General features: G+C 46.4%; 5 protein-coding genes and 2 pseudogenes across 10 annotated transcripts; 1 reads left to right on the forward strand and 6 right to left on the reverse strand.

Moving 5' to 3' along the window:
* Window positions 1-1003: 1003 nt before the first annotated feature.
* Window positions 1004-9408, reverse strand: LOC121435337 (butyrophilin-like protein 1). The gene is made up of 10 exons (XM_041634590.1): window positions 9189-9408; window positions 8605-8716; window positions 6138-6491; window positions 5027-5308; window positions 4713-4913; window positions 4246-4266; window positions 4136-4162; window positions 3928-3954; window positions 2560-2586; window positions 1004-1843 (listed from the first exon to the last, which is right to left on the reverse strand). The coding sequence occupies exons 2-10, from the start codon at window positions 8681-8683 to the stop codon at window positions 1320-1322; spliced, it is 1542 nt and encodes a 513-aa protein (XP_041490524.1). The 5' UTR covers window positions 8684-8716; window positions 9189-9408; the 3' UTR covers window positions 1004-1319.
* Window positions 9409-16427: 7019 nt separating this feature from the next.
* On the reverse strand, window positions 16428-33268 carry Btnl2 (butyrophilin like 2). Of its 5 annotated transcripts, XM_041634455.1 has the most exons (10): window positions 32972-33266; window positions 32403-32560; window positions 31526-31609; window positions 28681-29028; window positions 25765-26046; window positions 23890-23910; window positions 22881-23228; window positions 20383-20661; window positions 19573-19668; window positions 16428-17170 (listed from the first exon to the last, which is right to left on the reverse strand). In XM_041634455.1, exons 3-10 carry the CDS (start codon window positions 31602-31604, stop codon window positions 17103-17105), a joined length of 1521 nt encoding a protein of 506 aa, XP_041490389.1. In that variant the 5' UTR covers window positions 31605-31609; window positions 32403-32560; window positions 32972-33266; the 3' UTR covers window positions 16428-17102. The 5 variants fall into 5 exon arrangements, with proteins under 5 accessions (XP_041490389.1, XP_041490390.1, XP_041490388.1 ...); XM_041634456.1 differs by lacking the exon at window positions 32403-32560 and having other exon boundaries at window positions 22946-23228; window positions 31526-31696; window positions 32972-33268; XM_041634454.1 differs by lacking the exon at window positions 32403-32560.
* A 3766-nt stretch (window positions 33269-37034) lies between these two features.
* LOC121435710 (H-2 class II histocompatibility antigen, E-U alpha chain) lies at window positions 37035-43967 on the forward strand. The gene is made up of 7 exons (XM_041635174.1): window positions 37035-37070; window positions 39151-39272; window positions 39705-39736; window positions 41435-41680; window positions 42101-42382; window positions 42889-43057; window positions 43620-43967. The coding sequence occupies exons 1-6, from the start codon at window positions 37035-37037 to the stop codon at window positions 43044-43046; spliced, it is 876 nt and encodes a 291-aa protein (XP_041491108.1). The 3' UTR covers window positions 43047-43057; window positions 43620-43967.
* A 1727-nt stretch (window positions 43968-45694) lies between these two features.
* LOC121435308 lies at window positions 45695-62123 on the reverse strand (annotated as a pseudogene).
* Window positions 62124-67841: 5718 nt separating this feature from the next.
* On the reverse strand, window positions 67842-79514 carry LOC121435311 (H-2 class II histocompatibility antigen, E-S beta chain-like). Of its 2 annotated transcripts, XM_041634553.1 has the most exons (6): window positions 79419-79514; window positions 79059-79328; window positions 69660-69941; window positions 68875-68985; window positions 68482-68505; window positions 67842-68240 (listed from the first exon to the last, which is right to left on the reverse strand). In XM_041634553.1, the coding sequence occupies exons 2-6, from the start codon at window positions 79318-79320 to the stop codon at window positions 68227-68229; spliced, it is 693 nt and encodes a 230-aa protein (XP_041490487.1). In that variant the 5' UTR covers window positions 79321-79328; window positions 79419-79514; the 3' UTR covers window positions 67842-68226. The 2 variants fall into 2 exon arrangements, with proteins under 2 accessions (XP_041490487.1, XP_041490486.1); XM_041634552.1 differs by lacking the exon at window positions 79419-79514 and having other exon boundaries at window positions 79059-79371.
* A 10980-nt stretch (window positions 79515-90494) lies between these two features.
* On the reverse strand, window positions 90495-101220 carry LOC121435296 (H-2 class II histocompatibility antigen, E-S beta chain-like). Its single transcript, XM_041634531.1, has 5 exons — window positions 101121-101220; window positions 96243-96512; window positions 92026-92307; window positions 91098-91208; window positions 90495-90583 (listed from the first exon to the last, which is right to left on the reverse strand). Exons 1-5 carry the CDS (start codon window positions 101218-101220, stop codon window positions 90495-90497), a joined length of 852 nt encoding a protein of 283 aa, XP_041490465.1.
* A 9195-nt stretch (window positions 101221-110415) lies between these two features.
* Window positions 110416-123261, reverse strand: LOC121435300 (annotated as a pseudogene).
* Between the last annotated feature and the right edge of the window lie 18608 nt (window positions 123262-141869).

Raw genomic sequence — 141869 nt, forward strand, 5'->3', positions numbered from 1 at the left:
GTTATAATTTTACAACAACAAGGTTTACCTTTGTTGGGTTATTTCGTATTAACTCAGTTAAGAAAACTGGTTGTCCTGGTTTAGTTCTCTGTGGCTGTGGTAATTAGAATAAGAACGGCCCTGTAGGCTCACGTGTTTGAATGCTTAGAACCAGGGACTGGCTCTGTTGGAAAGGATTAGAAGGATTAAGAGGTGTGGCCTTGTTGGAGGAACTGTGTCACTGGGGTGGGCTTTAAAGCTTCAAAAGCCTAAGTTCTGCCTCTGGAGGCCTGCAGATCAGGGTGTAGCCCTCAGCTGCTGCCCCAGCACCATGTCTGTTGCCACACTCTTTGCCATGGTATAATGGACTAAGCCTCTGAAACTGTAAGCAAGCCCCCAAATACATGCTTTCTTTCCTAAGAGTCCCTGCCATTGTGTCTCTTCACAGCAGTAGAACATGACTAAGACAATGACCAAGAGCCACTTGGAGAGGAAAGGTTTCCTCTCACGACTCCTGGATCACACTCCACCACTGAGGGAAGTCAGACTGGGACTCAGGACTGAAACCTGGAGGCAGGAGCTGCTACAGAGGCCACAAAGGAACCCTGCTTACCAGCTTCCTCTCCCCAAGGCTTGCTCAGTTTGTTTTCTTATTTACCCCAGGGCCACCTGCCCAGGGGTGGAACCATCTACAGTTGGGTCTTTCCACATCAACCACCAATCAGGAAGATGTCTTACAGACTTTCCTACAGGTCAGTCTGAAGGAGGCCGTTTCTCAACTGAGGCTTCCTCTGCTCAAGTAACTCCAGCTGGAGTCAAATTGACAAAAGCCTGACCAGCACATTGCTGGTGTGCGGTACGTTAGATATGAACAGAGAATAACACTGGGGGAATGTGCCCAGAGGGCATTAGACACTTGCAAGAGAATGACTAATAATAATAATAATGCCACCGGTGTATAAGCAGGGAGCTAATGTGCTATCAGATTCAGGAAGCCATGGATTCAATCATCTTAGGAATGATTAAACAGATTTATATCAAAAAGGAAGCAATCATAACACCATGCAAAGCACAGCTGTCTTTTCTGCTGATAGTCTGAGAATCTTGATGTCCAGAAACTGGCCACAGAGGCTCATGGAGTCTCAGGATGATGTCCAGAAACTGGCCACAGCGGCTCATGGAGTCACAGGATGATGTCCAGAAACTGGCCACAGAGGCTCATGGAGTCTCAGGAAAGGCACCTCCCAGCCAGAGTTCCCTGTGCCTGCCCAGGAGGACCTGAGTCCTGGAGTTTGCAGACCACATGCTGCGGCAGCCGCCCACTGAGTTCTCCGTGTGCCTCACTTGGGACTGTGTGACGGAGAGAGGTCCCTGGCGTGACGTGTGAAGTAAGGATAGAGCGATCCCAAGAAACTGGCCTGGGCAAAGGAGAAGATGTGGGTCTCATCAGTCATGTTGTAGAAAGAAAGGTCATTGTCCTCTTGATCCAAGAAGACTGCGATCTTCAGTGGCCGCGTCTCCAGCAGCAGAGGCTCTTCCAGAGAAACGTTTTGGGAACAGAAGGTAAGAGCCCTGTATTCATCTCCCTTCTTCTCCAAGACTCTGAATTTCTTCAGTGATTCTTTGGATGGCGCATCCTGAGTGTACAGTTCATAAACTCCCAGTGTCCAATCCTCAGTGTCCCCGACATCCACCTCCCAGTAATATCTCCCCAACATGAAGCCTTCCTGGTACAGTGTGATGATGTTGTGGTTTCCTGGTGGGTTGCTGAGGGATGGCTCTGCAGTCTCCTCTCTGCTGCTCTCCTCTGTCTCTGGACCAGATTTGTCCTGGTCAGGCACTTCATGATTTATCTTCACAGGAGCTGGGGAGGAAAGGGAGGAGGTGTGAGGAGGAGACGAAGCCACAACTGCAAAGTATGTATACCAATAACGCTGTGTTCAAAGTTAGCGCTGTGTGTTGGAGGCCGTCGGACCGGCAAAGTCTTAAAGAAACCGGGTCTGGAGGCTGGTGCAGCAATGCTCCTGAGGTGTTGAGCCACGGGCCCTCACAGCGCATTCTGAGCTCTTCATCTCGTTCTGTTCTGTCTATGCTACTGTAGGGTCTTGGGAGAGCATGGAGTGAGGTAGGACTTGGTGAATCAGAGCCTTGTTCATCTATTGTGGAAGGGCTGGTCACAAGCTGACCTCACAAAAGGAAGCTGAGGGTTCTCGCCCCTCGGAGCAGTGTTTCCTTAGTTAGGCGTCTCCTCAGTAAGGGGCCATGGTTCTGTTGTTCAACCCAGTGGATCCCACAGACCAGAACGCTGGGCCAGTGTGTGGAGAAGGGGACAGAACCAGTGAGACCGAGCCTGGCAGTGGCTTGCAGCACAGGGTCACACGGCAGGGTCCCTTCTTCCCCTCCCCACTCTCAACCCGAACAACATGTCTGTCTGTTAGGAAGATCACACGAGACGCCAGAGGGCAAACCGGAGGCCGGAGTGCTCAGCGGTTTGTCTGGCACGTGCACGATTTGACACCCATCTCCAAAACGAGAAATGAAACCACAGAGGTCGAGGCAAGCCAGAGCAAACCGACTCACCCAGCTGGAACAGTTCCTTTCTCCAGTCTGAAAGAGAGCAGAGCAGGCGGGTGGATGGTAGAGCTGCCCTCAAGGAACGGAAAGGAGACCCAGGGCTTTCTCCTCCCACGGCTGCCTCACTAAGTCCCTCTGACTTTCTAGTGTCCAGAAACTCCCGCAGGCAGGTGCTCTCTGTGCTGACTCAGGGACTCAATGCTGGGGGTGAAGTGAGGGTGGGGATTCAGGTAAGGGTGGTGGGATGGGGTGGGGATGGTGTGGGGGGGGAATGAGGATTGTTGTGAGCCGCCATATATAAGCCATGGGAACTGAACTTTGCAAGGGTAACCATTGCTACTGAGGTGTCTCCCCAGCCCCTGAGGCTTTTCCTCAGCCTCTGAAGCATCTCCCTAGTCCCTGAAGCTTCTCCTTAGCCCCCAAGGCATTTCTCCAGCCCCTGAGGCTTCTCCTCGGCCTCTGAAGCATCTCCCCAGCCTCTGAAGCTTCTCCTTAAACCTGAAGCATCTCCCCATCCCCTGAGGCTTCTCCCCAGCCCCTGAGGTGTCTCCGCAGCACTGCTGGAACATCTTAGAACAAATCTTTAAAGTCCGAGCAGAAGCTGCTTATAAACTGTCTGTCACCTCCTCCAAGCACTCAGGCTGCCTGTAACTGCCTGGTTCCTAACTTATGTTTCCTGGGGACTTTCAACTTCCACAGGGTCAGAGATGACAGCTGTGCCCCCTGTGTGTGTCATAATGTCTGATGTATGGAAATTGCACAGATGAGATCAAGGATTAACCTAGTGTGTTTGTGAACCCCACGCTGCGCACACACACACACACACACACACACACACTCACACACTCACACATATTCAGACACATGACACATATACTCACATCATACATACACTCAGTCACACACACATCATACACATTCAGGCACACATCACACACATATATGCACACACACATCACATGCACATACATATGCACACACATGTGTACACACACTTATACACACATCACATAAACATACGTACACAATAAGTAAATTGTTATCTCTTCTTTTTTTCTTAGCTACAGACAATAACATTGTTTGAATCCCCGACATAAATGATCACAACTTGCTGGGCGTGGTGATGCACACCTGCAATCCTAGCATTTGGGAGGTGGAGACAGGAGGCCTAGGTGCTCACACCCAGCCTTAACCACACAGCGTGTGATCCAGGCTTGGTTGTGCGAGGCTTTGTCTCAAAAGGGTTGTTGTTGTTTTTCAGTTTGCAAGTTGGCAGCCATGAAAGTGTGCATGTGTGAGGCGTGTGTTTGTTTCCAGATAGGATGCCCATTGTTTTAGAGCTGCTGGCAAGACTCAATGCCACAGGGCACTTACCAGGGTACAGAAGGGCTTTCTTCCAATCTGCAACAGAACAGACCCGAGACAGCTGAGTGCTGACCTGTGGCCTCACACTTCCCCCTTCCCCCTCAGCTTTCCACACCAGTCATCCTTAAACCCTTCAGTTCCATCCTCCCCACCTCACGAGGGTACCAAGGGGGAATTGACAACAGGGCATCTGGGTGCAGGACGCCTGGTCTCTTACCTTCTCTGTACAGCGCCTTCCGCCGATCTGAAAGAAATAACATTCGGTGAACGTCCGGAGTAGCGAGAGAGAAGCAAATGCTACAGAGAGGAAGGAGAAGTCACACTCACCCAAGTCAGCCTTGAGGTCATCTGAAAGAAAGGGAAGGTTTGTGAGAAATCCCCCTGAATCTGAAGAGTGGCTAAATGAGGTAGGGTTGACTTCCCTTAGGGGCCACATAGTTAAGGAGATGAGCATGGCCATATGGCCACTGTAAACCCATAAGGTGCCCTGGGAGTTTAAGGTGTCTTAGGGCTCCTTCTGAAGCAGGTTCTTGACCAATTCATAGGAAGAGAAGCAGGTGCCAGAGAAGCAGCCGCACCCTCTGGAAGAAGGGTGTGGAGAAGCATGGGATTGTGATGAGCAGGGTGGGAAGGCATGGGCTGTGGTTTGAGGCTGCCCTTCAGAGCCTGAGGTCCACTCCCCTTGACCTATCCACTCTGTGCGGCACCCGCACCCCATACCTTCCTAGCTGCTTCGACCCCCCCTCCCAGCCTCTCTATGAACCCCTGACTTATTCTGTTGTCCCCATTTGTACCTTTCTTCTTCACTGCAATTTTCATTTCCTTCCTCATCTGTTGCGTTTCCTGAAATTCTTCTGACTTTTTCTTTATCACTTGCTCTTTGTGTTGATGCACTTTCCAGGTAGCAAGGCTGATGGCACTGAACAGGATGAATAGCACGGGGAGGCAGGCAGCCAGAGCACTTCTCCATGGAGAAGTCCTGGGGAAGAAGGGCTCTGACAGGGTGCGCGCAGAGTCAGAAACCTGCCTGAAGCAGCTCTTTTCAGCCCCCTCCCCCCCGGCCTCTCCCTCTCCCATTCCCCTGCCTGGGAGTTTGGCCCTCACTGACCTGGGAGGAAGATGGCCTTCGCTTTCTCCTGGTCGTGGAGGGGATTTTGGATGGAGCAGATCACGTTGCCTACAGCTCTATCTGTGACCAAAAGAGATGCTTCCACGCGGAAGAGCCCGTCTCCGTCTTGGGTCTGTGACTCCGAGGAGGACAGTAGAGTGTTCCCCACAGTGTCTCTCCACTGCACCGTGGGTTTGGGGAACCAGCCACTTGAGGAACATGACACCCGGATCCCATTGTTCTCTGGCCCTGTCATGCGAACAAGAGGGGCAGAACCTAACCCTGAGGAGAGAAGACACCTGGTTGAGGCCTTCTGTTTTGGGGGGCCAGAGTGCTTGAGGGAAGGAAGAGCAGACTGGAGCTGAGGTCAGCTGAGGCTACCCCGAGACTCAGTTTCATCTTGGCTTACCGTCTTTACATGTGCTTGGACTCAGAGAGGTTAAAGTAGATCTAGGAAATGCTAAACTTGAAAATGGGTCTAGTTGTATTTTCTGTCCTGATGTACTGGAAGTTGATCTCAGAGGGGGTCAGTGTTACTACTGGATATACTTTCTGGGATCTTTTAGGATACAAAACAGGCTCAGAGGCCTGGACAAGTACGTCGGTCAGCAGAGGGCTTGTGCAACCATGAGGACCCAAGTTCACTTCCCCAAACCCACGTGGAACCTGAGTGAGGTGGTACAAACTTGGGGACTCACTTACCACCCAGCCTAGCCGGGTTGATGATCCTGTCTCAGAAAACATGGTGGACAGTGACCTGAGGTTGACCTCTGCCTTCACATATAAACAAATATACACGTATGTGTGTGTGCGTTCGTGTACACACACACACGCACCTTAGGTTCAGAAATGTGAAGTCTGTGATGTTAACCTCTGATGGCAGACAGTACTCCCACTGGACACTGCAGGCAATGAATATCACATAGATACATCAACACACCTAGGAATGGACATCCCATAGACATAGCAACAGATCTAGGGAACGGATGTCTCACAGATCCATCAACACGTCCAGGATCACAGGCAGCTCCAGGTTGGGTGTAAGGAGGGTTACAGACAGTTTGCTGTTTGTCTTACATCACAACTGACATCCTGTGCCAGGCTCACATACCTATGACACGCAGCTCCACGGCGGCCTCTTGGGAGGTGAAGCCATTTGTAACTTGGCAGTGATACAGGCCATCGTCAGAAGCCTGGACCTGCTGTATATGCAGAGCCACATTTCCCATGGCGATGGCCTCTGTCCCCATCTGGGTTCTGCCTCGGTACTCCGGCATCTGTGCATCCCCTTGTTCCTGTCCTTCGTGGAACACCAGCACAGCAGGGGTGAGCTGGGCACGGTACCAGCGGATGTGCAAGTGGGATGCGCTCTGTCCAGGAAACAGCTGGCAGGGCAGGATGACGTCAGTCCCAAGCAGGACCATGATGGGCTCAGTTGGTCCCTTCACAAAAAACTGAGACACTTCTGGGGAACAGACATGGATTGTGGAAGCGAGTTAGAGACATGAGACTTCCAACAAACAATCCTGTATTTTCATATTTAGGGGACTAAACATATTTCTCGTTGTATTACTTTTATGAAGTATTAAGCCGAGTAGTGGTGGTGCACCCTTTAATCCCAGCAATTAGGAGGCAGAGGCAGGTGGATCTCTGTGAGTTTGAGGCCAGCCTGGTCTACAGAATGAGTTCTAGGATAGCCAGGGCTACACAGAGAAACCCTGTCTTGAAAAAAAAATTAAGATTGAATAGATAAAATTTTAATAGTTATAGAAATGTGTATAAATATCTCAGTCTCTGTGTATATATGTATATGTATGTGTTCTTGGGACTTTCACAATATCAACACTTATTCAGAAATGTCAGATTCTTTATTATTTAGAATCTACTGAAATACATGGACTTATCTCATTGAACAGTTTAGGAAATGGACATTCTCCAGATTTGTCAACATAGCCAAGATCACAAAAATAGCAGGAGAGAGAGAGAGAGAGAGAGAGAGAGAGAGAGAGAGAGTCCTATAAGCCTAAAATGAGGTGACTTTGGGTTGAGCAGAGTTCTGGAAGGGACAGCTATGAACTTGGAGTTGAGAGCCCTGGCCATCAGCCCAGAGAGAGTGATGCTCCAGGACAGGAGCACCACAGTGGTCATGGCTAGACTGGGGCAAGGCTCTTTTCAGTTCTTCATTGCTTCCGGATGTGGGGTCCCCTGTGACTCTGAGGTGCGTAACACTGGTGTCAGTGTACATACACGCCATATGCATACAATTTAGAAAGACTGTTTCAGTTCAGCTGAAGCCACAGTGCAGTGGGGAATCATGGTTTCACATGAATGCAACATTATCATCAGTTTTGGCAATGGCGGACTCCCAACTGTTTCAGTACGTATAGTCAGCCATACCCTACTCATTTATCTTTAACAGTCTATACCATTATGGTCAAGCTTCTCCTAATTGGTAACAATTATAGCACTTCCACCTTATTACTATAAACAATGCTGTGATAACTTTACACATATGCATATACATATACACACATGCATACACACGTGAATACATACATCTATACATACACAGACCCTCCCAACAAGTGTTTTTACACAAAGACTTATAGAATTTTGAATCAGTATTTATGGACATTAGTGGGTTTTTTTTTTTTTTTGGATTTTTCAAGACAGGGTTTCTCCGTAGCTTTTGGTTCCTGTCCTGGAACTAGCTCTTGTAGACCAGGCTGGCCTCGAACTCACAGAGATCCGCCTGCCTCTGTCTCCCGAGTGCTGGGATTAAAGGCGTGTGCCACCACCGCCCGGTTGGACATTAGTGTTTGATGGTAGACCAGTTGTCTAGCATGTGTTTGATAGTTAAACAAAATAGGGAGGTGCTGTGGGAACTCCCTCAGCCAATAGCTTTTAAGATGCCAGCCCACTTTGGGGGTAATCTCAAAGGCTATTGGCTGAAGGAGTTCCCACAGCAGTAGACCAGTTGTCTGGTTTGTGCACCCCTGGGTTTCATTTTGATTTTTCTATTTACCACCTGACATCAGATTCGGGACATAATACCCGACTATGCCATTCACGTGATCTCCTTTCTAAGTTCTCTCCAGAGTCTGGGGACTTCATCTAGAGGGTGTTTCTTCTTTATGAAGGAAAGGCCAGTGTCCCAGAGAGAATAAGAGATTTCTTCAAGGTCACAACCAAGAATTCGGAATCCAAACTCTTTGCTCTGCTATGTACACAGAACCCCACGCCTTCCCTGTCACAGTGGTCCAAACCCTCAAACCATAAGCTAAACTAACCACCTCCCCTTTAAGCAGCTTCTTGTCTGGCAGCTGGCCACAGTAAGGAGAAAACTGACACATGCTGAGAACCTCACAAAGGATATCTCAACAGACAGACACCAGAGGTGTTAACAGCCTCAAGTCACCACATTCAGCGAAGGTTCAGGTAGATGTCACAGTTCTGAGCTTTATAAAAACTACCCAAAGTTTCAGGGAGGACATTTTCTTGGCTGAGTGATTGCATTTACTTGAGAGAAGCCATTAAAAACAAGACAGTAAGTACAGGACAGAAGGCAGAATGCTGACCTCCCGAGACTCCGGTGGACACCAGGAGGAGCAGAGGGAGGAGACAGGCAGCTTGAGGGATGGCTGGAGAGCCCTTCATCTCCAGAGGGGAAGAAGGCCAAGGCCGGTTCACCTGTAGGAAGTCAACAGGTGGAGGTTTTCAGGAAAATCCCCCGTTCAAAGACTTAACGTTATTCTCAGGTTTCTAACTCTGTCTCCTACAAAACCCTTAAGACAAAACCCACCAATCTCGCCCCTCCCCAAGGCCTTTCAGATCCTTTATTCTAAAGGCCAACAGTTTCCTCACGGGCATGTGAAATGGCCAAGCATTTTCTGTGCTGGGGGAGGAGGACTCTCTTGCCTTTCTGTGGGTCCACGGTCTCACAGGGGAACTTGGAGTTGGATTCCCTGAGTTCAGTGTGGTGGGGTGGAGTCACACAAGGAAGCAGACCACTCCCACATCAGGTCTATCTTCACTCTTCTTCTGTTTATTTACTTATTTCCCAATAAAGGTACTATTTCTCACTACGTCCTCATGACTTCCACCCCCCTTTCTTCAGGCCCACACCTCGCTTGGACAGATGTGCTCACAGGCACAAGCTCACCGTCTGGACAGAGCTGTGGGTTCCTGGAAGCTCCTGGGATCCTCAGTGACCGGAAGCCTGGCCCTGGAGACCATCTGCACCTGTGTTACTGTGGCCACTACTCAAGGGTGTGGCTGCTGGGGCCAGGGTGTCGGATTTTCAGAGATGTTCTCCTTAAGGAGGACATACAGGCTTTCCCCCCGGGCTCTGGCTTTAGAGGAGTCTAGCAGAAGTCATAGCCATCTCCAGCTCTTCAGTTACTTCAGGAGTGGAATCAAATCGACCAGAGGACTTTGCACTGGGCTGAGCATAGAGTAAGCAGCTGTAGATTGCTCTGGAGACTTCTCACCATAAGCTGCTTCCTACACTACCAGGGAGAGGCAACCGGGTCTGATGTTCAGATCTGAGGGTCACTCACATGGTTAACTGATTTAGAGACGAAGCCAAGCCTGCTTCTCCCCCTACTCCATGACTGACTTCTGACAGTGTTGAGCCTCAGTACATGAACCACAGAAGACCATGCCTCAAACAAAAACAAAATGACAGAAGGCTCTGGCAACTCTCAATAGACTTGCATTTAAAAAAAAAAGAAGTATTTCACGTGTGTGGGTATTTTGTCCGCATGCGTGTGTGCACTGCATGTGTGCAGAGTCCATGGAGGACAGAAGAGGATGCCAGGTGCCCAGATCAGCGTTAAGGCAGTTGTGAGCTGTCACGTGGGTGCTGGAAACTAAACCCGGGTCCTCTGCTTGAGCAGCCCGTGCTCCTAACCCCCTAGCCGTCTCTCCAGCCCCCAATTTTGCATTTCCATACTCTACTGTATATTGTCATCTCTTGGCAACCGCTGAAAGTCACATGATCTTAGTGAATATCTCCATCTACAAGGGAGCCATTTTCTCCAAACGATTTCTTCTGAAAGCTCGTTTTTCACTTTTAACTTAGCTTCGTGATATACAGTTTTGTTGGAGAATTCTGTCTGTACTTGTTTCATTCTTGTCTCTTAGGATCTGCTTGAACAACCTTCGATCTAGAATGTCAAGGATATAAATTAGTGTTGTTGGTCTTCCCTTTAAAATAATTGTTTTATTTTTAATTATGTGTGGGTTGCATCTCTCTTTTTCTCTCTGTGTATGTTGTGAGTGTTTGTGTGTTAGTGCACATGCGCACAAGTGTCCCCGGAGTCCAGAAGAGGCCATCAGTGTTACTGAACATGTTTCACCAAAAGAAAGAGAGAGAGAGAGAGAGAGAGAGAGAGAGAGAGAAAGCTGGGCAGGTGGACGGGTTTTCTCTGGGTACCCAAAAGGTCGTGCCCTAACCTGGTTCAGCCTCTTTTTTTTTATTTTTATTTTAATTTATTTATTTATTAAAGATCTGCGTCTCTTCCCCGCCACCGCCTCCCATTTCCCCCCCCTCCCCCAATCAAGTCCCTCTCCCTCCTCAGCCCGAAGAGTCAGCCTCTTAAAGGTCACTGGCTGACGGAGGTTCCCCAGCACATCAGATCCCTGCCTGTAGTTACAGGCAGTTGTGAGCTTCCTGTGGGTGCCGGGAATTGAACTCTGGTCCCCTGGAGGAGTATGTGCCTTTAGCCCTTCCTGAGGTGGGTGCCGGGAATTGAACTCTGGTCCCCTGGAGGAGTATGTGCCTTTAGCCCCTGAGCCCTCCCGCCAGCCTAATTATGGCTTGCTCGAGTCTTTCTGTCATTGTGAGCAGGAATATGGTTGTTCACAGGCTTGAAGGACAGCAAGCTTTTCTCTCCTTGCTCACGACACGGGAGTGTGATGGGAGGGCCCAGCTGTCCATGATGTGTAACTCCAGCTGAATGAGGTGGATTTAATCAATGTCCACGGAGGAAATTTGGGGTGAATGAGAATCAGAAAGTTGAAACGTATTCACATCTTTTCAATTCTTTTTTTTATGAATGAGAGGACTGACAAGGAGATGACAATGTATCAAAGCATCAGATAAATTCATGTGTGTCCAGCAGACATGATAGAACTTGCCAGCACATGGCTAAATGGGTGTGTTACAGACACCCTTGCTTCTCATAGGTTAGTTTAGATAATTTCAAAAAATTGAGGCTAAGGATTACCATTCAACCCACTGTCAGATGAGGAAACAGAGACATCCAAGCAGTTCTATAGATCACCCCAAAGTCCTAAGCATCAGCAATAATAAGATTAACATCAGGTTCTAGGATTCCGAGACACATGTCACTAGACACATGTGGTTTAGAAAGAATTCGGTTGCTCCAGCTCTTGGCTGCACCTCATAGCCATGTGATTATTACTGTTCTATGTCAGTGTTGAAGTTCTCTTTTCTAATCTTATTTTACCTTTGGTTTTGAAACTCCCAAAGTTTCCTGGGAGGAACCGTCTTGCCTCCAGTTTTCTGAACCCCTTAATGTCCAACTAAGGCTTCCTCCCAGACCCTCAAACTCCCGAAGCATCTCAAGCAAGGCTTACAGAGAGCCCTGCACACATCCAGGAGAAGGTGAGCTGGGAGGCAGGGCAGGAATATCCTGTCTGGCTCCCTCTCTGAGGTAGTGAGTGGTTCCAAAAAGCCTTCATCTCTCTAGGAACTTAGACAATGTGAGCTTCACACAAGCCTCTCCTAGATGGTGGGCAAGAGGTGAGAGGAACACAGCGTGGATTCTGGGGATAGATAGAGGACAAACAGAATCCTTTGTCAAACAGGAAAGTGTGGGAGAAAATGCAAGGAGATTGAGCCAAGCTTGAAATTGCCATTTCTCTCTGTTTGCCTCTTGTCTTCCCTCCCTTAGTCTACGGATAATGAGTTCTCCCTATAGAGGGATGAGCGAGACCATGGGCCTATTCAGGGCTGTCTCTGGAAAAGGTCTTTGTGTGAATGACAAAGGTGTCCCTGGCATTTCTTTGGGAAAGACACCCAGTTGTCTGAGAGTCCAGGAGACCATTTCTTAGCACCGCCATGAACCCCTTAGCCACGCCTCTTACCTTGACAGCCTCCATGTCATGGCTCCCCAGTGTTTGCAGGACCTCCCTCTGGACCATATTGTTCCCCAGCCCAGGAACGATGGTGAATTCCCTGCACTTCTTTCTGCTGAGGGACCTCTTTTCCACCCTGCTTCTGCTTCCACGTGGGGATCCAGTGAAAACCTACCGCGTTTCTAGACCTAGTTCCTCTATTTTTTGCTTAGAAGGATTAAGACACAAGGCGAGTTTGCAAAAACACCTTGGTTAATTCTAAATCCTCACCTAGTGTAATGATTGCACATCAGGGTAAATAGAACTTCATAAGGAAAGTGTTTTCCCAATTTCTCAGCCCTCTTCTCACACCCCCTGCCAAGAGTACATCACCATTGCAATCAAGAAGTCGTTTGCTTTATGTGAGACTAGCCTGTATGTGGTAGAACCCCACGGAGTACCAGCCTGTCCTAGGACTCCGGGCACTGATGATGCTGTACTCTGAAGGCTACAGGTTTGTTGCCCTGACACATTTTCCACTCTGGTTTTCTCCCATAGATTCCTTAGCTGTTCGGTCTGGAGGCAGAAAATGGGAGACAGACCACCGAAGTCTGTGAAACCAGAAGCAAACTTTATTGGGGGGTGGGTGGGAGAATTATCACAGAGCACAAAAAGTTTATCAGCTAGCTGAGACCACAGCCAGAGTTCGGGCTTCTGAAACTGCAGCCCTGGGGTTGTGTTTGGGCCCCTTTTTAACATTAGGTACGGACAATGTAATTTTTACATTTTTGAGGTTAGTTTAGAGACATATTGCATTTTACAATGTTCACTTACAAGGTTTTGGCTTAATGGTGTTTACAAAAATCCTGCAGCTTTATACCTCGTGGTGTTTACAAGTAACTTCACAGCTCTTTCCAGCACAACCTGTAGCACAGGTTTGGAAACAATGTGAAACCGAAAGTCACGCTGGAGCAACTTATTAAAGGTTAACCTCTGCCCAGGCAATTGTGGGCTATACGGGGCAGGAGGGCTGTCGGTAAAAGTTAACCCTTGGCTGCTGACAAAGCTGCTGCCAGCCCTCATTCTCTAAGTTTATAATTTTATAGTTCTGTATCCCTGCACCCTTCAACTGCAGGACAATCTGATGGAGGTGTTTTTTCTCAGCTGAGGTTCCCTCTTCCCAGATGACCTTAACTTTTGTCAAGACAGAAAAATAAAACAAAGCACAAAACAAACAAACAAACAAAAAAACCAACCAGCATGTGTTAGTGAAAAAGAGACAGATACGTTTGGAGATGGCCAAGCTCTTGATGCTGGATTTGACTAACTGGTCTTGATAAACGATGCTTTCATTATGCTGCACTTTGAAACTGAACCAGGGTTTAGGTGTACGTTGTTTTTTTGTTTTGTTTTTGTTTACTTGTTTGGTTTTGTTTTTGTTTACTTGTTTTTGTTTTATTTTGAGTCAGGATTTCTCTGTGTAGTTCTGGCTGTCCTGGAACTCTCTCTGTAGACCAGGCTGGCCTTGAACTCAGAGACCACCCCCCACCCCCAGACTCAGCCTCCCAAGGGCTGGGATTAAAGGCATGGGCCATCATTGCCTGGTCCATACCAGTTTTTACAAGTCTATTTTAAAATGAGGTACTTTATTTCAATTCATCGTTCCAAAGACAAACAAACTGTCCCTCTCACTTGAGGTCAGCCTCATCTTCAGCTGATGCTGCCCAACATGGTTCATTTTGTCCATCTTTTTTTCTCCATTAATCTTCACTGAACAATTTTATTTTTATGAAACAGGGCCTCCTAAGTCCTGGAACTTGTTATATAGATCAAGCTGGTCTTGAACTCACAGAGATTTGCCTGATTGAAGGTCTGCACCACCCCACCCAGTCCTTGACTGAATTTTTTAAATGAAAAGGGGTTGGGAGAACCATTTTGATGTACAAGAATACGGATGGCACAGGTTAGTAAAATATTTCTTTTGCAAATATTTTAAGTATGGAAAAGAACAGAAGATTGTTTTAAAGGAAAAAATATGTAATAGTCAAATGTATTTGCAGTGCCTTCAAGGTCTAAATATGCCTGGAACATATATAAATCAAAGAGAAACATACAATTTATAAGGTAAAGTCATCTTCCTTCCAAAAACAATGTTTTTATTAATCTATGAGAATTTCATATGATGCATCTTGATCATATCCACTCTCCTTCCCCAACTCCTCCTATCTACCCCGATCTCCTTACTCCTCGTGTTCTCTTTCTCTCTTTCTCCCAGACCCAACTACACAGGAGTGGGGCCTGCCCAGTAGTGTGGTCAATGAGCCAAGGATCACACAGTTAAAGAGCATGGATTCGCCTTCTCCCGGCAGCTATCAAATGCTGTAGATGTAGATCCTCGGCTAGGGGTGGGACTTGGTGCTCCTTACCTTTCTTCTTTAGTGCGTGTTTAATAGGAGTGCACATCTCAGGAAGAGTTCAGAGGTCCCCGACAATCTCAGGAAGAGTTCAGAGGTCCCCGACAATCTCAGGAAGAGTTCAGAGGTCCCCGACAATCTCAGGAAGAGTTCAGAGGTCCCCGACAATCTCAGAGCTCCTCTTGTATCACAGCACTTGTCATGATCTTTCTCAGGTGACCGAGTGCAGAGCACATGGCCAAGTCTGACCTTTAGAAGCAGTTGGTGGGTTGTATAATGGCTTATCTTCAGCTCACTTAGCCTGGTTGGTCAGTTATATATTCACGCTTATCTTCATCTGCTCTCTGGGCCTCCTTTCCTGTTCTCTTCTATGGCCATGCATGCGTTCTTGCTTCTACTTTGGACTCCCATGGCCGTGTCCTTCCAGGAGGCTGAAGTCTACTTAGAGTTGGTTTTTGCTTCTTTGGCTTGGATCCGTTCCACTTCACCTAGGACCAACTTCAAGCACGTATTCATTTCCATATTCCTCAGAGTGTGTGGCAGCGCTCCTCGGGCAACTCTGGGAAGACAGAATGTGCCACGGAGGGTTTGCTGTTGTCCAGAACTTTGTCCTCCTTAACTGGCCATAGCATGGTGGCAAATATTACTAGAGGGATTGTAATTTTTAGCTAAAAAATGAGGCAGCAAAGTTTCATGATGGTTCCTCCATCCAAGAAATGGGGGAGTGACCCTAGGAGAGCTTATATGAGATTTAAAGACAAACTCATAGGCTCTTAAAATCAGCACGTCTGTTATTTGGGGGATGCTGGGTCCTTCTTGCATCCTGGCATTGCTGTTTTTATGTGGGTGCTTGTCGATGGAAGTTTCTGTCTCACCTGGTCCTGCAGACAGCCATTCAGTCCCAGATAAACACACAGAGGCCTATATTAATTATAAACTGTCCGGCCTGTTGCTCAGACTTCTTACTAATTAGCTCTTACAACCTAAATGAACCCATAATTCTTATCTATGATTAGCCACGTGACTTGGTGCCCTTCCTCAGTAAGGCATTCTCATCTTTCTCTGTGGCTGACTTGCGACTGTGTCTCTGCCTTTCCTCTTCATATGCTTGAGAGCTTAGTCCCCAGTGGGTGGAACTGTTTAGGAGGATTAGGAGGCATGGCCTTGTGGAGCAAGTGTGTCCCTGGCGTGGCTGGGCCTTGAGGAGTCAAAAGTGCAAGTCGCTCCTAGTTAGCCTTCTCAGTGTCATCCTTGTGGATCAGATGTAAGCTCTAAGCTGCTGCCCCAGCGCCAAGCCTGCCTGTCTGTCTGCCTGCTCCCTCCAGCCATGATGGTCATGGACTCACCCCCTGGAACCATGAGCCCCAGACGAAACACTTTCTTTTATAAGTTACCTCGGTCATGGTGTCTCTTCGCAGCAATATAACAGTGACGAAGACAGATTGTTTAAGAAGTTGCTATAGGCCGGGCGGTGGTGGCACACGCCTTTAATCCCAGCACTCGGGAGGCAGAGGCAGGCGGATCTCTGTGAGTTCGAGACCAGCCTGGTCTACAAGAGCTAGTTCCAGGACAGGCTCCAAACCACAGAGAAACCCTGTCTCGAAAAACCAAAAAAAAAAAAAAAAAAAAAAAAAAGAAGTTGCTATAAGAAACCCTGCTTTAGGCAGGGAAACATATTCTTTGGTATATCAATACATGGCATAGGTAGGTATAAAATACTTTATGAGTGATTAAGTATTAGCATTTTGACTCCTTTCTGTTGCCCTGCCATGACCCAGCTGCAGACACACTTGGATAGAGACCACATGGCAGGCTTTAGTCTAATATTTTATTTTTTAAATTATTTTTTATTTTATTTGTACAGATGTTTTGCCTGCATGTGTGTGTGCCCGCTGCCCTCAGAGGCTAGAAAAGGACATCAGGTCCCCTGGAACTGGAGTTATAGACGGTTGTGAGCTGCCATATGGGTGCTGGGAATCAAACTCAGGTCCTCTGCAAGAACAGTTAGTGCTCTTAACCGCTGAGCTACTTCCCCAGCCCCTGCTCTGATCTGTAGTGTAGGTGCCAGGTCTTCTGTGACTGAGACTCACAGTCAGGTCCTTCATCTCATGGAAAAAGAAAAGAAACCCTCTCCTCCCACCTGCAGGTGAAGGGCTTTGTCCCTCTGGAGCTTCTGGATCAGACATTTCTAGAAAAACCACCCAGGTCTCAGACAAGTGGCATTTCTCTCCAGATCTAGGTTCCCCTTCTTATATCCTCATGATGGATCCAGAAGGTGATGGCATAAAACGGCTGTGACAGGTGAGGGATGGTCCCCATCCTGAGGGACAGCAGAAGGAAGCAAAGGGAGGGAAGATGCCATCACTGTGCCAAGATGATGATGGGCTGACTCCGGTAGAGGGGTCCCTCACTGTGACCAACAGGAGTGGGTCCTGCTCCATGGAGAACCCTTTGGACAACAGCAGGTGAGGCTCACTGAAGGGAAAGATGGGGTATTCAGAAAGTGGGGTGCACCTGGCTTGCGTGGTACTCCCCCACTCTGTGGTGCATTTTTTTTTTTTTTTAATCAGAGCCTCTTGTCAGAGGGAAGTCCTTGTGTGGCTTCCGTCATTCCTGAGATGTTGCTGATTGCTGTGGTGTTTCTGGTCTGGAAGGAAACACAGGAGAGGAGATTACAGAATGCCACGGGCGAAGATAGAGAAAGGAGAGGTAACACTGGAGCAGACAGAGTGGTGTCCGTGGGCTTCCAGCTGTGTGTAGGATTGAGATGAATACTGACAAACCATGGAGCCCAGAAGCCTTACAGAAAATTACACAGTAGGTGGGGGCCTTGGGAAAGGGTTGGAGGGGAGAGGAGAGGTAGGGAGGGGATCAGAGAAAAATGTAGAGCTCAATAAAAATCAATAAAAAAGAAATAAAGAAAATTGCACAGTAGGATTCAGCATAGAGAAAAATGATGGGGTGTGGGAAAACAACGACATCATTTTTAATTAAGATATGTTTGTGGGTCTAGGTAACAGAAGAGGCAAGTCAATGAATAATGATGCAAACTAGAGATAAATGTGAGCCTTCTGCCCTGAAAAATGGTTTTGGCTTTGCTGCTATAGAAACAGTAGGAAGAGCTTGCAGAGCTCCCCTCTCTCTCCTTATGGTGAAAGAGGCCATCCAGCCCATGCCGTGCACTTGGGGAGCTCCCCTCTCTCTCCTTATGGTGGAAGAGGCCATCCAGTCCATGCTGTGCACTTGGGGAGCTCCCCTCTCTCTCCTTATGGTGGAAGAGGCCATCCAGCCCATGCTGTGCACTTGGGGAGCCCTCCTCTCTCTGTCTTACAGTGGAAGAGGCTATCCAGTCCATGCTGTGCACTTGAGGTCTTACAGGTGTTCTTCCTTTTCAGGAAGTCATTGTATCTGCAAGGTGTCCCCCTCCTCCCAGTCTAACACTATGGCTGGGCTCCTGCCGTTATTGTCAATGCTCTGCCTTAATCTCTTCATGTTCATTTTTTTGGTGAGAGGGGTCCTCCATCAAGCATAGCTAAGTAAGACCAAATGCTTGACACCAGCAGTGGACACATTGTTAGTCACGTGCACTCATGGTCTGGGGTGCGAGGACATGGTCTAAGGTCTGGGCGTGCAGGAACACAGGATGGGAGGGACCATCAAGAGCCTCAGGAGGCAGCTCTGTGGGGCTGGAAGGTGAGATGCCCCTGGTTTACAAGAAAGTTATGTGACTGATTCGAGTAATTTGTCGGCTAACAGAGAGACAGAGTTCCAGACGTTGAGGACCAGATAGGGTTTAGTTTACCTGACTGAAGGAATTAGCAGATCAGAGCTTTCCTGCTTGGCAGTGGGGCTGGGATAAAGGGTGAGAGCAGGGGATCCTGGACGGGTATTGGCAAGGCAGTGCAAGAAGCCTGAGGCTGAACAACTCTACTAGAACTGGAGTTACGGACACTTGTGAGGTCCTCTACAAAAGCAGCTAGTGCTGTAACACTCCCCCCCCCTCCCCCGCTCGAGGCATCTCTCTGGCCCTGAGTAGTTAGCGCACAGTGAAGGGCTCCATTGTGGCATCTTCTTACACAGATCAAACTATACTTTTCCCACTGCCCATCTTTGTCTCCTCTTCCAACTTCTTTATAAAATTTATTTTATTATTTTATGTCTATGAATGTTTTGCCTGCATGTATGTCTGTGAACCACGGCATGTCTGGTGCCTGCAGAGGCCAGAAGGAACTGGAGTTACAGATGGTTGTGAGCTACCACGTGGGTGCTGGGAACTGATCTCAGGTCCTCTGCAAGAGTAGCAAGTGCTCTTTCTTAACTTCCAAGCCATCTCTCTAGCTCTTTCCTAACCTCTTTCTGGTTCCTTTTCTTCCCCCCTGTGCTGAGGATGACATCATTGTCACTATGAGGTCAGATATGACTGAGAGAGTGAAGTCACCGAGATCCCAACTACCAGAGCAGGTATGCAAATCCGGGTACAACTACCAGACTTGGTATGCAAATCCAGGTACAACTACCAGGGCAGGTATGCAAATCCAGATCCAACTACCAGAGCAGGTATTCAAATCCAGATCCAACTACCAGACTAGGTATGCAAATCCAGATCCAACTACCAGAGCAGGTATGCAAATCCAGATCCAACTACCAGACTAGGTATGCAAATCCAGATCCAACTACCAGAGCAGGTATGCAAATCCAGGTACAACTACCAGGGCAGGTATGCAAATCCAGATCCAACTACCAGAGCAGGTATTCAAATCCAGATCCAACTACCAGAGCAGGTATGCAAATCCAGATCCAACTACCAGAGCAGGTATGCAAATCCAGATCCAACTACCAGAGCAGGTATGCAAATCCAGGTCCAAGGGAGCCCTGTATTTGACCGAGTCATCTCTATAGTCCCTAAGTCCTTGTGTTTTAACCCCATTGCTGTTGTATCTGTGAGCTCCAAGCTCACTCATCGCTGAGCCTTGATGACATGAATGTAAGCCAGGGACTCTGCTACTCATCTGTTAGTATGTAATTGTCCAGCCCTAGTGACCCACCTACCTTTCCGAGGTCTCTTCACCTTCAGCAGGTCGACAGCCATGGCAAGAGGCAGCAGCAGAACGGGCAGGGCCATCCACAGCAGAGCTATCCTGGAGTCTGAAATGCAAACCCCAGTAAGTCACGGGACTAGGAAAATATGAAGATGATTCTTTCAGAGGTGCAGCTGAGGACGGGGCTCTCCTGTCTCACAGAAGCCCAGAGAAGCAGGCAAATTTAGCTTTGGTGTCCCTTCCCCCCACCCTTCACCCCATTTTCCTTCTTCTTTTTCCAGTTACATCTCTACATCACATCACAGGATCCGTGGCGGAACTATCGTGATACAACATAAAGTCTCCCAGGCTGTAACTACGAGGATTTTCAGGAGAATCAATTTCTAGTGCAGAAAATATCCAAAATGGGGGGGGGGGGGGGAGAGAGAGAGAGAGAGAGAGAGAGAGAGAGAGAGAGAGAGGTTGTTCTTGGGTGACTTGAGGACAAACTTTGCAAATGACATACATTTATTTTTAAAAGATTTGTTAACAATCTACCCTATGAGAGAGAAGAAAAATAGGAGGAAGAAAAGAAGACAAAAGGAGGAAAATTAGGGGAGGAAGAGGAGGAAGAGAAGGAGGGGCAGCAGCAGCAGCAGGCTGAGAGTGGGGTGCACACTTGTAAGCCCAGCACTTGTGGTGTGGAGGCAGACGGCAGAAGTCCCAGGCCAGCCTGCGCACACCAATCCTTCCCTCAAACAAAACACACAGAGCCCTAGGAGTCAGTCTCAATCATCTGACACTTAGTTCCCGCACCAGAGGATGGCATGCAGACACCAACCTGAGAGGGAAAACCATGCAGCCTTCTCCTCGCCCCAAGGGAGGCTGATGGAGCAGGTCATATTCACCACCGAGCCGTTTGTGACCTGCAGAAGCGTCTCCACCTGGAACAGCCCCTGGCTCCCTTGATGAAAGGCCTCGGAAAACGATGGCACAGCCCTTCCGCCTCTGTCCCTCCACTGCACCTGGGGCCGTGGGAACCACCCATCTGATGTACATCTCAGCTGCAAGCCTCCATCCTTCAGGATCTCCTGGGTGATCCGCGGGGTGGAGCCCACCGCTGGGGACAGAGACCAAGGAGGCAGAGATCAGCAACTTCCCCGAGGGAGGGAGGGGAGGGGAGAGCGGCTTGGGGAGGATAGCAGAGCTCAGGGCCAGTGAGTTTGTTTCTTGTTCTGTTTTCCTATTTTCGCTTCCAAAATCTTCTGGGAGGAATGATTTAGGAAGTAAGAAGATAATATATATATATATATATATATATATATATATATATATATATATGTATGTAACCTGGACTCCCATCTCTTTCCTCCTTGCACTGACAACAAAGTGACTTTGATCAGACAGGAGACACATGGACAACATGGAAGAAACTAGTTAGAGTTAGGAGATGTTTCTCAAAGCAGAGACAGAAAGCGATGTAGAAGTCCTCCAGGCATTCCACGACCCTGCTCATTCATTTAGACTGGGATTCCGAGAGAGAAATATGAAGGGTAGCCAGGATTTGAGCCTATGTCCTCGACGGCATTTGCTGGCCTTGGAGAGCTGGTTCTGGGGTGATTTTGGCTGCCGTCCTAGGAGCACACCAAGACTATCAGTCTTTATGGAAATTCTGTGTAGGTGGTAGATCCAGCTGAGTCCTCAAATTACTACACCTGAAAATTACATAGTTCCCAGAATCTCAGTAGCACTAAAATAACAAGTCTTGCATGAAATTATGGGGAATATTTTCAGATTTCCTAGAACCCATGGCTGCTTTATGGAGGTGCTTGAGAGCCCTGCTTTCCTTATTGTTCTATACTTAAAATTTTAAACCACAGGGAACGCCTGGTACCGCCAGTCCAGCCGAGAACTCATGGTGGTGAAGCTTGTTATTTTGCTAAATGAATGCAGTATCAGACTGTTCTCCAAATTCTTTATCTCTGTACCCTTAGATTATTAGCACTGCTCTCAGACCTCATCAGAGAAGTTTCTTTGGGTAACAGATGGTCATTAAGACAGAAGCTCACAACTGTCAAAGTGAGGAGAAGCAGTGTCAGTGGAGGGTGCTCAGGCACAAATGGGACCTGTGTATCTGGGGACTTCTATATCCCGGGATCTCTGTATCCCGGGACCTCTGTGTCCTGTTATTGCTACCCTGCCGCCCATGGCTAAGCGACCATCATAGAAGGGTGAGAGAGAAAAGTCGTATGAGTCAGAGGTTCGGGGTGGGTGCTGTACTGAAACTGTCTGAACGTGACAGGAACTCTGTGCTCAGACAGGGACTCTTGGCAGCTGCTGTTGCCAACACAAGATCTGCACAAGATCAAGCCTTCCAGCAGGGAAGAGGGAGGGGATCACAAGCCCCACCCCTAGCTGAGGAGCTGTGGACAGTGGATGGCTTCAGGGGAGGGGTGAGTCAGTTCTCTTTGTGTGTGGGACCCTCACCCCTTATTCTCAAAGGGGCAAGAAGAAATTTCCTAGCAGAATGTTTTCCCAGGAAGATAGTGGCCTTCCCCTCTCCCACCCAGGAGATTCCGAGCACAAGGTCACTTAGCTCACCCCAGTCAGCCACCTGGTACAGGCTGATAAAGACGACCTAATTCAAGAACAGTGGCCTTGCTCTAAGAACAAAGAAAAGAATGGGAGGGAGCAAAAGTCCTTGTACTGTGCCAAAGCATCTTCAAAGATTCTCTTTGTAGTTATGCCTTTAGAAGCTTACCCCACAGAGGAGATACAACTCCTCTCTACCTTGTTGTAACGGGGATGGAGATGAGTTCCAAACATGTTTGTATTATGCTGATTAAACCTTGCTTATTACAGTCTGGGCCTCTCTGGTGGTCTCTCTCTGGGGGCTGTAAGCTGGGCACAACAGTGGCTGTGGCTCCTGGTAGGCTGACCACGCCCCAGGGGATGGCTCCATGCCCATGAGTAGAGACAGGATAAACTGGAGTTGGTGGGTTATTAAATTAAAAAAAAGAGGATAGGAAGTTGGGGGGTAAAGAAGGGAGGGTAGATCTTGGAGGAGTTAGGTGGAAGGAGTTGGGGGTGAATATGATCAAAATTCGTGGTTTGAAATTCTCAGAGAAATAGTAAAAAATATTGATTTAAAAACTTCAAACCAGCGTGCCTGAAGTTGTGATCTTGCAGTATCTATGGTGGTGACTACATTGAAAGTTCAATATAAACTTGAAAATGAATGAGCATGGTGAATATTTGGGGGGCAGAAATATCTCCCAGTAACTAGCCTATGTCACAGTGTTAAGCTGGAGAAGCCCAAGAGCTGCCTGGAATCCTTACCCATCACCTGCACATCCACGCGGGCCTCCTGGTAGACACCGTCTTTCCCGAAAAGGCACCGGTACCTCCCATCATCTGAAGTTCGGGCATCGTGTATCCGCAGGGTCAGCTTTCCCTCGTGGACGGCATCTCTCATCACCACAGTCCTCCCTCTGTATTCCGCCATCTGCTCTCCCGCTGAGTGGGCCCCGCTCACATGCACGTGGACTGCGGGGTAGTAGTGGGACCGGACCCACCTCACCTCCATGCTCTGAGCGTTAGCTTCAGGTGACAGGTGACACGTTATTTCTATGTTCTCTCCGACTCGGACAAGGATGGGCTGGGAAGGTCCAATCACCCTTGAGGAAGCTATTAAATGAACCAACACGGAGAAGTAACTCCACCAATAGGGACACCTCCAGCGAGGTTCAGAACCCGCAAGCTCCCCACGGGAGGTCTGAGGCTCAGGGTCACCCTTGCAGGAGGGTGGGACTCGAGGTCTCAGGGCGCCAAAGGTCCTTGCTTAAGGAAGAGCCTGGCTAGCCTGAAGACAAGGCTAGTTAAAGCTTAGACTGCGCGCCAACAAGCGAACGATTTTATCGCTAAAGCGCTCAGCAGAAAAGGGATACTCCATCACACCCCATCATTGCCGATCTGGCTGACTTTATGCACTGAGTCAGTCCATGCCTCAGAGTTTTAAACTATGAAATATATCTACTGCTACTCAAATCCTAAGACTGTTATGCGATTAAACAAAGGTTTTTTTGCTGACCATGCAGTGTGAGCAGAGATTCAGAGAGGTGAGGGTGCTGAAAGTGAGCGCCAGGTGGGTGTGGTAACAGAAATCAAAGAAGCCCTTTCCTACGCCAGTGTCTGAAGGAGGTCTGGGCCTGCCATTCCCTTCCCATGCCAACTTAACCAGCACGGGGAAAGCCTGGGCTCCCTTTCTTGTGGGGAGCAGGAGGTTTCCTGGTTGCTTTCCACGCCCTGCCCTCTTTCAGGGAGGGGTGTGCACGAGGGTCTCACTCACCCAGCTCTGTCTGGAGTTTCTCTGGAGAAGGAAGAAGAACAAAATTTTAAGGAATTTTGTCTAAAGGAAAAGAAAGAAACTGTCTTCAGAAATAAAGGTAAGCTTTTCGGTTTATTTAAGAACTCAGTTTTCTTAAAAAATACCAAAAGCAGACAAATAATTCTTCCCCACGAATCATCTGGTGACACTGATTTTACTTTTTTCACAACAAAAAGCTGTCAGTTTTATCACCATCAATTCAGTTTGCTTTGGCTGCTATTAAGTGCTGGTAAAAAAATACACACTGTTTTTATAAGTGAATACTAAGTATGAACTAGATGACCACAAACAAGTATCACTTAGAATCCCAAACTGGGACTGTATGGCACTAATCTAGCATCAACACAACATTTACTTTTAACTTTTTAATGCATCTTCTTACATCACAATACATCCAGAGTGTCCTAAGAGTCTCTGTTCAATTAAAGGCATTTAAAGACAACACTTGTCACATAATAGCAATGTCACATCCGCTCACTCTATAGTAACATAGTAACACCTTGGGATGCTCCGCCAAGAGGATTGCTGTGGGGTTGAGGCCAGCCTGGACTAGAGAGTGAGACTCTGTCTCAAAAGAAAAACAGAAGCCTGTTTCAGATAGCAGACAGACAGGCAGGCAGGCAGATAGACAGGGGGATACACAGACGAAAGACAGGTAGATGGTGGATAACTAGGAAGATGGGTGGATGATAGATGATGATTGACGCACAATTAATAAAAACTCAGAGACTGAAATTGGGGTTCAGCCTGAAGATCTAAGAAGCAAATTAGCCAATCACTGACTCTTTCTTATCTTGACCTCAGTCTGAAAATGGCGATCCTGTCTCCAGGAACCTCAGAATGGGACTGAGACTGAGAACTGTCTCCTCCCATTTCATAATCCTCTCTAGGGCTTGGAGCAGAGATGTGCACCACGGGGATTAAAGTCATGCACCACCCGGTTTCTATGGCAACTAGAGTGGCTACTGGGATTAAAGGAGCATGTCATTGTTGGCTGGTCTACAAGGCTGGCCAGTGGAGCTGTTTTTCTTTCCTGATCCCCAGGCAAGCTTTATTTAATAAAATAAAAGTGAAATGCCGCGCCAGATGAATTATGGATGGATGATAGGTCAACGATAGACTGATAGATGACGGCGATTGGCAGATAGACATGTGCTAGCTAGGGGGTGGAGTCGATTTATGAATGATAGATAAACGGTGGATAACTGATAAATGGTTGATAGGTAGATAGATGATTGACTGATTAGATAGGTAGATAAGACAGGCAGGCAATAGATGATACTGGACACTAAATAGATCTTTATCCTTGAGCATGAGGATTTTTCTGGGCTCCCAAAGTCATTCAGTGTCCTTTTCTCTGTCCCTGCTCTAACTTCTAACAACTTAGGCAACAAACCTCACCACTACCGTATTGTGTTTTGATTGCTTTGTTACTGTTTATTGTCAAGACTATAATTAAGAAGCTATTAGAGAAACCATCTCATGCTGACTAAGCACATGATTGGTTCCCGGGGGTGGGGGGTAACTGGTATAGCACAGGAAAGTGTGTCAGTTGAAGGAATATTTTTATTATATTTCCAGTTGGAGAACTATTCTTGTTATATTTCCAACATATTGAACACCTGGGAGGAAAAAAATCAGCACTGAAGTAAAACACAGAACTTGAAAATGCCTGGAATCCTATGAACTGCCACCTAATCAAAATGCACAGGATGCCTTTTATGAAAATGTTTATGAATTTTAACATATTACTTAAATATCATTAAAGAAAATATGTGTTACTGCCGAGAAGCCCCCCTCCCCCAACCCTTCATGGTGCCCAAGCGGAGCACTGACCTGGCAGGGCAATGGCGGCCTCCTTGGCCTCTTCGAGGCCACGGTTGTAGATGAAGCAGGAATAGGTCTCTGAAGTATCGTTCCTGACCACTAGTGTGTCTTCCACACAGAACAGCCCATCTTCACCCAGCACGTGATTCTGAGAGAAACTCAACAACTCTTCTCCCCACGTGGCCTCCCAATAGACCTCGGGCTCAGGGAACCAGCCCTGGGACGTGCATACGAGCTGGATCCCTCCCTCTCCTGGTCCCTCCATGTGGATGTTTGGAGAAGATCCTAGGGCTGGAGAGAGAGAGAGAGAGAGAGAGAGAGAGAGAGAGAGAGAGAAAGAGAGAGAAAGAGAGAGAGAGAGAACATCTTTTAAGTCTAGGGCCCAAAGAAGGCATCAAGATCCAGAGTCCTAGGCGGTGGTGGCGCACGCCTTTAATCCCAGCACTTGGGAGGCAGAGACAGGCGGATCTCTGTGAGTTCGAGGCCTGCCTGATCTACAGAGTGAGCTCTGGGACAGATACCAAAGCTAAACAGAGAAACCCTGTCTTGAAAAATAAAATAAAGATCCTGAGTCCTTCACAGGGAGGAGGTGGGAGCCCAGGACCCAGAAGCAGACAGCGTTACCAGGGTTTCTTCACACTCAGCTGAGTTCTGTTTTTTTTAATTTGTTCCCCAGACTGTGTCTTTAACCTGACCACACTTTTCTTCAGAATCAGATGGTAAAAACAGTGTGGAGATAAACATCACAGATTTGTGTTGCTGCAGAGACGAGGTGTGATTTATTTACGACAACTTCTGTGCCCCCCGCTTCTCTATTTCCTCTCTCACTGGTCTCTGTACTAGGTGCCTTGTCTGCCATTTTTGGCTGATATCTGGACTCTAATTTAAATGAGATATTTATTATTAAACTCAGACATCACATTCATGGGCTATTTTCATTTCTTCTGTGGGCAGCTGCAATTTTGGCATTTAGTAAAATGCACGAGAAATTACTGTACCTTAACGTATTTTTTCAGTGGGGAAATCTAACTGATTTGTATAAATCATGAAGTGCCTTCTTTAACAACAGAACCATTCACGTCTCTGGCTGAGCGAATAGATGAATAAGCCTTTCCCTTCACCCAGAGAAAACTCCTGCCTTAACTCTAAATGTCCCTGAGTGTGACATGAATCAGTGTCCAGCTCCAATCGCATCTCAGAAATACACGGATTCTCACGTCCATTTTGAATCAGCTGAACACAGTAACGGGAACAATTGCAGCCATGAGTGTCAAGGAAAAAAAGGTTAAGTGTGGCATTTTCTCAAAAGAACTAAAGGCAGACCTGATGTGTAGCCTCATTGTCCCTCTTCTGGGAAAACACCCAAGGGAATTTAAGGCTGTCCTCACTCACTGCAGAACCCTTCCCAAAGCCCCAGCTGTAAGACCAGCCTGGATGTCCATCCACAGAGGAGTGGGCAGAGAAAATGGGGGGTGAGTGCACAATGGTGTTTTGTTAAATTTTATTTTATGTGCGTGGGTATTTTGTCTGCAGGTGCATCTGTGCATCACGTGTGTGCCTGGTGCGTGTGGGGCCCAGAGAGGCTTTGGATGCCCTGGAACTGGAGTTACAGGAGGTTCTGAACTGCTGTGTGGGTGCCAGGAATCAAACCTGGGTCCTCTGGAGGAGCAACAAATGCTCCTAACTGCCGAGCCATCGCTCCAGCTCCCACACTGCTGCTTGTTCAGGATTGAACTAAGTTAGCCATGGGAAGTGGATGGACCTGGAGGCCATCATATTAAGTAGAAGGAGATTATGGAATGGGAGAGGGAGACAGGAGAGGGCAATGGGCAAATATGATCAAAGTCCATGATAAACTTGAATGAAAGTGTCATGAGACCCATCACTTTGCACAAGGAATACATGCTAATGGATTTTTTTTCAAGACAGGGTTTCTCTGTAGCTTTGGTGCCTGTCCTGGAACTAGCTCTGTAGACCAGGCTGGCCTCGAACTCACAGAGATCCGCCTGCCTCTGCCTCCCGAGTGCTGGGATTAAAGGCGTGCGCCACCACTACCTGACTGCTAATGGATTTTTAAGAGGTGGTAGTAGCAAGGAAAGAAACTGCACTGGCCAGAGAGGCGAGTGTCCCCAGAGAATCCTTCCCCTAGCGAAGCCACCGGTTTGCCTGACTTCCCCCTCAGCATGTGAAATGGTCATGATGGCGTGGACAAGATCCGTGTTAGCTCAAGCCAGACAGAATCCCGGCATAGAGAGGGAGTGGGCATGAATCCCACCACTAGCGAGAAGTTCTTGGCCACTGATAGCTACTGGGAGGAGGACCAGTTTTCCTTAGGGCACAGCTCCTGGGAGGCTGACCAAGCTCAGTAGATGGCCCCACACCCGAGTATATGGACAGACAGCACACACTGTCCTGGATGAGGGGAGGGAGAGGAGGAGACATAGGTGTACAGGGAAGAGAGGGGGTGGAGTCTGGGAGGAGCTGGGGAGGGGAAGAAGATGATCAAAATACACTGTATGAAGTTCTCGACGAATTAATAAAAATGCAGAAGAGGTCTGGGGAGATGGTCCAGTGGTTTAGAGCACTGACTGCTCTTCTGAAGGACCTGGGTTTGATTCCCAGCACCCACATGGGGCCTCACAATCACCTCTAACTCCAGTTCTGGGATATCTGAGCCTCCTCTGGCCTCCATGGGCACTGAGCACACACAGAATGAACAGACACACACAGGCAAAACACACAAACACATAAAGTAAAAACAAATAATTCTTTTTAAAAAAATGAGTAAGGAAAAATTGTGTGTGTGTGTGTATGTGTGTGTGTGTGTGTGTGTGTGTGTGTGTGTGTGGTCGAAAGGAGATTTTTCAGTAAGGTGAGTGAGTGGTTACCCTCATTGTGCCCCTGGACCCCTGTGCAGATACTCACCCGCCACTCGGAGCAGCACGCTTGCCTCCTTCCAGTTGTCCCCTTCCTGGAAGCGGCACCAGTATTGCCCATCGTCACCTGGCTGGATCTGGTGGATCTTCAGGGCCACACTTCCCTCGTGAGTGCTGCCCTCGGTCCACTCCACCCTGCCTCTGTATTCCTCCATCTGTAGCCCGGCCACCTCGGCTCCATCCCGGTGCACAATCACAGGCGTGTCAGGGTCAGAGCGGTACCACCGCACCTCCATGTGCGCCGCTGTCCTCTTGGGGAGGAGCTGACATGTTAGCAGGGCATCTTCCCCGACTTTGGCCAGGATGGGGAGGGCAGGCCCCACCACTCTGAAGTCATCTACGGGACAGTGGAAAGGAAAAGAGCTAGAGAACGGGGATGCTTGAGGAGCCAGTGTGCTGGGATTCGGTACCAGGAGGCTGGAGGGATTTAATGCCAACGTTTCAGTGAATCTGAGCATGGACACTTGTACAGTTTCTGGTTGAAAAAAAAAAAACTGTATGTATCCTAAAGTTTAAAAATTTGATCCTATGCTTGTTCTTTCCCAGTCCAGCTGGAGTTGGTGAGCTCCCATTAGCTCAGGGAGACTGTTTCAGTGGGTGTCCCCTTCATGGTCTTGACCTCTTTGCTCATATTCTCACTCCTCCCACTCTTCACCTGGACTTTGGGAGCTCAGTCCAGTGCTCTGATGCGGGACCCTGCCTCTGTTCCCTCAGTTGCTGGATGAAGGTTCTATGGTGATATTTAAGATATTCATCAGTCTGGCTACAGGGCAAGGCAAGTTCAGGCCCTATTCTCATTGGGTGGGTACTGTGCTCAGCCTAGATATAAGGGAGGGCCTTGGACCTTCTCCAAAGCAATGTTCTTTACCCTCTTGGAGGAATGTATGGGAGAGGAGTGGAGGGAGGTAAGTAGAGGGAATGGGAGGAGGGGAGAGAGTGAGAACTTGAATTGGTATGTATAATGAAAAGATATAGTTTGTTTTCTTTTAAAAAAAACAAGTAAAAAATAAAATAAAATAAAAATCTGAGCATGAATGCATCACCAGCCTTGAGGTTTGGAAGCAATTCCATGGCGAAGGAACCTTTGAGACCTGGGACTTTTTTAAGTATTTTATTTTTAATTATGCACCTTTGTGTGGGTGCGCACACGTGTGTGCAGACCAGATGGGAGCATCAGACCCCCGGGAGCTGGGGTTCCCAGTGGCGGTGAGCCGCGTGCCGTAGGGACTGGGAACTGAACTCAGGCCTCTGGCAGAGCGTTTAGCACTCACAACAGCAGAGCCACCTCTTCTCTCCTGAGACTTTCACTCTGAAGCCACGAGCAGTGACGACACCTCTGGCTTTCACTCCCAAATAAATTAATTTGTGAGATGATGTTTCTACGGGGATTTTTATCTTGGTTCTATGGCCATTTCTACGGGGAATTTTATCTTGATTCTATAGCCATTTTGAGTTTAGATAAACCAATGATGCCACCAGGTCCTGCAGCCTTGCAGGGCCATTCATCCCAGGGAGGGAACAGACTTGCTTGTTTCCTTCCTTCTAGAGAAGGCAAAAGTCCAGGAAGTGGCAAAAGTGGGTTTCACAGAGGTGGGTTAGAGGCATGGTTTGTCTGGAAAGTTCAAGTCTTCTGGTCAAATTTTAAGTCATCTTCCTTGACATCTGAGTATCATAGAGATGTTTGATAATTCTCTATGTTGCTGGCCTAGGGTCTCTATTGCTGTGGTGAAACACCATGACTGAAAAACAAGTTGGGGAGGAAAGGGTTTATTAGGCTCACACTTCAGCCTTGCTGTTCAGCGCTGAAGGAAGTCAGGACAGGAACTCAAACAGGGCAGGAACCAGGAGGCAGGAGCCGAGGCAGAGGCCATGAGGGTGCTGCTCACTGGCTTGTTCCCCATGTTGCTCAACCCACCTTCTTCTAGAACCCAGGGCCAGCATACCAGGGGCAGCACCACCCGCCATGGACTGGGCCCTCCCACATTGATCACTAAATGAGAAAATGCCTTACAGATGGATCTCATCCAACCATTTCCTCTACTGAGGCTCCTTCCTTTGATGACTCTAGCTTGTGTCAAGTTAACATACAAAACCGGCCAGTACAGTTGCTATGTTTAAGAATTTCAAGCGTCATTTGTACACCACATTCTTCCTCTGCAGTCCCAGTAAGACAGACCAGGAGTTCAAGGTCATCTTGGCTACTGACGAGCATCAGAGACCTTCCTGGGCCTTGTGAGGCCCTGTCTAGGCAGAGGGAGAAGCTGGAAAGCTTTGCAGAGAAAGATGCTTGCAGCCTAGCCTGAAGAACCGAGTTCAAGTCCCAGGGTTCACAGGGTGGAAGAAGAGAACCAGCAACTTGTCTTCTGACTTCCGCACACAAGCAGCGCCATGAACATGAGCTCTGCCCCCACATAAATGTTAACATTAAAAGCTAAATAAAAGTAGTTATAAGAATAAATTTATTTAATTCAGACTTAAGATGAAATAAAATAAGTACGGCTCAAAAATGCTCCCCCAGAACTTAAATGGAGATCTTGTGTCATCCGCTGGTGGGATTTACATGTGACATCCTTACCCACAGGGTTAAAAGCACGAGATGAAAACTGCGCATGCTCCAACTACCGAGTCAAGCGCGCTTCCAGGTGACTCTCATTGCTATCTAAAGTTGTTACCGGCGCCCAAGAGATAAGCAACTAAGTAAGAGCTTTCCAGAGCCGGGGTTGGAAAGCCCAGCGCGAGCCCTGGACCTCTACACCCCGAGTTACAGCACCATCCGGTTGTGTTCTGTATCTTAGCTACGCAGGGCGTGCCAGCAAGGGAGGAAGGGACCCTACCTGGGTGCTTCACAGTCAGCAGAAGGAAGAGCAAGGAGGCAGCCACGCCGGGCAGACTGTAGCCTGGGTAATCCACCATCCTCCCTGGAGCAAACACAGGAGAGAGTATGGCTGTGATACCCAGCATGTCCTGCAGGTTCCACACTGCTTGCTGTGGCTTGTTTGCTTGTCCTGCCAACTCCACACAAGCTAGTGCAGCCATTCTCAGCCTTTCTAATGCTGTGACCCTTCAATACAGCTCCCCACGTGGTGACCCCCAACCATAGCATTGTTCTCTAGTGGCTGCTTCATAACTGTAATTTTGGTAGTTATGAATCATACTGTAAATATCTGTGTTTTCTGATGGCCTTAGGCCACCCCTGGGAAAGGTTCGTTTGACCCTCAAAGGAGTCGCCACCCACAGGTTGAGAAATGTTGAGCTAGAAGAGGGACCCTCAGTGGAGGAGCTGCCTCCATCGGATTAGCTGGTGTACAAGTCTTTAAGGTGTTGTCTTGGTTAATGATTGATGAGGGTGGCCCAGCCCACTGTGGGTGGTGCTGCCCCTGGACAGCCAAACTGAGCAAGCCACAGGGGGCCAGCCAGTAAGCAGTGTTGCCCACAAGGTCTCTGCTTCAGTGCCTGCCTCCAGGTTCCAGCTGAGTTCCTGCCTTGACTCCCCCTTCATAGTAGATGGTAAACTGTAAGAGTAACCCTTTCCTCCCCAGGTTGCATTTGGTCTTTATGCTTATCACAGCAACAGAAAGCAAGGGAGGACAGTGTCCAATGTTGATGCTATCTTAATAAACAACCCACACCAACCCCGTCACTGTCAAACCATTGTCTGTCTCTAGTCTGTGTGCTTATTGATTGCAGCTGACCCCCTGCCTCACGTCTGACCTCTCCTGTGAGGCACGTTTGTAGGTACTCCTGAGGCTCCACCCCCTGACGTCTCACGTAGTCCAGGATGGCTGGCTTCTAACTTGTTGTGTGGCCAGGGATGGCATTGAACTCCTCCCTCTACGTCTTGTGAGTACTGAGATCAAAATTCCATGCATCTGGAGGCAATACCGAAGAGGATGAGGCAGGAGGATGTCCACTTTGAGGCCAACCTGAGCTGGAGGAAGTTTCCTGGTTGAAATGAAAAACAGTCCCCAGATAGAGACGAAAACATTAAAAAGAGACTCAGCCTGGTGTGATGGCTCACTATCATCCCAGCACTCAGAAGGCTGAGGCAGGAGGATTGCCCTGAGTTGGAAGTCAGTAAGGGCTCTAGAGTGAGAGCCTGCCTCAGAACACTGCTCTCTGAAAAACGCGCAGTGGAGATCAACAGGAAGTGAGAGCCATCGTGACCGGTGGCTGTTTCCTGACAGGTCACCAGCTGTTACACAGACCTTACTTCCCCATCTTAGTAGGCTTCTCCCAAATCCCAAGTCCATCCTTCACTAGAGACTCTGCACGCCACTCACCTGTCTCTCTCTCCTTTGAGGGGAAACCGAGGCTCTTGCGTGGTGTTGTGTCTCTCGCCCACAGGGTCCCTCATCCACACAGCAGGTGTCTAAAGACGGGTGAGGTCAGGACTCGCTGGCTGGAGAGGCAACCGTGGAGCAGCCCCAGGAAGTGGAGGCATCTTTGGGTTGGGTGAAGGGAGATGTGAATGCTGCCAGCCTGAAGGCAGAGCCCAATCCTCAAGGTTCACTCTGAAAAGAGACTCCTGTCAGACAGCACACTCACCTCCACCCACCACAATACACTCAAAAGCGAAACTCAGAGGCCGGGTGGACTTTGGCTGGGCTCTCTCTGGTTTCGCTAGACTTCTAGGCATAGATATAGCATTGGCACTTACCTTGTCAGAATGCCAGCGCTCAGGCTGGACCCTGCTCCACACCCTGTCCAGCAGGTAGGACCTGGCGCCTGGTAGTGCCCCATATCACGGCTACCTTTGTCCTGCCCACAAGACTACTGAATTTCTATGGTTCTCCACATAGGGCAGGCTCCCCTGGGAACACAGTCTGTGGTCCTGCAGGGTTGGGAGCATGAACATCTATTTATACTCAATATTAATCCTACTGAAGAGAAAACTAGATCTTATCCCCACTGAAGAGAAAACTGAGGGGGTGATGTTCCTTCCCCGAGACCAGAGCATCAGGCCGAGGTGCCCAGTGTGTCTTGGTTGCTTTTGCTTTTTTTTTTTTTAAATCTCTTTTTCTGGAAAACAAAAAGCTTTTAAACAAGAAATCTGATAAGGTTTCTGACACAGTGTGTAGGAGGCTGCTGGGCGCCCCGTTGCGTGTTCTTCTTCCCACAGCCCTTCCTTGGGGCTCCCCTGAATTCTTCCATGCTGGGGGGGGGTTCTCTAGATCCACTCTCAAGAGCAGGTAGAGCAGTGTTTAGCTTCTTTGGAGGAATTCTCCTCATTGTAACAGTGGAGCAGCAGAAGCATACAAAACACTATGGTTGGGTTCTAACTGAGTGTCTTCATTCCTTCTCTCTCAGGATGCTTGGCCAATCCTGCTCCATCTGGCACACAGCTACTGAATTTGGTGTACAGATAGTGGGTCTATCCGCAGGGCAGTATGGGAGGAGCTAATAAGAAGGACACAGGGCCATTTCTCCACCAGAGCAGAAGAGTTGTGCCTTGTTAGTTTTATTTTGTCTTATTTATTTATTTATTTATTTTTGACACAGCATTTTTCTGTGTAGTCTTGGGTGTCCCAGAACTCACTCTGTAGTCCAGGCTGGCCCCAGACCCACAGAAGTCCACCTGCCTCTGCTTCCTGAGTTTTGGGATTAAAGGTACTTGCCACCACCACCTGACTTTGTAATGGTCAGTTTTAATTGTCAGCTTGACCCATGTAGAATCCCCTGTGAAGGGACTCTCTATGAAGGATTGTATAGATGGGGTTGGTCTGTGGGCAAGTCTGTGAGGGAGTAGAGGGTTAGTAGAGGCGGAAAGACCCAGTCCTGAATGCTGGAGGCACCATTTCATGGACTGGGTCCTGAGCTGCATAGGAGTGAAGAGGCAAGGGGAGCTGAGCAGGCATTTTACAAGAGCAGAGCAGCCGTGACATCACAGGAGCAGAGCAGCCGTGACATCACAAGGTCAGAGCAGCCGTGACATCACAGGAGCAGAGCAGCCGTGACATCACAAGGTCAGGGCAGCCGTGACATCACAAGGTCAGGGCAGCCGTGACATCACAAGGGCAGGGCAGCCGTGACATCACAAGGGCAGGGCAGCCGTGACATCACAAGGGCAGGGCAGCCGTGACATCACAGGAGCAGAGCAGCCGTGACATCACAAGAGCAGAGCAGCCGTGACATCACAAGGGCAGAGCAGCCGTGACATCACAGGAGCAGAGCAGCCGTGACATCACAAGGGCAGAGCAGCCGTGACATCACAAGGGCAGAGCAGCCGTGACATCACAAGGGCAGAGCAGCCGTGACATCACAAGGTCAGGGCAGCCGTGGCATCACAGGAGCAGAGCAACTGTGAAAGCCCAGGAATTTGCAGTCAACCCGATTTTCTGAGATTTGCCACTTGAAGAAACTAAAGAAAGCAGGGGCTGGGGGCGGGGTAAGAGCAAGGGAAGGAAGGGAGAGAGGGAAAGAGAGAAGAAGGGAAGGAAGAGGTGGAGGTCCGTTAGTCAGTGGTCCGTGAGACTTGCAGGCATTTAAGTTTCAGACTGGGCAGTTCTGAGCTCTGGTGTCCATCCGTCTGCTATTGACTCTGGACTGTTGGGTCCGTCTCAGTACTAAAATCCTAAAAAGTTCTGACAAACATTCCTCTGAATGTTGAATTTCTCACTTAAAACTTTAATTGACTTTCAAATTTACTAAGAGATTTTACAAGTAGAAATTATTGTTTTCAACTCACCAATTACTGTTTTCTGAAAATGACAAAATTGACTTTGCTGCAGATATAAGCAAAGTGCCCCCAGAGGAGCTGGGAGGACCATGGGGTGCGCCCCAATCCTTCAAACTCCCCAGGATCACAGAGAATCAGATTCCAACCAATACTTAATTCCTGTTCCCATAACTATGAACGTGCCCGGCCTCTTGTCACTTTGGCGCGCACCACCCGCGCACCACCCTGCGAGGTGAGAACCTCCAGGCACTCAGAACTCGTCACTTGCCCCGTCAGGGCCGGTCAGGCTGTTTGTCCTCTTGGGGCCATAGATTCCCCCACCGACCATGGAAGGTTCAGCTTGAACCCAGAGCTTCAGATTGGAATACTGTCTAGCGGGAATCAGCAGCTCCTTCTAGCTCCCTCTCTCAAAGCCGGCTCATGGCTGCCCTCTCCAGAGAAGATGCTTTCCCAGAGGACCAAACCGGAGAAGTGCGGCCCACTTCGGACATTCAGGCTCATGTCGCACTGGGAATAAGAGGAGATATCCTGTTTGAGAAAATAAAATTAGAAGTAAAGCTTACTGGATACTAGCATTTGCACCCCTGAAACCTATCCCATTTTTTTGTCCTTTCCTTGGCTGCTGTCTTGATCCCGTGGCTCTGTGAAATGTACCCCAATGACGACAGCTCCACGTGTGACCAGTAGGTGGCGGATTTTTCCAAGACAAGGTGCTAGTGTTTCAAGGTGGCCGAAGAGACAAGTCACCTTTTGCCTAAGGTCTGAAGAGCTGTGTCCCCAAACCTCACAAATATTAACTTTCAACTCATCATTGTATCTAATTGTGGTTTTGTATTTCATAGCAAACTCAATTCAGGGCCTGGAGAAATGGGGCAGGAGTGAAAATAACGAGTCTTGTCACCAACTACGTTCATGGACCCCAGAGGAATTCCAGGACCAAAGCTTTGTTGGGGAGGGTGTGGGGAAGACAGAGTGATGAAGAGAGGCTGCTTCCTCAGCTTTGAAGCTGCTGCCATGTTTCCTTGCCCGGTATTCTTAAAACACACCTCAAAAAGGATCAGCTCTTCTCTCAGAGTCAGCCCAGACTCCAAGAGTAGATCATGGAGGCGTGAGTCCTTCAACAGCTCAAAGGCTTTGGAGGAGTCAAGAGCATCTGAGGATGGTGGGTGGCCTGGAAGGTTCACGTAGGGCTGCAGGGGCAGGAGGCTGAAGTATGAGGGACGCTGTATTCTCAATATTAGGGTGAAAGTTCCTTGCAAATGCATACAAAGTGCAGTAGTTAACAGGGAGGAAGGAAAATGACATCTCCGAGGCTATACTTCCCCTATTTAACTCATATCACCGGAAGCAGTTGGCAGCTGTTTAGTTTCATGAATCTATGTGGATTTAACACACTGTGTCTGGGTCTAATTTCTTTCTAAATAGGAAAACCTGACTCTGCCTACAGACCCCATAACTGATAAACCCACTAACGTCCAGGACACAAAATCAACAGACAAAACCAATAGCTACTCCTACACACTGGCAACAGGTTTTCTAAGAAAGAAATCGTGAAAGGAATTCAACCCTTAATTGTCACAATTTGAAGCAAACTTAAAAAAAAATACTGATGAAAAAAAATTGAAGAAGTCAGACTTGCTGGGGCCCTGTATCCCTGCCTCAGTGCGATGAACCACAAGTTCAAAGTGGGCCAGGGCTGCAGCGTAAGTCCTAGGCCAGCCTAGCTGAGACCCTGTCTCAGGATTATACTACAGTTTTATGCTGTGGTTAATTTAGTGGAGGAGCACATCCCTGGCATGAGATGAGGCCCCAAATTTAATCTGTAGTACTCAAAAAAACAATGAAAAGAAAAATAAACCGAAGAAGATACAGAAATGAAAACCCTTGCCGTGTTTGTTGTCTCGAAGAATTAATATTGTCAAAATGTTATTCTACTGAAGACAATTTAATGATTCATGCCGTCTCCACCGAAACAACCATGCCACTGCCACAGAGCTGTAGAAATCAGTCCTAAAATTACACAGAATCACGCGAGACCCCAATAGCCACGACAACCTAAAGCAATAGAAAAGCAGGCCTAGGTGTGATCCTGAGCAGCTTAGGGTGCAGAGGGCGACCGGGGAGGGGGTGCTAGAATGGAAGTACTCTGCAGAACCCTAAAATGTACCGAAGCCACAGAACTGACCCGGGTCCAGTGTGCAAGGACTCTGATGCTGGGAACTGTGGGGCAATCCGAGTGGGAGAGTGAAGACAGACAGACAGACAGACAGAGAGACAGACAGACAGACCTGTAGCTGGAATATAAATATATCCACACATCTTCATCTGAGTCCCCTTTGGCTCTGAGGCCCTGCTCGCCCCATGGGAACGTGTGGCAATGTGAGTTCGTCCACTCTCTGTTTTCTCAACACACATTTTTTTTGTGTGGCCCAAACCTTGTGGTCTGGGTGGTAGAGAGTACGATGGACCTGTGTCATGCGGTGGGCAAGCTGTCACAGGCTTGGACATGGGCATCAGATGGGTGACATCCTCAGTACTTGTTCCTTTGTGTCCCGTGGGGTCTGTTGGAACTGACCTTAGTGGGACTCCCCAGAGGCCTCTGACCTCTCTAAGCTAGAAGAGAAGTCCAATGCTCTGACCAATGCTCCCCCAGCCTTAGGGTATGCTTCTTGTAATATATTCCATTCTGTGTCCTGAAGGAGCTATGCCTGGTGGCTCACCACAGTTTAATGTCACCAAGGAAAGTCATTCAGGTGACTCCAGAAATCCCCTCAGACATATGAGAATCTAGAGTTGGGAGAACAGGAAACCACAGACAATGTTCAAATCTATTTCTAAATTCTGTTTCTAAACTTCCTCCCATCACAGAGAATGGAACTCAAAGTCATTCTCCGAAGTCTGAGGTTAATGATCTCCTGAGCAGAACCAATCAGCAGCCGGGAACTTGGCATCATCATAAGTTGCTGAGTGGCACTGTGTATTTGGAAATTCTTTAAACTTACCACACACTTGCCAAGAGGATGGCATTGCAGAAGCTAGCAAAAGATAGATGCAAAAATTGTGTTTGGATTTGGCTCTGAAAAGGGGCCAACCTATATCATAACATTGTAGCATCAGCCTCTCAGTCTGGAATGATCCCATGGGATGCTCCTGCCTCCAGGAGATGGGAACCTGACACTCAGTGGACAGAACTGCACTGTGGGTCTCCTCCTAGTGACCTGGGAGTTAAAACCACATGCCCAAAGTGTCTGGCATGATCAGACCATCAGCAGTTAGAGGGTGGCTGCCTCCTGGTCTGTGGGGGTCTTTGTATGGCTAGATAGGACCTCACACCACAGTGTGGATGTGTGGAAGACCTGCCCTAAGCAGTCTGCGTCCAACTGACATTAAACAACCAATCCAGCCCAGCTGCCACACTCAGAGATACACTCTATATCTTCACGTTAGTGATTTTTAAATTTATTCTGTCTTCACTAATGTATTTTAGACGGAACTTAACTTGGGATAGAAAAGTTTGACCAACATTCCCAAACTCTTGAATTTTTTTTTGTTCAGTTTATCTAAAGACTCCCTTTCTGAACAAATTAAGAAGTTTCTTCTTGAAGACTCATTTCTTGAAATCATACGTAGAGAATGTGTTATTAAATAGTGGATTGCGTAGGAACTATTGGCTAGAATTCTTTGCCTAGCAACAGATGTGTCAACCTGAACGACTTTTCTGATTGGCTGAAAATGAAGCGATTGGCTTTTACTCCCTTTCCCTTCTTGTTAATTCTGCCTCAGTCTGTGACCTCTTCTGACCCCGCCAAACAGCAAAAAGAAAATGGCCACAAGTGGAGCCCTGGTGTTAAGACTTTTCTTCATGGCTGTCCTGATGAGCCCCCAGAAGTCATGGGCTATCAAAGGTAAGTGCTAAGCAAAGCAGAACCAGGGACGGTAGACGATGAGCATTTGCAAGACAGCGTTTGGGCTGAAGAGCAAGAGTGACAAGCGCCCTGTGGGTCTGAATCTGAAGGTTATAACACAGCTATAGTTCAGGGGAAATCCTTCCTTCCAATGTGGAGTAGGGCACACTTCATCCAGCAAGACAAGCCGAGGCATGCGCTGTTGAGGACCGCCATCGCAACAGAGGCCAGACTTTGGGGTGATGGGGAAGGCACCAACAAGGGCATATATCTGGGCTTTAATTTTTTAGAGAAAACTAATAGTTAGAAGTCCTACACAATGTTGTGAAGATTAAGTGGAAAAGCATCCCTGAGAAGCCCTTAGTGTTGTTCTTGGCTGCACACCCAGAAGCTTGTTTTCCCCATGTCGGTCCTGTTGTATTTCAACCACAGGCACTGCCAAATCGACCCCAGAGGACGGGCAGGCAAGCATGTTTAACTGATTGACCCTTGGGGCAGTGGTGGCGACGCCCACCCCTTGGTGTGACACAGCAGAGGCTGCAAGGTCAGAGGTCACCACTAGTGAGTTACACCTGCTGGAGAGTAGCAGCTTGAGCCAGCGGAGACTACACAGCGGACTCTGTCATCGTCTCAGAGGGAATACTGTGTGCTGGTGCAGACACCTGCTCTGAGCAGGGCTCTGCGTCCAGGGGACCCGGTGGCTGGCTTTAGGCCGGAAAGAAATAAGTCAGGTCGAGTCTCAGCTCCAGCCGTGCAGCAGCCGCTTGGGCTTCTATTGCCCAAGGACTTAGGAAGGCAGATGCTCTTCCTGTGCAGGTGTGGCTGGAGGGAAGGGGCATCTAGAATATATGTTTGTGCAGAGAGGCAACTGTAAAATAAATCCCTGGGTCAAACATTAAAATCGGTCCCCTTACTCCTAAAGACAACAGAGAAGCAGTGGACTCCTCATCTCTCTCACGGTTGGTTATTCTCCTTGTCAATCATAATAGACCGCGTCCCACAAAAGCTTAGTCACGCTCTAAGTGGTGTTTAGATAAAGGTCAAGTTTCAAGGTCAACCCAGGGATGCCCCTTCTGGCAGAGGAAGCTTTGGAGTGACCTCACAACATTGCAAGTTCTCTGTCTCAACCTCCTGGGCACCTCAGGCTCCACTTACATCTCTAAGGATCTAGTCTGTCCACAAACTGTCAGCAGTGTTTGTTAGAGGCCTGAGGAGGTGCTAAGAAAGTTTTTGTCTCAAACCAATCCTGGTGGAGCGGGACTCCAGCAGAGCTCAAATATTGAGTAGATAGTGATCTGCTCCCATTACAGGGTAAGGAAAGGGGTCAGGTGTTCCAGAGTTCCTAATTAATCCTTTCAAATATCTTCTCCCTTCGGAGAGCACAGCACCAGGAGAAAAGACGCTGGTGGCTGGTGTGCCACCGGAGTGATGGACATCCACACAGCAGGGAGCCAGGAACTTTCTTTCTTATGCAATGCTGCTAGATTTCTAAAGTCCTGAGGTCATTAGACGTCCACTCAAAACTATGTCTTCTGAATCAACCTGCCTCTCCCTCAAGGCTCAGGAACATTGCAGAAGAGAGGGCAGAAAGAACCTAAGAGCCAGAGGATGGGGAGGGCCCCATGAGACTCTGTCTTTCAGGTGTGAGAGTCTGTTGCTTACACAATGAACTTGCAGTGGCTGTGATTACCTGCCCAAACCAGTTAAACAATCCACCACGGATTGGGAGCGGATCTGGAGGCCCCGCCCTCGCCAAGGAGTTGTTTACAGCTGATAGCTGCTGAGGAAGAGTTTTCTTTTGGTGTGTGTCTGTGTGTGTGTGTGTGTGTGTGTGTGTGTGTTGGGGGTGGTGGCTCATGCTTCCATGGGTGACCTCATACACAGGCACACGAGGAAGACACTAACTTGACTGGTGGGCTGATGAAGAAGGCTGTGCCTTGCCTCCCTCATCCATTCGTCCTCTTTGAGACAGCTCCTTTCTTTCTCACCTCCCTGCTTTGCTCAGCATGGTCGTCCATCACCAAGACCTTGTCTCCTAAACCCAACCTTTCCTCTGCTATTCTACGTGTGCCAGCCCCCACTGATCCCCTCCTACGCACACCCGTGGGCCCTCCGTCTTCCTTTTCCATCTCCCTCCATAACTTCCTTTCCTTTCTTTTCAGAGGAGCACAGAATCATCCAGGCGGAGTTCTTTCTTTCCCCAGACGACAAAGGAGAGTTTATGTTTGACTTTGACGGTGATGAGATTTTCCACGTGGATATTGGAAAGTCGGAGACCATCTGGAGACTTAAAGAATTTGGACAGTTTGCCAGTTTTGAAGCTCAGGGTGCATTGGCCAACCTAGCTGTGGACAAAGCTAACCTGGAAATCATGATAAAGCGTTCCAACTACACTCCAGCCGCCAATGGTACCCCCTTCTCCTCTGCACCCCTCCTCCTCAGAGCTTTAAGACAGATGCTCTGGATATCTCTTTCCCTAAGCTCGCTGAGACCTAAGCTTGCTCAGCTCATCAAACCCAATCCTCAGGCCACCGGCTCAGAGATGTTTGACCCTCAGGGCTTTTCTGTTCTGGTCTTGGCTTATTCACCCACTGTCACTCATGAAGTCATTAGTCTACACAGGGGAAGTTGGGAACAGGTTGGGGGTGGGGGTGGGTGGGTATCACACCACAATGCTGATTCCTAAATGATGGAGCTGGGTATAGGATGGCAGGACTCCTCAGGGCACAGCTTCAGAGTCCTGAGGTAGAATTGTACCATGCCCCAGAGTGGAAAGGAGGGGAACACGCTGAGGGACGGAAAGCTGACTTGTGTCGTGTCCCCCACAGTGTCCCCAGATGTGACTGTGCTCACCAACAGTCCAGCGAGCCTGGGGGAGCCCAACATCCTTATCTGCTTCGTCGACAAGTTCTCCCCGCCGGTGGTCAACGTCACCTGGCTTCGGAACGGACAGCCTGTCACCACAGGCGTGTCAGAAACCGTCTTCCTACCCAGGGATGATCACCTCTTCCGCAAGTTCTACTATCTGACCTTCCTGCCTTCCACGGAAGATTACTATGACTGCAGGGTGGAGCACTGGGGTTTGGAGGAGCCTCTGCTCAAGCACTGGGGTACGGCACATCGGTTGGTTCACGTTAGGACATCCTGCAGTGATGCTGGATTCTGGACCCTTAGCACTCTCAGGGTAGGGATGGGAACAGCTCAGTGGAACAGCACTCGCTTCTCATGTGTGGGCCTCAAGTTCAATTCCCAGCACCACAAACTAAGAGTTCAGTGTTTCATAACGTTGATTTGTACCCTTCTCCTCTCTCATTAACCGGACTCTTCCACTTAAAAAAATTACATGTGTGGGTGTTTGCCTGTGTATATGTCTGTGTATCATGTTTGTGTCCGGTGCCCTCGGAGGTCAGATCCCCTCCAACTCAAGCTATGGACAGTTGTTAGCTGCCGTATGGAAGCTGGGACTGAAACCCAGGTCCCCTGCAAGAGCAGCCAGTTCTCTTAACTGCGGAGCCGCCCTCCGCCCTCAGAACGCATTCTCTCTATTACACTGGTCACCACTGCTATTCCCTACCACAGTAATTGACAGCTACTTTGCTTTATTTGTTTTCCCCAGAATTTGAAGAGCAAACCCTCCTCCCAGAAACGAAAGAGAACGTGGTATGTGCTCTCGGACTGTTTTTGGGTCTAGTGGGCATCATTGCTGGGGTTGTCTTCATCATCAAGGGTATGCAAAGACGGACTGCTGCAGACCGCCGCCAAGGAGCCCTGTGAGACTGCTGGAGGTGGGTTATGTGCAGTCGGAGGTGCACGGATGTGAGGGTATTGGAGGGAAGAAAGTATATGGAACCTTTTGTTGGAAGGGATCAAGCCTTAGCATTGGCTGATATCACAAACCTCCAGGATCCACAATCCCTTTTGTGGGTGTTCCTGGATCACATTTTGAGTCTTGGAAATTTTCTTCAGCTCCCAAGACCATTGACTCACTGAGAACTCAGTGTCCTGGTGATTTGGGGAAGTTAATCCCCAGACTCAGGCACTTCTGAACTCGGTGTTCCAAGGCAGCAGCCGTGCCGCTGGAGTCAGAAGTCTTTGGAGTTAGCCTCTTGGATCCGTGGCATGAATTGGAAATCTCTTGAGTCAATGGCTGGAATTGATCCTTTAGTATGAAAGATGCTTCTAGGGGGAATCTAGGAAGAGGCAAGGCATGATGACCTTTGTGCAAAATAGGGTTAGCAGTTCATGTTGGGAACCCAAATCGACACTTAAGGACTTTCGCAGCGTCAAATGATCAAGGGGGCAAGGAAGGAAGCTGACTCCCTGGTAACCATGTGTGTCCCACCACAGGCGATGCCTTCAGTAGAAGCAGAACGAGGAAACTTGCTGTGACATCGGCTGAGCCTCAGTTGTTCTCCTCAGCGGAGACCCGCACTTTCTGCAGTCTCGGCCTTAAGTCTCCACAATGGCGGCAGGTTCTCTGGTCTGATGTGTAGCTGGGGTTCTCTGCCTCCTTCCTGTGTTTTCTATTTTCCATCCTTTGCAGTCACCACCTAATTCCCCTGACAAATATCACGACGTTCTTCCTCTGCTGTGGAACTCTCAGAGCACTGCATGGAAGTATCTTCTGCTCTCTTACGGCTCGCTGTTTCTCCAAACTGTGGGTTTTTTTCCCCTACAAATAATAAACATCTTGGATGGGTTGCGAGGTGTTTTTCATGTCTGATCAAGTTCTTGGTGGAGAGGAGGGGCCCGATTAATCCGTGTGTTCCCTCCAAGTCTGAACGTCCAGTGCCTTCACGAGCGCTTGGTTCTACAGATGCTATTGTTTGAAGATGAGTCCTCACCTAACAAACCCCAGAGCAGGGCTGCTGTGCTACAAACTCAGGATCAATGTGGGGAGATCTGTAGGGAGCTTCCTTGCCCCCACCCATTTTATACACGTATGACATTCTCAAAGAAAGTTTAAAGAGATTCAGTATGCAAATAAGGTCAGCACTAACTGGACTCAGTATGTATCTATGTGCACATGCATGCATTTATATGTGCCTGCGTGTGTACGTGCATGCATGCGTATGTGCCTGTGTGTGTATGTGCCTGCGTGTATATGTGCCTGTGTGTATATGTGCCTGCGTGTGTATGTGCCTGCGTGTGTACATGCCTGTGTGTGTATGTGCTTGCGTGTGTACGTGCCTGTGTGTGTATGAAGAAAGTCATGGATTCTAGAAGTGAGAGGAAGTGTTTGAGGGATCATGGAAGGAGCTGGAGGAGAGAGGGATGGATAGAAATGATGTAAATATATAAATATGGCATACTTATGTCTAAGCACCCCAAGTAATTTTTTTAAAGAAGAGATTCAGAATTGATACTTGGATCATGTTAACAGAATCAGTGAACGCAGTCCACAGTAACTGAATCAGTAAACACAGTCCACGCTAACTGAATCAGTAAATACAGTCCACGCTAACTGGATCAGTGAATGCAGTCCACGCTAACTGAAAAATGGGGAAAAGCACTTGATGGCCTGGATAGACGCAGAAAATGAATTGTGCGAGAACTTAGCATTTGGATTTAAAGGTTTTTCTTTTTCTTGAAATAACTGCTATCTTATGAAATATGTAATAAAAAGAAATTTATTTGATCTGGGAAAAGCCAGCTGTCCTGCTTTTCCCATTAGACACAGGCACAGATCACTCGATGCTTCCCCACTTGGCACGTAGGGCACACTGTGGCATTATGGTGTTGGGCAGTGAAAAAAATGGCAAAACAAATAAACAAAAGGTGTTAGGATTTCAAAGAATACAAAATTTAATTGGTTCCTTTTTGATATAACCAGATACTTAAAAAAAGTAAAAAAAAAATAACAGACAAAAGTATGGTGATATTTCGTTTGTGTTGTAACAAAGTTTGCCTGACGAGCACCTGAACGCAGAGCTAGCCACACTAGTCAGCCATGCAGGCCAGGCAGTGGTGGCTCAAACCTTTAATCCGAGGACTCGGAGGACAGATGGATCTCTGTGAGTTCAAGGCCACCCTGGGCTACTTGAGATTGAATCTGTCTAAAAGAGAAACAGATCTCACACAAAGGTGATCCCAGCATTTGGGATTCCATGCCTTAAATCCCAGCACGAGGGAGGTGGAGACAGGAGTGATATGGCTGGGTAGAGAGAGGAATGTAAGGCAGGAGGAGACAGGAGCTCAGATGCAGACTGAGGATTCAGTCTGAGGTTTCGTAGAGACAGGATCGCCCTTTGGTCTGAACATTGGTAGAGGTAAGAACTCTCTAGTGGCTGGCTGCTCTATTTCTCTGATCTTCCAGCATTAACCCTTATATCTGACTCTAGGTTTTTTATTATTAAGAACAATTAGATTTCATGTTACAGCACCAGACAAAGGACAGGGTAATTTAAGGGGACAGGACAGGGGAGAGGAGGGAACTTCTGCAGGCCCAGACACGGGCTGAGCAGGCCATCAGGGAGCACAGTTTGCAGGGTCCAGAGCCAGGAGGAGGCAGGTCCTGGTGGAGCACTGTCAATGGAGGAACTCGAGCAGGCAGGACATGATTTCAGACATGGAGACAGGAGAGCTCCTTCCTTCAGCCTTATCACCTCAGCTCAGCTCCGGAGTCCTGCAGAGCACAGGGGACAGTGGCATTTTCAGACCCAACTCTGCAGTGGCTTCTCTCCCCCTCCCCACAGGCTTCCCTGACAGCATGGTCGTGAGCAGAGAGAACTTCTTATGCCCCAGCCAAAGCTGCTTCAGAGCCCAGGCCTTCAGTAAGTGCAGGGAACAAGGCTCAGTGCAAACCGCCTGGCCGGACCCTGGCAGGACCCAGCGGCTCTTCCTTCCCCTGTGCGTTTCTCAGCCTGTTCCCTGCCTGTCAGTCTTTCTCTTATCTGCAAGCCACTGCTCCTCGGGTTTCTCTCCAGCACCCACAGAGAGGTACGTTCGGAAGCTGCTTAGACTTTGAGCTCACCTGGGGGACGGCCGTCTTCACAGAGGCACTACCGACTCCCCGGAAAATAACCTTAGCGAAGCCACGACTCTCCCCTGAAATGCTATGGGGAAAGTTGGCCCCACCAGCTCCTCACCTCTCAGGTTCCTTGAGTAGAGGAACAGCCCCCCTGGGAGGGACAGCAGACCCAGCACCAAGACCACAGCTCCACTCAGCATCTTCTTCCGTGCCGACGTGGACTGAGCCCCTGAGGAGAAAAGCCAGGTGTGGGCTTTTAATCTCAAATTCAACACCCCTCATTGAGGTCCTGATATTCGGAGCATTAGGGGAGCTAGAATCGGCCGCTTCTGGGAAGATATTTCAGAATCACACGAAACAGTGGAAGACTAGCTGCAGCTATAAATGGGAATGCAACTATCTGGTGTTGCTTTATAAATCTACACTATCCCTTATAACGAAACTCATGACGTCATTTCTCCTAGCCCGGTGACTGGGTAGTGTTGCCTGGGTTCCACTTTACTCTTAGTAATGCTCTCCGGAGGAGGTGGCTCTAATTTCAGTTCCTTTCTGGAGTTGTGGTCTAAACCTTAGAGGTACACTTTTCTCTGATTCTTGCCAGAGAACCTAGCTCATGCTGTGTGCTGTACTGGGGATATCTGTCATCACTGACACATCTTCACCCAGCCTATCTAAATATTTTATTTTTCAATGACTTTCTATTTGGGAACATTACCACATAGCTCCTGACTTAATCAGCCCGTATGTGGTTGTAGAGATGGAACTAGGCGAGGAATAAAAGCCAGTAACTTGGAATTCTACACATCTTTCTCTGTGGAATAAGCCACTCCCCCTTTCTGGTGGGCAGGTATTCTCAGGGCCAGAGAGAGCTGACAGGTAGGGGTAAGCCACGCCCCTCCCGGGTGGGCGGGGATTCACTGGGTCAGGAGCTTCCCACTCACTCCACTCCACTCTGGCAGGGCTGGTCAGGCTGGGGTGCTCCACCTGGCAGGTGTAAACCTCTCCACTCTGAGGAACCATCTCCAGCATCACCAGGGTCTGGAAGGTCCAGTCTCCATTCTGGATCAGGCCCGTGGTCACGACCCCAGCCTTCTCCTCCTGGCCATTCCGGAACCATTTGACTTCAATCTGGCTGGGGTAGAAGCCTCTCACAGAGCAGACCAGGAGGTTGTGGTGCTCCAGGGGCTGCGTCTTTGCCGGGTACACAGTCACCTGGGGCTCAGCTAGAGGAGAAAGGGAGGTGAGAATAAGTCATGTGAATGTTGTACCGCACTCACATGCACACACACGTGTAATTAAAAATAAAAAAAAACCTCATATTTTCAAAAAGCTAAGCAGCATCGGGCCTGGTTAAAATGTGGATGGGAGAGCCTGCAAACCACTGAGGAAAACGCTGGAAACCAGAGCAGTGGACGGCGGGTGAAGCTTAGTGTTTTAGCTAGGACTACTATTGCCGTGAAGAGAAACCATTACCATGGCAACCTTTGTAAAGGGAAACATTTAATTTGGGTGGCTTACAATTCAGAGTGTCAGTCCATTGTCATCCTGGTGGACATGCCAGCGTGCAGACAGATCTGCAGCTGGAGAAGAAGCCGAGTGTCCTGGATCTGGCACACAACAGGAAGTGATGTAGCACTGAGTGATGCTTGAGCCAGAGACCTCAAGGTCCACTCCCACAGTGACGCACTTCCTCCAACAAGGCCACACCTACTTCAACAATGCCACACCTCCTAATAATCCCTTTGGGGGTTGTTTTCTTTCAAACCACCAGCCTTAGAGAAGGAAAGGACTTTCCCTGCCAGTGTGAACCATGTAATAGAAACACAGAAATGAAAGAAATGGGCATTAAAAATAAAGGAGAGGTATTTCTTTTTATAATTTTTTAATTTTAGTTCTACTTTTACATAATTAATTAAACTTGTCCTTACACAATTTCACACAGGTACATAATACATTCTGTTCGCCGCTGTCCCGCTATTTTCCCATCACTGATCCTCCACCACGAATCTCTCTCTTTTGCACATTTGTGTCTGTTTTGTTCTGAAATATTTGGTAACACACAAAAAAACAACAACAGTCTAACAGATTGAGTGTGTGCTAACCCGCCTCACCCGAAGAAGAATCTGCCGCTACTTCGTTATGAGCGGTACTACATAAAACAGCAACGCAGTGCATTAGGAACAAAATTGTGCCTAAAAGCCAGCTTCACATCATTAAAAAGATTTATCTTCATTTCTTTATATGTGTGTTTGTGTGTGTATGCCACAAGTGGAGGACAGAAGAGGGCGCAGGCCCTGGAGCTGGAGCTACAGGCAGTTGTGAGTAAGCTACCTAGTTTGGGTGCTGGAAACTTGAACCTGGGTCCTCTGGAAGAGCAGCAAGTACTCTTAACCCCTGAGCCGTCTCTCCAGCCTGTCTAACCATCTTAACCCCTGAGCCATCTCTCCAGCCTGTCTAAACATCTTAACCCCTGAGCCGTCTCTCCAGCCTGTCTAAACATCTTAACCCCTGAGCCGTCTCTCCAGCCTGTCTAAACATCTTAACCCCTGAGCCGTCTCTCCAGCCTGTCTAAACATCTTAACCCCTGAGCCATCTCTCCAGCCTGTCTAAACATCTTAACCCCTGAGCCGTCTCTCCAGCCTGTCTAAACATCTTAACCCCTGAGCCGTCTCTCCAGCCTGTCTAAACATCTTAACCCCTGAGCCGTCTCTCCAGCCTGTCTAAACTTCTTAACCCCTGAGCTGTCTCTCCAGTCTGTCTAACCATCTTAACCCCTGAGCCGTCTCTCCAGCCTGTCTAAACATCTTAACCCCTGAGCCGTCTCTCCAGCCTGTCTAAACTTCTTAACCCCTGAGCTGTCTCTCCAGTCTGTCTAACCATCTTAACCCCTGAGCTGTCTCTCCAGACTGTCTAACCATTTCAATGATGTAAAAATACATATGCCAAGAAAGAAAACAGACAAAGGGGGGATTTTTAAAAAGACTTTATTTATATTTTTAATTATTTGTGTACATGAGTGTGTGAGTATGTGTTTGTGTGTGTGTGCGTGCATGCACACGTGTGTGTATGTGTGTGTGCAATACTCATGGGGGCAGTAGAGAGACTCGGATCCCCTGGGGCTGGAGTTGCAGGCTTCTGTGAGCCGCCCACCATGAGGACTGAGAACTGTGAGAACAGAACATGACCTGAACCTTGAACTCTCTGCTGCCGCTGGAGGACCTTTTGACCAAAAATAAGCCTCAGGAAGATCACAAGTGTTTCAGAGTCCCCCCCACACACACACACGTACACACACACACACACACACACACACCCTTTCACCTGTGCACCTCCAGCCCAATGTTTACCTTTTAAGTTCAACAGGAACCAATCAACAAGTTGGTGGTTATTTCTGCACCTGTCCACTGAGGCCCGATAATTGTCCAGGACGTCCTTCTGACGATTCAGGTCCTCAGCTATGGACTTCCCCAGCTCCGTCACTGCCAGGAACTTCCCAATGTCACTGTCAAAGTGTGCAAACTCTTCCTGGTTATAGATGAATCTGGTCACAGTCCTCACGCGCTCCGTCCCGTTGAGGTAACGACACTCAGCCTTCAGCTGCAGCAGGAAATGTGCTGTGGGCACAGGGACACACTATTACAGGCTGTGTGGGAGCAGGAAATGTGCTGTGGGCACAGGGACACACTATCACAGGCTGTATGGGAGCAGGAAATGTGCTGTGGGCACAGGGACACACTATCACAGGCTGTATGGGAGCAGGAAATGTGCTGTGGGCACAGGGACACTATCACAGGCTGTGTGGGAGCAGGAAATGTGCTGTGGGCATAGGGACACTATTACAGGGCACAGGGACGCTATCACAGGAAATGTGCTGTGGGCACAGACACTATCACAGGCTATGTGGGAGCAGGAAATGTGCTGTGGGCATAGGGACACTATTACAGGGCATAGGGACACTATCACAGGAAATGTGCTGTGGGCACAGGGACACTATCACAGGCTGTGTAGGAGGAGACACAAGCACTGTCCCAAACCGGGAGGTTAGCAAAGGGAACTATGACGCCTGCAAGGACCTCGCCTCCTGTACCCTCTAATTCCTAACTACGCCACCATGAGTCCATCTTGAACAACTGAAGCAGATGGAAACTATTGGGTTTCATTATTGCTGTTGTGATAAAATATCCTGACAAAGACAACATAGCCGAGAAAGGGATTGTTTGGATGATAATTTCAGGGTATAGTCTATGACTGCCAGCAAGCCAAGGTGAGAACTTACAGCATCATGTCCACAGGGAGGGTCAGAGAAAGAATAAGCACATGGATCCTCACGTCTCTCATCTAGCTTCCTCCTCTTTGATACCCCTATCTTCAGGGCCCCCACCTAGGGAATGGTGCCACCCACAGTGGACGGAGTCTGCCTACTGCATCAGGTAACAATCAAAACAGTTTCTCACAGACATGTCCACGGCAATCCTGATATAGATAATTTCCATTAAGATGCTCTTCCCAGGTGATTTAATTCAAGTTGTGTCAAGTTGATAGCTAAAACTAAACATCACAAAAACCATGTGGGACAGGGACCCCCTTCTCAACCACCTGCTGCCCCTTCTCATGCCCACAGGTCTTCACCCTCACCTGAAATAGCACCCACCTAGGATCATCTATAAAACAACCCTGAGTACTGGCCTTGTGGCAGGCCTTGCTGACCCAGTCTCTTCTTTCTGCTCTTGGAGCTAAAAATTGTGGAAGTGATGAAATTATCTAAGGATGAGAAAATTCAAACAGAGGCAGAACAACAAGGCAGATGCTAATGACACGACACAGAAGGACATTAGGAGTGGCTTTTCAGATATGTAAGTGGATCCGCTAGCTGTTGGAGAGGCAGATCCCTGGGACCATGAGCTGGTGGGATGGTAACACCAGCACAGAGGGAAACAACAGGCAGTTCTTGTCTGCAAATATCCCTGTGCAGACATCCTATGTAGTCATCCCTGTGCAGACACCCTGTGCAGACACCCCTCTGTCTACATCCTGTGCAGACACCCTGTGCAGTCATCCCTGTGCAGACATCCTGTGCAGTCATCCTGTGCAGTCATCCTGTGCAGACACCCCTCTGTCTACATCCTGTGCAGACACCCCTCTGTCTACATCCTGTGCAGACACCCCTCTATCTACATCCTGTGCAGACACCTCTCTGTCTACATCCTGTACAGACACCCCTCTGTCTACATCCTGTGCAGACACCTCTCTGTCTACATCCTGTGCAGACACCCTGTGCAGACACCCTGTGCAGACATCCTGTGCAGTTATCCTGTGTAGTCATCCCTGTTTACCCTGGAACTCACTCTGTAGACCAGGCTGGCCTTGAACTCAGAGAACTCTGTCTCCCTCTGCTTCCCAAGTGCTGGGATTAAAGGTGTGCAACACCACCACCCAGTTTACACAGACATTCATATCCATATTCTATAGTTCCAGAATGGCAGAAAAGCCCCAAGTCTCTGCACTACTGTGCTTAGCCTGAGGGCCTTGAATAAAGCCTCTTCCACTTTCTGCATCTCTAGAGTGTGGATAACCATGCCACAAGCCTAAAATTGTCTAGCTATGGCCTAAGCAACTCAGCAAAGGTCTCCACACCTTAGGACTCCAGGCCACAGCTTCTGGTGCCCAAACACCTGATAAAAATTAGCTTGTCCCTTCAGATCTACAGAGACCATCTGAGTAGATAACGCCACCAATGTTGCTAAGAGTACTACAAACCTCAGTACCAATGGCAGGTACATGATGAAGTACACAGGGAAGTCCCTTCCTCCCCCCTGTGCCCCACAGCCTTAAGCCTGTGGTTACTGATGCCACGGACCCCAGAACCATGAGACCAGCTGTGTTCAGTTCTCAGAACCTAGGGAAATCCCATTCATAGTTCTACCATTGTAGCCACTCAACCTTTAGGCCCCTTGTCTCCCGCATCCATCCTGAGCATTCTAGGGAGGGTCTGCTGTGTCTTGAGGGTAGGACCGCTGTGTCACATCCCTTGGTGTTGTTGTGCCTGTGCAGAGAGACTTCATTTCAGTGTTCTTCATATCCTACCCCACGCTGCCATCAGGGCTGGACTCTTGAGTAGGCTCAGGCACACAACCATGGATGCCAACATCCACTATAAAGTTGTAAACCTTTATGAATCCCTGAAGGTTTTTACTGCGGTGATGAAACACCATGACCAAAGCAATGTGGTAAGAAAAGGGTTTATTTGGCTTATGTTTCCACACCTCTGTTCATCTCTGTGGGAAGTCAAGACAGGAACTCAAACAGGGCAGGAACCTAGGAGGCAGGAGCTGATGCAGAGGCCATGGAGGGAGCTGCCTACTGACTTGTTCCTCATGGCTTGTCCAGCCTGCTTTCTTACAGAACCCAGGACCACCAGCCCAGGGATGGCACCACTCACAATGGGCGGGGCCTTTTTCAATCATTCACTAATACTCTACAGACTTGCCTATAGCCCAATCTTATAGAGGCATTTTCTCATTTGAGGTTCCTTCCTCTCTGAGAACTCCAGCCTGTGTCAAGCTGACATAAACTCAGGCAGCACAGTGCATGCAGACAATGTTGTCATTAATCAACTGCACCGAGTACACTTTTGAGTTCTACTGTAACCAAGCTCCAAACATCCACTGCCCTGACTTTCTACAGCCTACTGTCTTAGTCCGTATTCTATTGCTGTGAAGAGACACCATGACCACAGCAACTCCTATAAAGGAAAACATGAAATTGGATGGCTTACAGTTCAGAGGTTCAGTCCATTATCATCACGGTGGGACACAGCAGTGTGTAGGAGGACATGGTGCTGGAGCTGAGAGTCCTACGTGCTGGTCAACAGGCAAGGGGAGGTGGTCTGTCTCACTGAGTATAGCTTGAGCATAGGAGACCTCAAAGGCCACCCCCATAGTGACAAACTTCCTCCAACAAAGCCATGCCTCCTGATGGTGTCACTTCCTATGAGCTTATGGGGGCCAATTACATTCAAAGTACTACACCTATTTAAAAGAGAAAAACAACTTATTACAAAATCCAGTAACACTGGAAGAAGCAAATGTTACACTGGTTGCACATGCACCAGAGAAAGAACACAAGAACCAGTAAAGGAAACGCAACACCTCTAAAATCACAATTCTCCATAGGCAGATCTCTGATGGAAGCATACGGAGTGTCTGGGAATTCAAAATAATGACACAATTACAAGGCACATTCAAATAAAAGAAGCTCAAAGAACCCCCACTAGCTCTCGCCAAAATAGTCCCTCACTGAATCATATCATACTCAAACAAGATTGTTGGAAGTACCAGAAAACATAGACTACTGCTGCAGTCTCAAAGATGGGGCTGAGTCACCGGGAGAGAGGCAATACTGTGGGACAAAGAACACGCACACACACACACACACATACATACACACACACACACACACACACACACAGGGGTGGTGGAAGGGGAAATGGAGACAGGGACCAAATCAGAGAGAGACAAACAGACACAGAGAGACAGAGAGAACTGTTTCTAAAACAAGAGACAACTACCAATTTACATAAAGTGAATGCCCCTTAGACTTATATCAGATTTCCTGGAAGAACCCTTATAGGCTTGAAGAGAATAGGAAAAATTATTGAAAAAAGCTCCCTTTTGAGTAAGACTATTATATACAGAAAGACTGTTTTTGTTTAAAAAAACATTAAGAGAACTAGAAAGAAACAAAATAGAAAGCACAAAGAACATAATGAAAATTACAGAACGAAGTTCCTACCTTATGATAAGAACCTTAAATAATGGGCGGGGGAGAAGGCTCAGTGAGTAACACTGGGTAACAGTGAGCAACTGAGTAACATCGAATGACAGAGAGCAACAGTGAGGAACAGCACCTGCCAGCAAGCCTGATGAAACCCACATGGTGGAAAGAGAGAACTTACCCCTGAAAGTTGTCCTCTGACCTCTGTGCATACAGCAAGGAAAAAAAAAAGGAGGGAGAAGAAGGAAGGGAAGGAAATGCAATAAAAATTAACTTTGAATACAAATGAATTAAATACATCAATCAACTAATATTTACTGGCTGAAAGGATAGGAAAAATAAGACTCAACTATGTACTGGGTACAAGAAACTCATCACATTTACAAACAGGTTACATAGAAGCCAGGAATAAGGGCTGGGAAGACACATCACACAGATAGAAAATAAAAGTGAGACAAAGTAACAGTACTTTGCCTGGTCAAGCAGACGTTACATTTTGAAAAGTGAAAAAAAACAATGAAGGTCGTTGCATATTGACACAATGATACATTTAACAAAGCAGTTTATTAGATATAAATAGGCACGTATCATGAACCCGATAGGGGAGCACCATAATATAGAAATCAAATATTAATAGACCTAAAGAGAGAAATAGATCTAAATTAGAAATATGCTAATAAACAGGGTTGTCAACATGCCATTCTCCTCAACGAACAGAGAATCATCAAGGAAACTACTGAGTTTAACTATAGGGCACAGTCAACGGACCTGACGGAAGTCACAGAACACCATCCAAGGGCAGCAGGGCAAACAGCTGTCCTAGCAACATGTGCACCTTCCCGAGGACAGAGAACATGGCGAGCCGTAAATGAGGGCTCAATAAATTTTGCATCAAAATCTATTACTTGCATCAAAATTATATCAAGTGCATCATCCATCATCCCAGCCCAGAATAAAGTAAAACTACAATAAAAAACAATTAGGAAAGTGGAAACAACTCAACCAGGGGTGGATTATACATGTCCCTAAATAAGCGATATGTAATTGAAGAAACTAAGAAGGAAAATAAAGAACTTTCCAGAAAGAAGCAAAAATAACCACACAAAATATCATCTGTGGGTATCAGCAAAAGCTGTACGGACAGGAAGTTTGGGGAGTTTTTTTGTTGTTTTTAGAGTTATACAATAGAGTATGTTTATTGTGCAAAGGTGTGGGTTTCATACAGACATCGTTAGTCAAATATAGCCTTACTTCAACCATGTTCAACCCTGTTTCCCTCTCCTGCCTGCCCTGCCTCTTTCTGGTGATTTCTGTTCTCCAGAACAGTCCTTCCCCTGCACAGCCCCCTATCCTGAGTCAGGCTTACTCCACCTGCTATGGCGGTCGCCACTTCTGCACTGTTTTCTTACAATGGTGCCATTTTGAATTTGTTTACTTATTCTTTGTTTGGCTAAAGGAAACCTATTTTTTAGTAATAAATGCAATAATCAAAAATAAAATGATATAAAACAATAAACAGCAATAAAAGCCAATGTACCTGAAGGAGTTAGAAGAGCAAGAGTAACCCAGACCTGAAATTGAAGAAGATAAGAAATGGTACAGATCATAAATTAACAAGGTAAAGCAAAGATATATGGCAGAAGTGATCAGTGAAGCAGAGAGCTGGTTTTAAAGGGATCATCAATACTGAAAAATCATTATCTAGTCTAACAGAGAAACAAAAAAGAGAAATTCCAAGTCAGTACAATTCGAGACTAAGAAGGGGGTGTTGTCAGTTAGCTGTCCAATACAAGGGCCATGACACACTGCCTTGAAGGAGACTATGTCAAACACTGGGCAGGCCTGGAGCAGAGGGATAAACCCCTGGACAAGCACAGGTCACAGTAACTGAACCAAGAAGACAGATGGAAACAAAATGGGCAGATAATGAGAGTCCAGGTCTTAAAGGTACTGGCAGAGTCCATGAGACTTTTGAAGAATTAATTCCCACTGTAGTTACGCTCTTCAGAAAACTGGAATGGATACAGCTTTGTCTAACCTTTCGTGAGATCAGAATTCCCTAAAACAAAGCGAGGATGATCCAGCCACAAATAAATCAGAGGTGCAGTCTTTATGAACAAAGGTGCCAAAATTTCCAGTAAAACTCTAGTAAATCAAATTCAACAGCACATCAAAAGTTCATAGGTCATGCCCAAGTCGGATTCATCTTCCAGATGCAAGGGTGGTCTGACATATGTAAATGAGCGCAGAGAGCCAACAGGACGAAGGTGCAAACACATAAACAACACGCCAGGAAAGCTTCTGATACAATTCATGCTGCCCATGGTAAGAAAACTCAAAAAAATTAGGTATAGAAGGAACATACATCAAAATGATAATAGCAATCTGTAAAAACCCACAGTCATGTCTGAGTGGGTGGAGCTACAGTCATTTCTTCCTGGATCTGGGAAGACACAGCCCTCCACACTCAGGGCTCTGGCTCAGCGCCTGACTGGAAGCCTTTGGAAGGGCTATTAAACAATAAGAGTCAGAAGGATCCAAATCGGAAGGAAGTTATTCATGTTTGCAAGCATGACGACACAGGAAAGCCTAAGTAATCCACCCAAAAGCTATTGGACCTGATACACTCAGCGAAGGTGCGGCACACAGGAGACAGCAGCCCTTTCTGTAGCGGTAGTGAACTTGTCAACAGAGAACTCTATAGACCAATCCCGGGAGTGGAGAGGTGGCTCGGCGGTGAGGAGGTGAGTAGCACTGGCTGCTCTTAATGACTTCGAGCTAGGCTTCAAATCCCAACACCCACAGGGCAGCTCACAGCTGTCTGCAACTCCAGTTCTTGAGGCTTCAGTGCCATCTTCTGGCCTCTATCGGCACTGCAGTCTCATGCTGCACGGACATACATACAATTAAGCCACCCATAAATATAAAACAATTTTGTTTTTGAGACAGGGTTCCTCTGTCTCTGGCTGTCCTGGAACTCTCTTTGTAGACCAAGCTGCTGTACCAGGCCTTTTCTTTTGGGCCACCACCAAGTTTCCAAATCATGATAGAGACTTATTAGTTTCCATGCTCTGCCTAGTTGAGGCTCATTCCTGGCTAGCTCTTCTAACTTAAATTAACTTTCTCTTATCTACCTTCCTTCCTTCTGTATATCTAACTTTCACTGCTTCTCTAAGTCTGACTGGCATTTTCTGGCTTCTTGCTTTGGGCTGTGTCCCTCATTTCTTTTCCTCCTTCTTCTCCTTCCTCTTTTCTCTCTCAAGCCCAGAGTTCTCCTCCTATTTATTCTCTGCCTGCCAGCTCTGCCTTTCCTTTCTCTTCCCAGCTATTGGCCATTCAGCTTTTTATTGGACCAATCAGGTGCCTTAGGCAGGCAAGGTGAAACAGATGCAACACATCTCTTCCTAATTAAACAAACACAGCATAAACAAAAGTAACACGCCTTTACACAGTTAAAATAATCACAGCAAAACAAATGTAACATGTTTACATAGTTAAAATAATAGTATTCAGCATAAACAAATGTAGCACATCTGTGCTAAGTTAAAATAATATTCTGTAACAGGCTGTTCTTAAACCACAGAGATCCACCTGTCTCTGCCTCCGGAGTGCTGAGGTTAAAGGTGTGCTCCATGACTGCCCATAAAACAATCTTTTTTAAATGAAACCCAAATAAGCCTATTAAAACACTGGGAAGGGAGCTATAAAGAGAGCTCTCAGAACAAGACATAATGTTCAAATGGCCAATAAGTGTTTGAGAAATACTCAGCTTCACTAACCATGAAGAAAGTGCAAACCAAAACTATAGGGAAGCATTGTCACCACAGGCACAATTAATAATTGCTGGTGAGGATGGAGGAAATGAAAATTAGAACAGACATCATGGTGAGCAGTTGGAGGTTGCCCATAAAAACCAAACACTTGTAGGTATCAGCCTGAAGATGAAATCTTTGTATCCAAAAGAAATCTGAGTCCCTGTTTGCCACAGTGCTAATCCCCATAGCGAAGTGTGCAGCCAGCAGAGGTGCCTACCCAAGGGCGAATGGGTAAAGGAAGTGTGTACATGATGGAATCCTACTCAGTCATGAAGGAAAAGAGGTCCCATTGCTGGGAGCAACCTGGATGCAACGGGAAGCCAAAGGAAATGGACCAGACTCAGAAAGACAAATGTGACATATTCCCACCTGAAATTCGACCTGGATGAGGACCAAAGCGGGGGTGGTCACTAGAGCCTGGGGTGGCAGAGGAAGGTAGGTGACAAAGCTGGAAGGAGACCCACAGGAAGTCTGAGTCATTCTTGCTTTTTGCAGCATGGTGAGGGTATTATGGAGTTAGAACAATCTACAGTGCACATAAATATAGCTGGAAGAATAAGGAATTCCAATGTATAAATGCCTGGTGCATGGGAAGATGGGATGCTTAGCATGACAGCCAGCCACTGCACACACTGACATGTGAGGAGTCACCAGCCACCGCACACACCCTGACATGTCAGGAGTCCCCACTGCACGCACACTGATGTGTCAGGAGCTGAGAGGCAGCTCAGGGTTAAGAGCACTTGTTACAGAGGACCCAGGTTTGGCTCCCAGACCCTACCAAGTCAGGTAGCTCCTAACGGCCTGTAACTCCAGCTTCAGGGGATTCGAGGTTCTCTTCTAAGCTCTATCGGCACCTTCACTCATGTGTACACACACAATTAAAATGGATTTCTCAGAAAACGAGGAAACAACCTTCCTCAAGACCCAGTAACACCACTTTTGGGTGTATATCCAAAGGATGCTCAATCGCGCCACAAGGACATGTGCTCAACTATGTTCATAGCAGCTTTGTTGTCATAGCCAGAACCTGGAAACAACCTAAATGCCCCTCGACCAAAGAGTGAATAAGGAAAATGTGGTACATTTACACAATGGAGTACTACACAGCAGAAAAAATAATGACATTCAAAATCTTGAATTTTGCAGGCAAATGGATGGAGTTAGAAAACATCATTTTGAGAGAGGTAACCCAGACCCAGAAATTCAATTATCACATGTACCCACTCATAAGTGGTTTTTAAACATAAAGCAAGGAAAACCAGCCCACAAATCACTATCTCAGAGAACCTAGACAACAATGAAGACCCTAAGAGAGACTTACATAGATCTAATCTACATGGGAAGTAGAAAAAGATCTCCTGAGTAAATTGGGAGCATGGGGACCTTGGGAGAGGGTTGAAGGGGAGGGGAGAGGCAGGGATGGGAGCAGAGAAAAATGTAGAGCTCAACAAAAATCAATAAAAAGAAAAAAAAGATACAATAAAAATGTTAACTTAAAAACAAACAAAAAAGTAATGAAAATAGATTTTAAATATTGTGTGATATCAACACAATGTAACTCAGGAAGATACATATTTTAATAAATTATAAATAAATAAAATATTTAATAAATTCTGCTTGTTTTTAATTGCATGATATCACATGTACCTGTGTGTACGTGTGTGTACGTGTGTGTGTGTCATGGCACATGTATGAACATCAGGACTTCAGATTTCTCCGCTTTCACCATGTGGACCAGGGGCCAAACTCGGGTTGTCAGGCTTGATGGCAGGCCCTTTCCTCACTCAGCCACCTCACTAGCCCTCAGATAAACTTTTGCTTCCTTCTGCCTGCTTGTCTGTATTTGTAACACTTGCATGTGATGCCCACAGAAGCCAGGATCGGGTGTTTGGTCTCCTGGATCTGGAGTTACAGACAGTTGTGAGCCAGATCAGCAGGAGAGACAAAACTCTCACTGCCCAGAAAAGACATGGAGGAGTGAATTCCAGAGCAGACAAAGCCGATCTTACTCTTCTCAAATCCCGAGGCCTTCCTGAAGGAGACACAGTTAACCATGTGCATGCAGGTGCTGTTCTGTGTGCCATCCTGTGGTTAGCAGCATACGTCTGCTCTCATTCTGTCGGGTGACAGCGTTCTGCAGCCATTTGCCCAGCGTAAGGGTGCAGGACGCAGCAAATGAGAAATGCGGTGCCCAGCCCAACACTGCTTGCTGTCTGAGTTCAGCTTCTCAGACTGAACTTTTGACCCTGAGTTTTATTTAGAAATTCTGACTGAAGAGGAAGTGGCACACTTGATGCTTCTTCACTTTCTGCCAGCACAGCTGGGCCTTCCTCCCCCCACCCCAATCCACAGCTCGAGGAAGTGCAGGTGCGGTTTACCAACATAGCTGTTAACTGTGGTGGCAACAATGTGCGGCTAAGTCTGCAGGTGCCCTGAGAACAAGGGCTGTCGGCTGTGGGGGTTTCCATCCAGATTTCACGTGAAGTATGACCCAGGTTTTGTTGCAAGGGCTGGGCTACCACAAACAGACCTCACCTAGGCGCCACCTGGGGACCACAGGGCTAAGGCCACCACAGTCTCCATAAGGTAAAGACAGGTATATCCATGTGAGAGGTTTATCTCTGTACTAAACAGGGAAGCTGCTAGGTGGGCTGGGGTCAGATAAGCCATAAGGGGAGGCTCCCTGATACCTCGAGGTACCACTCCCTCTAATACTGCAGGAAAGAAAGACATGGATTTGGAGTCCTGATGCTCTGGTGTGTGTGCCTCCTCTAAAGTTAGTGTGGTGGAGACACCGTGCCCTTACAACAGAGACAAGAAATATAGAACATTTAATAAGTGACCGTTTCCATGGGGACTTATCTTAATGAAAGGGGCAATGACTTTATCGTGGGAGTTAGATCATTACTGTCAATGTGGACTTGTAAAAGCAGCTCTCTCTCTCTCTCTCTCTCTCTCTCTTTCTTTCTCTCTCTCTTCCTTTCTCTCTCTCCCTCTCTACGTGTCCTAATTCCCTGCATAGGATCATGAAGAAAATTCGCATGCACTCTCTGTGAGTGCTTGAATACCGTGTCATAGACTCTAGAACTACAAGAAATCAGCACATGCACACATGTGCATACGCACACACACACAAACACATGCATGCATACATAATACATATTTACTTCTTAGGTTTTGCATCATGGAACTGGGAAAGGTCAGAGAGGAACGGTAAACACCAACAACTCGACATGGATGGTGGAAAACAGCCAGCCAGATGAAGGAACCTACAGATTTGGGGAAACCCTCGCAAGCCAATGGTCTTTATTTGCTGCTTGGCTTCTAACCCAGGAGAATTTCATAGCCTTCATGCTATCCGTACCCCTGCTTGGGGTGTACAGGTTGAGTTGTATTAAATTGTTGATTCTGAGCGCTGTTGATATATGGAAATAGAATTTCATGTCTAAAGCCAGTTGAATCCCCTCCTTTATACTCAGGCAGAAAGGCGGCTGTTGCTAGAGAAACGGTGTGGGCCAGCGTGAGCTACAGCAAATGCCATCCCGAGTGAGGCTGTCTAAGTCTTCAAGGCACTGGGAGCGCACCATGGATGCTCCTTGTCTAGGAGGCTGACACAAGCATTGAGTACCAGGGTCGGCTCCAGGTCCCTTCAATAGGGAGAGCACACTGACTACTTCCCACGACAGCACCTCCACCACAGGGCTGCAGGGCTCATAAACACTGGGGTTCAGGAAGAAGAGAAGATGCCCTCAATCCCTCCTGGCTTATTAGCCAGAAGTCCTAATGCCACGGATCCCAGGGAGGGCACAACACAGTCTTCTAGGATGGGGCAGCCCAATTGCCCTTAATTACACAGCTTCTTTCTTTCTTTTTTTTAAAATCATCTTAATATTTTAGAGAGGTTCTCGCAGGTCATTATTTTAACACTCTGATTTCTTCATCTTTTCCAAACCCTAGATTTGTGAGATCAGGCTGGAGGAAGAAGGGGGAAGGATCCGTTTGTGAGTCCATTCACAGGTCTCAAAGGAGCATCCAAGATTCTTTTATATGGAAATAGTTTGAGATTCCTATGATTGAAAGAGGCAGCCAAAGAAAAACGACAAAGAAAGAAGACCTAGTGCAGACCAAAGGAAGCTGGTTCTTTGCCTTCCCCACCCGCAGCTGCTCAGCCCCTGAGGTGCGCACTTACGTCGGGGGGTCCCTGACCAAAGCCACGGGAGGGCTCAGCACCATCAGCGTCACAGTCACAGCTGCCACATAGGGGCCTCTGGGGAGCCACACACCCATCATGGTGAGGAGAGGACAGGATGGTGGCCACAGAAGCAGGCCAGCCTAGCTGACTGAGGACTGTGAGCGGCTCCACCCACTGGTGCTGGGCCCGGTACCTTCAGTGCTGAGGAACCAATCAACAGCAGAGGCGGGCAGTATCATCAGTTGGTGGACAGAGGTTCAGTGTGAAGGTGTTTCTGAAATTTTCAGTTTCTTTTGTTAAGCAGAGGGCTTGAGCTCAGGCTTGTAAAGTTTTGATCAGTGTGTGTCTGCAGCATTTGACTGGACACCGTGCTGAGCCACCTCTTCTTCTCAGGTTAGCCTGGACACTATCACTCCGCCTCAGGACAATTTAACCTGCAGGGGGTCTAGTCTCTACTGTGGTTCCCATCGTGACTTCCCATTTGCTGAGGGAAATCTCTCTATTCTTCATTCCCCTCCTACTTTATCCAGAGAAAGCACATAAGAAGACTAGCTCAGGGAGGCGTATACAGTGTTTAAGAAGACAGTCACTAAACATAAGGTATGAAATACCGTATATTAGCCAATCAAACTGTTTGTGAAATAGAAACCTCAGCTGCATAATAATCACACGTTATATTAACACAAACACAATGGCTTAAATTAAGACTGGACTTTGAGTGACAGCTCAGTATAGGAACCCCAACATTCATTTACTCTGTTCTGATAGTCACCCCTTCATCTGTCTTGATATTTCTCAGGGCAGGATTTCCCACCCTGCAATGAAAATCACTGAAATTTATTGCTAAAGATTAGGGGCACCTGACTTGGTGCTCAGAGCTGTACCAAGGGCTCTCTTTTAAAACTTTAAAATTTTTCTTCATACAATATATTTTGATTATGCTTCCCCTTCCCTCAATTACTTCCAGCTCCTTCCCACCTTCCTCCTCACCTGCCTTTCCTGATTTGTTTGCATCAGTATAGAATGTAGGAGTTCCAGATATTGGTGTCCCCACACAATGTGAGGATGGACCCAACTGGTTCTTTTTATAAGCTGAAGTCCCTTGCTTTTGGGATGTTTGTTGTTAAAAACCTCCCCAAAATTACTGCAGTCTCTTTGCCAATGTTCATTTTTTATCCATAATGTAGCCGGTTAATATCTCCCAGCAATTTTTGAAAATCATTTAAGGGTTCACAACTGATCTCTCCTGACTTGTACCATTTGTGATTGAATTTTTTGCAAACCTATTTCATACCATAGGTGATTACTAGAATCTCCCTCTTGGTATTTTCTCAGGAACATTTTGTAATCCCCACAAAGGCAGTATTTTCTTTACTTCTTCAAATTTTTTTTCTAAGGTATCTGTGTTTGAATCAGCTAGCAAGGTATTGTCCACATAATGGTAAATTATTGATCAAAGAAACTGTCCACAAATTGTTTCCAATGGTTGTTTTACAAAATATTGACACAAGGGAGACTATATAACATCCTTGTGGGATAATTTTCCATTGATATCTTTTAACGGACTAAGAATTATTATAAGTAGGCACCATGAAGGCAAGTTTTTCTCTATCCTGTGCTTGTAAAGGTATAGTGAAGAAACAGTCTTTGAAAAGAAACATTGTTTCTATGATGTTTTTATGATGCATCTACAATTTTGTTTTAGATGAACTTGTTTACTGCAATTAAAACATCGAAAATTTTCATTTTTTTAAAATTTTTGGAAATCACCTGTCCCATCCAAGTATCACCAGAGATTCCGTGTTGACGTATGTCAGATCCATTCATCCATGGCTGCAGATCGCGTCTTTAAAGTCCTGATTACCTTTTGCATTGTGAATTAGCATTTTCAAAAGCCAAAGATTCAAATAATATTTTTCTAACTTTGAGGTCTGCTATCATTCTATTCACAGCTGAAGTCAATCTTTGTAAAAAAAAAAATCAGCGAAGACTTCTTTTGGGCCTTGTATAACTTGTAATGAGGCCTCTTACTCATTTCCCAGCTGCCCAGACTCCTGAAATAATCAAACAAAAACTATATTATTTAAATCACTGCTTGCCCATTAGCTCTAACTTCTTATTTACTAACTCTTACATCTTAATTTAACTTAACTCCATTAATCTGTGCATCACCACGAGGTCGTGGCCTACCAGCAAGTTTTTAGGATGTCTGCCTCCGGCAGTTCCATGGCTTCCCCCTGACTCCCCCTCTTTTCTCCCGGAATTCAGTTTAGTTTTCCATGCCTAACTAAGTTCTACCCTATCATGGGCTCAAGACAGTTTCTTTTTTTAACTAGTGGTATTCACAGCGTACAGAGGGGAATCCCTCATCTTATAACTTTAGTAAATAACTCAGTCCCCTTTCTGCCTTCTTCAATTCAGTCCTAGGCATTTAAAGGTGCTGTATGGCATATTGCCAAAGTATGTTTATCATATATAGACTGTCCTTGCAAAACACCATTTTACCTTCACTGAGTAATTGGTCTTGGGAAATTTAAATAGCTCTAACCAACCCTACTTCATCGTTCAATGACCCTAGCCTCATCTTTTCATCAAGTCTTCCATTGTTAACTGAGGACCAGCTTCCAGTATTGCTGTAGCCAAGTCTTTCTAGTCTTGTGGAATAATTCTGTTACTAGTTGCCAATGAATTTAATCCTGACCTCACAAAAGGTGAATGCATACCATGAAACTGTTGCTTCCTTAAATCTCTTCAAATCTAACATTTCAACAGGATTCCAGTAAGCTCTTCCATTGCCTTGGGGATACTTGATATTTAGTGATTGTTCCTCTATAGTTCATTTTCTGACACCCTTGTGCTTTTCCTCTTCAATGTCATAATGTAATAGTTTGGTAGGCTCTGCTCTGAATTCCTCTGCCTGTGTCTGAATAGTTTTATTAATAAGTTTGCCAAGGCTTGCGTTTTATTAGTCAAATTTTTATCTCCATTAGTGTTTCTAAGACTTATATCTTATCATTCACATTTTTACTATTTCCAGTAGTAAGCATTTGTAAAGCTTGTATCTTATCAGTGAATCCTTTTCTAAAGCTTGTATGTTAAGAATAGTAAGTTTCTCTAAACTTTGTATCTTATAAGTAAATTTCTCATATTCGGCACAGTTATCAAACCATTTTTAAGGATAAAACATGAATTACCAAGGTGATAATAATTATGACCAGCATTGTCAATCCCAGCCAGGTTGTTTCTCTCTTCATTTATCTTTCCTATTTGCATTCCATTCATAGTAGCAGAAAACAGGGTCCTTATCCCCTACGTTGTGATTTGTCCAATTTTTAACATGGGTAAGATTTTCATATTGTCCCCCTTCTTTTCTCTTTTTAAAAATTATTTATTTATAGTTATTCAATTTGTTAATTAGCCTAATTCACCATTTAAAAATTCCCAACGTCCTTCCAGCTCTGACACCAATGCTTGGAAGATGAGGTTTGCAAAGGTAATCAGATGTAGTGACGCTGTCTGGCCAGCAGGTGGAGCCGGCTGCCACCAAGGCAGCCCAGGCTCAGAAAGCTAGGAGCGAATGCACAAGGCACTAGCTTCTGCCGTGGCACTTGTGCACCGCGGCACTTGTGCGTGTTGATCAGAGTTGGCCGGGGAGGGTAGCAGTGGACGCACAGATGTACTGTGGGGAGCCAGGGATTGGTGCCTGGGAGGGCATCCGTGGAAATCTCCAAACACAGGAAATCAGGTTAAGAGGGAATTGGAAAAGGGGTGGGGTCTATGTTCTCTGCTCGCCACTGCGCTGAAGTGGTGGCCAGCTCAGTCTGCAAGGTGGAATTATGTCACCTGTGTACGGTTTAGTAATGCCTCATGTGGGCACCAGATAAAGTAATTTTTGTTTAGTATAAAGTAAAATCGATGGACAAGTATTAAAGATTAAAAACTGAGATAATCACAAAGGATCAAGAAACACAAGGCTGCTCTGCTCTTTACTTTTGTGCTGAAAAAGGCCTCATGACCTTCTTCCTGGGACCCATTCTTTATGGAGCCTGCAGGGAACACTATGATCCACACTGACCAGCAGAATGTGAACCCCACCTCTTGAACCAATTGCTAACTCCAGTAAACATTGGGCCACAACGTAGATAAAATTCCTGTAATAGTGTGTTTTCAGTTTGGTTTTAATTTTATTCATCAGTGACTTACAGTACTGACAGGACTGAGCGGGGAATAGATTCTTCGGTTCATTTCAACCTCTTCTTAATTGTACATCGACCTCAGGACTCGGGGCTCAGCTGCTGACCTAAGTCGTTCTGCACAGTAATCAACAGAGAATAAATATCAATGTGTTTATTGAAATGGACGCATACAGCAGCAGTCACAGCTCTGTCAGTGACCTGACCTCAGGGCACCCAAGACCACAGAAAGAGCCAGGCCTGGAGTCATGTGACCTGGAATCCCATTGCCTGGGAGGCAGAGACAGGAAGATCAACCAATGTCCTCCAGGTTCAGCCAGAGACACTGCCTCAAAAAGGAAGTTCCTCCGGAAGACACAGGTGTGAGTCTCCAGCTCCACATGCATGTTCACACATGACCACTAACAGAGAATGTACTGTCTTGGTTGGGGTTTACTGTTGCTGTGAAGAGACACCGTGACCACAACAACTCTTACAAAGAAAACATTTAACTGAGGGGGTCATTTATGCTTTCAGAGGTTCAGTCCACTACGATCACGAAGGGGAGAATGGTGGGGTGCAGGCAGACACGGTGCTGGAGCTGAGGGTGCTGCATCTTGCAGGCAAGAGGAAGTGGCTGACTGTCACACTGAGTGATGCTTGAGAAAAAGACCCCCAAGCCTGCCCCACCGTGACACAACGGAAGGTGTGGCCCAGGTTACAGGTGTGTCCTCCAGCCTCAGGGTCTGGATTAAAAACAAGTGTCACCCAGCCTCCTCCAGCAAGACCACAGTTCCTCCAACAAAGCCTCCCCGCATATTAATGCCACTCCCTATAAGCTTATGGGGGCCAAATTCATTCAAACTACCACACACACACAGACACACACACACACACACACACACACACTCAGAGAGAGAGAGAGAAGAAAATAGGTAACTATGTTTTAGCTTTCTGTAGAAACAGTCTTTAAACTACACATTTGCCCCCTTTTTACATCAATTTTAAAATTTCCATTTAAAAATGTGTGTCTGTCTGTCTAGGAGGACACCTTTGAAAATTTGTTTCTCTCATCTTGGTGTGGCTCCAGGAGTCTGACTCAGATCGCTTGGATGCACGGCAAACACTTCCATCCACGGAGCCATCTCCTTGCTCCTCATAGGTTTATTTGCTCTAGAAATTTCTCTAGGAAATATTTTTGTCAGGGGCTTACTGACCAGCATATTGACCTGTGAAAGCATCACTTTGTTTGCTGCTTAGTTTCTTCAAACCTGATTAAATTGCTACAGTTAATTTTTTTATGTGTGGAGACCAGCGAGAAACCTCAGGTATCTGGAGACTGGCTCCTCAGGTGGAACCCGACAGCAGAACCTTCCAGATTCTCAGCCAATGCAAGGGCCTTTCTAATCCCACCCACAGAGGGAAGGATGGGGCTGGTGCCACTCAGAGCATCGCCCTGACTCTGTCCTCGCCAGGCTGTGACAAGGGTCACGGCCACATCTCCCTCCTCCACTACAGCTCTCACGGATTCCCTTCTTATGTGCTTAAATGGCTTCTGCTATATTGAGTATATGTTGTCTTTTCAAATTCAATTCAATTAAAAAATATTCTAATTAACAAGTAATGTATAACACTGAATTTATTTCTTATACAAAATTTGCCATGTGTATCACGCACGAACTGTTTTACAGTGGATCATTCCTTTCTCTTTGAGTTTCTTCTCCTCCAAAATCCATGAAGCAGGTGATTTTCATCCTTGTTTGTGAAAAATGAAAGAATTCATCATGGCAGCAGCCTGGCTCAGAAGCTCCAGACAAAGGGCAGGGGACAAAATGGAAAGACTTCTGTCCCAGGGCTGCAGGCCGAGGCAGGGGTTGTGTCATCAGGGAGGACAGATCTGCAGGGCCCAGAGCCAGAAGGAGCCAGGTCCTGGAAAAAAAACTGTCAGTGGAGGAACTTGAGCCAGGCAGGACATGATTTCATGACGTGGAGACAGGAGAGTTCATTCCTTCAGCCTTGTCAGCTCACTTCAGCTCAGGAGTCCTGCAGAGCACAGGGAACAGTGGAGTTTCCAGACCTAATTTTGCAGTGGCTTCTCTCCTCCCTCAGGCCTCCCTGACTGCAGGACAGTGAGCAGAGAGAACTTCTTGAGCTTCAGAGCACAGGCCTTCAGTAAGTGCGGGAAACAAGGCTCAGTGTCCTGGGATCTATATCTTCCCCTGTGTGTCTGCCTGGTGTCCCTCACACCACAGCCCACACTGTAGGGAAGATTGAAAGGTGTTACCTGTTGGCTGGAGTCCAGACTGTCCTAGAGAAGAGAATAAAATAGACATTAAGTGCATGCAGGCAGATCTGTCCCCCTCCTCCCACACGAACATAGTCTCTGAGATTCCTCTGGCACCAATGCCCACAGCATCCAGGGCAGAGGGGAGTGTGGACAGACAGAGGGACTCAAAGTCCCAGTCACACAGCAGCCGAGTGGCTCTTCCTCCATTCTTCCTCTGTTCTGACCTCTCAAGTCAGAATCCCATTAAATTCCCCATCCCCATTTGTCACCATGCTTTAGTATCTACAGACTGTTGGGTTCAGAGATAACTGAAACCTGAGACACCCTGAGAACAAAGTCATGTCTCTTCTCTGAAATGCCATGAGTCTTGGCCCCCACCAGGCTCCTTACCTTTCTGGTTCCTGAAGTAGGTGAACAGTCCCAGCCCGAGGAAGAGCAGACCCAGCATGAAGCCCCCGACTCCACTCAGCATCTTCTTCTGTGCAGATGAGGACTGAGCCCCTGAGGAGGAAGCCGGGTTTAGAGGTTTTCACCCCAAATCCTGTTTCCCTCTTGGGGCCCCTAGAGTCAGAGCTTTAAGACCAAGGAAGAAGCCTGTTCAAGGGGAGCTGTACTTGAACACCCTGCTGATGTTTGGAAGCAATCAAACAACAAGAGGTTCATAGCATGAAGAGACTTAATATGACACCCTGAGCTGAGCTGACAGGAAGCCTCTGAGCTCTGAGGCTGCACAGTCCTGAGGCTGACAGAGCTAAACAAAGGCAGTGCTGAGACTGGACGTCCCTGAGGTCAGCCATGAACCTGCGCTGCTCCTTGTCCATCATCTCCATGAGCAGCAACAGAAACACAACCCAGCCAGAGGCGGAGGCTGCAGCCAGGGCCAAGTAGGTCCTTGATCCGGTGATGTCACTGAAAGCTCAGGAGAGTGTGTGGGGGCATAACTGTTTCCCAGGGGCAAAGGTGCTCGTAGAAGATCACACACCTACCCCTGTGAGCCATGATGAAGGGACAGCACAGAACCATTGGAAATAGTGTGTGGGAAAAGAGAGCTGATGGGTAGGGGTAAGACCCGCCCTATAGGTGGCGGGTTCGCACAGTTAGAGCTGACAGGCAGGGGTAAGCCACGCCCCTCCCGGGTGGGCGGGGATTCTCAGGGTCAGGAGCTTCCCACTCACTCCACTCCACTGTGACAGGGCTGGTCAGGCTGGGATGCTCCACCTGGCAGGTGTAAACCTCTCCACTCTGAGGAACCGTCTCCAGCATCACCAGGGTCTGGAAGGTCCAGTCTCCATTCCGGATCAGGCCCGTGGTCACGACCCGAGTCTTCTCCTCCTGGCCATTCCGGAACCATCTGATTTCAATCTGGCTGGGGTAGAAGCCTCTCACAGAGCATACCAGGAGGTTGTGGTGCTCCTGGGGCTCTGTCTTTGTGGGATACACAGTTACCACAGGCTCAACTAGAGGAGAAGGGGAGGTGAGAACAGGTCATGAGGGCAGAGCTGTCCCCCCAGGTTGGCTGTGTCTGCCTCCACCCACCCAGGCTGAGGTCCAGGCAGGCAGGACTCAGAGTCTAACACAGTTGTCTGGACTTAGTGTCTGTTTTCTCACGTTAGCTATCAGCGCCACTCTGTGGAGGAATCCCCAGCTGCAGGTGGATTCCCTGGTAGGGAAAGAAAAGCTTATCCCCCAGCTGTTGCAATTTCTCCATCAGCTAAGTACATAAGTTGTGTCTCTGGGTTCTGTCTCTTCTGGTGTCTAGAGGGCAGCAGTTCTGTGTGCGAGGCAGGAAGTCTTACTGAGAACTCTTTCTCATCTCCCTTTGCAGGACTCTGAATAAATCAACTTTACCACATCTGAGGTCAGTGTTCCCCTATGTGTGTCACCCAGGGAGCTGCTGTCTCCTCAGCAGGGGCCGTCAGTGTGTGAGCTGCAGGGTTTACAGACTGTGCTGCAGTCTCCTCAGCAGGGGCCGTCAGTGTGTGAGCTGCAGGGTTTAGGGACTGTGCTGCAGTCTCCTCAGCAGGGGCCGTCAGTGTGTGAGCTGCAGGGTTTAGGGACTGTGCTGCAGTCTCCTCAGCAGGGGCCGTCAGTGTGTGAGCTGCAGGGTTTAGTGCTGCAGTCTCCTCAGCAGGGCCCGTCAGTGTGTGAGCTGCAGGGTTTAGGGACTGTGCAGCTGTCTCCTCAGCAGGGGCCGTCAGTATGTGAGCTGCAGGGTTTAGGGACTGTGCTGCAGTCTCCTCAGCAGGGGCCGTCAGTGTGTGAGCTGCAGGGTTTAGGGACTGTGCTGCAGTCTCCTCAGCAGGGGCCGTCAGTGTGTGAGCTGCAGGGTTTAGGGACTGTGCTGCAGTCTGCACCCGGACCCCTGCAGAGCAGTGGGCATGCAGCAGAAGGTGGTGCTGGAGTGAATTCTCTCTGAATTGAAGGAGCCAGGCCTTTTCTCTTACTGTTTTGTCTAGACGACACAGTGTAACAGCCGTGAGGATACATTACAATACATCCTCATGGAAGCTCACTGTAAACTCCCTCTATCCCGTAAATGTAGTTCAAAGAAGCCTTCATGGGGGCGGAAGGCGGCCGGAACACCGGGCCGGGCGGCGGAAGGCGGCCGGAGGACGCCCAGCACAGCCGGCGGGGACCAACTGGGACAGGCTGGAACTGGCGGGGACCAGAGCGGCAGCAGAGGACACAGGCTGCTGGTGGCGGGAACCATCCCAGCAGCAGAAGCAGGCTGCAGGGACTGCGTGAAACACCGAGAACAGATCGCCCCACTACAATTAAACCAAAGAGGTAGGCATTCGGTTAGGGAGGTCCCTGGCAGAGGAGGAGCCGGGTCCTATTCTTGAAGACCCTTCTGAGGGGTGAGAGGGATCTTGGCCCCCCGGCAGGAACCAGGAAACAGAGCAAGGGCATTTTGTAAGAGGAGCCCCTGGCCAGCAGGGAAACCTAAACCAGTTTTAACAGACCCCTTAGATAGCATCGATAGGAGGAGATGGGCAGGCGTCAAGGAAAGAATTCACCCAATAATCTGAAAATCAGCATGAAAACACCAGAACCCAATGATCTTACAACAGAAGGTCTCCAACACCCTAACACAGAAGAAGTGGAAAAAATTGACTTTTTGAAAGCAGTAGAGTCCCTTAAACAACATGTGAAAAATGCCCTTATAGAAATGGATGAGAAGTATAACCAAAAATTTGAAGAAATGAGTAAATATGTACATAATACCCTGGGAAACCAAGAAAGAACGATCAAACAGGTAATGGAAACAGTTCAAGAATTGAAAACTGAAATGGAAGCAAGGAAGAAAACACAAACTGAGGACCAGCTGGATATGGAAAATCTAGGTCAACGAGCACAGCCTACAGAAACAAGCATAATCAATAGAATACAAGAAATAGAAGAAAGAATCTCAGATTCTGAGGACACCATAGAGAAAATAAACACTCTGATCAAAGAAAACTGCAAAGCCAACAAATTCTCATCACAAAACATTCAGGAATTATGGGACACAATAAAAAGACCAAATATAAGAATAATAGGAATAGAAGAAGGAGAAGAGTCACAGCTCAAAGGCCCAGAAAATATTTTGAACAAAATTATGGAAGAAAACTTTCCAAACTTAAAGAAAGATATTCCTTTGAATATTCAAGAAGCATACAGAACACCGAACAGACTGGATCAAAGGAAAACATCCCCTCGCCATATAATAATCAAAACACAAAATATACAGGTTAAAGAAAGAATACTAAGAGCTGCAAAGGAAAAAGGCCAAGTAACTTATAAAGGTAAACCGATCAGACTTACACCTGATTTCTCTATGGAAACAATGAAAGCCAGAAGGTCCTGGATAGAAGTACTGCAGAAGCTAAGAGACCATGGATGCAAGCCCAGACTACTATACCCAGCCAAGCTTTCGTTCACTATAAATGGAGAAACCAAGACATTCCAGGATAAGAACAAATTTAAGCAATACGTAGCCACGAATCCAGCCCTACAGAAAGTAATAGAAGGAAAACCGCAACCCAAGGAATCCAACATTGCCAACACTGCCTACAATAACTCAGGCATCTAGCGACCCTTCACTAGCACAAGTCAAAGAAGGGAGACACACAAATTCTACTTCCAAAAACAACAAGAATATCCGGCATGAACAACCACTGGTCATTAATATCACTTAATATTAATGGTCTCAACTCACCTATAAAAAGCCACAGGCTAAGAGATTGGATACGAAAACAGGATCCAACATTCTGCTGTTTGCAAGAAACACATCTCAACCACAAAGACAGGCATCTACTCAGAGTAAAGGGTTGGGAAAAGGTCTTTCAAGCAAATGGTCCTAAGAAAAAAGCAGGTGTGGCCATATTAATTTCTAACAAAACTGACTTCAAACTAAAATCAATCAGAAGAGATCGAGATGGACACTTTATACTCATAACAGGAACAATTTGTCAGGATGATGTCTCAATCCTGAATATTTATGCCCCTGATATAAAAGCACCCATGTATGTAAAAGAAATATTACTAAAACTCAAGGCAGATATCAAACCACACACACACTAGTAGTAGGAGACTTCAATACACCTCTCTCAGCAATGGACAGGTCAATCAGACAGAAACCTAATAGAGAAGTAAGAGAACTACTGGAGGTAATGAAGCAAATGGACTTAACAGACATCTATAGAACATTCCACCCAAATAGGAAAGAATATACCTTCTTCTCTGCAGCCCATGGAACCTTCTCGAAAATTGACCACATACTCGGAAACAAAGGAAACCTCCATAGATACAAAAAAATATCAGTGTCCACCTGCGTCTTATCAGATCACCACGGATTAAAGTTAGAATTCAACAACAATCCTACCTCCAGAAAGCCGACAAACTCATGGAAACTGAACAGTCAACTACTGAACCACACCTGGGTTAAGGAAGAAATCAAGAAGGAAATTAAAGTCTTCCTGGAATTCAATGAAAATAGAGAAACAACATACTAAAACCTATGGGACACTATGAAAGCAGTGCTAAGAGGAAAGTTCATAGCACTAAGTGCCCACTTAAAGAAAACAGAGAAAGCATACATCGGAGACTTAACAGCACACCTAAAAGCTTTAGAAAAAAAAGAAGCAGACACGCCCAGGAGGAGCAGAAGACTGGAAATAATCAAACTGAGGGCGGAAATCAACAAAATAGAAACGCAGAAAACAGTCCAAAGAATCAATGAAACAAAAAGTTGGTTCTTGGAGAAAATCAACAAGATTGACAAACCCCTATCCAAACTAATTAAACGACAGAGAGAGAACACGCAAATAAATAAGATCAGAAATGAAAAGGGGGACATAACCACAGACACAGAGGAAATTCAGAGACTCATTAGATCTTACTACAAAAGCCTGTATGCCGCAAAACTAGAAAATGCAAAAGAAATGGACATGTTTTTAGATAAGTGCCACATACCAAAGCTAAACCAAAACCAGGTGAACGATCTAAATAGACCTGTTAGTCGTGAAGAACTAGAAACCGTTATTAAAAATCTACCTTCCAAAAAAAGCCCAGGACCAGATGGTTTCAACGCAGAATTCTACCAGAACTTCCAAGAAGAGCTAATACCTATACTCCTTAATGTATTTCACAATATAGAAACAGAAGAGTCATTGCCAAATTCCTTTTATGAAGCTACAGTTACCCTGATACCAAAACCACACAAAGACCCAACCAAGAAAGAAAATTACAGGCCTATCTCACTCATGAATATCGACGCAAAAATTCTCAATAAAATACTGGCAAACTGAATCCAAGAACACATTAGAAAAATTATCCATTATGATCAAGTAGGCTTCATCCCAGAGATGCAGGGCTGGTTCAACATACGCAAATCTATCAATGTAATCCAGCATATAAATCAACTGAAAGAAAAAAACCATATGATCATTTCATTAGATGCTGAAAAAGCATTTGACAAAATTCAACACCCCTTTATGATAAAAGTCTTGGAGAGATTAGGGATACAAGGGTCATACCTAAATATAATAAAAGCTATTTACAGCAAGCCGTCAGCTAACATTAAATTAAATGGAGAAAAACTCAAAGCCATCCCACTAAAATCAGGAACACGACAAGGATGTCCACTCTCTCCATACCTCTTCAATATAGTGCTTGAAGTTCTAGCAATAGCAATAAGACAACATAAAGGGATCAAGGGGATTCGTATCGGAAAAGAAGAAGTTAAGCTCTCGTTATTTGCAGATGATATGATAGTATACATAAGCGACCCCAAAAACTCTACCAAAGAACTCCTACAGCTGATAAACACCTTTAGTAATGTGGCAGGATACAAGATCAACTCCAAAAAATCAGTGGCCTTCCTATACACTAAGGATAAGGAAACAGAGAGGGAAATTAGAGAAGCATCACCTTTCACGATAGCCACAAATAGCATAAAATATCTTGGGGTAACTCTGACCAAGGATGTGAAAGATCTATTTGACAAGAACTTTAAGTCTTTGAAGAAAGAAATTGAAGAGGACACCAGAAAATGGAAAGATCTTCCTTGCTCCTGGATTGGGAGGATCAACATAGTAAAAATGGCAATTCTACCAAAAGCAATCTATAGATTCAATGCAATCCCCATCAAGATCCCATCAAAATTCTTCACAGATCTGGAGAAGACAATAATCAACTTTATATGGAAAAACAAAAAACCCAGGATAGCCAAAACAATCTTATACAACAAAGGAGCGTCTGGAGGCATTACCATCCCTGACTTCAAACTCTACTACAGAGCTACAGTATTGAAAACAGCTTGGTATTGGCATAAAAACAGAGAAGTCGACCAATGGAATCGAATAGAAGACCCTGACATTAACCCACAAACCTATGAACACCTGATTTTTGATAAAAGAGCTAAAAGTATACAATGGAAAAAAGAGAGCATCTTCAACAAATTGTGCTGGCAAAACTGGATGTCAACCTGTAGAAGAATGAAAATAGATCCATATCTATCACCATGCACAAAACTCAAGTCCAAATGGATTAAAGACCTCAATATCAGTCTGAACACACTAAACCTGATAGAAGAGAAAGTGGGAAGTACTCTACAACACATGGGCACAGGAGACCACTTCTTACATACAACCCCAGCAGCACAGACATTAAGGACCTCATTGAATAAATGGGACCTCCTGAGACTGAGAAGCTTCTGTAAAGCAAAGGACACTGTCGCTAAGACACAAAGGCAACCCACTAACTGGGAGAAGATCTTCACCAACCCGCAACTGACAAAGGTCTGATCTCCAAAATATATAAAGAACTCAAGAAACTAGACTGTAAAAGGCTAACCAACCCAATTATAAAATGGGGCATTGAGCTGAACAGAGAATTCTCAACAGAAGAACTTCAAATGGCCAAAAGACACTTAAGGTCATGCTCAACTTCCTTAGCGATCAGGGAAATGCAGATCAAGACAACTTTAAGATACCATCTTACACCTGTCAGAATGGCGAAAATCAAAAACACCAATGATAGCCTTTGTTGGAGAGGTTGTGGAGAAAGGGGTACACTCATCCATTGCTGGTGGGAATGCAAACTTGTGCAACCACTTTGGAAAGCAGTGTGGCGGTTTCTCAGGAAATTTGGGATCAACTTACCCCTGGACCCCGCAATACCACTCTTGGGAATATACCCAAGAGAGGCCTTATCATACAACAAAAGTATATGCTCTACTATGTTCATAGCAGCATTGTTTGTCATAGCCAGAACCTGGAAACAACCTAGATGCCCTTCAATGGAAGAATGGATGAAGAAAGTATGGAATATATACATATTAGAGTATTATTCAGCAGTAAGAAACAAGGACTTCTTGAATTTTGCATACAAATGGATGGAAATAGAAAACACTATCCTGAGTGAGGTAAGCCAGACACAAAAAGAGGAACATGGGATGTACTCACTCATATTTGGTTTCTAGCCATAAACCAAGGACATTGAGCCTATAATTAGTGATCCTAGAGAAGCTAAATAAGGAGAACCCAAAGAAAAACATATAGGCATCCTCCTGAATATTAACCTTCAGCAAGCGATGAAAGGAGACAGAGACAGAGACCCACATTGGAGCACAGGACTGAATTCTCAAGGTCCAAATCAGGAGCAGAAGGAGAGAGAGAACGAGCAAGGAACTCAGGACCATGAGGGGTGCACCCACACACTGAGACAATGGGGATGTTCTACTGGGAACTCACCAAGACCAGCTGGCCTGGGTCTGGAAAAGCCTGGGATAAAACCGGACTCTCTGAACATAACGGACAATGAGGACTACTGAGAACTCAAGAACAATGGCACTGGGTTTCTGATCCTACTGCACGTACTGGCTTTGTGGGAGCCCAGGCAGTTTGGATGCTCAACTTACTAGACCTGGATGGAGGTGGGGGGTTCCTTGGACTTCCCACAGGACAGGGAACCCTGATTGCTTTTCGGGCTGAGGGGGGGGGACTTAATTAGGGGAGGGGGAGGGAAATGGGAGGCGGTGGCTGGGAAGAGACAGAAATCTTTAATAAATAAATAAATTAAAAAAAAAGAAACTAAGGGCTAGAAATGTAAAAAAAAAAAAAAAGAAGCCTTCATGGTTAGTTCAGGATATAAGAGCTAGCTACAAATATGCTTAAGCTGCTATAAGAATTCCTACAGCCCGTAGCCTTTAAATTACCCACCCACTTGGGCCTGGCCTCTTATCCTGTTTATGCTGAGGTAAAGCATGGGTCTGGCCTCTCTTTTCCGGCTGTGGCATTTTGGTTGCTGTCTCCCATTCCAGCAGAGGATTGGGACTTGTGAGTCTACCCCTAAATAAATGACCCTCTGTTATTCTCAATTCTGAGCTGGTGTGGGATTTCCTTTAAGGGCCCTTCTTCATTGGCGCCCCACATGGATTCAGACTCCACTCCTAACAGGTGGATGGCCTGAGGACCTAACCAGTCAACAGCCCAGAAAGTCTCCCAACCCTGCCCGCCTGGCTTGCTAATACCTAAGCAGTTTTTTGTAGAAATCCCCGCCACCGTGGTGCTAACTACGAGTGGTGACTTGGAAATTTCCCAAGCACATACATGCCCCCACCCTTCACCCCCTCTGCTGCATTCCTGGCCACAGCATCTCTTGTGCAGCTTCTGGTTTGTGCTCCCTGCCCATGAGTTCTGGGCTTCTTGTTCCATGTATTGAATTGATTTAATTGCTTTTAATTTGTCAAGCAAAGCATATTTCTCAGGATTTAACCAGCACCAAGGCGGGACACTAAAGCCGCTGAGGGCCGTTCCTATCGCCAATGGCTGCATCGCTGCTAGCCGTGACTCCGCAACCACGACACCTGCTGGATTTCGTGTAGGCGTCCTTCTTCATTAAGCTATTGGTCATACAGTATTACAAATAATAAAGTTTCTGTGTGGTTATTTTGGGTCTGAGATGCCAGGGACAAACAAACAGCCTCCCTCTAAAGATAACTATGCCCAAATTCCCAAATATTGTTTATAATTTTTTACATTTAAAGGGGGATATGCTATAGAGATGAATACTTTACATTGGTATGGATCTTGCTTTACTGATAAAATTTAAGGTCAATTTTGTTATATGCATATTTCTGCTTTTGATGTATTGTGTTTGTGCAGCTCATTTAAATATGTAATGTATAATTAAGAAATATAGGATAATAGATAATTATCTATAATATTTAAACTTGTAGTTAGGTTAGTTAGGTTTTCTAGATATATAGAGATTATATTTCAGATGTATAGTTATTCTTCAAGCCTTTCAAAGACTAACAGAATATGATATTTAAATGTTTTAAGCACTTAGCTCTTTTCATAACAATGAGACACATATGCTCCTGGAAGTCTTTGATGGAGTTGAAGAAAGATAATTATAATTATAAAAGATAGATTAGATATAAAACTTTCGACTCACAACATAGGATAGATGATAGAGTATTTTCCTTAATTTGCCAAATGTAAATGGACTAAATATTGGAACTATAAGTCTTGCTTGATAACTGTTTTGTTGTATGTAATCTTGCTATGTTAAAATTAAATCCCTCCTTTTTATTTAGGCAGAAAAGGGGATGTGATGTGGGATTACGCTCTGCATGCTGTGAATGTTTTATTGCCATAGGTTTATAAAGAAGCTTCTCTTGGTCAGTGGCTTAACAGAGTAAAGGCAGGCAGAAAATCCTAACAGAGATGAAGAGAAAGAGTAGGCGGAGTCAAAGAGACACCACATAGTCGCCTTCCTCCTAACCCTCCTACTTAAGCCTAGATTAATTATCTTTGATACAGTTTTCACCGCACTTCACTGTCCTGGGCAGTCTTGACGTTCTTCTCATAGCTGGGGAGGAGAACAGAGTTAACAGTGCAGAAGCTCCTGCTGAGAAACGAGTTCTGTTCCGGGCTCCTGAACACACACACACACACACACACACACACACACACACACACACACGCACGCACGCACGCACGCACGCACGCACTCATGCATCTTCCCACGGATTCCTCACAGTCCCCCCTCCCCGCCGTTTCCAGCCTCTCCCCCTCACATCTCACCTCTCCGCTGCTCAGTGAAGCTCTCCAAAATCCGGTAGTTGTATCTGCAGTACGTGTCCACCCCGGCCCGTGCATCCTCCAGGAGCTCCTTCCGGCTGTTCCAGTTCTCGGCCTCCAGCTCCCCCATCTTGGTCACAGCAAGGTACTTGCCCACATCACTGTCAAAGCGCACGTTTTCCTCTTGGTTGTAGAAGTATCTGTCCAAAAGCCACACGCGCTGTGTCCCATTGTAGAAATGACACTCGTGTTTAACTTGCGCCATGAACCGAGCTGTGGAGACAGGAATGATCTTCATTTCAGACCCAGGCTTGCCCCGGCCCACCTCTGATGTCACCACAACCCACAGGCAGAAGGACACACAGCCCTGCTCAAGTAGTTGACAAGGGTGTAAACAAAGAGAGATGGAGAAACCCTGGGGAAAATTCTCCCATTCATAGAAGAAGCAGCACAATCCTCTCTTTATAGCCTCCTGCTTGCTCTCCCCCTCTCCCTCCTTCCCTTCCTCCCTCCTCCCTCTCTCCTTCCCCCTTCCTTCCTTCCTTCCTTCCTTTTTTTCTTCCTTTACATCCTACATCAGTTTCCCCTCCCTCCTCTCCTCTCAGTCCCTCCCCTGCCCTCCTTATCAACTCCTCCAGTTTCTCTTCAGAAAAGAGCAGGATCCCATGAATATCAACCAAACAGTGCAGACTGAGTTTACCACATCCAGACTTAGCAGGAGAGCAGGTGCCCACACTTCTTTTTAGCCCTCATCTATGACCTCCAGATCGTGAGAGGAAGCAGAGGTTGACTGGATGTTTTATCTCCCATGGTATTTTTTTTATTATTAAAAATAGACTTTTTTAACACAGTATTTTCTGATCACAGTTTTCCTTCCCTCTCTCCCTCAGCTCCCACAGATCTTCCCCACCTCTCCACCCACCCAAATCCGTAATCTTTTTTTTCTTTCTCCCACTAGAAAAATCAGGCAACTAAGATGAAAGGGAAAATTAGTGTAAAACAACACACACATTCACACTCACACACATTCACACTCACAGGAATAAAACAAAAGCCAGAAAACCTTAAACCATAATATATGAGCAAACACCTGTATGGTAAGATAGAGAGGAGAGAGAGAGAGAGAGAGAGAGAGAGAGAGAGAGTCCAAGAATACAGAGCCTGCTCTTAAGTGTGGTTTATACAGCCAGTGAGACTTTTAGTTTTTGTGATTGTGATATAATTGTATCATTAACAACACCCCCAGCCTTCCTATATATCCCTCCTTGCTCTCTTTCAAATTCATGGCCTCTTTTGTTATTAATGGTTACATACATATATGCATATACTTATACTTTCCTAAATACATGAACACACCCTTCTCATCTGCATAATGTTACTTGAATGTATGTTTTCAGGGCTGACCATCTGGGACTGGATAAGCAGTTGGTGTGCTCCTCCCTGGGGAAGACTATTTCTCACACCCCAGCACTCCACTGTTGTCCATAGTTCCTGCCTAGGGCTCCAGCCTCTGGGCTTCCCTGTCACACACACTTGGTCAAGGCAATTGTCCCCTGCTCAGTTAGGGCTGGATGCTGCTGGTGGTCCCAGGACTCCAAAAAAATGTCCCATTTGGGAATAAACTTGAGAACAGAACAATCCTGTCACAGACCATGTAGGAAGGACTGGAGTTGGTGTCTGAATCAGGTCACCTCCCCAAATATCAGCACCCAATAGATGTATTTGGGCCAGCCGGTGTGCCCTTCTCTGATCCCACAGCTGCCCCACATGGAGCTAAGCAGGAAGCCAGCACTCACCACTCAGAAGACACCACTCCTTTTATTCCTTGTTCTCTTGATTCTCCCATAAACACAGCAGAAAGAACAGGAAATCTCCCTCAGTGCTGACCTGTACTGACCCAGGGGATCCACAGAGGGAAAACAGACGCTGCCCCCTCCTCTTTGGAGCTTAAATTGTGAGAGTGAGGAACAAATAGGAGAGGGGGTGGAGTTCCAGTAACAGGGAGACTCTGGGGAGTGACAGGGAAGATGTGTCACAGATGGAGCAGAAGAAGAGGGTGGGGACTGTCAGTGTCAGGGGAGGGGGCGCATCTCAGCTGAGACAACACCTCCTGCCAACCTGAGTTCATGAGCAACAGTACACGGGGCGTGAAGGCAGCGGGGGGAGATGAGAGTGGGGTCAAGAGCAGCCCAACTTGGAAGCCTTGGGGTTGACAGAAACTTCTGGAAACTACTGGAGAAGTTTCTGGAAATAAAAACCATGATCCCAACACTGACCCACAATCCATTATCTAAATTACATATCCAAAGAATTCACAAGCCAGATCTTTTAAAATCAGATGCCAAGTGTGAGCCCAGGGACAGGTGAGGGTGTCAGTCGGTCACGTGAGCATCAGTAGTTTCAATAGGGATGGGGCAAGAAATCAGATGTATAGTTTTTCATCTTAATATTTAATCTAACTCAGACGATGTACAAGAGATTTGTTAACAGTAACTCAAATACACGCGAGCACCAGACATTATCATCTACCCGAATGATCAGAAAGATAAAGAAGTTTGGAGCATTTAGTGGGGAATATTTGCCGCGGTCATCACTACTCATGGCTATGAGAGACGGCTGAGAGTCAGAGATGGAATTACTGATCTGTGTTCTGAGACATCGCTGAGGATAGTCAGAGGAGACTGGGTTTGATTTATATTAAAAGACTAAATGGAGGAAAAACAACAAATTCGGAAGCCATACTAAATGTTAGTGTGAGGGGGCTGGAGAGATGGTTTAGCAGTTAAGAGCACTGGCTGCTCTTGCAGAGGTCCTGAGTCCAAGCCCAGCATACATCGTGGCTCACAATCACCTATAGTGGGATCTGATGCCCTCTGCTGGTATAAAGTTATACATGCAGATAGAACACTCCTACATTAAATAAATACATCTTAGAAAGAAAAAAAAGAACAGCTGGTGTGAAGGATGAAGGGGCAAGGGCAGGAAACCTGGTCTCTGAAATGTGACAATGCGGGGAGAGGCAGTCTGGAATCTTCTGTGTCATCTGATGTGTGAGATGACAGCACTCACAGAGAGGAAACACACGGTGAGCAGCAGTCCCCAGTGCTCTACACGGCCTTCCCTGCCAAGACCTAAACATCTCTATGGACACCACCCTCCCTTCCCCACGTTACATCAGTTAAAGCACAGAGGCTCAGACAGCTCGGCCACAGTCCCAGCATTTGGGGTCACAGCTTAGCAGTGTTAATAAACCCATCTTTTATCCCATACACAGACCCCAGACTTTGATTTTCCAGTGTGTGGTGTAGACATGAGTCATGAAACTAGAAGTGGATCACAAGATGCAAAGAGGAGTCAGGTCCTTTCCATGGGCTCAGGATGGAGAATGTAGGAGAAAATGAAATAGAGATAGATTCAAACCACAAACATCAAATGGGCTCTAATCTGCCCCGGGGTCTCAGAAGAGGCCTCACAGACTTTGACACAGCTCACACAGCCCATGCTCTTTAAGGCTGCATTAGCTGCCCTATGCTCCCAAGGAGAAAGGGAACTAACCCACCAGCCAGCAGGGTCCCCTTGCAGGAACAGGATTCACAGACACTGGAGTCAGGGTTCAGTCTCCCAGGTGCCCAGGCAGAGGCCTCATGGCCTGGAAAGGATGCACACAGATTATCCCCCGGTTGCCCGCCCTGTTCCCCTGACTCTGTGACATTTCCAGAGAAACCTTTGATTACTTCAATATTTGACCATTTTTTAACTTAAAAAAATAAACAGAAACATACATACAACATAGAATATATATACACTATATGAAGGTCCATTTTAAAAGAGAAACCTCTTTGTCATAGCCCAACACATTGAAGACAAGCCCTGTTCAAAGGATTAATTTAATCCCATGGTTTATCAATCCTCTCCAGGCCCTGAGAACTATGACACAGGCTGGAGATGCTCCAGGAAGAAACTGGAAAGCAATGGCTGATACGTGGGGCCTCTCACACAGATCTGAGAGCACAGGCATCCACACTCCTCTTTGGGGAAACAGTTTGGATTTCATGTGAGGAATGTGGGCGGTCACAGAAAATATCAATAGATTCAAGGGGCTTGACCTGGACAGTGAGAAGTCGGCCCCTTCCTCCCCCGCCCCCAGCAGCTCAGCACCTGAGGTGAGCACTTACGTCGGGGGTCCCTGACCAAAGCCACGGGAGGGCTCAGCACCATCAGTGTGAGGACCACAGCTGCCACCCAGGGGCCTCTGGGGAGCCACAGACACACCATGCTGGAGGAGAGGAGAGACCGAAACAGGAGGAGCACACAAGCTCACACAGAAGAAATTGTCACCTCTCTTTACCATTGCCAGGGCAGTCACTGGTCTGGTGCTAGACTGGATAAATTTAGGGCGAGGAGCCAATCAGCAGCAGAGGAGACCAGAATCATCAGTTGCTGGTTAGAGATTCAGTAAGAGGGTCCCCTTCTGAAACTTGCAATTTCCTCCATTAAAAGGTAGAGAAGCGTGAGGAGGGGAGGGATTGGGAACTGGGATTGATATGTAAAATGAGAGGAGTGGTTTTTTGAAAACAATAAACAAACAAGTAATTAAGTAAATCAATTTTTAAAAAAAAAATGAAAAAAAAATTGGAAAAAAAAAAGATACTCAGCTTGACCTGGCAGCCCAAGCCTTCAACCCCAGCACTTGGTTGGCAGAGGTAGTTGATTCTCTGAGTAAGCGGCCAGCCTGGTCTACCTTATAAAAGCCTCAAACCAACCAACAAACAAAAGAATCAAACAAAGGCTAGCTTTTTGTGTGTGGGGGAGGCAGGGTGTGGTTTGGTTGGTAGTTCATTCCCTGCCCCCTGTTCTTGTGGACGTCCCCACATCCGTGTGCCTGTGGACAGTGCTAACTGGATTCAGTGAGTTGGTAATTTTTTGAAAAGTGAAAATGAAGTTGGAGGGTCCCAGGGGAAGCTGGAAGGAGGTGGTGGTGGTGACTAGGATCTAAATACATTGTATACATGTGTAACTTCTTCAAAGGGTAAATGTTTCCAAAGTATCATTTTATTTGCTATTTTAAATGCTTGATCCAGTTGCAGCTGGAACATTAATCAAGCCACAGTGCTGAGTGACTTAAGATGGTCTGTCATTCACTCACCAGTCTGAGCACTGGGAGCATTCCCCTCTCTTACACCTCTAAACAGGGCTGCGGGGCAATTCTGTGTTTGCAGCTTGTGGGAGTAAAGGAGGTAGAGTGATGTGGGAATTCCCCTCTTGGCAGAACTGGCCTTTGGGTTAAGAAAAGCCCATACCTCAACTACTGACAAAGATACAGAATATCCATAAGTGGATGAAACAGGATTGTCTTATCTTGCCAAGACAGGGTAAGATAATTCTAAGAAAGTTCCTTACCTTTAATAATGGTATGTCAGTTATGTTAGGCCTTAGCAGGTGAAAACTAGAGTTGATGTTCCTCTTTCTGATGTAATTGACACAACTTACCTGGTGTTTTATCCTTTAGCACAACTCACAGAGGTCAGATCCAGAACTGCTGGGGAATGCTCAGGGAAGGAACTGGAATTCTCACAGCTGTGAGGATTAATAGAATAGCAGGAAGAACCTAAGTTTCCTTTCCCATCTAGATCTCTCATCAGCTGTGCCATGGCAAATCATTGACCTCCTTAGAGTTCAGAGTTCACACTGGGCAGTTTAAAGTACTCAGGGTTGGACTTATGACCTCATGCATGCCGGGCAAGTGCCTGTCATGGAGTTTCAGCTCCAGACCTCTCTTTACTTTGAGATATTATTCACTAAGTTGCCCAGGTTATCCTCGAACTTGTGATCCTCCTGCCTTGACCTCTTAACTAGCTAAGATCACAGACTTGTGCTAACAGGCCCAGGTAGAAAATGATTAGTGCTTTATATTTTTATTACATGTCTTCATCTCTCATGTGTTTATGTCAGTGTCTCTCACATGGCACAGCATGCCTGCCACAGCATGCATGTGTTGTCAAAGCACAACTTTGATGCTGACTTCTCTCCTTGAGGGTGTTAGGGCTGGAACTCACCTCCTTAGGATTGGCAGCAAACACCTCACCTGCTGAGCCACCTCAGCAGCCATTGTGTATAAATAGAGACTTTTCTCTGTCTTGCCCAGTCCTACTGTACCAATTTCTCCCTAGTTACAATTGTTTGGCCAACAGCTCTGGTTTCTTACTGTCTAACTCCACCTATAAACGAACCCATTTAGATTAATTTATATATTACCTTGAGGCTTGTAGGGGGGGGCGTGTTCCCCTCAGGCCAATGTTTATGTATAAATCCACGCTGGTCCCTTTTGTATTTCCTGCCCAATCGCTGGATCCCTGGTGTTGTAAGCTATCCCTTCATTAAAACTTGCTGTTTCATATTAAGCTAGCCTGGTTATTACGCCGCATACAGAGGCTCGTGACTTGTTGCCTCATGTCTTGCTTCCACAGCATCTACATGGTCTCATATTTTCTTGTCTCTGGTGCATTTCTCTCTGTGTGTGTCTCTTTCTCTCATTCTCTCTCATTCTCTCTTTCCTCTCTCTCTCTCTGACTTTTCTTTCTGGTTTTAGTCTGCTTGGACATTGTCCAAAACAGCTTTATACATTAACTAATAAAAGCAACACATAATTTGTAGCATGCGAAAGGGCGTCCAACATCATCTCCTATTTTCTGTCTAGTTAAAAAGGAAGGTTTTAACTTTAATGTAGAAAAATTACATATGACAAAAGAGGTATCAAGCAAGAATTACAGTTAACAATATTTAGTCTATTTGTATTTGGAAAAATTAAAGAAATTTCTTTATCATTTTTCCTATCTTTGTGAGTTTAAAATTTTATATCTAATTTATCTTTTATCATAGCTTAGGAAAACCATAATTATAACTATATAGTCTTCAACTCCATCAAAGACCCCAGAAGGATATAATATTACCTAAGTAAACGGGAAGTGCATTGTAAGCAACTTCCAAAACTCTAGAGTTAACAGAGATGTTTCGCTGCATGGACAGTCACGCAGAGTTCTTTTGTAATGTTAGGGCATCCATCTTCAGTCTACAGGCCCAGAGTACCTGGAAGACTTCTCAGTGAAGCAGGGAGTTAGAAGATCTGGTTTACCCTTTACTGGCAAAGCTCCAAAGCCATTGAAGGAATGGATGTGCTAGCCAGGTGAGGGCAAGCAGACAAAGAGCAAAACTTTTCTGCTTTTCTGTCATATAGAATCTCAGCAGAATATATGACCCATATTAAAGGTCTTCAGGACTCAAGATTTAAATAAAAGCTTGTGTCTTCCTGCCTCAAGATCCAGATCAAAGGTGTGTGTGTGTGTTTTGTGCTTCAAAGATCTGAACGAGAAGTGAATTCACACATTTCAAACCAAGCAGAAAATATCTCACGGTCATGCCCCCCATTTCTGGATTGTAGTTCATCCCAGGTAGAGTTAAGTTGACAACCAAGAATAGCCATCACAGCTGTTATATTTATATTACTTTTATATACCAAAGTTGCATTTATCAATATTTAATCACTCTATGAACATCAAGATTTCATTATTTGCTGGAAAAACCTGCTTCTAGCTGTGGTATGGCTCAGGCCTAGCACACACCTTTAATCCAGGTGCTTTCTGTTTGACTATTGTAGACAGGATTAAATAAAGTCAATATGTCAAAAGCTGGAGCAAGCATCCAGTTGACAGGAAATAGCCATAGAGAGTAAGAGGGAGTCAGGAAGAAGGATAGAGAGATGTGTAGGAAGTAAAAGGGAGGGTCCACCAGTTGGAGGAGTTTGTTTGAGATGGCTTAGGAGTAACCTCTCTTTCTGGGCTGATGGTGGAGGAGGAAGCCGCTGGGTGCTGTTTCTGACTCTCTGAACAAGCAGGTTTTTCACTCCAGCATCTGACTCCTGAATCATTATTGATAAAAATAGAATAAAAGATTTATTTTAAACAAATTTGGTGCCCAATGTGGGGCACAACCACAGGGACAGAGAATTGATGCCATAGGTGAACAAACTGAGAAATCATCAGATTTAGTATTAAAAGTCAAACGTTTTCCAGCAAAGACTCCAGAAGGATATATTACCGAAGTAAACAGAAAGTGCATTGTAAGCAACTTCCAACACTCTAGAATTGACAGAGACATCTTGCTGCCTGGAAAGTAACCCAAAGTTCTTCATTAACCTTGGGGCATCCATCTTCAGTCAATAGGCCCATAATATCTGGCAGACTTTTCAGTGAAGAAGGAAATTTGAAGATGTTTTGCCTTGTAATGACAAGGCAAAATGTTCATCAGATGCTTTCTTTTATGTCCTGAAAAATGCCTGGCAGTTCTCCCATAAAGCAGGAGGTTCTTTGATGCCTACTTCCTCTTGAAGTAATTGGTGCTGCCAGTAGCAGACATGTCTCACTGTTTAGAAAAGTCTAAGTTTTTAACATGTTTTAAATGCCATATTCTATAGGTCTTTGAAAGATTTGAAGAATACCTATCCATCTGAAATATATCTCTCTCCATCTAGAAAACTTAACTAACATGATTACATGTTTGATTATTAAAGGTGACTATCTGTTAATCCATTTTTCTTAATTAATTATACATTACCTTTTAAAATGAACTGCACAAACACAATACTTTAATCAAGAGCAGAAATATACATAAACAAAATCAACCTTAAATTTATATCAATAAACCAGATCCATACCAATGCAAATTAATCATCTCTATAGCATATCCCTCTTTAAATGTAACCAAATATTTATAAACAATCATTTAGGGAGTTTGAGCATTGTTCTCTAGACTACTTCCTATTGATTGGGGGCACTATTAATCAGGTCTTCTATGGGGTATCCTGTGTAGTAGGTCTATCTCAGCCAGTAGTCCTGAAGCTGTTATGGATGTTAGACCACCTGGGCCATTGCTTCAGGGTCTTGTTTGATCAAACTGTATTAGCCAATAAGGAATCCATAACTTTCTATCCTCTGTGGAAACAAAAGCAGAACTTCTTTTCCAAAGCAACATGTCCTTAGACCCAAACTTTGAAGTCAAGATACCTTTAAATTAAATATGTTGGTTTAGCTTATCAGCCCATACAATGAAATATGACTCTGTACTTAGCTCATTCACAGTTAAAAATTTAAGAAAATACAATAATATGCATATTTCAGACTCTGTGTATATTCCATTTTTATGTGGCTTATTTTTCTTCTCCTTTAATCTGAGTATGTACTCTTTTTTATTACTTTTACTATCTCTTTAATGACTTTATTTTATATTTAAAAACCATTTACTTCTTTTTAAAGCTATATATGTTCTTTTTCTTCTCTCGCCCAAGCCTACATAAATTTATCCAACACTGTGACCCATTTAAAAGTCTTCTTTTTTATCTGCATCTGTCTTTACTGCATATCTGTTATCATTCTGTGACCAGGAGTGTTTTATTATTTTTTAAATGCTAAGCAAGCTTGGCTAGGACTAAGGTTGCTTTGTCTTTTGGCTCTGCCCAGTCCAATGGCAGAGGCATGTTTATGCCAGCTCTATGAGCCATGGTCTCTGCTCCAGGCCCAGGGACACAGCGGGTCCACTTTGCCATCAATCAACCTGTAGCATTCTGGACACAAACCCCATTCAAATGCTCCATAGCCTAACCTTCTGAAAGAACCAGAGTTCATGCTACCAGCATGGACCAGGAAGCTGCTGTTTATTAAAGAATTTGGGAAGTTCTTTTGTTGTTAATGCTGAGTCAGGAAGTGATTTCTTAATGGAGCCATGCCTCTGCTTGCTGCCAGAAAACAGAGCCTATCCGAAAAAATGCGGTCATCAATAAGCTGTGCTTAACTTGAATCTTTTTTGTCTAGAATTCCTTCCCAAGCTCTCTCAGGTTTTATGTGGATGTAGCTGACCCACATGGGCATTCTAGTCATATTACCTCCAAAATTTCTCCTACAGGAATTTTAATGCAGAGGGAAGATACTATCTTATTGTAGATCCTTTTACCACGTAAACTGAATAAGAAATTTAAAACTTATGTGGAAAAGGTCTCTGAATTAATTATCAAAGGAACTGAGACTTTGTCAATTAGCAGGAATAAACCCAGCCAAGATTTTACTCCCTTTTACTAGGGATGAAATTTTAAAAAATATGGGAAGACAATGAACACTGGCAAAGGGCTTGTGCTAATTTTCATTAGGAGAGATTAATAACAACGATCCCAAAAGTGATAGAATTCACCTTATAAAGGCAGCTACTTGGATCCTTCCTCACATTGTACATGACACAGCAATAACTGGAGCCCATAATTCTACACTGATGCAAATAAATCAGAAAAGGCAGGTTACAAATCAGAAGATTTAAGTAAGGTGGAACAAAGCCTTTACAGTTCTGTCCAAAAATCAATATGCTATTCTCAAAGTACTAAGGGATTTTAAAGAACCTCTCAATATAGTTACTAATTCGCATCATGCAGAACGAGTTGTCATAATTCTAATTTTTATACTTGATATTTTTTCTTATTGTATATAGTTTGACATTAGGTTTGGAACTCTCTTATTTAGACAAAAGGGGAGAACTGTGGGGACTCCTTCAGCCAATGGCCCTTGGATGCTGGCCTACTTTGGGCTCTGTCTCAGGTACTAGATACACAGACATAGAGGCATGCAAGACCCATTGGCTGCTGGATTCAGTTCCAGTTCCCCGCTCACACAGAGGACTGCTGATCACTGCTTTTACTCTGAGTCAACCCCTAAACAAATAAACCTTTATTATCCCCAATACTGAGATAGTGTGGGCCTACTTTATTATAAATCGCTACATATATACACTCCTCCATTCATATCATGAACAAACAGAGTCTAACAGTGGGTCATTCCTTTCTCTGAATTTCTTCTCCTTGAAACTCTATGAAGCAGGTAATTTTGATTTTTTTGTCTATTTGAGAAAAAATGTGAGAAAGTGTAATCACAGCAACCTGGCTCAGAAACTCAGGCAAAGGGCAGGGGACAAAAGGAAGCAGGGCAGGGGAGGGGAGGGGACTTCTGTCCTGGGACTGTAGGCACAGGTGGGGTTGAACAGGCCATCAGGGAGAACAGGCCTGCAGGGTCCATAACCAGGAGGAGCCAGGTCCTAGGGAAACACTGTCAGTGAAGGAATTGAAGCCAAGAAGGAAACAATTTCATGACATGGAGACAGGAGGAGCTCCTTCCTTCAGCCTTGTCACCTCAGCTCAGCTCAGGAGTCCTGCAGAGCACAGGGGACAGTGGAGTTTCCAGACCTAACTCTGCAGTGGCTTCTCTCCCCCCTCACACCTCCCTGACTGCAAGACAGTGAGCAGAGAGAACTTCTTGAGCTTCAGAGCACAGGCCTTCAGTAAGTGCGGGAAACAAGGCTCAGTGTCCTGGGATCTATATCTTCCCCTGTGTGTCTGCCTGGTGTCCCTCACACCCCAGCCCACACTGTAGGGAAGGCAGATCTGTCTCTGAGGGAAGACTGAAAGGTGTTACCTGTCAGCTGGAGTCCAGACTCTCCTAGAGAAGAGAATAAAATAGACATTAAGTGCATGGAGGCAGATCTGTCCCCCTCCTCTCACACGAACATAGACTCTGAGATTCCTCTGGCACCACTGCCCACAGCATCCAGGGCAGAGGGGAGTGTGTACAGACAGAGGGACTCAAAGTCCCAGTCACACAGCAGCCCAGTGGCTCTTCCTCCACTCTTCCTCTGTTCTGACTTCTCAAGTCAGAATCCCATTAAATTTCCCATCCCCATTTGTTACCATGTACTAGTATCTGCAGACTGTTGGGTTCAGAGATAACTGAAACCTGAGACACCCTGAGAACAAAGTCATGTCTCTTCTCTGAAATGCCATGAGTCTTGACCACCACCAGGATTCACAGGGACAGGAGCTTCCCACTCACTCCACTCCACTGTGACAGGGCTGGTCAGGCTGGGATGCTCCACCTGGCAGGTGTAAACCTCTCCACTCTGAGGAACCATCTCCAGCATCACCAGGGTCTGGAAGGTCCAGTCTCCACTCCTTACCTTTCTGGTTCCTGAAGTAGATGAACAGCCCAGGCCCGAGGAAGAGCAGACCCAGCACGAAGCCCCCGACTCCACTCAGCATCTTCTTCTGTGCAGATGAGGACTGAGCCCCTGAGAAGGAAGCCGGGTTTAGAGGTTTTCACCCCAAATCTTGTTTCCCTTTTGGGGCCCCTACAGTCAGAGCTTTAAGACCGAGGAAGAAGTTTCTCCTAGAACAGTAGGAATTGAACACTCTTGGTGATATTTGGAAGCAATCAAACAGCAATAAGTTCACAGCATGAAGAGACTTAATATGACCACCCTGAGGGGAGCTGACAGAAGCCCCTCAGCTCTGAGGATGCACAGCCCTGAGGCTGACAGAGCTAAGCAAAGGCAGAGCTGAGACTGGACGTCCCTAAGGTCAGCCTTGACCCTAAGCTGCTTCTTGTCCATCATCTCCACGAGCAGCAGCAGAAACACAACCCAGCCAGAGGCAGAGGCTGCAGCCAGGGACAAGTAGGTCCTTGGTCTGGTGATGTCACTGAAGGCTCAGGAGAGTGTAATGGCATAACTGCTTCCCAGGGGCAAAGGTGCTTGTGGAAGATCACACACCTACCCCTGTGAGCCATACTGAAGGAGAGGACAGCACAGAATCAGTGGAAATAGTGTGTGGGAAAGGAGAGCTGACAGACAGGGTAAGCCACTCCCCTTCCTGGTGGGCAGGGATTTGGAGGGGGGGAGTGAGAGAGGGAGAGGACAGGCAGGGGTAAGCCATTCTCCTTCCCAGGTGGGTGGGGATTTGCAGATCAGAGAAAGCTGACAGGGAGAGATAAGCCATTCTGTTCACAGTTGCACAGGGCTTCACAGGGTCAGAAAAACTGACAGGCAGGGTAAGCCATGCCTCTTGCTGGTGGGCGGGGATTTGCAGGGTGAGGAGCTTCCCACTCACTCCACTCCACTCTGGCAGGGCTGGTCAGGCTGGGATGCTCCACCTGGCAGGTGTAAACCTCTCCACTCTGAGGAACCGTCTCCAGCATCACCAGGGTCTGGAAGGTCCAGTCTCCATTCTGGATCAGGCCTGTGTACACGACCCGAGTCTTCTCCTCCTGGCCATTCCGGAACCATCTGATTTCAATCTGGCTGGGGTAGAAGCTGCTCACAGAGCAGACCAGGAGGTTGTGGTGCTCCTGGGGCTCTGTCTTTGTGGGATACACAGTTACCACAGGCTCAACTAGAGGAGAAGGGGAGGTGAGAACAGGTCATGAGGGCAGAGCTGTCCCCCCAGGTTGGCTGTGTCTGCCTCCACCCACCCAGGCTGAGGTCCAAGCAGGACTCAGAGTCTAACACAGTTGTCTGGACTTAGTGTCTGTTTTCTCACGTTAGCTATCAGCGCCACTCTGTGGAGGAATCCCCAGCTGCAGGTGGATTCCCTGGTAGGGAAAGAAAAGCTTATCCCCCAGCTGTTGCAATTTCTCCATCAGCTAAGTACATAAGTTGTGTCTCTGGGTTCTGTCTCTTCTGGTGTCTAGAGGGCAGCAGTTCTGTGTGCGAGGCAGGAAGTCTTACTGAGAACTCTTTCTCATCTCCCTTTGCAGGACTGTGAATAAATCAACTGTACCATATCTTCGGTCAGTGTTCCCCTATGTGTGTCACCCGAGGAGCCGCTGTCTCCTCAGCAGGGGCCGTCAGTGTGTGAGCTGCAGGGTTTAGGGACTGTGCTGCAGTCTCCTCAGCAGGGGCCGTCAGTGTGTGAGCTGCAGGGTTTAGTGCTGCAGTCTCCTCAGCAGGGCCCGTCAGTGTGTGAGCTGCAGGGTTTAGTGCTGCAGTCTCCTCAGCAGGGGCCGTCAGTGTGTGAGCTGCAGGGTTTAGGGACTGTGCTGCAGTCTCCTCAGCAGGGGCCGTCAGTATGTGAGCTGCAGGGTTTAGGGACTGTGCTGCAGTCTCCTCAGCAGGGGCCGTCAGTGTGTGAGCTGCAGGGTTTAGGGACTGTGCTGCAGTCTCCTCAGCAGGGGCCTTCAGTGTGTGAGCTTCAGGGTTTACAGACTGTGCTGCAGTCTCCTCAGCAGGGGCCGTCAGTGTGTGAGCTGCAGGGTTTAGGGACTGTGCTGCAGTCTCCTCAGCAGGGGCCGTCAGTGTGTGAGCTGCAGGGTTTACAGACTGTGCTGCAGTCTCCTCAGCAGGGGCCGTCAGTGTGTGAGCTGCAGGGTTTAGGGACTGTGCTGCAGTCTCCTCAGCAGGGGCCGTCAGTGTGTGAGCTGCAGGGTTTAGGGACTGTGCTGCAGTCTCCTCAGCAGGGGCCGTCAGTGTGTGAGCTGCAGGGTTTAGGGACTGTGCTGCAGTCTCCTCAGCAGGGCCCGTCAGTGTGTGAGCTGCAGGGTTTAGGGACTGTGCTGCAGTCTGCACCCGGACCCCTGCAGAGCAGTGGGCATGCAGCAGAAGGTGGTGCTGGAGTGAATTCTCTCTGAATTGAAGGAGCCAGGCCTTTTCTCTTACTGTTTTGTCTAGCCGACACAGTGTAACAGCCGTGAGGATACATTACAATCCCATTCTCATGGAAGCTCACTGTAAACTCCCTCCATCCCTTAAATGTAGTTCAAAGAAGCCTTCATTTTCTGTTTTGTCTTTCAATATTTGGTTCATCTCTCTACAATCTTCCCAAGTTTTGTAGAAAACCTCCTCCACCTTGTTTAAATGGGGTTTTCAACACCACACATGGTGGTGGGCACTTTTATGTCAATTTGAAATGAGCTGAAGTCACGTGAGAGGAGGGAACCTCAAATTATAAAATGCCTCCATCAGATCAGGCTGTAAACAAATCTGTAGGACATTCTCTCAATTCCTGGTTGTGGAAGAAGCCCAGCCATTATGGATGGTGCCCTTCCTGGGCTGTGGTTCCTGGGTTTTAAAGAAAGCAGGCTGAGCAAGCAGCAGGGAACAAGCCAGTAAGCAGAACCTCTCCATGGCCTCTGCCTCAGCTCCCGCCTCCAGGTTCCCGCCTCATTTGAGTTCCTGTCCTTACTTTGTTTGATGATGAACATTGATATAAAACTGTAAGCTAAATAGTCCCCTTCCTCCCTGATTTGCTTTGGCCATGGAGTTTCACCACAGCAACAATAACCCTGACTGGGACACACCAAACCAGAATCACCACACTTCTGGCAGCACCTGAGCCCACAGCCTGCCATCCCCACACCTGCACGCTCCCTGGCTTTTCTCTCTGCTGTGTAACTTCTAACACTGGAGGGGCACAGCGGCCATTCCTGGCTCCTCCAGTTTCCCTTCCTCTCCCTCCTTATTATGTGGGACCAGGTCAAGAAACACAGCTGGTCAGAACCCCAAATCCAGAACTTTGTCAGGCACCGGGTGACACCCTGAGTAACCCCGAGATGGTAAAGTGTTCGGGACCAGGTCCACAGGTCACATGCCAACACGGGCTCATTTCACAGAAGGGGCCTGAGTGTCGGGATGTCAGGTGTCTCTCGGTTCCCAGACCCACAGCCTCTCACACCAGACAGGAGAGCAGAGCTGAGGCGGGGACGTGAGGCAGACACCGTCCCAGTGACACAGAGAAGAACACGGGACCTGTAACTCACTCCTCCTCATCAAGACAGCAATGCTGACACATTAAATAGGATACGTGAGTTAAAGGCTGAGTGTGGATCGTCCAGTAAAGTAAAAGTCGTGAATAAGGAAACGAACAACAGCAGGGACGTTAGAACCAAGGAGCCCAGAAAAGGCAGAGACGCCTTGTGATCAGTCAGTGATTCAGGTGTCCCCTCGGGGGACAAGGGACAGTTGATTCTAGAGCCAAATATGTGTGGCCATGGCCCAAAAACACAGAGTCAGATGACCCCAAATTACATTTTCCCACATGGTGATTGATCTGTGATGTTTTCATGATAACAGAATGAAGGATTTGATGAATAAACTTCCAAGCGCATCGTGGGAGCATCGGGTGGGCGGGGTCACAGCACAGTGGGGAACTGGCCATGGTCTCAGGGCTCTGATGACAGTCTTGGCTTCTGAGGGGGGGAAAGTATGTGCCTGACAGTTCCACACATCCTGAAAGGTTTCACTCGGAAGTCCAGGATGTCAAGGCAGAGACAGAGGAGGACAAAGAACATCTACTAAGGGGACCAATGACAGGTCAGGATTAATTATGATTAGGCTGTGGATCTGCAACATTCCAACCTCCCCACATCACCGAAGGTCTCCTGAGTCCCCAGCCCTGCTGCAGGGGCAGCTCTTTCTGGAATCTTCCATTCACAGGTCACGAACCTCCCCACCCCTGACTCCCCACACAGCTCAGTCTGACACTTCATTCTCAGTGAGCTGCTTTTGTGAGCACAGCACACATTGTTTCAGCTGAGGGAGGAGGGAAAGTCCAGGAAACACTGGGGACCTGAGAGGAGAGAGAGGCCTCACTCTGGGGTGGCTGAAGCCTCTAGCTAAGCAACAATCAGCAAATGCTATACTGTTTCTCTGTCCCCAGCTGTGACCTGCAGTTTCTCACCAGGGACTCACCACAGGGAAGGGACACATACTAAACCCTGTGCAACAGTAGAGGCTCCCGAGTTCACCCCCATCCAAGGCACCTGCAGAACCATCTCATGTGTCTCTTGCCAAATGAGAGAGAAAAGAAAGAATCTTCTCAGAAAAATTTTGAGGTGTGTACTGACAGTCGGACACTGTATATGGCTGATGCCAATACAACCCCCTGCCTGCTCTTCCTGTGGGGGCTGTAGCCAGGGGCAGGTCTCCCTCTGTGTGACTCTCGCTGGGAAGCCCACACCCTGGGGTGCATCTTTAGCTCCCTCTGTCGGACCCCTTCCTCCTAACCCTCCTGCTTAAGCTTAGATTGATGCATCTTTATACAGTGTCCACCCCCTTCGCTGTCCTGGGCAGTCTGAATATTCTCTCAGGGCTGGAGAGGTGATCAGAGTTAACAGGGCTGCAGCTCCTGGTGAGGACAGTTCTGTTCCCAGGTCCCATCTGGGCTGCTTAAAACCACCTGTGGCTGCAGCTGCAGGGAGTCCAGCGTCTCTGCAGGCTCCTGCACACAGGCAAGCAATGATGCACGCACCCTCCTACTGATCCCTCACAGTGCCCCCCACCCCGCCGCCCCCCTCCCCGCGCCCGGTCCAACCCCTTGCCTTCACCTCTCACCTCTCCTCTGCACAGTGAAGCTCTCCGCAACCTGGTAGTTGTATCTGCAGTAAGTGTCCACAAGGGACCTCTTCTGCTCCAGGAGCTCCTTCTGGCTGTTCCAGTACTCAGCGTCTGGCTGCCCCAGCTCGTTCACCGCGTGGTACTCGCCCACGTCACTGTCAAAGCGCGCATACTCCTCCTGGTTGTAGAAGTATCTGTCCAGAAACCGCACGCGCTGCGTCCCGTTGTGGAAATGACACTCGTGTTTAACTTGTTCCAAAAACCAAGCTATGGAGACAAGAATGATCTTCAGTGGCCACAAATGACCAGACCCAGGCTCGCCCCAACCCACCTCTGACTTCAACCCAACCCAAGGGGCAGAGGACACACAGCCAGGTCCTGGTAGTTGACAAGGGTATAAACAGGGAGAGGGATGAACCCCCGGAAATCCCCCTCCCCCATTCCTAGGAGAGGCAGGAATTGCTCTCCCTTCATAGCCTCCTGCTTGCCCTCTCCCTCCCTCCTTCTTCCCTCCCTCCCTCCCTTTCTTCCTTTTCTTTCTTTCTTTCTTTCTTTCTTTCCACCCCGAAGAAGTTTCCCCTCCCTCCTCTCCTCCCAGTCCCTTCCCCGCCCTCCTTATGCACCCCTCCTCTCCTTTCTCTTCAGAAAAAAGGCAGGGTCCCATGAATATCAACCAAACAGGGCAAACTGAGTTTACAGCATCCAGACTTAACAGGAGAGGAGGTGTCCACACTTTTTTTTAAGCCCTCATCTATGATCTCCTGATCCTGAGAGGATGCAGAGGCTGATTGGCCATTTTGCCTCCCATGATATTCTTTTCATTACTATTGAAAATAGACTTTTTCATATAAAATATTTTGATCACAGGTTTCCCTCCCTCAGCTCCCACAGATCTTCCCCACCTCTTTGCCCACCCAAATCCTTAATCTTTCTTTCTCTCTCCCACTAGAAACAAATAGGCAAGTAAGACAAAAGAAAAAATTAGTATAGAACAACACACACACATTCACACTCACAGGAATAAAATAAAAGCCACAAAACCTTGAACCATAATATATGAGCAAAATTCCTGTATGGTGAGGAGGAGGAGAGGGAGGGGAGAGAGGGAGGGAGGGAGGGAGGGAGGGAGAGAGAGAGAGAGAGAGAGAGAGCCAAGAATATCATTGAGCTCACTTTGTGTTGGAACAGCTACTGCTCGGCAGGGGCTCTGCCCTTCAGTGTGGTTTATACAGCCAGTGAGACTCTTAGTTTTTGTGAGTGTGATATAGTTGTATCATTGACACCCCCCAGTCTTCCTACATAAGCTTTCTTGTTCTCTTTCAAATTCATGGCCTCTTTTGTTATTAATGGTTACATACATATATGCATATACTTATACTTTCCTAAATACATGAACACACCCTTCTCATCTGCATAATGTTACTTGAATGTGTGTTTTCAGGGCTGATCATCTGGGACTGGATAAGCAGTTGGTGTGCTCCTCCCTGGGGAAGACTATTCCTCACACCTCAGCACTCCACTGTTGTCCATGGTTCCTGCCTAGGGCTCCAGCCTCTGGGCTTCCCTGTCACACACACTTGGTCAAGGCAAGTGTCCCCTGCTCAGTTATGGCTGAATGTTGCTGCTTGTACCATGGCCCCAAGGGAAAAAGTCCCATTTGGGAATAGACTTGAGAAGAGAACAATCCTGTCACGGGCCATGCAGGAGGGACTGGTGCCTGTGTCCAGATGCACCCCTCACAGATGAGCACCCGACAGATGTACCTCTGGTATTAAAGAGGAGAGGGCTCAGCAAATGTTCGTCTCTCTGGTCCCACAGCTGCCCCACCTGGAGCTGAGCAGGAAGCCAGCGCTCACCACTCAGAAGACACCACTCCTTCCATCCCTCATGATCTTGATTCTTCCATAAACACAGCAGAAGGAACGGGAAATCTCCCTCAGTGCTGACCTGTGCTGACCCAGGGGATCCACAGAGGGAAAACAGAGGCTGGCCCCTCCACTTTGGAGCTTAAATTGTGAGAGTGAGGAACAAATAGGAGAGGGGGTGGAGTTCCACTAACAGGGAGACTTGAGTGACAGGAGGGGACAGAGAAGCTCTCTGGGGAGTGACAGTGAAGATGTGTTACAGATGGGAGCAGAAGAAGAGGGTGGGGACTGTCAGTGTCAGGGGAGGGGGCGCATCTCAGCTGAGACAACACCTCCTGCCAACCTGAGTTCATGATCAACAGTGCACAGGGCGTGAGGGCGGAGGAAGGGGCGGGATGAGAGTGGGGTCAAGAGGAGCCCAACTTGGAAGCTGTGGGGTTGACGGGAACTTCTGAAAACTACTGGAGAAGTTTGTGGAAATGAAAACCATGATCCCAACACTGACCCACAATTCCATTGTCTAAATTACAGACCCAGAGAATTCACAAGCCAGATCTTTTAAAATCAGATGTCAAGTGTGACCCCAGGGACAGGTGAGGGTGTCAGTCTGAAGTTTCAATAGAGATGGGGCAAGACATTCAGATGTATAGTTTTTCTTCTCATACATAATCTAGCTCAGAAAATGTAGAAGAGACCTGTTAACAGTAACTCAAATACATGTGAGCACCAGACATCATCATGTCCCAAATACACAGAAAGATGAAGAAGTTCAGGGCATTTTGTGGGACAATACCTGTGGCGGTCATCACTCCTCAGGGCTGTGAGAGAGAAAGAGACTGCTGAGAGTTTCAGAGAGTTTATTTCTGATCTCGGTGTTTTGAGACGTCACTGATTTATACTTTACAAAATGGAGGGAAAATGACAGTTTCAGAAGAGTTATCTTGATGGAACTAGAGAGATGGCTCAGTGGTTAAGAGCACTGGCTGCTCTTCCAGAGGTCATGAGTTTAAGTACCAGCATCACATGGTGGCTCCCAACCATCTACAGTGGGATCTGATGCCCTCTTCTGGCATAAAGGTGTAGATGCAGATAGAGTCTTCCTACATTAATAAATAAATCTTCAAAAGAATAGTCTGTGTGAAGGGCAATTGAAATTACCCGGCGAGTGAGAACAAAGCACGAGGATGCAACAAACCTGATCAAGAGTTTATTAGAGACACGTGAAGAGGCGTGGTGAAGTCGGTGTGCGGCCAGCCTTTACAGGCTGCCTACCACAGCACAGGTGGCTGACATAGCGATGTCATGTACAGATGACGGAGCTCATGAATGCATGGCGAGGGTTTACGTAGCTGCGTCATACATAGGTGATGCAACCATACCACGTATAGGTCACGCAGGGCCTTTTAAGGTCCCCGGGGGTGACTAAGTATTTTGCCTGAGCACTTCTCTGCACGTGCCCTGGAACCTGGAAGTGCCAGCCACGCTGTGTGGCAAGAATCGTAACTGTAATGATTTCAGCCGCAATAAGGGTGATACTTCTGGGTTCTAGGGGCCATGCATGTGCAGAGAAGCCCTCAGGCAGAAGTGCCTAATGGCCCCCGAGGATGTTAAAGGGCCCTGCGTGATCCACGTGCATGGTGGATTACATCATCCACATATGAATCAGCTGCACACTGACTTCCCCAGGCCTGTAACACTCCCTCTAAAAAATTCCTAAGCAGGTTTGTCGCGTGTTCCATGTTTCCTTCTCACTCACGCCAGGTAATTTCAATAACAACAATAATGCCAGGGTAGGAGCCTGTTCTGTGGAGTGGAACAAGGAGGTAAGAGGCCGCATGAAAGCTTCTGCGTCCTTTGATGCCTGAGATGATAACACAGAGAGAAAACACAGTGAGCAGCAGCCCCTAGTGCTCTACACGGCCATCCCTCCCGATCCCTAAACATCTCTATGGAAACCATCCTCCCTTCCCCATTTTCATCAATTAAAGCAGAGAGGGCTCAGACGGCTCGGCCACAGTCCCAGCATTTGGGGTCACATCTTAGGAGTGTCAATAACCCCATCTTTCATATCCCATATGCAGACCCCAGACTTTGATTTTTCTCTGTGTGATATAGGTATGGGTCGTGAATCTGGAAGTGATCACAAGATGCAAAGAGGAGTCAGGTCCTTTCCATGGACTCAGGAGAGAGAATGTAGGAGAAAATGAAATGCAGAAAGTTTCAAATCACAAATATCAAATGGGCTTTAACCTGCCCCAGGTTCTCAGAAGAGGCTTCACAGACTTTGAGACAGCTCACACAGCCCATGCTCTCTAAGGCTGCCTTAGCTGCCCTGTGCTCCCGAGTAGAATGGGAACTAACGCATCACCCTTCAGGGTCCTCATGCAGGAGCAGGCTGCACAGACACTGGAGTCAGGGAGAGAGAAAAACTGAGCCCTGGGCTCAGCCTCCCAGGTGCCCAGGAAGTGGCTTCAGGGCGGGCAGAGGATGCGCAGGGATCCCCCTGGGATGCTCAGCCTGTTACTGTGACTCTGTGACACTTCCAGGGGAATCTTTTAATCACTTCAATATTGGTCTTTTTTATTGAAAATAAAATAAAATAAACATATATACTAAATAGAATACAAACACACACATGAAGTTCTATTTTTAACGAGAAACCTCTTTGTCTGGCATAGCTCAACACAATGAGGACAAGCCCTGTGCAGGGGTTGATTTAACATCATGATTATCAATCCTCTCCAGGCCCTGAGGACTGTGACACAAGGCTGGAGATGCTCCAGGAAGAAACTGGAAAGCAATGGCTGATACGTGGGGCCTCTCACACAGATCTGAGAGCACGGGCATCTGGGCTTCCATTTGGGGAAACAGTTTGGATTTCAAGTGAGGACTTTCAGTGTGGGTGGTCACAGAAAATATCGGTAGATTCAAGGAGCTTGACCTGGACAGTGAGAAGTCGGCCCCTTCCTCCCCCACCCCCAGCAGCTCAGCACCTGAGGTGTGCACTTACGTCGGGGGTCCCTGATCAAAGCCATGGAAGAGCTCAGCACCATCAGTGTCAGGACCACAGCTGCCACCCAGGGGCTTCTGAGGAGCCACGGTTTCATCATGCTGAAGGAGAGAAAAGATCAGAATAGGAGGAGCAGACAAGCATACACAGAAGAAACTATGTCCTCTCTTTACCCATTGCTAGGATAGTTAAGAACCAGGGGAATCACTGCTTTGATGCTGATTGGGTAAAGTCAGTGTAATTAGCCAATCATCAGCAGAGCAGACCAGCACCATCAGTTGCTGGCTAGAGATTCAGTAGTAAGGTCCCCCCTCTGAAACTGGCAATTCCCTCTTAAAAGGGCAGTCAGCCTGGCCTGAGTGCCCAAGCCTCCAATCCCAGCCCTTGGGAGGCAGAGACTGTAGAGCCTCTGTAAGTTAGTGGTTAGCTTGGTCTATGCATGTCATGTCCAGATCTGCGAAGTCCCCCAAAAACCAACAAGAAGACCGAGTACCATATATAAAAGCAAAGAGCCATCATTTTATACAAGTTTGCAAACTTGGTCTTTCTGTGTGTTCAACATATTGAAATAATTGAAGAGCCCCAAGCTCAGTTAGAGTTGGGTTTTTATAGTAGTAAAGGTGAGGATGAGGGATTTCTAGGCATCAGGACTCCTGATTGGCTGACAATTGTCTAGGGGTGTCCTGGTGAGGTGAGTGTGTGGTGTCAGGTGATCCTATCTACAATGGTTGGAACATTAGGAATTTCCTTTGGATGGTCTCTTCCTGGGTGGTGCCTGGGTAATCTCAGGTTGTGGTCATTCCTGTAACCAGGCATTACCTCAGGGTAAACTCCTGAGACTCAGGCCTCCAGTAAGCTTGTCATGGCTAGCTAGGTCCTACACTGGCAGGTGATAATGGTTGGAAGTTAAGAACATTTTGGGTGGTCTGTTCCTATTAAGCTTATTATGGCTGAGTCCTATACTTTCCCATTTACAAGCACGGATGACAGGACCAAATCATGGGTCCTGCTTGCCCATGGTTTTAAGGAGGTATCATTGGGAACTAAGAACGAAATTAATAAATCCATTCATTGACAACTTTGGGCCTATTTTCTGGTATATCAACTGGCACTATAGGTAGCCATTTTGTCCCCCATGCCAGGGAGTTCCCCTTTGTCTCAGCTTTTCAACCTATTCTGGGCAGGGAGCATGGGATGACATGTTCCTTTCTGCAACTATGTCAAGCTGACATTGGGGCATTGTTATCAGGGCCAAAGTAGGCTGAAAGGCTAGCCAAAAGTAAGGAGGGAATTCAGAAAATGGGGCACTCATTAGAAGCATCTGGTTCACAGACTCTTTTGAAGAGACAGGGAGCATTCACATCAGCTGGACTGGTTCACATCAGTTTTCATCAAGTCCAGGGCTCACAGTCACTCAGCGCAGGTTGTAGTCAGCAACTGATGCCTAGATGCATCTGCCAGCCAAGTGAAAGCCTGTTGAGATAAGTGTAAAATAGAAACAGAAGTTAAAATTTATGTACTTAAAGAAAAATAATAGATTATTGAAATCCATATTGTAGAAAAAGAGCAGATAACGGGTATCTGTAAACAGCAGGTACAGACTCATAACTTTGGGTCCTAGCAAAAACTATATATTTTGGTTAGAAACATGTATATATTCTGCTGTCAAGAGAACTATGTATGGATTGGACAGAGATGCCTTTGGCTTGATGAGAAACACCTTTTAGTTCATATTTAAATGACAACTAGAATAAATCTAAAATCTTAATCTTGTGACCCAAACAGTAAGAAGTCATTCCTCTATCAGCGTATTGGAACTATTCCAATGAAAGACATCAGAAACATTTCCCATATCTTAACCTGTATATACATCTCCAGTCATTTTTTCAACCCTCAGAGCTTGTGAACTTGTTTATCTTCAGACCTTAAAACGTTTTTTCAAGAGATCTAGTAGCTTTTGAGAAAGCAAGACTTGATATATACATGGAGAGAAAGAGAGAGAGAGAGAGAGAGAGAGAGAACTATGTGGAATTATCTGGATACCTTTTGCTGCTAAATTGACAACATTATAGCTGACCTAGCCATCAATACGATCAGAGATCCAAGAAGGATAAAGTATATCTGAGTGCAGACCAAGTAGTTTCTGAATCTATTAAAAATGACAAGGACTAGAGTCCATATACAGTTAGTCATACCCAGGTCTCCTAGCATTGGAGGCAGACGTATCCAGAACATAAGTCTTATAGTCTTAGCCAGGCCCAGAAGGTGAATATTTTTTCCTGTGAAAGAGGGGCATGGAAAAGACTGACCTTATTTTGTCTAGGCAAAAGTGATGCAATAAATTTCCCAATGTCCTGTTTTTTGTCCACAGTCTGGACAGGGTCCTGGCAGCAGGTGTTGCACTGGGGCATCTCAGCCAGTGGTCGGCATCATCATAATCCAGGTGGAGACATCATGGTGTCCCATAATCTTTTTTGGAGACCTTGAGTTACTGCTAGGATCTCAGAACCTCTGTCTAATTATAATGAGCTTTTAAATCATTATTCTGAATGCCGTAATCTGCAGGTCTCTGAAGTATGAGAGTTCTCTATGTATATCTGATTAGACAAACTTTGTGTCTAGTTACTTATTTTAAGTTTGACTTTGAAAACATATACAGGTGCTGTGGGAGCTCCTTCAGCTCCTTCAGCCAATAGCCTTTAAGATAGCAGCCCACTTGGGTGTGGTCTCTTATATTATAAATGTAGCTATTGATCAATTATTGATTGGGAGTGTGTTTCAGGCCTCAGAATTTCATAAGAAACATCATGTCAATAGCAAAAGTTTAAAGGAAGAGTTTTCCATTATATGGCAACAAGCTAAGGAGATTATAAAGAGATGTCCTACTTGATCTTTCTATAATCAAACACCATTACCTGCAGGGAATAACCCAAAGGGTACTCAAAGGAATGGGATCTTGCAGATGGATGTGTTCCACTTTACAGAATTTGGAAAATTAAAATATGTATACCACACCATTGACACTTATTCAGGTTTTAAATGGGCAACTGCCTTGAGCTCAGAAAAGGCTAATTCAGTAATTATATATTTATTAGAAGTTATGGTCACCATGGGTATACCTGCATAAATAAGGACAGACAATGGTTCAGCATATGTGTCTAAGAAAATGAGACAGTTTTTCACTGATTATCATATAAAGCATACTACAGGTATACCAAATAATCCTACAGGTCAGGCAGTTATAGAAAGATCAAATCGAACTATAAAGGATATGCTGAACAAACAGAAAGGGATGGAAAATCCCCTGGAAATAGATTGCATGATGCTTTATTAACCTTAAATTTTCTTAATGCTAATGATAAAGGAACAATGACAATAGAGAGACATTGGCTATTAGAAAAAACTTCTGACCTAAATCAGCCAGTATAATTCAAGGATGTGTTAACCTCACAGTGGAAACCAGATGATGTGCTCTGTTGGAGAAGGGGTTTTGCTCTTGTCTCCACTGGAGAATAAAAGCTATGGATATCTTCAAAATTAAAGATTCAGTTTGAAAAACAGAAACCTCTTGAGAAAGAGAAATGACGGCTCATCCACAGAGGTGACAATCATACAGGTGGTAAGGAAACCTTATAAGGGGTTGTGGAAGGGTTCTTTTCCATTTTCCTGTCAGGCAGGCAGACTTGCAATTTGGATTAGAAGAAAGATAGTTTATAAATGTCTTATGCTGAGACCTTATTTAAAATATCCATGGGAGACCTTGAGCCACTAAGTTAAAATTCTTAAAGAGAGCAATGATCCAAATTCCAGTAGACAGTTTACAGAAGATGCCAGACAGGTACCCAAGCAGGCAGAGTATGCTATACAGAAACAACAAATATGATCAGCTTTGGCAAGCATGTCTATTACTCACAAAACTTACTCTACAACAGCTTTGCCAGTTAGAATATTAAACTCTTAGTTTGAAGCAGTAGCTTCTTTAGTACAGAAGAGCAGTCTGGAATCTAGGAGGTATTTTTGGTTAGGAACTGGCTATGGTCATTGCTTCTTATACTAAGCAACAGATTAATTTATAATTGTAATGATTCTTGGGCAATTAAATTTGCTCAATTTAAAGGCCTGATTAATAAACTTTTCCCAGCTGATCATTGCTGCAATCCGCATAACTATGTATTTTCCTTATGTTATAGCAAAAGATCCCTTACAGGATGCTATGCTAAATTTTACAGATGGCTCTTCCAATGGAAGAGCTTTGTATATTATTGCTAATGGTAAGAAGTAATTGTGGAGCATGCCATGGCTCCTTAAAAACAACTTAAAATGATAAAAACAGGAGAACTAAGAATCGCCACATAATGCCTTAAGGCAGACCCTCTTTATGGGTATCCATGAGCAGACCTGCTGCAGACAAAAAGATTCTGCCATGATGACACCAAGGCAACCTTTGATAAAGCAAGGTTTAAAAAAGCCCTTGCACTGGATTATAAAAAGGCCTGACCCTGTATTGATTTGGGGTTGAGGATGTGTTTGTGATTTTTTTCACAGGAAGAAATAAAGCTGGATGAGATGACTGCATGAACAGAAAGAAGTGGCAGTCATGATGACATCATAGCTGCAAACCCCCCATAGAGGAGTCGGAGTGAGAGCCCGTGGTCCTGCCTTCCCCACCCCCACAGAGAGGAGTGCCTCATCTGAGAGCCATTCTGTGGTGTGGGATGCTGGGCTGCTTCTGGACCACTGAGGCCCTGCTGCAGCAGTCATGATGACCAGAACCTGCTGCAGTCTGAATTCTGTTTATTTGGAACCAGACTAGAAACACAGACTGAACATTTGACTGTTTTGCTCCTTGGGACACAGAACTCATTTTGATTAAAATATTGGACCTGAGAACCGAGACCTGAACTTTCCCCTCAGGGAAAGAAAGACTCAAAATAAAGAGTGACTGAAGCCCCTCTTCACATACAAGGGGGCAGCCTAAGGGTTTGGCTGCTGCTCAGAGACTGGGATTGGTGTTTAATAGCAGCAATGTCAGTGGACTCTCACCCATCAGAAAGGATTCTTTCTTGTCTTTGGATTAGAATGGACGCAAGAGAATTGTGATATGTCAAATTGTGGGTTTATTATTAATTCCCATTCTAGGTTTGTGGTATTGACCTGGTAATGTTTGTAAGATGTTAAGAAAAGTTTGACATGTCCTCTGAGTGCTTGGACTTAACACATTTGTTAAGAATTTAAGATTTTGATGCAGTATAAAATTGTTAAGAAGTGCTCTAGACCAGCTGAAGAGAACATTTCCAACCCAGGTGATCCTCCTCTCCTTTAATTCGGAGACTGTAGCCTTTGGGAGGAGCGTGATTACCCATAAAGCATTGTGAACTCTCTTGACAAAATGGTTAACTCCAAGACACAGAGCCCAAAGAGATTTCTCTCCCTTAATCTCTTTCGTCAGAGAGATTGGCAGTCAGAGATGGATTTGAATCTTCTTTACACGAGGTACCTAAGACAGGGACTCGCATAATTAGAATGCCCATTTTGACGACGGATAAGTCTGGGTAAACAAGGAAGCCTTCACCTAAGGCAGATACAGTCATCTGTCCTGTTGCAGAAGCACAGGCATGATTAAAATTTATAGAAAGGGAGCAACTGTGGAGGCCGAGAAATGCAAACCCATTCCCACACTGTCTGGCAGTCAGAGAATCGGAGAGACTTACAGGCACAATTTGCACCTTCCACACAGGAGAGGGTCACCTGGCTCTTTTGAAGTAAAGCAAACTCAGCGCCCCCCTGAGGTGCCAGGATATGCTACTGTGATTCTGCTCCTTCCTTCGGAACTATAAGGTCACCTGGGGAGGAGGTGTTTTCGGCCTACAGGACCCAGTGGATGTAAGTGAAAAGTGACTTGAGTCATCTCAGCTACCAGGCAGCAGAATGTTAATGAAGTTCTTTGTTACCTGCTCCCCCAGTTTACATTTGGTATAAAAGCTGTTGGAAAAATAAATGCAGGTGATTTGGGGATCTGAGTAATCCCTGAAACTCCCTCCGATACTGTCATGTGAATTGTGTCTTTATTTTTCCCACGCCTCTACATGGGTGAGGAAAGCTTTTGTTGGGGCTGGTCCCCAAGGAAAAAGAATTAATGAGGCAATGACAACAATGGTTGCAGTTAGGAAGGCTCAATATCCATGCTGAGCCCCATGTTGGGCACCAGATGTAGCAGGGTCCCAGCAGGTGTCCCTTGGGGGAGAGGGAAAAGTAGGTATGGAACCAGCATCCCAGGCACTGGGGACAGGTTGAAACAAGAAGCTCGGGTATTTCAAGAAGGGGAGGAAGGTCCACTGAGCTGGCAACTATTGAGGTGATGTGGTCTCTGTCTGTAGGTTCATGTCGTCTTTCATCAGTGGTCACTGTCCGTAGGTTCACGTCATCTCTCATCAGAGTTCGGTGCTGTCGTCAAGGTCCTCTGGCAGACCTAGGCTGACAGTTACTGTGCACGCTCTTCATATCCATCTAGGCCAGTTGTCTCTCAGCCCCACTAAGGCTTAGTCATGTCATAATAGGAGACACTGTAATCTTGTTTTGCTATGCTAAGGATTGTTTTTGTAATTTAACACAAGCCAAGTAGACAAAAGATGGTATGTAAATATCTAGCCACCTGAATAAAGGATATTTTGTTTCAACTAATATAACTGACCAGCATGGTGCAATATTACAGATGTTATCATAACTAAGTACTCTTTACAAAGTTCTGATAGTGGAAATTATAATTGTATGAAGAGTAAAATTGAATATCTGATGTATTGTTGGAAGACCCTGCTGCTTAGGGCTGTACTTCACCATGTCTCTGAGCTTGGCATACTATGGAGGACTCCGTTTGCAGCAGGACGTCCTCTCTCCCCTATTTGGACAGTCATGGATGCCTGACTTAGCTTAGGTGTGGCCTTTGACACAGCTCCCTGCAAATGCTCTCCCCCTACCACCCACATGATGATTAGGTATTGTGCTCCAGCTGTATGGCAGTCCAGTGCCGACGATGTAAATTAGGTGATGCTCCAGCTGCTGATCCCATCCTATACCCCTCACTCTGGAGTAAAGCTGAGCAGTCTCACTGACGTTGTCTCCCAGAAGGCTATTTCCATCATATTCTCAAGTGTCTGAACCCTGCTTGCTGTTTCTGCCGCCTTTGTCCTCACAGGTCTGGTAGCCAATGTACCATGAGGGAAAGAGAGACTCCACAATGTATTGCTACAGAAGGTGATGTCATTTGCCTAGAGTAGCCCATCTCTTTTTGCTTGTGGTTTAGAAAATAACCTCTGGTTTGTTGGGGGCGTGGCAGCCAATGGGAACAAGCTTTATGTATCAGAAGAGACTCCTATCACTGGGCTCTTAAAGAAATTTATATGGTATAGGAGTCACTCATAGGCACTATGGACAAATAATACGGACAGTATAGAATCCATCTGTACCCATACTCATAGGGACTCCCTGACATTCCTGTCAATGATGGATTCTTTTTATAATATTGCTTGTGCTCTAGTGTTGGAATTCCACCTCAAATCACACACCTTTCCCTCTGGGAAACAACCACCATTGAGATGGACCTTTATTTGTTTTTATGAAAATGTTATTTATACTGCCCTTCAATATAATTATGCCTTAAGCTTTATTGCTCACTTGGGAATGTGCTCCACCAGGAGACTTTTCCTAATTGTACTGTATCATACAGCAGGAGTCACAGATCTGTCAGTAAGTGCTCACTGTGTAAGTGTGAGGACCTGACCTCAGGGTTCCAACACCCACATAAGGAGCCAGGCCTGGGCTGTTGTGACCTGTAATCCCTCCATCTGGGAGGTAGAGACAGGAGGATCAACCAGTGTCCTCCAGGGTTTGATGAAAAACTCTGCTTCAAAAAAGAAAATGGATAGTTGCCGCTCACCGCGCCCCCTGTGTCTGCTCTCTATGCGCTAGAACCCAGTTCACGAGCCTCGGGCAAGGGGCTGGAGGTTGAGGAAGCACACGCAGAGACAGACCGACACGCAGACCTTCACACGCTGGTTCAGAAAGCCCCCCTTTATTAACACCATGTAGGCTTAAATACACTGCAGTCAATGGCCAACAGATAAAAATCCCATCCTCTGATACTCTAACTAGGCACAGCTTCTAGTAACTTGGTTTTAGCACGGCAGAGCAGCTGAAAGCCAGGACTCAATTGGTTCCAACAGAGAGTAAGTCAGGAAGACACAATTGTGAATGTCCCGCTCTACACGCACATTCACACATGAGCAGACTGTACACATACGCAAAAAAATTGATATCTATGTTTTAACATCCTGTAGAAACAGTCTTTAAACTCCACATCTTCCTTTTTTCCATTTAATTTAAAAATGTGGCCGGGCGGTGGTGGCGCACGCCTTTAATCCCAGCGCTTGGGAGGCAGAGGCAGGCGGATCTCTGGGAGTTCGAGACCAGCCTGGTCTACAAGAGCTAGTTCCAGGACAGGCTCCAAAGCCACAGAGAAACCCTGTCTCGAAAAACCAAAAAAAAAAAAAAAATGTGTGTCCGTCTGTCTAGGAGGACAACTTTGACAAATTGTTCCTCTAACCTTCGTGTGGCTCCAGGAGTCAAACTCAGGTCGCTCGCTTGCACAGCAAACGCTTCCATCCATGGAGCTATCTCCCTCTCCTCATAGGTTTATTTCCTCTTGAAATTCCTCTAGGAAACATGTCTTCCTCATGAAACAACTGACCAGCATATAAACATTTGAAAGCCATCATTTTGATGGTTTCTTTGTTTCATTATAATTGAATTAATTGTTGCACTTAATGATTCCCGTTTTGTTTTGATTTGTTTTGCTCTTTAACATGTACTCTGGTGTGTAAGGATAAAGGGGAACCCTGGGTGTCTGGAGACTGGCTCTCGGGTGGACCCCAGAGCAGAACCTTCCAGATTCTCAACCAATGCAAGCGCCTTTCTCTTCCCACGCAGCTGCTCCATAGAGCAAATGACGGAGCTCCTGGGACTCAGAGCATCGCCCTGACCGTGTCCTCACCCACACTGTGACAAGGGACACAGCAGCATCTCCACCTCTACCACAGCTCTCATGGACTTCGTTCCCGTGTGTGTACGCAGCATGTCTGATCTATTGTATGTTGTCTTTTCAAATTCAATCCAATTCAGAGAAATATTTTAATCAGCAAGTAATATATAACACTGAATTTATTTCTTGTACATAATCTTCCATACATATCCTGAACACTGTCTTACAGAGGACCATTCCTTTCTCTTTGAATTTCTTCTCCTTGAAACTACATGAAGTGGGTGATTTTCATTCTTTGTTTGAGAAAAATGAAAAAAAAAAAAAGCATCATGACAGCAGCCTGGCTCAGAACCTCCAGACAAAGGCAGTGGACAAAAGGGAGCAGGACAGGGATGGGGAGAGGAAATCTGTCCTGGGGCTGCATGCCCAGGAAGGGGCGGAGCCACCAGGGAGCATAGTCTGCTGGGTCCAGAGCCAGGAGGATTCAGGTCGTGGGGAAGCACTGTCAATGAAAGAACTGGACCCAAGCAGGACACATTTTTCCTGACATGGAGACAGGAGGAGCTTCTTCCTTCAACCTTGTCACCACACCTCAGCTCAGGAGTCCTGCAGAGCATGGGAGGCAATGTTTTGTCAGATTTAACTCTGCAGTGGCTTCTCTCACCCCCTCAGTACTCTCCTGAAAGCACAACACTGAGCAGAGAGAACGTCTCATGCCCCAAGTAAACAGTGCTTCAGAGCCCAGGCCTGCAGTAAGTGCAGGGAACACGGCTCAGTGCAAACCGCTTGGCCAGGCCCTGGGGTCTCTATCTTCCCCAGTGTTTCTGCCTGGTGTCCCTCACAACCCACCCCATACTGTAGGGAAAGCAGATCTGTCTCTGAGGGAAGACTGAAGGGTGTTACCTGTTGGCTGGAGTCCAGGCTGACCTAGAAAAGAGAATAAAATAGACACTAAGTGCATGGAGGAAGACCTGTCCCCAGACACCTGTTCCCATAGGCTGAGCTGCCATCACAGGGCAGGGCCGAGGTGAGTGTGGACAGAGAGAAGGGGCTCAGGAAGCCTCAGGCACACCAGCCCAGTGGCTCTTCCTTCACTCTTCCTCTGTTCCCAGTTCTCAAGTCAGAACCACCTTAACTTTCCCATCTCCAGCTTTCATCAACCCTTAGGGTTCACTCTAGTAACTTCAGACTGTTGGGTTCAGGGTCCATCGACACCTGAGACCACAGTGCCAGTGACATCCTGAGACAAAGTATGGCTAGTCCCTGAAATGCTAGGAGTCTTGACCACCACCAGGCTCCTTACCTTTCTGGTTCCTGAAGTAGATGAACATCCCCAGTCCAAGGAAGAGCAGACCCAGCACGAAGCCCCCAACTCCACTCAGCATCTTCTTCTGTGCAGATGAGGACTGAGCCCCTGAGAAGGGAAGTCAGGTTTAGAGGTTTTCACCCCAAATCCCATTTCCACTTGAGACACTGAGATTCAGAGCTCAGAGACAGAGGCAATAACCTATTCTAGGGGATCTGGACTTGAACACTCCTGCTGATGTTTGGAAGCAATTAAACAGCAAGAGGTTCATAGCATGAAGAGACTTAATATGGCCATTCTAACTGAGCTGACAGGAAGCCTCTGAGCTCTGAGGATGCACAGCCCTGAGGCTGACAGAGCTAAACAAAGGCAGTGCTGAGACTGGACGTCCCTGAGGTCAGCCATGACCCTAAGCTGCTCCGTGTCCATCATCTCCATGAGCAGCAGCAGAAACACAACCCAGCCAGAGGCAGAGACTGCAGCCAGGAACAGGCAGGTCCCTGGGCCTGTGACGTCACTGGAAGGCTCAGGAGAGTGTGTGGTGGCATAACTGCTTCCCAGGGGCAAAGGTGCTTGTGGAAGATCACACACCTACCCTGTGAGCCATGCTGAAGGAGAGGACAGCACAGAATCAGTGGAAATAGCATGTGGGCAGAGAAAGCAGGCAGAGGTAAGACACTCCCCCTTCCTGGGGGCAGGGATTTAGAGGGTCAGAGAGAGCAGACAAACCCCTCCCGGGTGGGCAGGGATTCACAGGGTCAGGAGCGTCCCACTCACTCCACTCCACTGTGACAGGGCTGGTCAGGCTGGGATGCTCCACCTGGCAGGTGTAAACCTCTCCACTCTGAGGAACCGTCTCCAGCATCACCAGGGTCTGGAAGGTCCAGTCTCCATTCCGGATCAGGCCTGTGGACACGACCCCAGCCTTCTCCTCCTGGTCATTCCGGAACCATCTGACTTCAATGTGGCCAGGGTAGAAGCTGCTCACAGAACAGACCAGGAGGTTGTGGTGCTCCTGGGGCTCTGTCTTTGCCGGGTACACAGTCACCTGGGGCTCAGCTAGAGGAGAAGGGGAGGTGAGAACAGGTCATGAATGAAGGGCTGTCCTATTGGTACTGCCTGTCAACGTCCATTCTCCTCCAGGCTGAAGCCCAGACAGGACAAACATTCTAACACAGTCTTCCCAGGACTTAGGGTGTTTTTACAGGCTTTAACTTTTAGCTCAACTCCCTGGAGGAATCCCTATCTGTAGGTGAATGTCTTATCTGCCAGAAAACGGCTCTTTTCCCAGCTGTGATACTTTTCCCATTGGCTAAATGTTGCAAGGAGGACCTGCTTGTTTGTCCTGGCTGCCCGCCTCACTTAGCCCTGAAATAACCACACAGAAACTGTATTAATTTAAACACTGCCTGGCCCATTAGCTCTAACTTCTTATTGGCTAACTCTCACATCTCAGTGTAACCCATTTCTATTCATCTGTGTCTCGCCATGTGGCAGTGACTTACCAGCTAAGTTTTGGCAGCATGTCTTACTCTGGTGGTGGATCCATGGCCTCTCTGACTTGGCCTTTCTTCTTCCCAGAATGCCATTTCGTTTTCCCTGCCTACCTAAGTTCTGCCCTATCACAGGCCAAAGTAGTTTCTTTATTCATTAACCAATAAAAGCAACACATATACAGAAGGACTTCCTATATCATCTCCCCTTTTCTGTCTAAATAAGAAGGAAGGTTGAATTTTAACATAATAAAATTACATATAATGAAACAGGCATTAAGCAAGAATTACAGTTACAATATTTATATCTACTTTATCTTTAATTATAACTAAGGAAAACTATAATTATAACTATATATATTCTTCAACTCCATCAAAGACTCCAGAAAAATATATTACCTAAGTAAACAGACAGTACATTGTAAGCAACTTCCAAAACTCTAGAATTGACAGAGACATCTTGTTGCCTGAACAGTCACCCAAAGTTATTTTGTAATGTTGGGGCGTCCATCTCCAGCCTACAGGCCCATAGTATCCAGCAGACTTTTCCATAAATCAGGATATTTCAAAGACAATTCTGCCTATATTGGGAGTTTGTCAGTCATTTTCTTCTGTGTCCTGCAGAATGTCTGGCAGACTCTTTCATGAAGCAGGAACCCGGAAGGATCATCTCACCTTTAGGCAAGTTTAGCAGTCATTTCTCTTTGGGTCCTGCATGTCCAGTTCAGCAGTATAGGGAATAGCATTTTCTTGCCCAAATGACTAACCAGCTCTCTAAGTAGCCTCTTCAATGCCCATTTCCTCTTGAAGTAACTGGTGCTGCCTTGAACAGAGACGTCTCATTGTCATGAATATTTCTAAGTTATTAAAACATTTTAAATGCCATATTCTGAAGGTCTCTGAAAGATCTGAAGAATACCTAACTAACTGAAATATATCTCTATATATCTAGAAATTCTAACTAACATTACTACAATTTTGACTATTATAGATGACTATCTATTAAGCTATATTTCTTAGTTATATATTACATTTTCAAATGAGCTACACAATCACAATATCCCAATCAAGAGCAGAAATAGACATATACAGTATAACAAAATTTATCTTAAATTTGTATCAATAAACCAAGATCCATACCAATGAAAATTATTCATATCTATACCATTACCCCCTTTAAATGTACACAAACAATTATAAAACGTATTTGGGAATGTGGGCGTAGTTCTGTCCATACTACTTCCTGCTGATTGGGGGCACTGTTAATCAGGTCTTTCATGATGTATCATGACTGTATCATCTCAGACAGCAGTTGGGTGAAGTAATTTTTTGAGGATGTTCACAGCAACCTTTCAGGGGTATGGTCTATCAAACCATATTGGTGTAGAAGCAATCCATAGGTTCTTATCTTCTGTGAAAACAAAAGAAAAACTCCTTTTCCAAAGCAACATATCCTTAGGCTCAATTTCTGAAATCAAGATACTTTAATAATATACATGCTGGTTTAACTTAACAACCCACACAAAGAAATTTCTCTCCATACTTAGCTCCTTCACACTCAAAAAATTCAAAGAAAACACAATAATATACATAATCTAGACTCTCTGTGAATTTTCCGTTTTTATGTGGTTTGGTTTTCTTTACTCCTTTTAATCTGTACTCTGTCTCTTTAAAGCATTAACTTTATTTTATGACCCTCTATACTCTTTTTCTTCTCTCTCCCAAGCCTACACACATTTATCCAACACTATGACCCACATAGAGGTCATTTATGTCATTTATGTCATATTGTGAATCTGTAATTCTTTACTGTCCAGAATGACTTCTTACAATGCTAAGCGCTTCTTAAAATTTAAGCTGCATCATTGCTAGGGGTAAAACAGCAGTGTTTTCTTGTCCCACCCTGTCCAGTATGGCAGAGCTGCTTCTGCCTCTGAGTCATGTTCACCTCCCAACGTCTAGGCACACAGTTGGACCATGCCACCATCAAGCAAGCTCTAGCAGCCTGCTCACAAACCTCCTCAAATGCTCCATCTTCCAAAATAGCCAGAGGTCATGCTGGCAGCATAGCCCAGAAATCCTGTTTCTCAAAACAGTATGGCTTTTTTTCTGCTGCTGCTGCTGCTGCTGCTGCTGCGTCAGGAAAATCTCTCCTAAAGGAGCTGCAGCATGTCACCAGCAAACAGCAAAAATCTGTGTTAAACTCTGTAGTTTTTTCTAGAATTCCTTTTCAAGCTTTCTCAGGTTTTACATGGATTTAGCTAGCACAAGTTAGAGCACCAGCCAAATCACACACCTGTGTCCCTAGAGTCTGTCTCTTATTGTCTTTAGATTGTACTTATATTTTATTTATGTTTTAACAAATAAAGCTTGCCTAAAAATCAGAGTACAGAGATCTAAGACACTAGATGCCAGGCAGTGGTGGCACACACCTTTAATCCCAGCACTCAGGAGACAGCGGCAGATGGATCTTGGTTAGTTCAAGGCCACCCCAGGCTACACAAAATTAAATCTGTTTAAAAGAGAAACAGAGCTCAAACACACATGATCCCAGAACCTGGGATCACAGCTTTTAATCCCAGCATTAGGGACATGGAGACAGGAGTGATATGGCTGGGTAGAGAGATGAATATAAGGCAGAAGGAGACAGGAGCTCAGTGCAGGCTGAGACCGTCAGTCCAGGCAGTGCGGTCCAGGCAGTCAGTGTCAGGATGCAGGCTGAGGAACCCATCGCCCTTTTGGTCTGAACACTGACAGAGGCAAGAACTCTAGTGACTGGCTCGGCTTCTCTGATCTCTCTACTTTCACACCCTAATATCTGACTCTGGGTTTTTATTATTAATACCAATTAGAATTTGTGCTACAGTAGAAGATGACAGTTCTGTGTATGAGGCAGGAAGATTTACTGAGGAGTTTTTTCCTTCTGGTTTTTGCAAAACTCCAAATAAGCCAACTTTGCCATACCTTAGATCAATGTTCTCTTAATGTCTGCTGCACAGGGATTCACTGTCACCTCGGCAGGGGCCTGTCAGTGTGAGCTGCAGGGATTGTGGGCTGAGCTGCAGTCTGCACCCTGCCCCATGCAGAGCAGGGGACACGCACAGAAGGAGTGCTGGGGAGAATCCTACCTGAACTACAGAAGCCCTGTGTTTCTCCTATTGTTTCTGTCTGGACAACACAGGGTAAGAGTCAGTCTCATGGTGTCGCTGCAAATCTCCCTGCCCCGCTTCAAAGTAGTTTAAAGAAGTTTTCTTTTAAAAATAAAAAAATCAGTTCAACTCTCGACAATCTTCCCAAGTTTTGTGAAGAAACTCCCCACCTTGAGCTCTGTAAGTGGGATTTTCAACACGTCACATGGCTGTGGGAAGTTTTATGTCAACTTGACACAAGCTGACGTCATCGGAAAGGACACAGCTCAGTGTATTAAATGCCTCCATGAGGTCATACTCAGACAAGCCTGTAGGACATTTTCTCAGTTCTTGATTATTGAGAAAGGCCCAGCCATTACTGATGGTGCCTTCCCTGGGCTGCTGGTCCTGGGTTCTCTAAGAAAGCAGGCTGAGCAAGCCATGGGAGCAAGCCAGTAAGCAGCACTCCTCCATGGCTTCTGCATCAGCTTCTGCCTCCAGGTTCATGCCTTGTTTGAGTTCCTATCTTGACTTCCTTTATTTATGAACATAAATATTGTTAAACTAAATAACCCTTTCCTCCCCGATTTGCTTTGGTCATGGAGTTTCACCACAGCAACAATAACCCTGACTGGGACACACCAAACCAGAATCACCACACTCCTGGCAGCACCTGAGCCCACAGCCTGCCATCCCCACACCTACACGCTCCCTGGCTTCTCTCTGCTGTGTAACTTCTAACACTGGAGGGGCACAGCAGCCACCTTCCTGGCTCCTCCACTTTCTCTTCCTCTCCCTCCTTATTATGTGGGACCAGGTCAAGAAATACAGCTGGTCAGAACCCCAAATCCAGAACTTTGTCAGGCACCGGGTGACACCCTGAGTAACCCCGAGATGGTAAAGTGTTCGGGACCAGGTCCACAGGTCACATGCCAACACGGGCTCATTTCACAGAAGGGGCCCGAGTGTCTGGGTGTCAGGTGTCTCTCGGTTCCCAGACCCACAGCCTCTCACACCAGACAGGAGAGCAGAGCTGAGGCGGGGACGTGAGGCAGACACCGTCCCAGTGACACAGAGGAAGAACACGGGACCTGTAACTCACTCCTCCTCATCAAGACAGCAATGCTGACACATTAAATAGGATACGTGAGTTAAAGGCTGAGTGTGGATCATCCAGTAAAGTAAAAGTCGTGAATAAGGAAACGAACAACAGCAGGGACGTTAGAACCGAGGAGCCCAGAAAGGGCACACACAGACACACACACACGGGGGTGGGGGTGCACAGATGCGAGCAGGCAGGCATCCTCCTACTGCTTCCTCACAGTCCTCCCTCACCCCGCCCCCCTTCCAACTTTTCCCCCTCACATCTCACCTCTCCAGTGCACAGTGAAGCTCTCTAAAGCCTGGTAGTTGTGTCTGCAGTACGTGTCCACCGCAGCCTGTGCGTCCTCCAGGACCTCCTTCTGGCTGTTCCAGACCTCAGCATCACTCCGACCCAGCTCGGTCACCGCGTGGTACTCGCCCACATCACTGTCGAAGCGGACGACCTCCTCCTGGTTGTAGATGTCTCTGTACAGATACCGCACTCGCTGTGTCCCGTTGTAGAAATGACACTCATCTTTAATTTGTTCCAAAAACCGAGCTGTGGAGACAGGAATGATCTTCTTCTCTGGGAACAAATGCCCGAGTCCCTGAGTTCCTCTACAGCTGCCACAAATGACCAGACCCAAGCTCGCCCCAGCCCACCTCTGACATCACCACAACCCACAGGGCAGAAGGACACACAGGCCTGCCCAGGCAGGACAGTTGACAAGGGTATAAACAAGGAGAGATGGAGGAACTCCAGGGATATCTCCTCCATTCCTAGGAGAGGCAGGGACAGCCCTCCGTTCATAGCTTCCTGCTCCTCCCTCCTTCCCCCTCCTTCCTTCCTTCCTTCTTTCCTTCCTTCTTCTCTTTCTTTCTTTTTTCCTTTCTTTTCTTGTTTTGTTTTGTTTTGTTGGGTAGGGTGTTTTTGTTTTAGATACTGGATTTCTCTGTGTAGTATTACCTGTCCTAGAATCATTCTGTAGATCAGGCTGGCCTTGAACTCACAGATTCATCTGCCTCTGCCTCCCAAGTACTGGGATTAAAGGCATGTGCCACCATTGCCTGCTACCAATCATTCCCTCCCTTCCTCCCTCCCTCCCTCCCTCCCTTCCATCCTTCCATCCTCCCTCCCTCCCTCCTTCCCTCCCTCCCTCCCTCCCTCCCTCCTTCCCTCCCTCCCTCTCTCCCTCCCTCCCTCTCCCTCCCTCCCTCCCTCTCCCTCCCTCCCTCCCTCCCTCTCTCCCTCCCTCCCTCTCCCTCCCTCCCTCCCTCTCCCTCCCTCCCTCCCTCTCTCCCTCCCTCCCTCCCTCCTTCTCTCCCTCTCTCCCTCCCTCCCTCCCTCCCTCCTTCCCTCTCCCTCCCTCCCTCTCCCTCCCTCCCTCTCTCCCTCCCTCCCTCTCCCTCCCTCCCTCCCTCCCTCCATCCCTCCCTCCCTCCTTCCCTCCCTCCCTCCCTCCCTCCATCCCCCCTCCCTCTCTCCCTCCCCCCTCCCTCCTTCCCTCCCTCCCTCCTTCCTTCCCTCCCTCTCTCCCTCCCTCCCTCTCCCTCCCTCCCTCCATCCCTCCCTCCCTCCTTCCCTCCCTCCCTCTCTCCCTCCCCCCTCCCTCCTTCCCTCCCTCCCTCCTTCCCTCCCTCTCTCCCTCCCTCCCTCTCCCTCCCTCCCTCCATCCCTCCCTCCCTCCTTCCCTCCCTCCTTCCCTCCCTCCCTCTCTCCCTCCCTCCCTCCTTCCCTCCCTCCCTCTCTCCCTCCCTCCCTCCCTCCCTCCCCCTCCCTCTCTCCCTCCCTCCCTCCCTCCCTCCCCCCTCCCTCTCTCCCTCCCTCCCTCCCTCCTTCCCTCCCTCACTCCCTCCCTCCCTCCTTCCCTCCCTCCCTCTCTCCCTCCATCCCCCCTCCCTCTCTCCCTCCCCCTCCCTCCTTCCCTCCCTCTCTCCCTCCCCCCTCCCTCCTTCCCTCCCTCCCTCCTTCCCTCCCTCCCTCCCTCCCTCCCTCTCTCCCTCCCTCCCTCCCTCCCTCCCTCTCTCCCTCCCTCTCTCTCTCCCTCCCTTTACATCCCTGTTGCAGTTTCCTCTCCATCCTCTCCTCCCAGTCCCCCAAACCCTACCTCACTCCCTTCCATTTCTCTTCCAGTTTCTCTTCAGAAAAGTGTGAATCTCATGGATATCAACCAGACATGATATTTCTAGTTTATGTCATTCAGCCTTAATAGGAGAGGAAGTGCCCACAGTGTTCTTTAGCCCTCATGCGTGACCTCCAGATCCCAAGTGGATATAGAGGTTGAATTTACCTCCTATGGTATTCTTTTTAATATTATTGATAATGGACTTTTTCATACAATATATTCTGATCACATTTCCCCTCCCACAGTTCTCCACAGATCTTCCCCATCTCTCTACTGACCCAGATTCACACTCTCTTTCCCTCTCCCACCAGAAAACAACAGGCAACTAAGATAAAAGAAAAAAGTTAAGCTAGAACAAAAGACACAAACAGACAGACAGATAGACCTCCCCCCACCCCACCCCCCACACAAGCAAAAGACAAATGATGTGTAATAGGCACACACATAGGAATAACATAAAAAGCACAAAACCTGAAACCATAATGTGTAAACAAAAGATGTGTAATGTGAAGAAAAGAAAGAAAGGAAAACCTCCAAGAACACCAGTGAGTTCACTTTGTGTTAGAACATCCATTGCTGGGCTGGAGGCCTGCCCCTAAGTGTGGTTTATACAGCCCAGGGGACTCTTTTAGTTTTTGAGATTGTAATATAATTAAAACACTTACCCCTCCCTCCCCGAGTCCTCCTACACATCCCTCTTTGCTCTCTTTCAAATTCAAGTCCACTGTGTCATTAATTGTTGTTGTGTACATATGTGTACAAACATATACATCTCTAAATACACGCACATCCTCCTCTGTGTATTGATACTTGAATATATGTTTTTAGGGATGATCATTTGGCATTGGATAACTAGTTGGGTGCTCTTCCTTGGGGAAGACTATTTCTCACACCCCTGAGAATTCCTCAGCTGCCTGTGGTTCCTGTGTAGGGCCACAGTCTGTGGACTTTCCCTGTCACAGACTCTTGGTCACAACAAGTGTTCCCTGCTTAGGGTAGATGTTGTTGCTGGTCCCAGGGCTCCAAGGGAAAATGTCCCATTTGGGTATAAACCCGAGAACAGAACAATCCTGTCAGGCCATTGAGGAAGGACTGGTGTTGGCTTCCAGATTCGGGTCACCTCCCCAAAGAGCAGCACCCCAATGATGTATTTGGGCCAGCGGGGTGTGCCCCTCTCTGATCCCACAGCTGCCCCACCTGGAGCTAAGCTAGAAGCCAGTGCTCAGCACTCAGAAGACTCCACTCCTTCTATTCCTCATGCTCTTGTATCAACCATAAACACAGGAGAAAGAACAGGAAATCTTCCTCAGTGCTGACTCTGTGCTGACCTGTGCTGACCCAGGGGATCCACAGAGGGAAAACAGATGCTGCCCCCTCCACTTTGGAGCTTAAATTGTGAGAGTCAGGAACAAATAGGAGAGGGGGTGGAGTTATGCTAACAGGGAGACTAGTGACAGGAGGGGACAGAGAAGACCTCTGGGGAGTGACAGGGAAGATGTGTCACAGATGGGAGCAGAAGAAGAGGGTGGGGACTGTCAGTGTCAGGGGAGGGGACGCATCTCAGCTGAGACAACACCTCCTGCCAACCTGAGTTCATGATCAACAGTGCACAGGGCGTGAGGGCAGCAGGTGGGAGATGAGAGTGGGGTCAAGAGGAGCCCAATTCAGAAGCTGTGGGGTTGACAGGAACTTCTGGAAACTACTGGAGAAGTTTGTAGAAATGAAAACCATGATCCCAACACTGACCCTCAATCTCTTATCTAAATTACAGATCCAGAGAATTCACAAACCAATTCACAAACAGGTAGGGTGTCAGTCAATTACGTGATCTTCTGTAGTTTCAATAGAGATGGGGTGAGACACATCAGATGTATAGTTTTTCATTTTAATGTTTAATATAACTCAGACAATGTACAAGAGGTCTGTTAACAGTAACAAATACATGCGAGCCCAGACACCATCATCTCACCGAATGCACAGAAAGGTGAAGTTCAGTGCATTGTGACGGACAATACCTGTGGCAGTCATCACTGCTCAGGGCTGTGAGAGAGAGTTTCAGAGACAGAGTTACTCGTCTCTGTATTTTGAGATGTCACTGATGATAGTGAGGAGAATGGATTTGATCTATATAAGAAGAAAAATGGAGGAAAAACAACAGATTCAGAAGCCATAAGAATAGATTTTTGTGAGGGGGATGGAGAGACGGTTCAGCACTGGCTACACTTCCAGATGTCCTGAGTTCAATCCCAGCATCACCTTGTGGCTCACAACCATCTCTAGTGGGATCTGATGCCCTCTGCTGGCATAAAGGCGTACATGCAGATAGAGCACTTATACATTAAATAAATAAAAAATTATTTAAAGAACAGTTTGTGTGCAGGATGATGACACAAGGGCAGGAGCCTGGACTGTGGAGTGTGACAATGGGGGGAGAGGCAGTCTGGAAGCTTCTGTGTCATCTGATATGTGAGATGACAGCACTTATAGAGAGGAAGCACATGGTGAGCAGCAGCCCCCAGTGCTCTACACGGCCTTCCCCGCCAAGACCTAAACATCTCTATGGACACCACCCTCTCTTCCCCACGTTACATCAGTTAAAGCACAGAGGGCTTAGACGGCTCGACCACAGTCCCAGCATTTGGGGTCACAGCTTAGCAGTGTTAATAACCCCATCTTTTCTATCCCATATGCACACCCCAGACTTTGTTTTTCCAGTTTGTGGTGTAGACATGAGTCATGAAACTAGAAGTGGATCACAAGATGCAAAGAGGAGTCAGGTCCTTTCCATGGGCTCAGGACAGAGAATGTAGGAGAAAATGATATGCAGAGAGATTCAAATCACAAACATCAAATGGGCTCTAATCTGCCCTGGGGTCTCAGAAGAGGCCTCACAGACTTTGAAACAGCTCACACAACCCATGCTCTCTAAGGCTGCCTTAGCTGCCCTGTGCTCCCAAGGAGAAAGGTAACTAATGCATCACCCAGAAGACTCCCCATGTGAGAACAGGCTGCACAGACACTGGAGTAAGGCAGAGAGAAAGGCAGAGTCCTGGGCTCAGCCTCCCAGGTGCCCAGGCAGAGGCCTCATGGCCTGCAGAGGATGCACAGGGATCATCTCCGGGATACACACCCTTTCCCCTAACTCTGACATTTCCAGAGAAACCTTTGATTACTTCAATATTTGACTGTTTTTAACTTAAAAAAAAACAGAAACATACATACAACATAGAATATAAATACATACATGAAGTTCTATTTTTTTTTAAAGATTTATTATAGGCCTGGAGGGATGGCTCAACCGTTAAAGGCTAGGCTCACAACCAAAAATATAAGATTTATTATATATACAACATTCTGCCTGCATGTATGCTCACACGCCAGAAGAGGGTGCCAGATCTCATTACAGATGGTTGTCAGCCACCATGTGGTTGCTGGGAATTGAACTCAGGACCTTTGGAAGAGGAGGCAATGCTCTTAACCACTGAGCCATCTCTCCAGCCCCATGAAGTTCTATTTTTAAAGAGAAACCTCTTTGTCTGATATAGCTCAACACAATGAAGACAAGCCCTGTGCAGGGGTTGATTTAACATCATGATTATCAATCCTCTCCAGGCCCTGAGGACTGTGACACAGGCTGGAGATGCTCCAGGAAGAAACTGGAAAGCAGTGGCTGATAAGTGGGGCCTCTCACACAGATCTGAGAGCACAGGCATCCACACTCCTCTTTGGGGAAACAGTTTGGATTTCATGTGAGGAATGTGGGCGGTCACAGAAAATATCAGTAGATTCAAGGGGCTTGACCTGGACAGTGAGAAGTCGGCCCCTTCCTCCCCTGCCCCCAGCAGCTCAGCACCTGAGGTGTGCACTTACGTCGTGGGGTCCCTGACCAAAGCCACGGAAGAGCTCAGCACCATCAGTGTCAGGACCACAGCTGCCACCCAGGGGTCTCTGGGGAGCCACAGTTGCATCATGCTAGAGGAGAGGAGAGACCCGAATAGGAGCAGACAAGCTCACAAAGTAGAAACTGCCTAGTCTCTTTATCCATTGCCAGAACAGTAAGAACCAAAGCAATCACTTCTTTGGTTCTGATTGGGTAAAGTCAGTGTGAGTAACCAATCAGCAGCAGAGGAGACCAGCACCATCAGTTGCTGATTACAGATTCAGAAAGAGGGTCCCCTTATGAAACTTGCAATGCCCTCCAATAAAAGATGGAAGGAGCATGAGGAGGGGAGGGACTGGGAAATGGGATTGGTATGTAAAACGAGAAAAAAAAAGTGTTCTTTTTTTTTTTAAAGAATAAGCAATCAAGTACGTAAATAAATAAACAAATGGAATTTAAAAAAAAGACAACGTGATCTGGAGACCCAAACCTCCAACCCCAGCACTTGGGAAGCAGAAGCAGCTGGGTCTCTGAGTTGGAGGCCAGACTGGTCTAAATTGTAAAAGCCTGCCTCAAACAAACCAACCAACAACAACAAAAAAATCATATTAAGGATAGTTATTTTTTGAGGGGAGGAGGCAGGGTGTGGCTTGGTTGGTAGTTCATTCTCTGTCCTCTGTCCCCGTGGATGTCCCCACATCCGTGTGTATGTAACAGTGAGAACTGGACTCAGTGGGTTGGCAAGTTTTTGAAAAGTGAAAATGAAGTTGGGAGGGAGACATGTTAGAGGGTTCCAGGGAAAGCTGGAAGGAGGTGGTGGCGGTGAATAGGATCTAAATACATTGTATACATGTGTAACTTCTTCAAAGGGTAAATGTTTTCAAAGTATCATTTTATTTGCTATTTTAAAGGCTTGATCCAGTTGCAGCTGGAACATTAATCAGGCCACAGTGCTGAGCCAGCTCTAAGATGGTCTGTCATTCACTCACCAGTCTGAGCACTGGGGAAGCATTCCCCGCTCCTTCTTCTCTCCATAGGACTGTGGGACAAATTCGAGTTTGAAACTTGGGGGAGCAAACGAAGTGAAGGAAGATGGCTGCGAGCCAGGCACCTTTTCCTAGGGTTTACTGCACTGAAGTTTAATGACTCAGATGTCAAAAGTGATTCACGTGCCTCCACTTCACCTGAAATTGCCACTTTCTCTCAAGTTTCCTAGAGCTGGAGAAGGCTGTGGTGCTGTGGACATCTCCAGCAGCAGCTTTCCCCAGCTACTGATGATGTGGCAGAACTCAGACTCTTGATTGGACAGTGGAGTTTGCAGAAGATTCGTCATGGTGTAGTCCTGACATGAGGGGCTTCTCCAGCTTGATCCCTGAGATCCCAGAGACACTTCCGAATAGACAATCTTTTAAAGAGTCCTCACCAATAAAATGCCTCCGTTGTGAAGGAAAGCGATGCTTGTTAAGATGAATGAATTTTCCCCACAGTTCTCTTTAAGTGCTCGCCTTACAATTGTACTTGGTTTTCCTTGTTACTTCTAACCAACCCTTTAAAAAGAGCACCTGAAAACACAAACAAGGGTTAATAGATTTACCTTGTTCTCCCCCAGTCTCATAGAATGTCAATTACTGTAGCTCATGGAAGTTCAACGGTTAAAATTTTTGCTTTAAAACTGGTTTGCAGCCTAGAGCTCCTCTAGCCTCTCCTTATTTAACTAACAAAGCAAGTACAGCTTGAGGCTGCATTGTTAGACATATTTCAGCTGCTTTTAAAAAACTCAAAGGATGATTTCTCGATATTTCATAAAGTATTCATTCCTACAGCTTTTCTTTGTATTGCCACACTAAAAATCTGCCATTCTCTCCTTACAGATGACACTACTCCTGCTCCTGGTTTGTTTACAAGAAAACGAGGCCATGTACAGGAGCTTCCAGTCAGCTCAGCAAAAACAGATTGTGGAGAGAGGATGCTCTCTTGGTGATTTGTAAAAATGCTACAGAATTTTTTCAGTTCGATGGGAGACGTTCAAGAAAACTGAATAAATCTTGCTTTATAACGCTGATTAACTCCCTGTGTCTCTGCCTCTAACTGCCCACACTCCCTACCTTCACTTCAGCCTGATCTTCACCTCTCCCCCTCAGCCCTTCACTTTAGAGCAGACAGTCAAATCAAAGCAGACCTGATCCCAGTCATGGTAGAAGGGAGAGTGTAGAGAAGGCAGGGGAGAAAGGGAGGGGAGCAGAGACAAATATGTAATTTAATAGAAACAATAAAAAAAGAAATTTCTGCGTGGTCGGTTAGCAGGTAAATTTGTGGGGTTGACTCTGTAATTTGACTGTTAGGACAGAGAGGGAATGTTGTGTCTAAGGCCCATGGTGTGGGGGAACGGAATAGTCATTCTGATGCCCATGCAGCCGAAGTCACGCTGCTGAGGGGTTTGGGGAATGAATCCCATTTTGAAGGGAGAATCATGGCCTCACAAGGTTTTTATAGATATGGCAGTGACTTTTCAAAAGACAAGTGTTCCCACACCTCTGCAAAACAGTTGCTCAATGTGGACGTGTAGGTATACACTGCCTGTGGGTCTGCCTGTTGGTCTGTCAGCTCTGCATTCACTGTAGAGTCCTGTGGGACTTTGGAGCTGGACAATAGCTTCTAATATGACTTGTAAGGACAGGTGATCAAAACATATACATTTTTATATATTCATATATATGTGAATATATAGAACTGTCTTTGGAGTTGAACAACAGCTCTATCTTTCTCTAAATCCAAGCATGTTGTTAAAAGAAAAATTCAGTTTCTGTTTCATGTCAAGAGCCATGTAGTATGGGACAGAAAGAAGAAAGAATTTATAAAAAAAATCTTACTTTTCTTCATACTTATTTTTGTCTCTATTATACCTTTCATTGAATATATATGTCTGTATATGTCTATATAAATAATATTTAAGTTTTCCACAATTAGCAATGAATTTTCCTGCAGTAATCTTTGAATTTTCCAGGAAGAAGATGAAGCCACACAAAAGCAACTCCACCTGGTTGATATAACATCATGATGTTGATAGCGCTACTACAAGACCTGTTTTGGATACCAGCTGCTCAAGATGGTTCCAACTTGGTTAGCTGAAATGGTGCACATTTTTACAATGTTCTGGCCAGAACTCCAAATAGGAACCTCAGAAAAACCTTACTGAATACTCAGAGACTGTTTGCAATTATACCAGATAGTAATCTTGGAACTTAACCATCATTTTACTCTCACAGAATCTTTTAGAAAGAACATCACCCCCATGACAGCTGGAAGTAATTCTAGAAAATAATGTCCTCTCTTCCAACCAAGTTTCTCCTCAGGGTTAGGGACATCATTTAGGGGTTGATTACAATTGGTATAGGGTTGGGGATTGGGGAGTAATTATGTGGGTTCACGGATCTCTTTGGAAAAAAAGGGGAGAAATTGGATGGTATAATTGACTAGTGTGAGCTTACTCACATTAATAATAATAGTGAGTAATAGAGTGAATACTTGTGAGCTATTATTTATAGACAATTTACATTGCTATAGATTCTTGTATATTGATGCAAACTTAAATTATATTGAATATGTTTCAATTTTTGCCTACAATATTGTTATTTTGTCATATTGTATGCATGCATGCTTCTACCTCTGCTTAAAACATTTTTGTATATTGATACAATTTTAGGATATATTTGTCATATTGCAATATACATTTCTACCTCTGATTAAGATACTTATACATTGTTTACATTTTGAGGCCATTGTCCTCATTTGTTGCACAGTTGTTTAAAGATTGTTTAATACTCTAATATGAAGTCTTAGTCTTTAAGTTACATAGGTATTAAAAATTATAGATCAATAGTCATCTATGTTTGTCATACTTAGACTAATCATGTTCTTTAGATACATAAAGATTGTATTCTGCATACATAGGCAATCTTCAACCACTTCAAAGAGCTGTAGTATATGGCATTTAAATAACTTAGGGTTCTGTTGATGTGAGACACGATTGCTCCTGGCAGCACTGATCTATTCCTGTGAAAATGTTGAGCACCAAAGACACTCCACTTGGAGCTTGTTTTCTTCTTTGCAAAACTGGCCTTTGGGCAAGGAACTGCCCGTACATTGACCACTGACCAAATGCACATGTCCAGACAGGACAAGCAGGATTCAAAAAAAAAAAAAAGACTGTCAAATTTTGCCAAGACAGGGTAAGACGGAACTGAAAAATTTCTTGCCCCTGGAAAGGGTCTGTCAGTTACTCTAGGCCTTAGCCAAAGTTGTTTCTCCAACATTGAAAATGAGACTTTGGGTGGTTGTCCAGGTAGCCAGTTGTCTCTGTCATTTGTTGCACATTTGGAAGTTGCTTGATTGCACTTCTTGTTTACTCAAGTAATATAATTTCCCTTCTCAGATCTTCGATGGGGTTGAAGACTAGATAGTTGTAGTTAATTTCTTCTCATGACTTGACCAAGTTATTTATTATATAAGACTTAAACTCATTAGGATAGGATAATTATTGAAACATTTATCACATGTTTCTTGCTTGATATATTTGTTCTTATTGTATATAATTTTGTGTTAGGCTTAGAACTCTCTTATTTAAATAAAAGGGGGAGGTGCTGTAGGAATTCCTACCATCATAGCCTTTAAGTTTCCCACCCACTTGGGCGTGGGCTCTTATACTATTTATGCTGATGTAAAGCATGCATCTGACCTCAGTGCTCAGGGCTGTGAGAGAGGGAGACTGTGGAGAGTTTCAGAGATGGAGTTACTGCTCTCTGTGTTTTAAGATGTCACTGACAATAGGTGTTGAAGCCCATGTGGGTCCAACACAGATAATTATTTCCCCTAACTGAACTGGTACGGAGTCGTGAGGAATAATCAGACGCAGCTTACACAGTCATGATGGAAGGGCAAGATCTCTCTCGTTTATTCTTGAAACAGTTTATATATCATCACATAAATGGAGCGGGAAAACACATTAGGCTGTATCCTAGGTAACCCTGGTGAATGGCCTTTAGTCATGTCCGCATCTACCTCAACACAATGAAGACAAGCCCTGTGCAGGGGTTGATTTAAATCATGATTATCAATCCTCTCCCGGCCCTGAGGACTCTGATACAAGACTGGAAATGTTAGTGGAAGAAACTGGAAAGCAGTGGCTGATACGTGGGGCCTCTCACACAGATCTGAGAGCACAGGCATCCGGGCTTCCATTTGGGGAAACAGTTTGGATTTCATGTGAGGACTGTGGGCGGTCACAGAAAATATCAGTAGATTCAAGGGGCTTGACCTGGACAGTGAGAAGTCGGCCCCTTCCTCCCCCACCCCCAGCAGCTCAGCACCTGAGGTGAGCACTTACGTCGGGGGGGGGGGGGAAGGGGGGGAGGGGGTCCCTGACCAAAGCCATGGAAGAGCTCAGCACCATCAGTGTCAGGACCACAGCGGCCACCAGGGGTCTCTGGGGAGCCACAGTTGCATCATGCTGGAGGAGAGGAGAGACCCGAATAGGAGGAGCAAACATACTCCCACAGTAGTAATTATTTCCTCTTTACCCTTTGCCAGGACAGTAAGAATCAGGGGAGTCACTGCTTGGTGCTGATTGGGTAAAGTTAGTGTGAGAAGCCAATCATCAGCAGAGCAGACCAGCATCAGCAGTTGCTGGCTGGAGATTCAGTAAGAAGGTCCCTTTCTTTCTTTTTTTTTTTTTTTGCATGTATCAAGATTTTTTTCTTTTCAAAATTGAATATTGTTCCATTACATTTGAAAAGCATATATATGTATATATATAGTTTCATTACATTCTTTTGTTTTGTTTTTTATTTTATTTATTTATTAAAGATTTCTGTCTCTTCCCCGCCACTGCCTTCCATTTCCCTCCCCCTCCCCCATCAAGTCCCCCTCCCTCGTCAGCCCAAAGAGCAATCAGGGTTCCCTGCCCTGTAGGAAGTCCAAGGACCACCCACCTCCTTCCAGGTCTAGTAAGGTGAGCATCCAAACTGCCTAGGCTCCCACAAAGCCAGTACATGCAGTAGGATAAAAAACCCATTGCCATTGTTCTTGAGTTCTCAGTAGTCCTCATTGTCCACTATGTTCAGCGAGTGCGGTTTTATCCCAGGCTTTTTCAGACCCAGGCCAGCTGGCCTTGGTGAGTTCCCAATAGAACATCCCCATTGTCTCAGTGTGTGGGTGCACCCCTTGCGGTCCTTAAAAAGACACTCAGGAAGGGGGAGGACCATGGACTTCCCACAGGGCAGGGACCCCTAACTGCTCTTTGGACTGGAGAGGGAGGGGAAGGGGAAATGGGGGAAGGGGGAGGGAATTGGGAGGAGGGGAGGAGGTGAAAATTTGTAATAAAGAAAGAAAAAGACACTCAGCCTGGCCTGACAGCCCAAGCCTCCAATCCCAGCATTTGGGAGGCAGAGGCAGCTGGGTCTCTGTGAGTTAGAGGCTATCCTGGTCTACTTTGTTAGAGCCTGTCTCAAACCAACAAACAAATCAGGAACCAAACAAACAAAGCGATAGCTGTTTTGTGGGGACAGGGTAGCTGTTGGTTGGTAACTCATGTCCGTGGTGGATGGGCCTCACATCTGTGCGCATGTGGGCAGCGCTTACAGGACTCAGTGGGCTGTTAATTTTTTTCTTTAAAGAGGAAATGAAGTTAGGAGGGAGACATGGTGGGGGGATTCACAGAGAGAGCTGCAAGGAGGTAGTGGTGTTGAATGGGATCAAAATCCATTGTCCACATGTACAACTTTTCCAAAGAATAAATGTTTTTAAAAGGATCATTTTTTTTTTTACTGTTTTATTTACTTATTTGGTTTTTTGAGACAGGGTTTCTCTGTAGCTTTGGAGCCTGTCCTGGAACTCACTCTACTAGACCAGGCTGGCCTTGAACTCACAGAGATCTGCTGGGATTAAAGTTGTGTGCTACACCTGCCTGGTTTATTTACTGTTTTAAATGCTTGATCCAGCTGGAACATTAATCAGGCCACAGTGCCGAGCCAGCTCTGCGTTAGTCTGTGATTCATTCAGGGATCTGAGCGTGGAGAGGGCATTCACCTCTCCTACACAGGGCTGCTGGGACAGTGGTGTGCTTGAAGCTTTGTGGGAGCAAAGGAGGTGACAGAAGGTGACTGCGAGCCTGGAACCTTTAACCTGGCACCTACTGTACCTCAGCTTAATGGTGCAGCATCTACTTCAGCTGAAATCGCCACTGTCTCTCAAGTTTCCCAGAGCTGGAGAAGGCTGTGGTGTGTGGACGTCTCCAGCAGCAGCTTTCCCCAGCTACTGATGATGTGGCAGCGCTCAGGCTGTTGATTGGACCAAGGAATCTGCACTTCTTCAGTTAGGGAAATCTCTGAGAAGCTAATGGAAACTGAAGATGAATCATGGTGTAGTCCTGACATGCGGGGCTTTTCCAGCATGGTCCCTGAACTGCTGCTGATTTCAGTGGAGCCTCCAGAAGCTCACGGGAGGGTCCCTGTGATTATCCACAGCCCAGTCCTCAATGGAGACACTCAAAGCAGAGGCAGGGCAACCTGGGGGATGAGGGTCTCTGTGTCAGACCCTGTCTCAAGAGAATGAGGTTAATAGCAACTGAGAAACGTTACCGGATGCCGACCATCAGGCTCCACATGCGTGCGTATGCACATACACACATGCACACTCACACATACACACGTTCACACATCTGCATGTACATACACATGCATACATTCACACACATGCTCTCGAATGCATGCACTCACATGTATCTACATACATACACACATGAATGCACACACACACACACATAGACCTACATTCACACACACAGAAATTAATAAGCCTGTCGACCCCATCTTTCCAATCCATCCTAAAGTTGAACTTCCAGATGTTGTTTTATTAAAAAATGAAGTATTTTAGTATTTGCTTTACTGATATTACATTCCAAATGATGAATAATCTCTTAGGTGACAAATGAAATTAATAGCAGTTACTCACATTAGTGACATTTTTTACCCAAATAAAATCAACTCAAAAACTTTAAAAAAAAACAAGGTTGGGGATGAGTAATCATCCTCTATGTCATATGTCAGTCGGCCCAGCACACACAGTCTGACGTCATGGGATAATCTTTGACAGAATCATCAGAAAGTCATTGCGATCTAGAAGCAACTGAGTCACCATATCTGACAAACATTAAAAAAGACCATCAAGGTAGTTGGTTTCTATTCATCATTCTGTTCATCACTTAATAAATAAATTAATATTCAATAGTCACCAAGTTAAATACAGTATACCTTTTATCACAGTAAGTAAGCTAAATTTTGTTCTAGGTAAAAATAAAGTCAGTATTTTTTAAAACCCTCCAAAATGCTCACTATAGACAAGCCTCACATATTCTGTGGTCTCCCTGGGAAGCAAACGTTATACTTTGCACAGGGGTCACAGAAGGTTGACAAGGAGGAGGAAGATGGGCCAAGTTGACTCCCTGTGCCAAGGTCACCAAAATCTGTTCAGATGAGGAAGTCACACCTCAGCAGGAGCATCTAAGGGGTTGGGGGTGGGGTGTTGGGGCGCTTGTGATTCTCATGGGCTGGTGCAGGAGAGCTCTTGTCAGGATCCCCAAACAAGCAGGAGCCAGGCAAGGCTTCTCTTAGGGATAGAAACTGAGGGGAGAGAGGAAGGGGTTGTTTGAGGAAGAGAGGAAGGAATCAGTCTTTGGGAAACCAAAACAGAGGCAGTTTAAATAGTAATTTGGTGAAAACTGATTCTTATAGAGGGGGAAATAGTGTCTGTTTCTCTCCCACCTACTTCCACATCCAAACATCACCGTCAGAAAATGCTGATTTCTACCGCTGTCTCTGGTGGAGTTGGCCTCGCTCACCAGCAAATGGAGTTTAAGTGAGGAGCCTGCATGTGCGTGTTACACACACAGCCTAGTGCAGACACTCAGTTCACAAGTGTCAGTGTTTCCAGTGAGTTCAGAGCATCTTCTAATGCTGGGGTGAAAAAGACTTGAGCCGGAGCCCTCGGTAAACACGGGACAATAAAATAAATAAAAATAGAGCGACAAGATGTCTAATAGATAAGAACACAAGTGGGCGCTGTCAGGTCCCAAACAAACTCAGGACAAACGGCTCTCCCCGGGGTCTGTTGGCATAACATGCTGGCCTCCATGCTTGCTCTGTACCTCTGTCTCCTCCTAGCTCCCCTCAACCAGTCCTCTACCCCAGACTTCTCCAGCATGGATTTCCCTTCCCCAGAGGTCTCATTCCTATAGAACCCTGCCATCTGGGTCATGTGTTCTCTTGATTCCCTCTCTCAGTCCTCTCTTGCTGCCTCCCCCCACCACCTTGCTCTTTTCTTTTTCTCTGCCCCTCCCCCACCTTTCCACCTCCTCTCATGACCAGGTCCCAGACCACTGCCCATGTCCAGTCTACTACTTTCCCTCTCTGCTCTGGACTCCTCCAGATGCCTCTGGCTGCATTCTCCCTCATATCCACAGTAAAAGTCTTCCCCCAACCATATGCTGGAGCAGTCATGTCCTCTTCTGTTCTCAGAACTGACCCTATGACCTTGTGCACACTAAGCAGGTCCTCTAGCCCTGGCCTTTATTCCCAGCCTGGTTCTGTTACTTTAAAAAGATTGTATTTATTTTCTTATTTATCTGGTGTGTGTATGCACACATTTGCCCATGTCCAAGCTGTGTACCCCACATGCATGGCATGCCGTGCCCATGGAGGAAGAAGAAGGCATCAGATCTTCTGGAGTTTGAGTTACAGGCCACCTAATATGGGTGCTGGGGACTGAATCCAAGTCTTCTGAAAGAGAAGTACATGCTCTTAACTACAGAGCCATCTCTCCGTTCCCGTGGTTGCATTATGTTTTCAAACAAAATAGAATGGTTAAAACTAAATGAAACCCAATGTTTACACTAAGAAAGAATAATTGAGCTGGCCATGGTTCATGTCTGCAGTCCCAGCACTCGGGAGGCTGAGACAGGAGGACTGCTGTGAGTCTGAGACCAACCAGGGCTACACGGTTTCAGGTCATCCTGGGATGCAGAGTGAGACTTTGTCTCAAGCCCCCTCCACAAAGGAGGATTGCACAGGTGTGTGCCAGAGGAAATGATTTGGGATTGGTGGGCGGGTCATGTTTCAGGTTGGTTAGAGGCAGAGTTAAGCTGGAAAACTAGAACAACAGAGAAAAGCAGGTGCATGGGGAAGGACGGGTGGACAAGGAGGGACACTGATGAGTGGGAATGGGAGCCCTTCAGCCGCACTGGGCGCTCAGGTCACGAGCAGTTGATGTCCATGATGAGAGGCATAGAAACAACATCTATCAGAAATCTAGGAGTAGGACAGAAAGTATTAACCAGTAAAACTGTCAGCAGGAAGAGCTGGGCACAGAGTTTGGGCAGTGACAGCAGGAACACACAGGAACACACAGGAGGACGCTCACACTCCTTTTTGGTCCCCAAGGGTGTTTTTTAAAGTGGAGCTGAACAAACACATCAGAAGGGGGAGCTTGGTGCCCTTCCTTTTGGAGGCGGCACCCAAAGAAACCAACCCTTCCTTTAAGAGACCAAAAGAGGTTCCTCCTTTCGGGAAAGACATTGAAGAGAGATCTTACTGGAAATCCCCTCCTGTCTCAGATAACTCTCTCCACCAATGGGGAATAAGGTTGAGGCAGCATCAGCTGTCTCCAGCAGATACGTGTGGCCAGAAGGTCTTTTGTGAGCACTGGGAGAAACTGGTTTGAGGCAGTTGATGATAGCTTTGTGTAGATGTTAATTTTGTTTCTTGTTCCGTGTTGGGAATTGAACTTAGAGCCTCACACACGCTGGGCAAGCACTCTGCTCCCCCTGAGCCCTGCTCCCCCTGAGCCCCGCTGAGCCCTGCTCCAGAGTAAAGCAGTGTGGGGTGAGGCTGGAGCAGCTGACCATCACCTTGAACAAGCAGCAGCCTTGCTGGAGCCTTCCTGTTGTTCCTGAACAGCACAGCTGGGGCCATGAAAGACCCAATGCCTCACTCTGACCGCCAGAGGCTTATGCTCAAACTCGGGGGTCTCACGCAATGAATCTTCTTCTACCAGACTCTGAGTTAGGGAGTTCAACACCTTCTGTTCCCACCGCATCCCGGCAGACACTGTTTCCCACAGACCACCGCAAGCTGAGCACACTAAGACAGCCGAGGGCCCAGGACAACTTACTAAATACTAAATTACTGAGAAATGACCAGAAATGAAATATTTTAAAGTTTTAACACTATATGGTGAAATAGAATGTGAGAATAGAAGAAATTAATGCATACTTACTTATTGTTCCAAAGTCCATAGACCCATGCAGATCTAAAGCCAGCACCAGTAACACAGAAGGCCAGCGTGCCTCTTCCTGTCCACACTGCTCTCCTGTTCCACCAAGACAACCTACTGTCTGTGTTCATGTGAAATGTCTCCCGCAGGCTCGTGTGTCTCCCCCAGGCTTGTGGAGTTCAAGGCCAGCCGGGGCTGTAGAATTAGATGAGGGAAAACAACAGAGGAAAGTGGAATAATAGATAATTCAGTGTGAGCTTATTCACACTAATAACAATAATAGTGAGCAATAGAGAAAATACTTGTGAGCTATTATTTATGGGTAATTTACATTGGTATACTTTTTGTATATTGATACAAGTTTAAATTATATTTGTTATTTTCGTTTATAATATTTGTATGCCTATGCAAAGTTAGTCTGTCAGATTGTATTTATTCATGTTTCTACCTCTGTTTAGGACATTTTGTATATTGATATATTTTTGGGATATATTTTTGTATTATATTATATATTATTTTTACCTCTGATCAAGATACTTCTGCATTGTTTATATTTTGAGGTCATTGTCCCCATTTCCTGCACATTTGTTTACAGATTTTTTTAATATTCTGATATAAAGTCTTAGTCTTTAAATTATACAGGTATTAAATATTATAGGTCAATAGTTTTTCATGTTTATTATACATATAGTCAGATTAATTAGGCTCTTTAGATGCATAGAGATTGTATTTTGCCTAGATAGGTAACCTTCAACCACTTCAAGGATCTGTAGAACATGGCATTTAAATAACTTAGGGTTCTGTTGATATGAGACATGGTTGTTCCTGACAGCACCAATCTATTTCCGAGAGAATGTTGAGCACCAAAGACATTCCAATGGGAGTTTGTTTTCTTCTTGGCACAACTAGCCTTTGGTCTAGGAACTGCCCATGCTTCAACCACTGACAAAGTACATGGTATCTGGACTGGATAAGCAGGACACAAGGGAAAGGACTGCCAACCTTGCCAAGACAGGGTAAGACAGTTTAGAAAATTTTTCTGCCTCTAAAAATGGTCTGTCAGTTATACTAGGCCTTAGCCAAAACTGGTTGCTTCAACATTGCAAATGAGACCTTGGGTCTCAGGTAGCCAATTGTTGCTGCTGTATACTGCTCGACTCAAGTAATATTATCTCCCTTCTCAGGCCTTCGATGGGGTTAAAGATCAGATAGTAGTAGTTACCATTCTCTTATGATTTAGCCAAACCTATTTCTGATGCAAGACTTAGGCTCATCAGAAGAGAGTGTTTATTAAAATATTTATCATGTGTTCCTTGCTTACTATTGCTTATGTTGGTTGTAGTTTTATACTTGATATCGATTTCTATTGTATACAGTTTTGTATTGGGTTTGGACCACTCTTGTTTAGACAAAAGAGGGAATTGATGGGGAGTCTTTGTCAACCAATTATATTTAAGAAGTGGAACCAAGTTAGGATGTGGCTTTCTGGGACCTGGAGAAAAGGGGCACATGGCCCAGGTGCACTCTCTCTGTGTGGTTCCCCTGCAGCACAGCTGAGCTTGGATTTCTAGTTCCTGTTTCGTGAGTTTTCTCCTTATAATAAATAAAAATATAATTGTTTTATATATTAGCTAGTCTGGTTATTTCCCGAATCAACCTAACTTCCACAGGAAAGGGAAGATAATTTTAGTTTTTTTTTTCTTTGGGAGCATAATTCATATTTAATGTGCTGGTGCTGTAATTATGCAAACATTCTTCAGGGCAATGGCCTCACAGGTGTAACTGGGGTCAGCAAATCTCATTTCCTGGGACCCCAGAGCCCACATAAACATGCAGTGATGACATCATAGAGAGTTACAATGGTTGTTTAAAAAGAAAGTACAAATTTGCGGGCTATAAGTTTGTAAAAGTTTGCAAAAATGTTTTACTATGTATAAGTCCATGAGAATGATAAAGCTTTTTAAACTGTAGTTCTTTGTGCTGGAGAGCTAGTAGGTAGAGTGCTTGCTGAGAATTCAGGAAGCTCTGGCTCCGATTCCCCAGCCTTGTATGAACCAAGAGTGTTAGCACACCCCTGCCAGCCCAGCACTGGGGAGGGAAAAGCAGGAGAACCGGAAGTTCAAGGGTGGCCTTGCCCATGTACTGAGTTTGATGCTATTCTAGGAGACCCTGTCTCAATAAACAAACAAACAAAACCTAGGGAAATGAGTGTGTTTCAAGTCAATTAAGGATCAAATGGGGACAAAGAAGAACCAGCAACACAATGATTGCACAGGGTATTACAGGGGCGTGTCACAGGGAGAGTCCTGTCGGCCTTAAGAAATGAAGACAGTACACAGAATAGAACCAGCTGACAAAAGTAATGAATTGTGTAGCTGCACACCATGGGAATCAGCCAGGAAACATCCGGGTCCCAGGGTAGCTGTAAGGTGAGGGTGTCACAGGGGGAATGGAGGGTTCGGATTTACTGAGCGGCCAATATTCTCATAATTGCTCTAGAAAATATAACTTGAAGAGTAGAGAAAGTGAGACTTCTAAGATAGGGCATCCCTTCCTTTCTCCCTTTTCTCCTCCCACCTCCCTGTGCGCCTTTCTTTTTTCCCTAAAGGCAGCCCCATGGCCCTGTCCTCAAATACAGAATCCACCTCATGGGGCTCAGTTCTGGCTAGTTATTTCTGGCATTTTCTTCATTGACGCATTTAAGAAAGAAAAACATTTTTATAAATTCCCCTCCAGACAGCAGGTTTTCCTTCCACCAATAGGAAAAGAGAGAGACACCGCATCACTTGTTTCCAGCAGATGTGACTGCTATGAAGGTCTGAGCTAGTGCAGGTCTTGAAGACAAAGTGCACAGGAGAGGGACATGGGCAGGCGATGGGGGAATCGCTGACCAGGTGGTATAGTGGGGAAAGGAAGATCTGCGGGGCTGAGAGACAGGAGACCGCAGCTTGGGTTGCTAAGCCCAGCAGAGAGGGACGATTTTGTGTGTGATATTAGCAGGGGTGGGAAGGACATTGGGCATTCTTCATGATCTGTGGGAAGTCCCTGGTCAGTGTTAGGGGAAGGAAGTGACTGTGATGTCAGCGCTCCCTGCTAGGGCTGCATTGGCACCTGGGTGGATGAGGTGGGAACTGGAAAAGTCTATGGTCACACCTGACTGTCATGGGACAAGGTGAGAGGAAGTTATGTTACCAGGGACCAGTCCTGCCTGTGCTCCCATCCCAGCTCATCACCACAAGAAGTCTTTATTGTATTTTTGTTATGCGTTGGGTCTTTAGCACCTATGACAGTTTCTGGCAGTGAATAAATATTTTTAATTAATTAACCAGGTATGACACTAAGAGTCATCTTCAGTGGTCCAAGGAAATGTATTTTTATAGTTCAAACCCTGCCTAAACTCAATTTCTAGGAATTAAAAGAAAATGTTAGTTTGGGAGTTAGAGAGATGGTTCAGTGGTTAAGAGCACAGGCTGCTCTTCCAGAGGTCCTGGGGTTGATTCCAGGAACCCACAAGGCAGCTCACAACCATCTGTAGCTCCAGTGACAGGAGATTCAGCCCCAACCTTGGGTCTCCTTGTGCTGTACATGCATGTGGTACACAAACATACATGCAGGCAAAACACTCATACATGTAAAATGAAAACAAAGTTTTAAAAATATTAGTTTGTCGGAGTTTTCTGGACAGAAGGCCTGTGCAACCTCGTGTTGTGAATTCACCACATCTGGATGCAGAGCTCCCCTCCTCACCCTTGTGATGTGAGTTCATTACATCTGGACGCAGTGCTTCCCCTCCACTACCTTCCAATAAAAGCCAATATTCTCCCTCATCATTTATTCTGCAGCTCGGGTGTAATTACAGAAGGGGATGAAAGAATGCTATACCCAGGATCAAGATATTTACACTTGGCATCACTAGTCAGGCTAGTTAGTGTGTTGACCTTGTTTCTTCATGATGGTAATAAAATTGGTGGGTTGAATTATGTGATCTTCATGTTAACACTGAGCTGTTTCCTGGGACAAGGTAAATATTAGCAAACACTAATTTTTTCAATTATATTGCTATTGATCATTTCACCAACAGAAATTATTACAGATAAAGGAAATGTCTGTAAACCAGTTGCAATAAAATTTAAAATTATTGCACTGTGCACTTCCAATGAATGACCCAAAAATAAAATCAAGAAAATGATTCTATTTACAATGTTTTCACATTTAACAGAGGAAGTGCTAAACTAAGTAATACTCTAGAGAACTACAAAGTGCTATTGAAAGAAGTTAAACTAAAAATTAACAGGAAGACACACCAAGCTCATGGACTGGAAGACCACACTGCTAACACAGGAATGTCCTGAAAGATCTCTAATCAATGTAACCTCCAGCAGAGTATCAAATGAACTCTTAGTAGGTATTAAGCTGATTCCTAATTCAAAGAGAATTGCAAAACAACCAAGCAATTCTGTAGAACACTATTGAGATAAGGTCAGTCATATAGGATTCTTATACACAGTGAGCATCCTGTGGGGAAAAAAAGCATATTGCTGTAGTTGTGCTGTGGAATGTTACCTTAACTTGGCAAAGATGTGTTACATTTGTTTCTGCTGCCTTGTTAATGATGTAAAGATGTGCTACATTTGTTTCTGCTGTCTTTGTTAATGATGTAAAGATGTGTTACATTTGTTTCTGCTGTCTTTGTTAATGATGTAAAGATGTGTTACATTTGCTTGTTCTGCATTTAACAAGTCTCCATATCACGCTTTGGGAGCTGGCTGGCGGCTCTGAAAGAAAGAGCCTGGTAGAGTTGCTGCCTTTCCGGCAATCACAGCTCGGAACTGCGCTCCAACACCATTAGCTGTGATTAGCTTTAGTCTCTTGTCTTTTATGTCTTGTGTGAACATTGTTGGGTTGAACAAAAGACATCTCTCTATCTAAACTTTACATTGAGGGACTCAGAAAATAAATAATATGTTTGATTCTTGCAATGGGGTTGCCCAGGTGTGGGGAGTGGCTATTTGCTGTGGTTGTTAAGGGACACTAGATAGGTAAACGTCTGCATAAACCACATCTCCACAAAGCCATGACACTGTCTTAATTACTTTTCTTCCCAGTTAATAGGCAAGGCACATCAGTTGCCTCTGGCAGACTCAGTAGCCAAGAAGTCTTAGCCAAAGCAGCAGGGAGGGGAGCGGTGCCATTAACACCTGGGAGCAAAGAATAATTTTCATAGGAAATGCGTATAATCAAGAGTAAGTAAAAACGACACCCCCCTCAAAAAAAATCAAAAGTAAGTGGGAAGATATCACTGACCTGGATGGAGGTATAAACCATAAAGTTAAGAAAATAATTTTATATTCATTTATGAGTGTGTGCATGTATGTGGAGGTCAGAGGACAGAGAGAGAGGTCAATCTCTCTGTCCACCACGTGTGTCCCAGAGACAGAACCCAGGCACCGTGGCAGGCAGCTTCACCCACTGAGGCGGTGTCCTGGCCCTATTTGGAGTCTCAGTTGGGCCCGAGGAATGAAGCTTTGGGGCCTTGAGAATCCTCAGTTCAGGGCCAATGAGGGCTGGAAGTGCCCAGGCGGCCAGTGTCTATTTTCTGTCTCTTTCTCAGCTACAGGACTGCGGGGTTCCCCGGGTTAAGCACTCAAATCCATTGTCCAGTTCTTTTACAATTCTTTAGCCATCTTTACTGCTATATTTTATCTACTTGTCCTCAGAACTGAAGCAACGCCACCGTGATCGCACACAGACCTCACATTACTGTGATTCCTCGCAGCCGCAGACACGAGCATCCCCCATCTGCTGCGCACTGACTCACTGTCCACCAGGAGAGACTCCGTCGAGCCCTGCTGGGGTTTCTATACTTTCCTCTCCAGAGAAGGAAAGTTCCAGAAGGAAAGTTCCAGTCTCAGGGCAATTACAGAACGTTCTAGTTTTAAATTTTATTGCAACTGGTTTACAGACATTTCCTTTATCTGTAATAATTTCCGTTGGTGAAATGATCAATAGCAATATAATTAAAAAAAAATTAGTGTTTGCTAATATTTACCTTGTCCCAGGAAATTGTCCCAGCTCAGTGTTAACATGAAGATCACATAATTCAACCCACCAATTTTATTACCATCATGAATTGGACCCAGCTTGGGCTAAAACCCCGACTCTGCCTCCAGTGGTCTGTATTTTGATGAAACAAAAAAGTATCGTTAGTCTCAAAGTCCATAATAGTTCCAAACCAATCCAACTGAATTTCTTTTTTTTTTTAATAATTTTTTTATTAAGAAAAGAAGAAAAAAAACATAAACAAAAAACAAGTTTCCACCTCCTCCCAGCCTCCCATTTCCCTCCCCCTCCTCCCACCCTTCTCCCCCTCCTCCCACCCTTCTACCCCTCCCCCCACTCCTCTCCCCCTCCCTCTCCAGTCCTCAGAGGAGTCCGGGTTCCCTGCCCTGTGGTAAGTCCTAGGTCCTCCCCCCTCCGTCCATATCTAGGAAGGTGAACATCCAAACTGGCTAGGCTTCCACAAAGCCAGCACATTAAGTAGGATCAAAACCCCGTGCCATTGTCCTTGGCGTCTCATCAGCCCTCATTGTTCGCCATGTTCAGAGAGTCCGGTTTTATCCCATGCTTTTTCGGTCACAGTCCAGCTGGCCTTGGTGAGCTCCCAGTAGATCAGCTCCACTGTCTCAGTGGGTGGGTGCACGCCTCGTGGTCCCGACTTCTTTGCTCATGTTCTCCCTCCTTCTGCTCCTCATTGGGACCTTGGGAGCTCAGTCCAGTGCTCCAGTGTGGGTCTCTGTCTCTGTCTCCATCCATCACCAGATGAAGGTTCTATGATGATATGCAAGATATTCGTCAGTATTACTCTAGGATAGGGTCATTTCAGGTTCCCAATCCTCAGCTGCCCAAGGAACTAACTGGGAACCTCATGTTGGGCACTTGGGAGCCCCTCTAGGGTCAAATCTCTTGCTCACCCTAAAGTGGTTCCCTTAACTAAGAATTGTGGTTCCGTGCTCCCCTATCCACCTTTCCTTTATCCCAATTCTCCTGATTCCCCAAGTCCCCCCTCCTTCCCTTCTACCTTTTCTCTCCCCATCTCCCCTACCCCCATCCCACCCCACCCCCAAGATCCTAATTTTCTCCCCGGCAATTTGGTCTACTTCCCTTAGCCAAGAGGATAACTATATGTTTTTCCTTGGGTTCACCTTCTTACTTAGCTTCTTTAGGTTCACCTATTGTAGACTCCGTGGCCCTAATTTATGGCTAGAAACCAATTATGAGCGAGTACATCCCATGTTCATCTTTTTGGGTCTGGGACACCTCACTCAGGATAGTGTTTTCTATTTCCATCCATTTGCATGCAAAATTCGAGAAGTCATT

Source organism: Microtus oregoni, unplaced genomic scaffold, assembly GCF_018167655.1.
Source record: "Microtus oregoni isolate MIOR12 unplaced genomic scaffold, Mior012 000046F_ref0000063, whole genome shotgun sequence".
NCBI lineage: Eukaryota > Metazoa > Chordata > Mammalia > Rodentia > Cricetidae > Microtus > Microtus oregoni.

Excerpts from the sequence above, each read along its gene's own strand:
- LOC121435710 (XM_041635174.1), top strand. The coding sequence starts at position 37,035 with ATGAACCACAAGTTCAAAGTGGGCCAGGGCTGCAGC. Across the intron at positions 39,273-39,704 it reads GAAGTCATGGGCTATCAAAG|GCACTGCCAAATCGACCCCA; the intron begins GTAAGTGCTAAG and ends TTTCAACCACAG. Across the intron at positions 39,737-41,434 it reads CGACCCCAGAGGACGGGCAG|AGGAGCACAGAATCATCCAG; the intron begins GCAAGCATGTTT and ends CTTTCTTTTCAG.
- Btnl2 (XM_041634452.1), bottom strand. The coding sequence starts at position 31,652 with ATGCTGGGTATCACAGCCATACTCTCTCCTGTGTTTGCTCCAGGGAGG. Across the intron at positions 23,911-25,764 it reads GGCCGCCATTGCCCTGCCAG|AGAAACTCCAGACAGAGCTG; the intron begins GTCAGTGCTCCG and ends TTCCTTCTCCAG. Across the intron at positions 19,669-20,382 it reads TGCATGGTTTTCCCTCTCAG|ACTCCAGGATAGCTCTGCTG; the intron begins GTTGGTGTCTGC and ends TTTGCATTTCAG.
- LOC121435311 (XM_041634552.1), bottom strand. The coding sequence starts at position 79,353 with ATGAAGATCATTCCTGTCTCCACAGCTCGGTTCATGGCGCAAGTTAAA. Across the intron at positions 69,942-79,058 it reads CTTCACTGAGCAGCGGAGAG|TTGAGCCTGTGGTAACTGTG; the intron begins GTGAGATGTGAG and ends CTTCTCCTCTAG. Across the intron at positions 68,506-68,874 it reads CTACTTCAGGAACCAGAAAG|GACAGTCTGGACTCCAGCCA; the intron begins GTAAGGAGCCTG and ends TCTCTTCTCTAG.
- LOC121435337 (XM_041634590.1), bottom strand. The coding sequence starts at position 8,683 with ATGAAGGGCTCTCCAGCCATCCCTCAAGCTGCCTGTCTCCTCCCTCTG. Across the intron at positions 3,955-4,135 it reads GAAGGCGCTGTACAGAGAAG|ATTGGAAGAAAGCCCTTCTG; the intron begins GTAAGAGACCAG and ends GTTCTGTTGCAG. Across the intron at positions 2,587-3,927 it reads GAAAGCCCTTCTGTACCCTG|ACTGGAGAAAGGAACTGTTC; the intron begins GTAAGTGCCCTG and ends GCTCTCTTTCAG.
- LOC121435296 (XM_041634531.1), bottom strand. The coding sequence starts at position 101,220 with ATGATGAAACCGTGGCTCCTCAGAAGCCCCTGGGTGGCAGCTGTGGTC. Across the intron at positions 96,513-101,120 it reads TTTGATCAGGGACCCCCGAC|CTTGGTTTTTGGAACAAGTT; the intron begins GTAAGTGCACAC and ends TTGTCTCCATAG. Across the intron at positions 92,308-96,242 it reads CTTCACTGTGCAGAGGAGAG|TTGAGCCTGTGGTAACTGTG; the intron begins GTGAGAGGTGAA and ends CTTCTCCTCTAG.